The sequence below is a fragment of the Capricornis sumatraensis genome, chromosome 21 (assembly GCF_032405125.1).
Source record: "Capricornis sumatraensis isolate serow.1 chromosome 21, serow.2, whole genome shotgun sequence".
NCBI classification, from domain to species: Eukaryota; Metazoa; Chordata; class Mammalia; order Artiodactyla; family Bovidae; genus Capricornis; species Capricornis sumatraensis.
In genome coordinates, this window is record NC_091089.1 from 23,808,258 (window position 1) to 23,952,436 (window position 144,179).

Below are 144,179 nucleotides of genomic sequence, written 5' to 3' on the forward strand. Positions count from 1 at the left end.
TTGTACCCACGCGTTCCGGGAAACAAACTCACTCAGAAGGACAGTGCAGATAGTGGAATGCAGTTTATTACACTGGCGGGCCCAAGGCAGAGTCTCCTCTTAGCCAAGGACCCTGACCAGCATTTGTGAAAATCTTTTATACTCCATGTGTACGTGTCTGAACCCACCACTCCAAATTCCTTGAGACTTACATAAATCAAGGAAAATGCAATCCCATTAACCCCATCATTCATGTGGTATGTGCTCATGTGCTCAAACAGTCAAACAGTTAGCCAATATTCAATAAACCCGAGGTTACACTCCGATAGATACAGAAAAATTTATGGCCTGTCTGGAGGAAGGGGTGATTAGTGTATGCTTTCTCTTAGGTGATTAGTAACCTAGATATGATCTTCAAGGTTCCCCTGTCTTGAGGGGGTCTTATCCTTCTGTTGTTGTTTTCATAGGCACTAAACACAGAGTTCAAAGTCCATTGTAAAGGTGGCTGAGCATGATCAACATGAACAGGCTTAAGATGGAGTCCAGGCCCTATGAACTCCTTCTTCAGAAACAGTGTCAGACTTTATTTTGGGGGGCTCCAAAATCACTGCAGATGGTGATTGCAGCCATGAAATTAAAAGACGCTTACTCCTTGGAAGAAAAGTTATGACCAACCTACATAGCATATTGAAAAGCAGAGACATTACTTTGCCAACAAAGGTCCATCTAGTCAAGGCTATGGTTTTTCCAGTGGTCATGTATGGATGTGAGAGTTGGACTGTGAAGAAGGCTGAGCGCCAAAGAATTGATGCTTTCGAACTGTGGTGTTGGAGAAGACTCTTGAGAGTCCTTTGGACTGCAAGGAGATCCAACCAGTCCATTCTGAAGGAGATCAGTCCTGGGTATTCTTTGGAAGGAATGATGCTAAAGCTGAAACTCCAGTACTTTGGCCACCTCATGTGAAGAGTTGACTCATTGGAAAAGACTGATGCTGGGAGGGATTGAGGGCAGGAGGAGAAGGGGACGACAGAGAATGAGATGGCTGGATGGCATCACCGACTCGATAGGCGTGAGTCTGAGTGAACTCCGGGAGTTGGTGATGGACAGGGAGACCTGGCGTGCTGCGATTCATGGGGTCACAAAGTGTCGGACACGACTGAGCGACTGAACTGACTGAAAAGTATTTTCTGTTCTTGTTTAGGAGGAATACATAAAACATGGGAACTGAGTGGCATGGAAAAAGATTCAAATCGCTCTTTTACCACATAAGAGATTGCATATTGCAGAACTTCTCATTCTTAAGAAAAAATACAATTTAGAAATAAAATTGTCTACCATTTATATGAACCTTGAAAACATTACACTGAGTGAAATAAGCCAGAAACAAAAGGACAAATATTGTATTTCTCCTTTTTTATTGTATGGAGTTATAATTTTTTTAAAAAAATAAGCTCTTCCGCTTTATCTTAGTTGTAAACATTTAGCAAATGGAAAGTAATTATGAAGTAATAATAGCATTGAGACGTCTCTGGCAGTCTGGTGGTTAAGACTCCAACCTCCCAATGCAGGGGGCAAGGGTTCAATCCCCAGTCTGAAAAATAAGACCTCATATGTTGCATGGCTCAGCCAAAAAGAAAAAAAAAAAGAATAATAACATTTATTAAGGTCTGCTGTAGTTCTGAACATAATTCTCTCAGTTCACATAACAACTCTGCAGTATAGACCTGATTAATTTCATACTGCAGATCAGGAAAATGAAGCTCAGTTAAATTCATTGGTGTGACAAAAGTCTCAGCACCCCTTGATGCCACAGAAAAGGCTTCAGGTCCTGTCAGTTTCCAAAGCTGAAACATTGCGGGGAGTTCTCACTGGGCACCCCATCTTAAAAAGGATTTCCTGATCTGTTGTCTGATGTCCTTTTTTTTGCCATTTCCTTTGAATTACCTGATTCCACATTAGAGATGTGTCTCATGTCCTGAACTCCGCAGAGCTGGCTGGCCTTGGACTTTTTTTCCAATTCACAGGAAAGTACGCGGGGCTGAATAGGGCGGCAAGACAGAGCAGGGTGATTGCCTCCCAGACAGACTGGGCTTGCTAGGCTGCACCATAAAACACCAGGCTTTGAACAAAGAGGAACCATTCCAGTATTCCAGGACTTGGCCAGAACGTACTCTAATGGTTCAAGAGAAACATTGCCAAACGGGCATGTTCATAGATGTCAAGCCAACATAGCGATGGATCTGAAAGCCATTCATTCAGCAAATACTTACTGAGCTTTGACTATGATCAGATGCTAGTCTATGTAATTTTTATTAAGTATTGAAACAGACAAAAAACCCCTCCCCTAATAGAGCTTTCATTCTGGAAGAACAGGCAGACAATAAGATACATAGGTAAATTAAGGTGTGCATTAGAAGGTGATTTTTTTAAAAAGGGATTATAGAATCAGTTGTTTCCCCTGAAAAGAAAAGATCAAAGGAAAATAGTGCTAAATCTTGCTAGTCAACAAAACATAAAATTGCCAGTCAATTCTCATCCTCATCTTGGCTAAGTAGCAGCATTTGACATAGTTGACCATTCCCTTCTTCTAATGCATTCTTTGGATTTCAGGATTCCCCACTACTGCTTTCCTCCTATCCCAATGGCTAATATCCTTTGGTTATTTTTAGGTTATTTCTTCTCATTTTCCCAGCCTCTAAACACAGGAGTCCCCTGAGACCTTCCTCTGTCAGTCTGCACTCATTAATTAGTGAGTTCATGCAGTCTCATGATTTTAAATACTGTATATCACCAAACTCCAAAATTGTAACTCCAGCCCAGACCTCTCCTCTGAACTAGGGCTTCCCTGATAGCTCAGTTAGTAAGGAATCCACCTGTAGTGCAGGAGACCCCGGTTCGATTCCTGGGTCAGGAAGATCCCCTGGAGAAGGGAAAGGCTACCCACTCCAGTATTCTTGGGCTTCTCTTGTGGCTTAGCTGGTAAAGAATCTGCCTGCGATGAGGGAGACCTGGGTTCGATCCCTGGGTTGAGAAGATCCCCTGGAGAAGGGAAAGGCTACCCACTCCAGTATTCTGGCCTGGAGAATTCCATGGACTGCATAGTCCATGGGGTGACAAAGAGTCAGAAACAACTGAGCGACTTTCACTGTCTTTCTTTCATATCACCAAACTCCAAAATGGTAACTCCAGCCCAGACCTCTCCTCTGAACTGTAGGCTATCCAGTTGCTTACCCAACATCTTCACTTATAACTGCAAATTTAATATGAATTTCTGTTTCTTCCTTTTTAAGGAACCTGCCTTCCCACTGTCTTCTCACAGTTAATGACAATGGTCAGCCTTCCACTTTTAGCTCCCAGGCTGCGAACCCTAATGTCTTCCCTGACTTTTCTCTTTCAAACCTTGCCTTCTTAGTAAATTTGGCCTGTTCTACTTGCCAAATATATCCAGAACCCTCAGTGTTTCTAGCCGTCTCACTTACCATCATCCTTCACAGGATTATCACAAGTACAGGTTTCTCTTGCTTTTCGGAAAGTTAGAGTTTTGCTACTTTGCTTCTTGGAAAATATCTACTAACTGAAAGAAATCTCTAAAGGATTTTTCGCTTTTATGGAAAAAAAAGAGAAAGGCGAAAATAGTGTTTAGCAGCTAGTGGGTTACTGAGGCTGCACCCAAAGCTGGAGAATGGCACCGCCAACCTCCTTCCCTGAGAACTGAGCTACACTCAGCATCTCAGCATCAAGGCACGTCAGCTTTTCACTGTTGGCATGAGCATCTGTGCTTTATCATGATTTATTTTTTCCATCGTTAGCATGATGTGTCCTAAGGTAATTGCTTTTTCGCCTTCCATCATTTCAGCTTAGAAAAAGTTTTATAGGATCACTCTGCTTTCAGATAGCCAGGGAAAACTGTGTCCCATCTCTCTCCTAACCCCTTGGTCCAGCCCCTTCAATCTCTTCTTGACATGGCAGCTAGAGTGCTGGCTTTTTAAAACTGAAATGTAAATAAGACCATGTCATTTTTCTGTTCAACACTTTCCAACAACTTTGTTTTGCAGAGTAAAAGCCCAGGTCCTAGCAGTGCTATGGGACTGTCCTTCCCTCCCCCGCCCTGGTTTACTCTCTGCCCTCTCCTATGACTCTCCTCTCTGATCCTCTCTGATCATCCCTCCCTGGTTTACTCTCTGCCCCTCTCCTGTGACTCTCCTCTCTGATCAGCCCACCCTGGTTTTCTCTCTGCCCTCTCCTGTGACTCTCCTCTCTGATCCTCTCTGATCACCCCGCCCTGGTTTTCTCTCTGCCCTCTCCTGTGACTCTCCTCTCTGATCCTCTCTGATCATCCCTCCCTGGTTTTCTCTCTGCCCTCTCCTGTGACTCTCCTCTCTGATCAGCCCACCCTGGTTTACTCTCTGCCCCTCTCCTATATGACTCTCCTCTCTGATCCTCTCTGATCATCCCGCCCTGGTTTTCTCTCTGCCCTCACCTATGACTCTCCTCTCTGATCATCCCACTCCAGCCGTAAGAGCCCTCCTTGCTGTTTCCTGAGCCACCCCAGGCACACTCCTGTGTTAGCATCATTTCATTTGTCCTTCTGTCAGCTTGACACACCATGAAATAACTGCTTGGCTCCTGCTTTCCCGCCTTCAGATTTTCAAGTGTCATCTCAGTGAGGCTTTCCCTGGCTAACCATTTAAACACTTCTAACTCACATCAACACTCCCCCACGGCCCCACCGATCCCGTTTACTTTTCCCCACGGCACTCAACCCAACACACCATATAACATGTACATACACGGTTCACTCTTCACCTCCATATAAGTTCTATGAGGGGCAGTGATTTCTGTGCGTTTTATTCATTGCTCCGCCCCTAGGGCCCGGCTCCCATCAGCTGTTCAGTATGTCAGTGTCCTCCAGGTGGGCCATAGTTACACACCCGCAGTTAAAAGAACTGGTTTGCGGGCCTGTTGCAAGGTGGGAAAAGGGGCCCCAGGAGAGACTGTGGAGCGACTCTAGCTGTTAGCAAGGACTTAGAGCAGTAAGTATATTAGGAATTTGGGAGAGATTTCAAGGAAGTGGGGCTTTACTCTGGATTGGACGCTGCCCAGAAGCTGTAATAACTCCCTGGTTGGGTATCTTAATGAGTTTTTTCAGGCTAGAGGGCAGAGTGCAAGCCTAATACTGCAACTGGTAGAGCAGCAGCAGTTATATTAACAGGGAGAGGGGGGATGTTCAGTTTTTTTGTGGTTTATACAGTAACCCTATTTTTTTTATAACTGCTTAGATAAGATTAATGAAGTGATCTGGTTTTTGTTTTGTTTTACCTCATGCTGTCAAGATCACAGAGTGGTCTAGATTGATGTAGGAGCTCTGTGAAATTGTTTATGTCCTTCAAGGCAAATACCTTGCCTATCAGTGAGTGCCAGGCCAATGACTGATGCCACCTAGACCTAGCTGAGAGGACCAGACTAGTTCCCAAGGTTAGTGGTTGCTTTTTCCTTATTCAAGCATACATTTAAAAAAATGATTTAATGAGTGACTACAATGATGGTCTTCATATACCTGAAGGGCTGTCACTTGAAAGTAAAATAGGCTCATTTAATAAGAATTCAGAGGGTGAAGTTGGGGCAATGGGTAAGTCACAGAGTGAGCAAGTTTCCACTCACCATAAAAGCTTAAAAAAAAATGAGGCCCTCAGTAGAAAGAATTCCAGTGACTTGACTTCTGAATAGAGGCTGGAGATATAATGGGTTAGGATATTATAGACATAACTAAGGCACTGATTAGAAGCCTGGACTAATTGCCTTCAATTTGTATGAAGCTCTGTTAAGATCTCCAAAGCTTGCTTGGCCTTCCAGTATCCTTCCTGTGGAGTTCCCAAGAAGAATCAGACAGTGGCTCCAAGATATTCCAGGTCCTTTGAGGATTCACAGTCTAGACGTGGAGACAGACAAGGAAGCAAACATCTGCAGTGCAGGGCATTCCCCCCCTCCCCCAACTGCAGTGAGCTCTATCGTATTTTATGTCTCTATGGATTTGCCTGTTCTAGTTACTTACGGGGCTTCCCCTGTGGCTCAGGGGTAAAGAATCCCCCTGCTATGCAGGAACGATGGGATTCCCAGGTGGCTCAGATGGTAAAGAGTCTGCCTGCAATGCAGGAGACCTGAGTTTGATCCCTGGGTCAGGAAGATCCCCTGGAGGAGAAAATGGCAACCCACGCCAGTATTCTTGCCTGGAAAATCCCATGGACAGGGGAGCCCAGCGGGCTCCGTAGGGTTGCAAAGAGTCGGACACGAATGAGCATCTTCACTTTCATGTGGGACCTGCAGGAGATGCTGGTTTGATCCCTTGGTTGGGAAGATCCCCTGGAGGAGGGCATTGCAACCCACTCCAGTATTCTTCCCTGGAAAATTCCATCAACAGAGGAGCCTGGCAGGCTACAGTCCATAGGGTTGCAAAGAGTCAGACTGAAGTGAATTAGTGTGCATGCACAGGTACTTCATATAATTGGAATCATGCAATACTTGTCCTCTGGGATGGACTTATTTCCTTCAGCACATTTTCAAAGTTCACCTCTGTTGTAACATGTATCAGAATTTCACTCCTTTTTATGGTTGAATATTATCACATTGTATGCATATACTACATTTTGTTTGTCCACTGGTCTGTTGAGTCAAACCAATTTTATTTTGTGTATTTTTTTAATATTTGTTATTTATTTGGCTACACCAGGTCTCAGTTACAGCACGTAGCATCTTCCTTTGTGGCATCTTTAGTTGTGGCATGTGGGAGGTTTTGTTTTTTGTGTGTTTTTTTTTTAGTTGCAGCCTGTGCACTCTTAGTTGAGGCATGTGGGATCTAGTTCCCTGAACAGGGATCAATCTCAGGTCCCCTGCTCGGGGAGCGCAGAGTCTTAGCCACTGGACTACCAGGGAAGTCCCAATTCAAACCAGTTTTGAAAGGAGCTTCTTTATTTAGGGAAAGGCCAGGTGTTTGCAGGAAGGATATTGTTTGCATGATAGATGAATAGAGCAGTGGAAAATGGAATTGTACAGGATTTGGGAAATGATTAGCAAAGTTTTATCACTGCTTAAGGGCTCAAGAGCACAGAGAGGGGAGCTGTGGCTGATGGGGCTGCTGAGAATGGTAGAACTGAGTTAATAAGAGCCTTGTATGCCATGCTAAGACTATGACCTTTTTCTTATAGACAAGGGAGACACATTGGAGTTCCCTCCCCCACCCCAATCAAAATCTGTTTATGTATTATTTTTTCTCATTATACAAATAATACATGCTTGTGGTCAAAAAGTCAAACCATACTGAAATATAAACATTGGAAAGAAGAGATTACCATTTTCTTACTCATATTGCTAACCACTATTAAAATTTTGATGTATGTCCCATATTAAAACTCACTAGCTGAAGACCACAAGAACCATTTAAAGTTAAAATTAGGTTCATTTAGCTTGCTGCAGCAAGGAAGAGCCCACCCCAGGAAATGTATAGGGATGTGTCGGGGAGGGATATATCATTAAGAAGGTATGAGGAAGAGTTTATTACAAGATCTGAGCTTATGCTGGCGGATTCTAAGGAGTCTTTAGGGAAAGCAGGAACCTGTCCTGGATTAGGTGCTGTCAGGACACAGGGACAATTTGGTAGATCTTTGATAATTTTTATCTGGATTGCCAAAGAATTCAGATTGGGCAAGAGCTATCATTGGTAAAGAAGCTGTAATCATTCTTGTAGGTATAAGAGGAAGATCTTAGCCATTTTCATGGCTTCAGTGGGGACTTGTTTCACTACAGTCTCAGAATGACCTTGTCTGGTTATTGTTTATATCCTGTAAGGCCTAACTTGATGTTTTGTTAGGAACATTACAGCCTGTGTGCTCAGTCACTCAGTCATGTCCGACTCTTTGTGACCCTGTGGACCTCAGCTGCCAGGGTCCTCTGTCCATGGAATTTTCTAGGCAAGACTACTAGAGTGGGTTGCCATTTCCTACTCCAGGACATTACAGCCTAGAGTGAAAATTAATAAAGGTAAACCTCACTAAAGTGGAAAGATTGAGGGCAGGAGGAGAAGGGGACGACAGAGGACGATTGTTGGATGGCATCACCGACTCAATGGACATGAGTTTGAGCAAGCTCCGGGAGATGGTGAAGAGCAGGGAAGCCTGGCATGCTGGATCCCATGGGGTCCCAGAGTCGGACACGACAGTGACTGAACAACACTAAAATGGAGTTGGGAGGCCAGAAGGGGGAGCTCTCACACACCTATCACTGGATCCCCAAAGGAAGAGAAACCCTGTCTCTCCAGCAGAAGCCATGCTGCTACCACCAGAAGGAGGGGAAATTTTTTTGTCTTTGCCTGGCAACAGCCCAGCCAATGAGAAAGCCACTATATTTCAAACTCCCGTTTCCTTCAGTGGACCTTCTGGTTCTAACAGCTCCTCCCACCTTTCTCTTCTCTGTAAGAGTTTTCAGTCTTGTTTTACTAGGCTTACTTGTGGCATACCACAGTTGTGTGTCCTGAAGATCCCCCACAGGGTCACAAGGAGTCACACATGACTGAAGTGATTTAACACACGCAAGCTCTTCCCAAATACACTCATTGTGCTGGTAAAAATAACTGGTTGTTTTTATTGTTTTAGGGTAACACTAGCTATCAGCTTTCAGATTATCTTTTTACTGTCTCAGTTCCCTATTTTAATCCAGGGCAGATGAAGTCAGCCTGCAGGATATTTCACTCTGAAATTCAGATCTACTGTCAAGATTCCATTCATCAGAAGGTTGTTTAGAGAACATTATCTGCTGTTGAACTAAAGTCAGAGCTTCATATTCCTTTTTTAGCAGATGAGCTGTTGGATCAGATGTGACAATGGCTTTATGGCAGTATTTATGTGTATGGGGAAAACATGTACAGGCCAAAGTACCTGACTTCCTCATTTCTTGTTTTCTTAAACATTTTGGTATTATTAAAGATTCTGGAGAAACCTATAGAAATGTAAATACATTTTTCTTTTAAGATAATATATATTCTACATTGAGAGGTCAATATTATATCCAGAACAACTCTATTTTGATCATTGCCTGCTCAAGTTTATGAAATGTTGAAGGAGTTTCGAAGACTTGTGTGGCATTCACTTACCTTTCCCATTTCTTCTCTACCGCAACATATAGCATCCCCCTTCCTCCACTTTGATGGAGACAGAAACATCCCTTCCCGGGTGTGAAATGACAGGGATGTTAGACTTGTGAATGTCTTGTCTATTGTGGTGTAAGCCATATAAAAAGTTGTTAGTAGGGAATCCCCTAATGGTCCAGTGGTGGGAACTCCATGCTTCCACTGCTGGAAGCACAGGTTCAATCCCTGGTTGGGGAACTAAATTCCCCCAGGGCACATGGTAAGGCCAAAAAAAAAAAAAAAAATTGTTACTAATTGAATTTAGGCTTCCCTTGTGGCTTAGTGGTAAAGAATCTGCCTACCAATGCAGGAGACATGGGTTCTATCCCTGGGTCAGGAAGATTCCCTGGAGAAGGACATGGCAACCCACTCCAGTATTCTTGCTTGGGAAATTCCATGGACAGAAGAGCCTGGCGGGTTACAATCCTTGGGGTCACAAAGAATTGGATACAACTTAGTGACTAAATAACAACAAATTGAATTTAGTTAACCAGAAATCAACTGATGGTGGAAAAGATACTAGAGGGGACTGGGTGGCACTCAAAGGAAAGTGGATGCAAACCCAACAGTTAGTTTTATTACATGTTTTAGCTAAAAGACAAGAAAATCACATTAGGCGTTAGGTATTATACCCAGGACTAACTGAAGACAGAAAGTGGGAAGCATCCAGTAGGATGGTTGGAAACATGTCTGTGGGTTGTTGGTGCTCCCTCCATCAAGAGGAGGTCTCTATTGTGCTTCCAACACAAAGGGTACAGGTTTGATCCTTGGTCAGGGAACTAAGATCTCACATGCCATGTGATGCAGTCAAAATTTTTTTTAAAAAGTAGAGTCTATGTCCATGAATGGGAGTGGGCTTTGACTGTGTTGTCTAATAGAAAAGATAGAAGCAATTTTGTGTGACCTCCAGGTGCCCCTGGGACACTCACTCTAGGAGACTTCTGCAGTCGTCTAAGAGATCTGCGTATCCTGGAGTTGCCATGTGGAGAGATCATGTGAAGATGAAGAAGGGAGGGAGGGAGGGAAGTGGGGAAAGAGAGAGAGGTGAAGAAGAGGAAGAGGAAGAAGAGGAGGAGATGAGAAGATAAGAAAAGAGAGAGAAGGGAGGAGAGATGGATCTGAGGGCTCTAGCTCTTTCACCTCCCAGTGGTTTCAGTCTCACCAGCCCAGGCATCAAACATGAGCAAGGAATCCTTTGAGGTGATTCTAGCCACAATCTGACTGTGACCGCATAAATGCTAACTGACCTTGGTCATTCCTCAAGTTTTTGAGCTAAAATAAAATGATTGTTATTGTTTGAAAAGTCACTCTTTTGGGACGACTTAATATGTTTCACGAGACAACTGGAACAATGAATTGATGATGGCTTGTGTCCCTCTAATTGAGAGACATGAACCCAGGGATCAATACCTTGGAATTTTATTGTCGTGTAACTTGATACCAGCACTTGCTTAGGTCCTTTTTATTGAGATTTTCTCTGATCGTCTTCATAACCTAAAAGCTCCTGGTCTAAAAGTATATAGAAGCTGGCTAGGTGACTGGTGAAGACAGTAGCCATGCATACCTTTTGGTGATAAGATTGAACAGCTTTCCCTCATTTATTATATTTAGTACTATTATCAGAATAGAGGGGAGTAATATATTGTATAAAGGATTAATTTATGATAACCTGAGAGCATTGAAAAAATCTCTCTACTCTTTCAGTTCATAAAATGTATTAGACATATTACCATTTGACAAGAACATTCAAATCTGGAAACTTGTAAGTGAAATCTTTTTACCCTGTTACTGTATGTTTTTGTATACGAACATCAGTATGCTTCTTTTAACTGGAGAAATACACCATTGAACATAAGTTTATTAATGATTTACATATACAGAGTACAAGGAATTATAGCTATCATCTTCTAATAACTTAAAATAGAGTATAATCTACAAAAATGCTGAGTCACTATTTGTACACCTGAAACTAATATAATATTGTAAATCAACTACACTTCAATTAAAAATAAAAAATTCTTAAGTAAAAAAAAAAACTTACACAAAATATAACTTAAAACTGAACTTTTTTAGCTTGTAAATTTTCTTTTATCCTAAGTTTGGCAAACATAAGAGCCCTTATAACTGATTGGGTCCATTACAATGTGGAGAATGTGAAATAAATGTAGTCATTGCTATTAGGTTTCTTTCTTTTTTTTTTTTTTTTTACTGAAATAAAATGCACATAACATAAAATTAACCATTTGAAAACATACATTAATCGCATTTAGTACATCTTTGGGCTTCCATGGTGGCTCAGACAATAAAGAATCAGCTTCAATGCAAGAGACCTGGGTTTGATCCCTGGGTCGGGAAGATCCCTTGGAGGGGAATGGCTATTAACTCCAGTATTCTTGCCTGCAGAATTCCATGGACAGAGGAGACTGGCAGGCTAAGTCCATGAGGTGGCAAAGAACTGGACATGACTGAGTGACTAACACACATCTACAATGTTTTGCAGCCCCTGCTTCAAATAAATAGGTCTATTTGATGCCTACTTGGTGGAAAGTTCTTAAGCACTGCTTCCAAAACATGGCTTAGGCATTTCTGTGGTTTCTTATGTACCTTTTTTTTGCATTCATATTTAGAATATGACAGTATCTCCTCTTCTGTTTCTTTTGTGATGTATCATAATTCAGACAAATGCTATGTCAAAATGTGCTGAATTAATTATGAGAATTCTGAAATTAGTTTTAAATTCTGTAAGTAATACATGAATATGTTCTTGTAAAAGATGAAAACAATTCAGAGCTTAAGGGGCGCCAATTCTTATCCTGTCTTTACACCACTATTAATGCAATGTGTATTTTTCTAGACCTTTTTGCCATGTCTTTATATACTTATGAATTCTTATAAAATATACATTTTTATAAAAGAAACATTATTCTGTATCTTTTTTTGCAACTTAAAAAAAACCCAACCCACCACTGGATTTATAAATCTTTTAAACTACTGCATGTATTCTGTAATATGAACTATCACAAATAATTTAGCCATTTACTTAAAGTCCCAACCCCTCTCTGTTACGCAGCTGGACCACACAACGCCTGGTGTTCAAGGGATTTTTAATTACCCCTTTGGAGACATAGTTTCTCCCAGAAGAAAGGTTCTAGGCCTGGCAAACATGCTAGTGTTTTCCTAGCATTGTTAGCAGTTAGGGAAATCGCAGGGTCACAAGAAAGGTGTATAATAAAATGGACTATATCACGCCATATTATCTTCCAAAGTGGCTGTACTAAATTTAAATACCTATGTAGAGATTTTAACTACCCCTTGGAAAAGAGACCTTCTCCTAGAAGGAGCTTGGCCAACCCCGCCCCGCCTCCCGCCCAGACCCGCCCCGCCTCCCGCCCAGACCCGCCCCGCCTCCCGCCCAGACCCGCCCCGCCTCCCGCCCAGACCCGCCCCGCCTCCCGCCCAGACCCGCCCCGCCTCCCGCCCAGACCCGCCCCGCCTCCCGCCCAGACCCGCCCCGCCTCCCGCCCAGACCCGCCCCGCCTCCCGCCCAGACCCGCCCCGCCTCCCGCCCAGACCCGCCCCGCCTCTTCAGCACTAGCCTCGGTCCCGCCCCTTCCGCTAGGAGTTCCCGCCTCTCGGCCGCGCCTGGTCGGGGGGCGGGGCATCGGCCAGCCGTGACGTCACTGCCGGCTGGACGCCATCTTGCTGGTTTGCGGCCGGTGTTGGATGTGGCGGCAGTGGTGGTGAGGGCGTGGGGAAGGGTGGGGTGAGGGGGCGAGGCCGCGGCGGGGGCGGCGAAAGTCTCCTCCGCTCAGCCCCACCGCGTGGGACGGCGCAAACGCGGTGCCGGAGGGATGTCCGCTTTCTCCGAGGCGGCGCTGGAGAAGAAGCTGTCGGAGTTGAGCAACTCGCAGCAGAGCGTGCAGACCTTGTCCCTGTGGCTCATCCACCATCGCAAGCACTCGCGACCCATCGTCACCGTGTGGGAGCGGGAGCTGCGGAAAGGTGAGTTCGGCCGCTCCTCCCCCCCCGGCCTTTTCCCTGGCGCCTCCGGGACCCCCCTCCCCGCGCTCCTTGGGATCCCCACTCCCCCAGCGACCCCAGCCCCCGGGTGCCCCGCACCGCCCCTACCCGGCGCCCCGGGCTCCCTGGCGTCGGTGGGCTGCCGGCGAGGAGGAGCGGCGTGCACCGCGCTTCCTGCGAAGCGATGTTTAGTAGGTGGTGTTGGATAAGATATAAAGGATTAGTGCTACTGTTTAACGTGGAAACAGTAGCCAGGGGCTCAGGACTCCACTACTAATTACACTCAGAAATTTAGCAGTCAGGTTTTTTTTTTTTTTCATTGTGTACAGTCTGATGGAGGATAGGGGGAAGGGCAAAATTGGGAAGTATGGAAAGTAAAAGATTGTTATGGGGTTGGGAGATGATTTTGTTTCTATAACACAAAACTATCTTGTAAAATCAAGACAGGAATCAGTTTTTAGATTGGGGGAGTCTAAAATAAGATGCATGATGTAATGGAAAGAATCCTGAATTTGTGGATTTTAGAGGACTGTAGATTCTAGGAGGACCTGGATTAGGGAGATTTCTTAATTTCTGGATTGCACGTGGCTCACCTGAAAATGTATTAGTTAAGTGATCTAAGGTACTTTCTTGTTCTATTATTACACGTCTTTAGGGTAGTGTCTTTATTTTACAAAGCATTCGATAGTGCTTCGGTAAGTGAAGTTAACTTTTTTCCAGCTGAAATCTGCTGTCACTAAAATATCTAGAAGAATCATTTCATTACTGCAGAGCAAATTTTTCCAGGAGAACCAACTGTATGATGGTGCAACTGAAAATTAAAATATTTGATCTGCTTAGTCTGGATTTATACCTTAATTTATTGGATAAAGAGAGTAGACTCTTTAATTATTGTTTTAGGCATCCGGATGTACCTGATATTATGAATTAAGCATTTTAGCTAACAGTTATTAATCAAATAGATGCTTGTGTACTGATCCATACGAAAGCCATATGTTGTATTAATACCCTATCCAAATTATTTATATAGAAAGGAGACAAGCTGTGATTTTCTTGTGTATTTGCTTGTTGTTAATTACTTAGAAAAAACTGATGTAGAGTCCTGTTTTTCACTTCATATGTTAAGTGTGTGTTTATTGGCCCTCATGGAGAAATTCACTTGTGAGTGGCCAAAAAGGTTTGAGAAACACAGACATAAATGTCTGGAAAATAGCTATGAACTTTGAGAAGGCAGGAATTATCTTTGCTTATCTACCTTATTAGATATGAAAATCAGCAACAGTTTTATATTGTTTATGTTGGAGGGGAGGGAGAAAGAGCCAAAGGATTGTTACCCAGACTATTCTTAAGAACTACCACAGATCAGTAGAAAAGTGGCCATTACTGTTAAAGGCATTTCACATAAGCAGAAACGTGAAAGACCAGTAAATGATACTCATCTTACTAATCAAGAGGACATAAATCAATGAAGTACTGCATTAGACCGTTTGGTTTGCAAAGTTTAAAAGTATGACAGAGAATTCCCTGATGATCCAGTGGTTAGGCCCCAAAGCTTTCACTGGGGGAAGTGGGGAGAGTACTGAGTTTGATCCCTAGTCAGGGAACTTAAGATCCTGGAAACAGAGGGAGCATGGCCCTGCAAAATGTATGACAGTGCCAAGGATTGGTGAGGAGGACAGGAAACAAGAACTCTCTTATACTGCTGCTAGTTGTGAAAAAGGAGATGAACTTAGTAACCTCTAATGAAGTTGAAGGCATATGTCCTTTGACCTACTAGTTCTATGACTATATCCTGGAAACTCAAGAAATTATTGTAGCCTGTTAATAAAAATAGATAAACAGTGTAGACATCTCATTAGAGTATGGACAAATGTGTTTTTACATTCATACAATATTAATATAATACAGTTTTCATGAATTAACTAGATCTACATGAAACAACATGACTGAATTAAAAAACAACAAACAGGCAAAATGTTGAGCTAAGAAAGCAAGGTGCAGACCATTATGCCATGTAGTGAAAGTCTGAAAACATGCTTGACCCCATAGGCCAAGATAGTGGGAGAGAGGAAATGAAAACAGATCTGTGTAGCACATAGTACATATATTTGAAACATGTTTTGAAACACGGGGGAAAATGATAAGATTCTCTGTTAGCTGAGTTTGGGAATGTTTTCATAGGTTTAAATATTCCATAAATAGAAAAAATTAAAGGCATATAAATAGATGCTTTAGGGGAGAGAAGTGTTGGGTGTTGATGGTGAAGATAGAAATGATGGTAATTGTGGAGGTGATCACGCTGCTGCATTTTTCAGTGTGATGTGGGATTTTCTGCCAAGTGTTTCCTCTCCGTGACATGATTGTGCCTTTGTAGGGCACACATAACCTTTATGTCCTCCCCGTTCTCTGCAGTTTTGCTTATCAACTTTAGGATCCTTTGTTTTCTTTAGTATAATGATGATGACAGTAATTTACTGAGAACCAGGCATTGTTTTAGACATCTTATTGTGATATCTTGAATCCTCACATTATCTCTGCAGAATAAGTATTTTACAAAGGATTGATCAAATTTGGAATGTCAAGAAATTAAGGAAAATTCGTTGAACATTTTGTATTAAGCTTCGCATTTTTTAGTTTCTTGAAGTGGTTAAATGACATTGGTAGGGAAAAGTACTGATCAAAATGTAAGAACGAGTAGGTGAAATGCTATGTCAAATGCAGTTATGACGATTTCCCCTGCTTGTCTGCTTATTTTTGTCTCCCTGAAAGAAAGATAATTTCTTTTTGGAGAGATGTACCCCAGGGCCCCTAAGAAGAACAAAGTAGCTATATCCTTGATACATACAACACAGTGTAACCAAAAACAGAAGTGAGCATTTTCTTGTTTTGTAACAGCTCTGTTGAGATATAATTACCAAAATAATTAGAGCTCTATTGAGATACAATTAACCTACCCTATAAGCATTCAGTTCAGTTCAGTTTAGTCGCCCAGTCCTGTCCAACTCTTCACGACCCCATGAATCACAGCATGCCAGGCCTCCCTGTCCATCACCAACTCCCGGAGTTCACTCAAACTTACATCCATCGAGTTGGTGATGCCATCCAGCCATCTCATCCTCGGTCGTCCCCTTCTCCTCCTGCCCCCAATCCCTCCCAGGATCAGAGTCTTTTCCAGTGAGTCAACTCTTTGCATGAGATGGCCAAAGTCCTGGAGTTTCAGCTTTAGCATCATTCCTTCCAAAGAAATCCCAGGGCTCATCTCCTTCAGAATGGACTGGTTGGATCTCCTTGCAGTCCAGGGGACTCTCAAGAGTCTTCTCCAACACCACAGTTCAAAAGCATCAATTCATTGGCGCTCAGCTTTCTTCACAGTCCAACTCTCACATCCATACACGACTACTGGAAAAACCATAGCCTTGACTAGACGGACCTTTGTTGGCAAAGTAATGTCTCTGCTTTTGAATATGCTCTCTAGGTTGGTCATAACTTTTTTTCCAAGGAGAAAGCATCTTTTAATTTCATGGCTGCTCACCATCTGCAGTGATTTTGGAGCTCCCCAAAATAAAGTCTGACACTGTTTCCACTGTTTCCCCATCTATTTGCCATGAAGTGATGGGACCAGATGCCATGATCTTTGTTTTCTGAATGTTGAGCTTTAAGCCAACCTTTTCACTCTGCTCTTCACTTTCATCTTGAGGCTTTTTAGTTCCTCTTCACTTTCTGCCATAAGGGTGGTGTCATCTGCATATCTGAGGTAATTGATGTTTCTCCTGGCCCAGCATTTCTCTGGGTACTCTGCATATAAGTTAAATAAGCAGGGTGACAGTATACAGCCTTGATGTACTCCTTTTCCTATTTGGAACCAGTCTGTTGTTACTAAGAACAAAGCCAGTGGAGGTGTTGGAATTCTAGCTGAGCTATTTCAAATCCTAAAAAATAATGCTGTGAAAGTGCTGCACTCAGTATGCCAGCAAATTTGGAAAGCCCAGCCGTGATCACAGGACTAGAAAGTGTCAGGTTTTCATTCTGATTCTAAGAAGGGCTATACCAAAGAATGTTCAAGCTACCATACAATTGTGCTCATTTCACATGCTGGCAAGGTAAAGCTCAAAGTCCTTCCAGCTAGGCTTCAACAGTATGTAAACTAAGAACTTCAGATGTACAAGCTGAATTTAGAAAAGGCAGAGGAACCAGAGATCTAATTGCCAACATCCTTTGGATCATAGATAAAGCAAGAGAATTCCAGGAAAACATCTATTTCTGCTTCATTGATTACAGTAAAGCTTTTGACTGTGTGGATCACAACAAACTGTGGAAAATTCCTAAAGAGATGGAAATGCCTGATCACCTTACTTGCCTCCCGAGAAACCTGTATGCAGGTCAAGAGGCAACAATTAGAACCAGACATGAAACAAGGGACTGGTTCAAAATTGAAAAAGGAGTACATCAAGGCTGTTTATTGTCACCCTGCTCATTTAATTTATATGCAGAGTACATCATGTGAAATGCCAGGGTGGATGAAGCACAAGCTGGAATCAGGATTGTGGGGAGAAATATCAGTAACCTCAGATATGCACATACCACCACCCTTAATGGCAGAAGTGAAGAGAAACTAAAGAGCTTCTTGGTGAAAGTGAAAGAGGAGAGTGAAAAGCCTGGCTTAAAGCTCAACATTCAGAAAACTAAGATCATGGCATCCAGTCCCATCACTTCATGGCAAATAGATGGGAAAAAAGTGGAAACAGTGGCAGATTTTATTTTCTTGAGTTCCAAAATCAGTGCAGATGGTGACTGCAGCCACAAAAGTAAAAGACGCTTACTCCTTGGAAGAAAAGCTATAAGAAACCTAGACAGTGTATTCAAAAGCAGAGATAATACTTTGCCAATAAAGGTTAGTATAGTCAAAGCTATGGTTTTTCCAGTAGTCTTATGTACAGATGTGAGAGTTGAACCATAAAGAAGGCCTAATGCCAAAAAATTGATGCTTTCAAATTGTGGTGCTGGAGAAAATTCTTGAGAATTACACGGACATCAAGGAGATCAAACCAGTCAATCCTAAAGGAAATCAACACTGAATATTCATTGAAAGGACTGAAGCTGAAGCTCCCATACTTTGGCCACCTGTTTTGAAGCCCCAACTCATTGGAAAAGACCCTGATGCTGGGAAAGACTGAAGGCAAAAAGAGAAGCATGGAGTAGAGGATGAGATGGTTAGATAGCATCACTGTCTTAGTGGATATGAATCTGAGCAAACTCTGGGACGTGATGGAGGACAAAGGAGCCTGGCGTGCTGCAGTCCATGGGATCACAAAGAATTGGACTTAACTTGGTGACTGAACAACAGCAGCAATTGTTTTAGAATTTTTAAAAATACAGTTAATATGCTATAGCATGTAGAAAGCTTTTAATGATTAAGAATAATTTCACTTTATATATTTATAATTGATGCCTTAAAATATGTTTTCTGCCATCACTGTGCTGATGATTCAGTAATTTTTTTTTCTTTTTTAGCAGTCTAAATGCCATTGAATGGTATTTCTTGAGCACATCAAGCATGTACAAAACAACAGTTTATCATCTTTCCCCACTCTTGTCCCACTTCCCTGTTACTCTTCCTATATTTCGTATTTCAGTGAAAGGAATTACTGTCTACTAGTTGCCTAAACTCAGAACTTAAAGGTTGTCTTGATGCCTTTCTTCATACATGCCCCACCTGCAACTTTTTTTATTACTGTTCTAGCAGTATTTTTGTGTGTGTCCTATCCCACCCTACTGCCTAACTCCTCAGCTTTTTTTGTTGTTAATATTTATTTATTTGTCTTCATCGAGTCTTAGTAGTGGCATACAGAATCTTCTGTTGCAGGGCTGGGCTTCTCTCTAGTTATGATGGAAGGGCTCTAGAGCCCACAGGCCTGGTTGTTATGGTGCATGGCCTTAGTTGCCTCACGCCATGTGGGATTTTAGGTCCCCCACCAGGAGTCAAACCCATGCCCCTGCATTGAAAGGTGAATTCTTAACCAGTGGACCACCAGGGAAGTCCCGTCCACCTCTTACTAGCACTCTTGAAGTAATTTTACGTCTAGGTATGTATTCACAAGAATTGAAAGCAGGTTTTCAGACGAATACTTTACAAGAATACTCATAGCAGTACAATTCAAAATACCCAAAAGGTGAAAACAGCCTGACTGTCCCATCAGTGCATGAGTAGATTCATGTGGTATGTCCATGCAAAGAAATATTATTCTGCCATGAAAAGGAATGAAATGCTGATTCATGTGCAATGTGGGTGAACCTCAAAAACACGTGAAGTGAAATTTATATGAAATATCCAGAATAGATGAATCCACAAAGAGAGAAAGTCATTGCCAGAGACTCGGAGAGAAGAGGAATGGGAAATGAATGACTTGAATGGGTATGAGGTTGTCTTTGAGAGTGACAAAAGTGTTTTGGAATTAGATATAGGTGATGGCCGCACAACTGTATGATAAATGTCCCTGGGTTATATATATACTTTAACATTGTTAATTTAAACTTATATGAATTTCCTCTCAACTCAGAAAAGATACAGGGAATTCCCCAGCAGCCTAGTGGTTAAGACTGCACTTTAATTGTTGAAGGTCCAAGTTTGATCCCTGATTGGGGAACTAAGATCCCACAAGCTGCACAGTGTGGCCAAAATAAAATAAAAATTAATAAAAAAGATTAAAAAAATTTAAAAAGATGATTTAACACCTTTTTGTATGTCTTTATATTGTCTTCACAAAGTACATTTTGTATACATTGTGTGCCCATCATAAGATTTTTAGGAACTTCTGACATGTTAAGGCCAATAATGAACTCCAATTACAAACACTGACCTGTTTGAGGAAGACTTGGAAAAACTTCTAGCTTTTTCAGTCTGTTATATTGTTCTGCTCTTCCCATATTTATCCATTCTTAGAGAAGTGGTTCTGAAAGTGTGGTTGCTAGATCCCCTTTGGTGGATCACCAAGACCCTTTTAGGAAGCATATGAGACAAGGTAAAAATTATTTTCAAATACTACTAAGATATTCTCTCTCTCAGAGCCCTTTTTGCTGTGTTGGTATGTTCTTTGATGGCGTAAAAGGAAAGGTGGGTGAAAACTCGTAGCGCCTAATAATTAATCAAGGCAGAGGCACCAGACTGTACCAGTAATCATTGTATTTTTCAAACTGCATGTTCACAGCTAAAAAATGTCACTTTCCTGACTGTGCTGATCACAGTAGCTCAGCTTACTGATTTTGTTAAATCTTAACCCTTGTGTGTGTGTGTCTGTGTGTGTGCGTGGGCTTTTTTCATTATGGTAAAACATATGAAACATAAAATTTAACACTTTAACCTTTTTTTCCCTCTTTATTTTAGTAAAATATACATAATGTTAATTTACCATTTTAACCATTTTTTGAGTGTACAGTTAAGTCGATTCGCACTGATTTGCAACTGTCATCACCATCCTCCTCCAGAACTTTTTTCATTTTCCCAAGCTGAAACTCCATTCCCATTAAACAGTAATTCCCTATTCTCTCCCACCCCTGGCAACCACCCATACTTCTATGAGTATGAATTTGGCCATTCTGGGTTGGCTTGTTTAAGTGAAATCATGGAATTTATTCTTTTGGGAGTGGTTTATTTAACTTAACATAATTTTCAAGGTTCATCCATGCTGTAGCATGTGTCAGACGTTTTTCCCTTTTTAAGAGCTAAATAATAGTCTTGCATCTATATACCAGATTTTAGTTAATCATCTGTTGATGACAGTAGAGTTGCTTCCACTCTTTGGCTATTGTGAGCAACACTGGTATGAACATGATTGTACAAGTATCTGTGTTTGAGTCCCTTCTTCAGTTCTTTTGAGTGTGTACCAGGAAGTGAAGCTGGAAAATCCTGTGGTAATTCCGTGTCTGGTTTTGTGAGGAGCAGCTGCACTGGTTTCCGCACTGACTGCGCCGTCTTATGTTGCCACTTGCAGTGCACCAGGACTCCAATTTCTGCACATCTTCTTCAGTACACAGTGTTTTCTGTTTTGTTTTGGTTTTTTTTTTTTGGTTTGTTTTGAAAAAAGACATTCTAATGATTATGGAGTAGTATCTGTGGTTTAATTTTCCTTTCCATAATAACCAGTGAAGACTATATATGCAGGTGTTTGTTTCTGGGCTCTTTATTCTATTCTGTTGGTCTATACATCTGTTCTTATGCCTATACTATACTATTCTGATGACTGTTGTTTTCTCTTAAGTACTGAAATCAGGAAATAGTCTTTTAACTTTAATTTTCTTTTTAAAGATTGTTTTGGCTATTTAGGATCAGTTGGAAATCTATCTGAATTTTAGGATGGGTTTGGCATTTTGACAGGGATTCCATTTAATTTGTAGGTTGCTTTGAATATGGTTATCTTAGTAGTATTAAATCTTCCAGTCCATGAAAATGAGATATATTCCAATTTATTTGTATCTTTTATTTCTTGTTATGGTTTTCAGTATACAAGTCTTATACCTGTTTGGTTAAATTTATTCCTAAATATTTTATTCTTTTTGATAAAATGATAAATAGAATTCTTAGTTTATTTTTTCTATTGTTCATTGTTAGTTTATAGAAATGCAATTCACTTTTTAATGTTTTATATTCTGCACGTTTGCTGAATTCATTTATTAGCTCTAACAGTTTTTTGTGGACTCATTAGGGTTTTATTTACAACAAGTAACATCGATGATCACAGATAATTTTACTTCTTTGCTTCTAATTTGGATCTTATTTCTTTTTCTTGCCTGATTGCTCTCACTAGAAGTTCCAGTAGTATGTTGAATAAAAGTGGTGAAAGTGAGCATTCTTCTCTTTTTCTGGATTGTAGGGGAAAAGCTCTCAGTGTTTGACTAGAGAATCGCATTAGATGTGATTACATGTCTTTTAAATAATCTGTGTAACAAAATGAGAAGTATACATGAAGTTCTGTATACTGCACATTCTGGAGGAAATACACCTGTGTCATTGCATTCTGAGCTAAACCAGCTGCTTTTTTCATGGAATATCATTTTATTTGAAAAAACTGACTGATGAGAGAAACTGCGATTATTGAGACATGAATATTTGCCAGATGTTTTCTCAAAATGACTGTAATGAATCTGTTTACTCAAGAAAGATAACTGACAGTATTTGTTGCCCATTATACAGTTTTCAAGCAAAAACTAGAATTTTGGAAAACTTAACATGCCGTCTTGAGCCCAACACCTTCTCAGTGCTTTTAAACACTTTGCCAATGAAATCAGTAGTGATACTTTTGCAAAAGTAATTTTTAAAAATAATTACCTAATAAAATGTTGAGCTTTTGGAATGCTTTGTAACTCAGTAAACCAGTGTTTATCAAGAAACTAATTTGTGATTTACAAAATGATAATGTAAGTCAAAGATCCATTCAAAGAGCATGGTAGATTAAAGTATTTTAATGTAAGAGTTTGAGAAGTTTGCTGATAGGTTTTTAGATTCCATATTGCAATTTAGAATCTTTTAAAAAACTATGGCTTTTTGTATTTTGGTGTAGTTTCAAAGAATATCCAAAACTGTCTGTAACTGTTGAGACAGTGTGCTCTTACCAAGTTTATCTGGGTGTGGTCTGCTTTTTTTCATTGCTTTCAGTAAAACAATGTATTGTAGTATATTCTATAGGGAGACAGATAGGAGAATCCATCTATATTCTGTTGAGGTGGAGATTTGCAAAAATGTAAAACAGTATGACTCACTGAAGATTTTTGGGGAGAAATGTATTTTTAAAACAAATGCTATTTGTATTAACATGTAATTCTAAAGATTATGTTAAGAATTCCTCTTTTAATTTTTAATAAGGTACATATTGATGGGTATAAGAACATGATGGGATTGAGACCAGAAAGTGTGAGAGCTGTTTTCAGATTAAGAGAGACCATGAGTTCTTCACATCAATTTTATTTTAGCTCATCTTGCCTAATTCAGTGTAGTAATTGTTTTCATTTTTAAAACTCTAGCTTTTAGATTCTTTTGGAGTTAAGTAACTGAAATTGATATTAATGTCTATAAATAAATATGTAGAGTGAACACTAGATTTTCTTCTAACTACCCTCTTCTGGAAGTGCTGGTGTAGTGATTTTTTAGCCCCCAAACATGACATTTTTAAAAATAGTGTTTATTTTTCTATAATTATAGATTCACAGTCAGTTTTAAGAAATAATACAGAGAGATCCTGCTTACCTACTGCCAGCTTTTGCCAATGGTAACAGCACAGAAAACTAGTTTTTTAAAAAAAAATCTGATATTATAGATCCTGCAAAACATCACAGCTATGGGATTGACATTGATATAGTCAAAATATGGAACATACCCATCACCACAAGCAACCCCTCGTGTTGCCTTTTAGCTACATCCACCTCAATCCCAACACACCACTGTTTAATCCTAGTTGATCAAATTGTTCTTTATAAATTGTTTTTAGTGTCAAGTTTTAATAACTCTGATTAGACCTGTTTTTCCAAACAGTTTGTTGTAAAATATTCATAGTTTTGCATGTAAGTCCATATTCCATTAGAGTTAATTTTTATATAAGGTGTAAAATTTAGATCAAGGCTTAAATGATCTAGTATCATTTGTTGAAAAAGCAGAGTATCTTTCCTTTATTGAATTGCTTTGCTCCTTTGTCAAAATGGACTTGAGCGTATTTGTGTGATTCTGTTTCTGGGTTCTCTGGCCTAGTCCATTGATCCACGTGTGTCTCCTTTCACCAGTGCCACAGGTGATCTTTATTACTCTGTTAGCTGTATGACAAGTCTTGAAATCGGGTAGGTTGATTCCTTGCAGAATTGTTTTAGCTCTTCTGGTTCTTTTGCCTTTCTCAACAGATTTCAGAATAATCTGGTCTATATCAATAAAGATTATTTTGCTTAGAGTTTTTGATAAGAGTTGCATTAATCCAGTTTAGGGAGAATTGACACCTTAATTATGTCACTTCTAATCCAGGAATAGAGTATATTTCTCCATTTATTTATAATTTTTGATTTTTTTTATAACTGTCAAATAGCTTTCAGTACACAAGTCTTGTGTTTTGTTATGTTTACATTTAAATATATCGATTATTTGGAGCAATTTTAAAGGATATTATATTTTTGATTTTACTGTTCACGTATTTATTGCTAATATATTGAAAAACATATTTCACTGTGAAAGGCTGTATATTGTCACCCTGCTCATTTAACTTATATGCAGCGTACATCATGCAAAATGCCGGGCTGGATGAAGCTCAAGCTGGAATCAAGATTGCTGGGAGAAATATCAACCACCTCAGATATGCAGATGACACCACCCTTATGGCAGAAAGTGAAGAGGAACTAAAAAGCCTCATGATGAAAGTGAAAGAGGAGACTGAAAAAGTTGGCTTAAAGCTCAACATTCAGAAAACGAAAATCATGGCATCTGGTCCCATCACTTCATGGGAAATAGATGGGGAAACAGTGGAAACAGTGTCAGACTTTATGACAGTGTCAGAAAAGTTATGACCAACCTAGATAGCATGTTGAAAAGCAGAGACATTACTTTGCCGACTAAGGTCCATCTAGTCAAGGCTATGGTTTTTCCAGTGGTCATGTATGGATGTGAGAGTTGGTCTGTGAAGAAAGCTGAGCGCCAAAGAATTGATGCTTTTGAACTGTGGTGTTGGAGAAGACTCTTGAGAGTCCCTTGGACTGATCTCTCTGAAGGAGATGAGCCCTGGGATTTCTTTGGAAGGAATGATGCTAAAGCTGAAACTCCAGTACTTTGGCCACCTCATGCAAAGAGTTGACTCATTGGAAAAGACTCTGATGCTGGGAGGGATTGGGGGCAGGAGGAGAAGAGGATGACAGAGGATGAGATGGCTGGATGGCATCACTGACTTGATGGACGTGAGTCTGAGTGAACTCCAGGAGTTGGTGATGGACGGGGAGGCCTGGCATGCTGCAATTCATGGGTCGCAAAGAGTCGGACACGACTGCGCAGCTGAACTGAACTGAACTGAACTGAGTGGTCTGGGGTGAAGTTTGAGCTTTGGAAGAGCGACTGAACTGAACTGAATGTATAAAATGATGACTGTAATTAACATTGCTGTATGGTGGTTCAGGTGGTAAACCATCTGCCTGCAAAATGGGAGACCCAGGTTTGATACCTGGGTTGGAAGATCTCCTGGAGAAGGGAATGGCTATTCTGGCCTGGAGAATTCCATGGACAGAGGAGCTGGCAGGCTACAGTCCATGGGGTGGCAGAGAGTTGGACACGACTGCGTGACTAACAGTTTAGTATGGTATATATGACAGTGTTAAGAAAGTAAAGCCCAAGAGGTCTCATCAGAAGGAGGAGAAAAGTTAAAAAAATTTTTTTTCTTTTATTGCATCTATATGAGATGACAGATTTTAACTTAATTGTGGTAGTCAGTTCACGGTATATGTAAGCCACTGTGCTGTACTCCTTAAATGATACAGTACTTTGTGTCAGTTGGATCTCAAAAAACCAGGGTGGGGAAAGCAGCTTTATTTTTGTGTGTCACTTTCATTTTTTTCTGCTTCTACTTTTTTTTATTTCTCCTTATTTCCTTGTTTTATGAATTTATTTTTATTTTGTTCTTATTGTAGGTTTTTGAGGTGAGAGCTTAGATTATTGACGTTAGACTTGTTCACCTTTTCTAGTTTGTACATTGAGTGCTGCAAGTTTTTCTCCATACTGCTTCAGCTTTATTCCAGAAATTTTGAACTTTCAGCATATTTGCATATGCTAGTTGAAGCATTTATATGATGGCTGTCTTAAAATTTTTTATCAATTCTCAAGTCTTTGTCATCTTTGTATTGGCATCTGTTGATTGTCTTCTTTTTAGTTCAGTTTGAGATCTTGATGTTTGGTATGGTGGATTTTTTGCTTGATCCATAAAAGAGCCATTTAGTCAAGGCTGTGGTTTTTCCAGTGGTCATGTATGGATGTGAGAGTTGGACTGGGAAGAAAGCTGAGCGCCGAAGAATTGATGCTTTTGAACTGTGATGTTGGAGAAGACTCTTTGAAAGAGTCCCTTGAACTACAAGGAGATCCAACCAGTCCATCCTAAAAGAGATCAGTCCTGGGTGTTCATTGGAAAGTGAAAGTGAGTGAAGTCACTCAGTCATGTCCGACTCTTAGTGACCACGTGGACTGCAGCCCACCAGGATCCTCCGTCCATGGGATTCTCCAGGCAAGAATACCGGAGTGCGTTCCCATTTCCTTCTCCAGGGAATCTTCCCAACCCAGGGATCAAACCCAGGTCTTCCACATTGCAGGCAGACGCTTTAACCTCTGAGCCACCAGGGAAGCCCCGTTCATTGGAAGGACTGATTCTAAAGCTGAAACTCCAGTACTTTGGCCACCTCATGCGAAGAGTTGACTCATTGGAAAAGACTCTGATGCTGGGAGGGATTGGGGGCAGGGGACGACAGAGGATGAGATGGTTGGATGGCATCACCAACTCGATGGACTTGAGTGTGAGGGAACTCCGGGAGTTGGTGATGGACAGGGAGGCCTGGCATGCTGCAGTTCATGCGGTCGCAGAGTTGGACACGACTGAGTAACTGAACTGAACTGACTGATGAGACTTTAGACGTTATCTAATTCTATTTTATCCGGGTATCTCTGACACTACCCCATCCGGAGAGGGAGGTCTTTTCCATTACTGTTTGGGTGTGAGTGGGGGTTTTAGCTTCCCGTGAGACTCACCCTGCTCCCACAGACGTGTAGGAGTGAATGTGTGGGCCCAGTAGTGCTGGACCATGGTGGAGGTCCTGGCTTTCCCCTAGTCCTTCTGTGACACCACACCAGTAAGGGGTGCCTCCCTGCTGCTGGGTGGGGTGGAAGCCCAGGCTCTCTGCTTTGCCTTCTCTGACACCACTCTGGAGAGGTGTTAACAGTCCACATTACAGGCTTTGCTGGTGTGGGTGTGAGTGGGGCCACTGATTCTGTTTCCTTTTCCTTTCTGTAGTGTGTTTGGTTGGAGCAGGTAGATTAGTTTCTAGAAGTTTTCTGTCTTCTTAGGCTGCCCTTTTCCTACTCTTTTGACTACAGCGAGAAAGCTTTTGTTGGGGGTTTTTATATTTGCACCTGTTAGGACTTCTGAGTTGCTGTCCTTGTCAACTTTGAATCTGAGATATCTGAGGCAAAATGAAAACTCTGGGAACCCACCTTGTGTTGAACTCCCAAGGCCCCTAGCCAGTCTACCCTCTCTTTTTTTTTCTCCTGTGTTTGATTTATTTATGATGTCCAGGATTTGTAGTTTTACTTTGAGGAGCACTAGAAAAACATGTCTGGTCTATCTTCTCAGAAGCTGAAGTCTCCTACAAATTGGTCTCTATAATGGAATTAGGACACATCATTTGTTACTCTGAGACTAGTGTTTTCTACCAGTGTTTTCTTGTCTTTGATATTATAGGATATTTTCAGGTTTATGTGTTGTGTTAAGTATTAAGAAGTTTATTTTAATGTAGCTGTATGCCAGGCACTTGTGCTTTTTATTGCTTTAAAGCATGCCTTTATTGTATGTGTTTTAAAATGCAATAGTAGGTAAAACTGCTAAGTAAATTTGATTGCAAAGGGGTCAGTTACCCTCACATTAATCTGTAAGTTCAGAGCAGTCTGGGAGAAATTTAACTCTTAATTCTGTAAATCTTTGGAAAATATGAATGTGCAGGAAGAGCTATGGCAGTTTTTGTCTTCAGAATTTTGACAGTTTTGACCAGAAAACAGTAATAGAAATAGTATGCCCTTCTTGGTATCCATGGAGACTGTAAAGACATGAAATGAGCTGAGTATGTTATTGGTACAGGAATAATAATATATATGGAAGACACAGAGTGGAGATTTGTGAGACCTATTTTATGTGGGCATTTGGCGAATTAGATGCTTGAAATTCATGGGATAAGAGATAGGATGTGCTGTGTACTCAGCTGCTTCATGCTGTGTACTGAGTTGCTTCATTTGCATCCAGCTCTTTACGACCCTATGACTATAGCCTGGCATCTGTTCATGGGGATTCTCGGTGCAAGAATATGGAGTAGGTTGCCATGCCCTCTTCCAGGGTATCTTCCTGACCCAGGAATTGAACCTGCATCTCTTAAGTCTCCTGTATTGGCAGGCAGGTTCTTTACCACTAACGTCACCTGGGAAGGCCAAAGAGGATATTGACAAGTAATTCTTAGATTCCTAACTAATACCATATATGAAATTAATTCAGTTGAATTACAGATACAGCACTGAAAAGATTCAACTTAGAGTCATATAAGAAAAAATATATATTTATAATTTCTAGTTTGGGATCATGAATAAAGTATAGGCCATGAGTCATATAGGAAATAAATAGATTTGGCCACATAAAATTATAAAATCCCCAAATGCAGAAAATACCAAGTTTCGGTTTTAAGCAACAGGTTCAGAGAAAATATTTGTACTATCTAAAATAGGAAAAAGCTAATATTTATAACATATAAAATGCTCTTGTGAGTTTTGATAAGAAAAAGCTCAGTAGAAAAATGGGGAATATGATGTGAATAGGCAATTTATAAAAGAAGGAAAATAAATAAGTCAGTTTTATTAGTATATAGGGAATTACAAATAAAAACACAATCATTTTACCCTGGAGAGATTGGCAGAGATCTCAAATATTAGTAGTAGTATCTTGATGATGTAGAGAAATGAACATTTTCATGTGGTAGAAATTCAAACAGTTGCCCTCTTTGGTGGGCAGCCTGACAATGTCTGTCAAAATTTAAACAACATACCTTTTAACCTATTACCTCTGCCTGTTAGAATCTATCCTGTAGACATACTTGCTCAGGTTTACAAAGATAAAAGATATTAAAGATTTGAAACAACATATATACGTCTCATGTGACTACAGTTGAGTCACTCAGTCGTGTCCAACTCTTTGCGACCTCATGGACTGCAGCACGCCACGCTTCCCTGTCTATCGCCAACTCCCAGAGTCTACTCAAACTTATGGCCATTGTGTCAGTCATGCCATCCAACCATCTTATCATCTGTCGTCTCTTTCTCCTCCCGCCTTCAATCTTTCCTAGCATCAGGTCTTTTCAAATGAGTCAGTTCTTCCCATCAGGTGGCTAAAATATTGGAGTTTCAGTCTCAGCATCAGTCCTTCCAAAGAACACCCACGACTGGTCTCCTTTAGGATGGACTGGTTGGATCTTCTTGTAGTCCAAGGGACTCTCAAGAGTCTTCTCCAACACCATAGTTCAAAAGCATCAACTAAGTAGTTATTAAAAGGAATGAGGCTCCTAAAAAGTTTGGTGACAGATCTGTTTATGAATACAAAAATGCTTTGGATATTTGAAGTGTGAAAAAACTGCAAAACATTATGTATAGTGTGATCTTATTAAAGAAAAAAATCCTCTGTATGGGTTATCTGTGGACATGTGAATGAGTTTATGGTATTTGCAAAGGCACAGTTAATGGTGTGGAAACTATACACTATAATAATGAGCTCATTCATGATAAGGGGGTGGAGATGAAAGGAGATTTCACTTTTTACACTCCAACTTAGATTTTTAGCTGTTTATGATAGACAAAATTGTATACAGAAGTAGGAGACAAAAAGATTTTGAACTTCAGTGAACCCATCATCCAGCTTCAACATTATTAATGTTACATCTTTCTGATTTCATCTCCCTAAATCTTCCCTACCCTGATATTGTTTTCTGTTTTTTTTTAAAGCAAAACCTAGACTTCAGAGCATTTACATATATTTATAATTGATAAAGTAAGCTTTATGTTAAATTTTTAGTGTAATTGTAAGAGCTCTGTCACACCTAACAAAGTTAACTTTGTTGACTTAAAAAAATTTTTTTTGAACCTAGTTCATGTTCAGTATCCTAGATTCCCTGAAAAATGTCTCTTTGTAGTTAATGTTCAGAACAGAATCCAACAAGGTCCATTTATGACATTTGGTTAATAGGTCTCTTAAATTTGTGTCTCCCACACACACATTTTTTCATGCAGTTTATTTGTTGAGATTATCAGATGGACTATATAATTTCCCTCCTTAGGCATTTGACTGATTCAATCCCTATGGTGTCATTCTCAAAGAATACTTTTCTTGCCTATTTTAAGCACTTCTTGAGGCATCACATTAAGAGATCTCTAATGTCAAGTTTGTTTTCTGTTTAAAAGTGAGATTGATCAGGGGATTTAGTTGTTGTCATTGTGACTCTGTTAAAAAGTCCCCTGTCACCTTTCAAAGGCTTCCCGGATGGGGCAGTGGTAAAGAATCCACCTGCCAGTGCAGGAGACTCAGGAGATGTGGACTCAATCCCTGGGTCAGAAAGATCCCCTGGAGGAAGAAATGGCTGCCCACTCCAGTATTCTTCCCATGGACAGAGGAGCCTGGCAGGCTATAGTCCTTGGGACCGCAAAGCTCAGACGTGACTGGGCGCACACACACGTGCACCATCTCCTTTCACCAAGTGGTTTTAGCAGTTTGTGATGTGGTGGGTTAGACTCTTTTATCAGGAGTTGCAAAATTATGAATTTTTAATTATTTCATTCTTTCTGTGTTTATTATCCAGAGTTATTTTCTAACAGTGGTTCTCAAAAACATGGGCCTCTGCAGAATCAGTATCACATGAGTATTTGTTGAAAATGCAAATTCTTGGGTCCTGTCCCAGAAACTTTGTCAGTAGGAACCAGTTATCTGCGTATTAACAGGCCCTCTAAGTGATTCTGAGCATGCTGAAATTTGAGCATTTGTGTATAAGAACTTCCCTTCATCAACCATTGACTCTGGAATACAGTTCACACAGAAAAAGGAGGCTAAATGGCTCATTTTCCCCACTTTGTCAACTGAATCAGTTACTTAGCAACCCACTTTTTTAAAGTATTTTTTATGAACTTGCAAATTTTTAGATGATTATCAGTTCAGTTCAGTCGCGCAGTCGTGTCCGACTCTTTGCGACCCATGAATTGCAGCACGCCAGGCCTCCCTGTCCATCACCATCTCCTGGAGTTCACTCAGACTCACGTCCATCAAGTCAGTGATGCCATCCAGCCATCTCACGCTCTGTTGTCCCCTTCTCCTCCTGCCCCCAATCCCTCCCACCATCAGAGTCTTTTCCAGTGAGTCAACTCTTTGCATGAGGTCGCCAAAGTCCTGGAGTTTCAGCTGTAGCATCATTCCTTCCAAAGAAATCCCAGGGCTGATCTCCTTCAGAATGGACTGGTTGGATCTCCTTGCAGTCCAAGGGACTCTCAAGAGTCTTCTCCAACACCATAGTTCAAAAGCATCAGTTCTTTGGCGCTCAGCTTTCTTCACAGTCCAACTCTCACATCCATACATGACCACTGGAAAAACCATAGCCTTGACTAGATGGACCTTAAGTCAGCAAAGTAATGTCTCTGCTTCTGAATATGCTCTCTAGGTTGGTCGTAACTTTTCTTCCAAGGAGTAAGCGTCTTTTAATTTCATGGCTGCAGTCACCATCTGCAGTAATTTTGGAGCCCCCCAAAATAAAGTCTGATACTGTTTCCACTGTTTCCCCATTTTTTGCCATGAAGTGATGGGACCAGATGCCATGATCTTTGTTTTCTGAATGTTGAGCTTTAAGCCAACTTTTTCAGTCTCCTCTTTCACTTTCATCAAGAGGCTTTTTAGTTCCTCTTCACTTTCTGCCATAAGGGTGGTGTCATCTGCATATCTGAGGTTATTGGTATTTCTCCCGGCAATCTTGATTCCAGCTTGTGTTTCTTACAACCACCTAGCCATCCATATGAACATGTTTTCTGGTCTGTGAATCATTTTATCGTGGGAATAAGTGAGGCTGTCGGACAGTTAATAAATCTTTAGTAGATTTTTGTTTTCAAGATAATGGGTTTTCTTATTTCCTCCTGTAAGAATTGCACTGATACTCATTATTTTGTGTGTGTATGTATACATGCATGTGTATGTAATATTTATTTTTTATCATTTTTTTTTGCTGCTTCTCTATATAGAAGACGTCTCTTAGAAAGTTCTTAACATTTATAGATAACGAAAAAAATTTTTTAGCTATTTGTTGTATTTATCAGCATTATCATCTACTGTGGTTATAAATTTCAGTCTCCATAAAACACAGTGATTAAATTAGATTTTAATATTCCGTATATATCAAAACAAGTAGGCCTGTGGTCTGAACAGTGTAAGAAAATAAGTAATGATCTTACCATTATCCTATCTGATTATGAAGAAGTAAAACTAGATTTTGAATTCATTATGTGTTAGACTAGATGCCGTTTCTGTAATCCTTTGAATAGGTTTGTTTCTTCTTCTTTATTTAATAGCCTGGTCTCATCTTTTTGAAGCTTTGTAACTGATCTTCTATTTGAATTGTTTGTTCGTTTTTTTTAAAATGATTTTTAAAATTTATTTTTATTGGCTGTGCTGGGTCTTCATTGCTATGCAGGCTTTTCTCTAGTTGCAGCAAGCAGGGGCTACTCTGTAGTTGCTGTGCTTGGACTTCTCATTGTGGTGGCTTCTCGTTGCAGAGCATGGGCTCCCCGATAAGTGCTTCAGTAGGTGCAGCACTTGGGCCCAGGAGTAGTTGCGGCTCCCAGGCTCATAGCTGTGGTGCTCAGCCTTAGTTGCTTTGAGGCTTGTAGGATCTTCCTGGATCAGGTATCAAACCTGTGTCTCCTGCATTGACAGGCGCATTCTTTACCACTGAGCCACCAGGAAAGCCCTGTTTCTGAATTACTGTGTAACTATTTCTTACTTGTGTGATGAACTGAACTTGCTTTGCCCTTTTTTGAGGTGTATGCTCAACTTTTTAGGTAATACTGTGTTTTCACAGATTAGCTCTCAGAATTTAATTATTTGTTTTGATGTACCTGTTCATATACAAGGGCCCTGGACAAAGGGCTATGCTTAGTACCTGTGTGTCCACACGTGCATGCTCAGTTGCATCCAACTCTCTGCACCCCATAGACTGTAGCCCACCAGGCTCCTCTGTCCTTGGGATTTTACAAGTAGAAATACTGGAGTGGGTTGCCATTTCCTTCTCCAAGGGATCTTTGTGACCTAGTGATCGAACACATGTCTCCTGCATTTCCATGAATTTTGACCACTGCGCCACCTGCATCATGGGGAATGCCAGGCAGGATGAAGCACAAGCTGGAATCAAGATTCCCCGGAGACATATCAGTAACCTCCGATATGCAGATGATACCACCCTAATGGCAGAAAGCGAAGAAGAACACTTTCTTGATGAAAGTGAAAGAGGAGAGTCAAAAAGTTAATTTAAAACTCAACATTTAAAAAACTTAAGATCATGGTATCCAGTCCCATCACTTCATGGCAAATAGATGGGGAAATAATGGAAACAGTGAGAGATTTTCTTTTTGGGGGCTCCAAAATCACTGCAGAGGTGACTGCAGCTATGAAATTAAAAGTCTATTGCTCCTTGGAAGAAAGGCTCTGACCAACCTAGACAGCATATTAAGAAGCAGAGACATTACTTTGCCAACAAAGGTCCATCTAGTCAAGGCTATGGTTTTTCCAGTGGTCATGTATGGATGTGAGAGTTGGAGTATGAAGAAAGCTGAGCACCGAAGAATTGGTGCTTTTGAACTGTGGTGTTGGAGAGGACTCTTTGAGAGTCCCTTGGACTGCAAGGAGATCCAACCAGTCCATTCTAAAGGAGATCAGTCCTGGGTGTTCTTTGGAAGGAGTGATGCTAAAGCTGAAACTCCAGTACTTTGGCCACCTGATGCGAAGAACTGACTCATTTGAGAAGACCCTGATGGCTAGGAAAGATTGAAGGCAGGAGGAGAAGGGGACAACAGAGGATGAGATAGTTGGATGGCATCACTGACTTAATAGACATGAGTTTTGGCAAACTGCCAGAGTTGGTGATTGTCAGGGAAACCTGGCATGCTACAGTCCATGGGATTGCCAAGAGTTGGACCCACCAGAGCAACTGAACTGAACTGTGCCACCTGGGAAGCTTTATGTTTAGTACCTACAGGAGCTTAAAATTTTGTTTGGTGAGGTGAGATATAAGAAAATGATTTCTCGCAATATGTTGACTGGTCCTTATTTGGCTTATACTTCACTGGTACAAACATAGTAGGGCACACACAGACTAAGTGAAGTGAGGTGAAAATCACTCAGTCGTATCCGACTCTTTGTGACCCCATGGACTGTTGAGTCCATGGATTCCTCCAGGCCAGGATACTGGAGTGGGTAGGCTAACTGGGATATAATACTGAGTTTATGGTTGCTGTCAGTATTGGTGTCATATATCAGTGGAGAGAGAATTAAAAAAAAAAAGAACTCAACGTTAGTTACATGACCTATCTTGTGCCAGTTTTTATGTTGCAAAGTCCTGATTGAACAGGAAAGATTATTTTTGGTCTGAACACAGCATGGCACACAGCAAATATTAAATAAACACGAATTAAATTGAATGGAAGATTGGGAAAATCGGTGTCTTTACAGGGAGCCCTATGAACAGTAAAAACATAGGAACTGATTAGGTCAGACCCATTATTTAGCCTTATGTTCTGTTGCCAATAGAGTTATTTCTTTAAGAAATTATGAAGTGGCTTGTTTGCTCTTGTTGTTAGCTTTGTGTGTTTTAGAAACAATTTATGGATCTGTTATTTACAAAAAAATTTATTTGAAAATAATGTGATTTCTTCTGGAATTGCTTGTTGTAATTTGTTCCATTAGTTTATTATTTGTTCTACATAAAGTTTTAAATGGCAGTACATTTTTTTCCCCTGAAAATCTGGAGAAGGGTATAATTTATGGCAGTTTCTAGGTATTTCTCATATTTTGCTGTGGTTTCCACAAGGGAAAAAATGAAAATAATGTCTTGGTATTTGGACCCCATACTATAAAGTTATGCTCCTGGTTCAGAGTTTGTCCTTTGGAATATACTGGGAAATATATGTTGAAATCTTGTAAATTTTTTCTTTAGTGTACATTGCAGAAAATGATTCTGAATTGTTTTCAAGATGTTAGTCACAAATTTTAAAAATTGTTAAATATATACTTTAAAATTTTTGTGGTAAAATAAACATAAAATTGAACACTTTAATCATTTTTAAGTGTGAAGTTTTAGTGGTATTAAGTATATTTATACTGTTGTGCAACTGTCATTAACATACATCTCTAGAACTCTTTTCCTCTTATGAAAGTGCAACTCTATCCCCATTAAACAGTAATTCTCCGTATCTCCCTCTTCTTAGCCCCTGACATCCACCGTTCTACTTTGTCTATGAATTTGACTATTCTAGGTACCTGATATAAATGCAGTCATACAGTGTATGTCTTTTTGTGGCAGGCTTGTTTACTTAACATAACGTCCTCTGTGTGTGCTTAGTTGCTCAGTCGTGTCTGACTCTTTGCGACCCCATGGATGGTAGCCCACCAGGCTCCACTGTCCATGGGGATTCTCCGGGCAAGAATACTGGAGTGGGTTGCCATGCCCTCCTCCAGGGGATCGTCCCAACTCAGGGATGGAACCCAGGTCTCATGCGTTGCAGGCGGATTCTTTACTGTTTGAGCATTGTAGCTTGTGTCAGAATGTTCTTTCTTTTTCAGACTGAGTAGTAGTCTATTTGTATTTATATACCACGTTGTGCTTATCCATTCATCTATTGACAGACACTTGAATTATTTCACCTTTTAGCTGTTGTGAATAATACTGTTAACATTCTGAAACATTTTGGTTGAGCTGCTATTAAATCTTCTCAAAAGTCATACCCACTTGCATTTATGACAGGAGGCATAGTCCAGTTGTTAATGTTAAGAGGAAATCCTTTGGAGTTGGACTTTTGGAATTCAAATCATGACTGATCCCTTCCTGGCTATTTCACTGTGGGCAGATAACCTTTTTGATGTCTATTTTTGTTCAACTGCCTAATTCAAATAATAATGATACCTTACATTATTTGGATTAAAGTAGGTTATATATATATATATATAAAGTGCTAAGAACAAATTTGAGTATTTAAATTCTTTTTGATGTCAAGAATGCAAATGCTTGGATTATTACTTTTAATATTTAGATTAAGGCCTTTTCTTTGTGTAAGGTTTTCTGTGGGCAAAGGTTAGGATTTTTATTTTTTTTAAAGATAAGGTTGAGTACTGGAAATTTACTGTTATAATCTTCACAAGAAAGGATCTTGGTATCTTAATCAGTTGTCCTCTATAGTTTAGCTGACCAGACAAGAGCCAGAAGAATCAGAAGTTGGTCTCTGTTATTGCCATCTCTCCCTTTATCTTCATTCTGTGCCAGCACCTTTCAAAAGCCCAGTAATTGGTAGACTGCAACTTTAGACAGGCAAACCAGGTTATGTAGTCAATGGGCAATACAGGTTTGTAAGGTCTGATCAGTTGTGACTCAGTATTTTACAGTCTCTAAAAGAAAAATGTGAACTCAAAAGTGGCTTAGATTTTAAATTAAATACTTGTATCTTGAGGACTAAATGCTGTCTGCCGAAATATTTGCCTTAAATCCAATAAACTGGCCCCGTGAATAGTACACTGGATTATCAGTCCTTAGAGTAAGCCCCTACACCAGTGTAATGTGGATGTCACAAAGTATGCTGTTTGTGAATATAATTGAACAACTTTGAATGATTCCAATTCTAGTAAAATACTACTGTGAAAATAGTATAAAAGGTTGTGTTCAACTAATTTTTCCACATATATATATATATGAATTTTAAGTCATATTCAGTACTTTTATGCCACTTAACATTTAATCAGTAATAATGTATTCTGGTTAGATTATTGAAATCTTGTCTGCTCTTTTAGGAGGATAATTGTACCCACAGAATGTTGTGAGTAGGGGTGTATTTTTGTCGAGATGAATCAGTTATTTAAGGCCATGTAATCCAAAGTGGGGGGACATCTAAACTTTGTGCACTTGGTTTCTCTAACATTCACTCTGTTAGCTTGACTAATATTTATTTAGTAAGTGAAAAAATCTATAATTGATCGAAGTAATGCCTCTTTCAACCTGTCTTACATTTTGTTCTCTTTTGTTTCATGGTAACTTAATGATTGATGTTTAAATGAATATATGTATTGTCAATAAAGTAGTCATAAATTCAGTTAAGATTTAAGGTACCATTTTAATAACATGACCATTCACCATCTTATTTTAAGTGAGGTTTTTCACTGTATTTTATGTAGTGTTTAATAGTTTTAATAAAATTTAGTACAGAATAGTCACAGAAATACATTTTTACACAGATGTGATGATTTCCATGTATAAAAATTTGTAACTAATGATAATACTACCTATCAAAGATAAGTGCTTTAGATGACTTAGTAAACCTGTAAGGAAATATTTTATTGGCTACCTCTGCCTCATGAATTCTCTTTTTTCTCTCATGTGAGTGATCTTCAGAAACAGTAGAGTAGTATCCTTTAAAGAATATTGACTTGCTTTGCTTAATTTAGCAGTAGAATGAGAAGCTAGGGTTGAATCTAATATACAAAGGCTAGTAAGTTTGTTGTAGTTCTCAAACTGCTTAATTTCAGGTATTGAGAAAGTTTGTCTCAGTTAAGTTGAGGGTATTTTAATTAGATTTTTTTTTTTTTTCCAGCCAAACCGAACAGGAAGCTTACTTTTCTCTACCTAGCTAATGATGTCATTCAAAACAGCAAAAGGAAGGGGCCAGAGTTTACAAAAGATTTTGCACCCGTTATAGTGGAGGCTTTTAAGCATGTTTCAAGGTATGGTCATTGTTTTGGGTACTAGGTAATCTGTTATAAATGTCTAATATGTCTTTTTGCTAAAACTTGTCTTAAGACATTAAAATAAAAAAATAAGCTGTGTTTCTTTGAAGTTTTCATTTGAGAAGACTTACCAATGATGGCATTTATAAATGTGTTAAATACTTGTATGAAGGAAAAGGTTTTGCTCAGGTGGACATTTGGAGTTCACCTGTTTCTTAAGTGACCAAAAGCAACTGCCATATTGAAATGAAGTTTATTAAGAATTAATAAGTGTGTTGAATTGAAAATTTGTGTGCTTATAATGATCAATCTTCCAACTAATATTTCTGGAAAGACCCCTTTCTGTCATATTGCATATAATAATTTTAATGTTTTCTGCTGTGTGGGTGTATGTCACAACATTTTTAAATGCTTTGATAATACAGAATATTTAAAATAATCACAAGCCTGTTGAAAATTTTGCTATAGAAAATTTCTGAAGGTAGAAGTCTGTGCTTTTAAAATGCTTATTTCCAAATATTATGTGCAAATATTTGGTAGATTACTTTGTAAACATTGGGGTAGGCAATTACATCAGTCTGATTTGTAGAATTCAGTGGTGAATGATGATCTGTGTTGAATGAATGATTTAAGGATGAAAATATACTCACCACATGCCCTGAAGTTTAGTCACAGCAAATGTATTTTTTAAAAGAATTAGAGTGTGAAACACTGCTGTATGTTGATTTCTTAAATTAATATTATTTATCCTTCAATTTAGATACTGTCTATTACCATCTTTTCAGGTGCTGGTGTTTCATTCAGTCCAAGGCCTCCTGGTGTCATATTCTTTACTAGCCCTCTGGGTGATTTCATACACTTCATATGTGTAGTTATTATCCACACCCTAAAAGCTGATAATCTTTGCTCCAGTGCAGTGTTTTTCTTTTCAATTTTGTAGGTGTATCCAATTGCGTATTGATTTCTAGTTGTATGCTTCCACACATCTGAGACTTAACTATGTTATTGAGTTCACAATATCCTTTCTCCCTGTCAAACTTGCTCCTTCTCTAGGTTCACTTTCTTGATGAATGGCAACTTCATCTATCCTGATGCCCCCGTGAGAAATTAGGTGTTAGTGAACTCTCTGTGATACCGTGATTTATAATATATCCACTGTCCTTTCTCCTTCACTTGCTGTATCCCATATAGTACATACAGTTCTCTTGGTTCTTAGACTTCCTGTCATTCCAGTTACCATGTCATTTCTGTATAATTGCAGTAGCCTCCAGTATTGTTCAATCCATCTAGGAAACTGTAGCCATAGCTGTAGAACTGACTAAACAGGCTTCTGTCTTTGAGTGGTTCTCGTTTCTCTAGAGATCAGGTCTGAAGCGCTGAGTAAAGCTTCAGGTGTTCCTCCCTGGCCCAGTGTACTTCTTCAGACTCCTGCTCACATTTCTCCACCTCCTCAACCCCTCTCCTCCCCCATGCACACTATAGTTTATGTGGTTTAAGTTAACTGAACGTTTAGTTCTTTCTGGCTTGGGCTTTTTTAATTTATTGCCTCTTCCTAAAATTCCATAAAATATTTATTGGCCATCTACTTTGTGCTGGTCAGTGAGGATACCATAGTGAATGAACTATAAAGTTCTGTTCTAGTGGAGCTCAAATTTAGTGGATAACAGAATAATACAACTGAATATATCTAAAAATGTCCAAAAAAAGAGATAAGTACTATGAAGAAACATAAAGCAGGGAAGGAGCTAGAGAGTGTGATGACACTCAGTTATTTCATGAGGTGAGGATTGACAGTTCGGGGGAGCAGAGACTGAAGGGAGGGATAAAACAGGCCATTTGACTATCTAGCAGGAAAGGATCCTGGGTAGAGAAAACTCGAGGCAGACACAGGGAGATACCATGTGCTGGGCATATTTGAGGATCACCAAGATTTGCATTTAGGAAATGTGGTCTAAGAGGTAGCCAGGAAGTAGAACATGCCCAGTTTGTGGCCCAGGGTAAATAAAGTCCTTGCTTTTTTCCTTGGTATAATTGGTGGTTCTTTCATACTGAGAGCGGTATGAAGTGGTTTACATTAGTAGAGAATAGGATGAAGGAGTAGAGCCTGGGAACCCAGTGAAAAGGCTGTTGCAGAAATCCAGGCAAGAGATCGTGGTGGTTCAGTCTGCTGCGGGAGTGGTGAAGGTGGTGGGAAGTGTTGGGAGTAGGCTGTTGCCCACTTCTGTGTGTCCAGTCTTCAGAATTCAGAATAAGCATATCATTTCTTCAAATACTGTTCCTCCCATACCTTTCCTGATCTCTCTTGAAGTGGGCCATGTCTCTGTGAAACCCATCTCTAACGCTCTGTTCTCTTCTGTGGCTCTTACAAATAACAGCTGCCATAAAGCTCCGTCTTATCTCCAGTGTCGGAGATTGTACATTGGTCAGGAAATACCTGTGAAATAAGCTTCAGAGTCACCTATTAGCAGTCTTCCTTAGCTTTATGTTCCGCCCCCATGAGGCTAGAGGCACTTTCTTGATGACCCCTTGTCGCCAGTCCTAGCGCTGTCATCCTTCTTTGGTGGTTTTTTGCTTACTAGTGTGTCTCTAAGTTCTTTAAGGGAAGCAGAGAGTATGTCTGTCTTGGTCACTTCACCCTCGAACTGCTGGTCACATAGTGAAACTCAGTGAACAGTTGGGCAGCTTTTTTCAGGGAAGGGGTAACCATTGTATTTAAAATCACCATTATCTTTGCAATGGCACTGTGCATTTTGCTGTTAATGTTTTTATCTTCTCTTTAGTGAAACTGATGAAAGTTGTAAGAAGCACCTTGGAAGAGTGCTATCTATTTGGGAAGAAAGGTCTGTGTATGAAAATGATGTATTAGAACAACTTAAGCAAGCTCTGTGTAAGTATATAATCTTTTATCATTATCTCTTCATTGAAAGGTGTTCTTTCATTAAAAGTTAAATGTTCTTTCAACTCAGATGGTGACAAGAAGCCTAGGAAGCGAACGTATGAGCAGATAAAGGTGGATGAGAATGAAAACTGTTCCTCTCTAGGATCTCCAAGTGAACCACCACAGGTAGCAGTTTTTCTCTCTTGAGAGAGTTATATTTGTAGTATTTCATGTAGCCACCAAGCTTTACTAACTTTGCTATTTTATTTCTGTAAATTGACTTATTATAATTCTGGGTACAGGAAACAAGCTATGGGAATAAGTCTTATTTTCTGATTAACCACTTAATGTTTAATGTGTGTTGTATATTAGGCAATTATATTTCACATAAAAAGTATTTGATTGCCAGGTATGATTAGATCTGGTGAGATATCTACCATTTCAACAGTTGTTTTTTTTTTTAATTAAAATGTAGACTATTATATTGTTTAAGTATGCTAAAAATTCCATGCCTAGAGATAAACAATCTTTTTAAGCATTTTTGCTTTTAAACATGTAAAAATGCATGTTAGAGTTAACAAGTATGTATTCATATAGTTCTCTGGAACCATATGGAACCCTGTAGTTCCATGGTAAAAACAGATTAATTAGAATCATTATCTTAATACTCCATGTCCTCCCAGGTTGGTACAGTATAGCATTTTCTAACCATCAGATGATTCCAAAAAGACATTTTTACCTTAATTATGTGGGCATTGAGTCTTAAAGCTTCCTCCTTCTATGTTTCAAACATATAGGAGGGACAGATAGAATTTTAAAGGAGAAAATGAAGACATAGCCATACTCTTAAAACAAGGTAAATATCTTCATGGGCTACAAATGGTACAGAAACGTAACTCAGTGTGTGAGCCAGAATGTGGTTCCTGCTGAGCTTGTCTGGAAGCAGATGTGGTTTGCAGGGATTAGTATCCTGTAGAGTAATAAGAACTTAAGTGCTCCATGGACTTGGAGACCTGGACTGAAACTCACTCCAAGAACAGTATTTTACTACAGTTTTAATTAAAGGGTCTGACCCTTTCCTATTCTCCCTGATGAGAGAGTAACCTAAGTTGTACTTCTAGGAGTTTCTGACATGACTCTTCCCTAGTACTTGTTGTATACAATGCAATTGCTTTTGGCTTTATAATGACCATTTTTCTGGTTAGTTGTGTTGCTTAATTCTCAATGGTTCAGAATGGCAAAGATTTCTCTTCATAGGACCTAATCATTTCATTCTCCTCTGTCAGGAAGTTGTTTCCGCTTGCTTGCTTCATGTAGGAGTGTGAAGGTGTAATGAGAGTAGTTTGTAATTAAAGCATGCATACATTGTCAAAACTGTAAAGCCAGGTTTCTTCTTAGAAATCTAGAAAATTTTAGAACTTTCTAAGTCTGATTAAAAAATAATAATAATGTAAGTTATTTGGGGCATCATGAGAAACAAGCTTCCTTGTCATGTCATTGCTGTTAAGCTCACTTTCATTGTAGTGGTGAAATATAACAAAATAACTTTTTTTTGTAATATTTGGATTTTAAAAACAGTAGTGAATTAAAAGCACACTGGGGATAGTATATTTCTTACTAGGTTCCATTCATTCTAATCTTTGATTATTTGCTATATGCTAGACCCCAGTAATAACATCTTTTTGTAAGGGAATAGCTTAAAGAAAAATTCAAAACTGGCTGGCAGTGTCATCTAAATATATACAGAGTTAATAATATCCTACACTTTTCATGTATGTGTGTAATTTCTTAGTGTTCCAGAATCTAGGCTTAGAGATGTAAAAAAGAAAACAAGTAAAAAAGATGTGGATGGGAATGGAGACTAGGAAAAAGAAAATTTACTCAGTTTTCTTTGGAATAATTTAGGGATGTTATGAATTATGGAATTATCAGCAAATACTTGCCCATCCCTCCTAATTATAGCTGGTATGAAAACAGTGCAATGAAAATATTGGTGTTAAAATGCTGATTAAGCATTATATAAATATGTCACCAGATATATGGAACTTTGTAACATTTTAATGATCTTAGTAACAAACCATAGAATAATTGAAGGTATCATATGTGAACATACATATTTCAAAAGTGCATTTCTCTTATGCTTTAATTACTTCATTGGGAGATGGAATTTGGGGGGCTCTTCTGTATTATGATAGATGATGATTTGTGTTTTCCACCCCCCAATATCTAATTTAATACTAGAAATTCTTCTTATGTATTAGTATAATGATTCTACAATGAATATGTCATTCATAAAACTTGTATTCTCCAGGTTGAAGTTATAGCCTGCCTTCCGTCTTCAGTTCAGTTCAGATCAGTTGCTCAGTCGTGTCCGACTCTTTGCGACCCCTTACCATTGTATATATTTGGCTTACAAATGAATCACATCATTTTAATAGTCGAATAGTCAGATTAAGGAATATGAATGAATTTTAGGTCTTTTATATTTGTTTAAGCTTCACTAATTTTGGTTCTAAAGTTGTCTAACTTTTTAGACTCTAGATCTCGTTAGAGCATTGCAAGATCTAGAAAATGCAGCTTCTGGTGACGCAGCAGTTCATCAAAGGATAGCTTCTCTGCCTGTTGAAGTTCAAGAAGTGTCTCTTCTAGATAAAATAACAGGTAAGAAGAGCAAGTCTGATCTGAACTTTTCAGGGGGACAGGGTAAGGAAACAGCATATGGCATTGTTTTTGTTGTGTAATACTTGTGTTGTCCTGTGCTTTTCTTAGATAAAGAGTCTGGAGAAAGACTTTCTAAAATGGTAGAGGATGCTTGTATGTTGCTGGCAGACTACAACGGCAGGTTGGCGGCTGAAATAGATGATAGGAAGCAGCTCACTCGAATGTTAGCAGATTTTCTTCGTTGTCAAAAGGAAGCCCTTGCAGAGAAAGAGCATAAATTGGAAGTGCGTAACCTTTTCCTTATTTAGTGCTTGTTTATTAAATTTATTTTTGGTAGGAACCTTAAAGTAGCTTAATATTCCTGCACGTTTTGCACTTTTTGAACATAGACCCCTTTAGACAATGGCCCAGGTAAGCTACTCCAATTAAGCTACATTAATTGGTTTTTTACTTGAACCAACTCAGTCTGCCTAAGAAAATTTAGAGATTTGGAATGAGTAAAAATTGGTTGTGTTTTTAAATTACTCATGTGAAATTCCAGTAACAGTAATTCATCTTATGCGTTTAAACCCTTATCCTCAATAACAAAAACAATGGGAAAATAGCATTTAGTAAAGTCTTGTCTTAGCTACGGTAAATTATGGTTGGACTTAATTCCTGTTCTGAGTACATGCAGTCTTTCGGGTATACAATTAAGAAATAAAGACTTTTTGTTACGGGTATACTGGTTCCCAGTTTCCCTGTTCCTAAGCAGTTTATCAGTTTTGCTTAGGAAGGTAGTTGTCAGGTTACTTCATTATTCCATTCTTGAATTTTAACATATTTCTACTCCACTCTTGGGTTGGACACCCCCTTAAGTAGAAGGTTATTGCTTCTTTAAATTGAATGATGATTGATACTGTTGACGAAGTCTGGAGCTACAGGGGTTAAAAGAAGAAACTCAAATTTGCTTTGAGCAGAGTAGCCATTGTCAGGGGTAGGGAATGAACCAGACTTCATTTTATTTAACAGAATCTTTAATTTGATTAGTTCTTGTTAAAATTGTTTGCTGCTATAGTAATTTCTTTTTCTAATAATACATAGAATTTCTAATGTCTGGATCCCTTTTTTAAGATAGTCCTCTTTAAATTTCTAGGTATGTTATGATGCTGCATCTGTTAAGTTGCTTCTATTTATTAGAGTTTAGTTCTTGTTTCAGCAGTCCCTGATTGTGCCAAAGATGATTACCATTGCTACCTGTGAATGCAGTTGACTAAGTACCAGCATCAGAGCTCTCCCACCCCATATTGTCAGCACTGTGTAGCATTACCCCTTTTCAGTCCTCCCCTCCTCTGCTCACAGATACACACTCAAAGCATAGTTATTGGCATTTTGCTCACCTTTAGAGAGGTTGCCCAGTTTTACATATAACAGAATTTTCTAAAAAATAAGTTTGATAATTAACTTACTGGTTTTTGATCTTGTGATGGAACCTCAGTCTTAAACACACTGTTACTTGTTTTACTGTTAGCAGAATTAAGGGTAAGTAATGCCATGTAATTTTTGTCTCTAGTCCTTGGTATGCTTTCTTTAACTTCTGTTGAGCTTCTGTTGCAGGTATTGGACATGGGCGTATCTTCTAATGATGTCATCAACCTTAGCATATTCTTCCTGCTAAAAATAAATATCAAACTCCAAAGCCTGAATTGTCTCATGTTTTTGAAAATTGAAGACTGAAACCTCATTATTCCACTTCATACTGCTTTCCCACTTAAACTGGTTATATATCACTGGTTACAAAAATAGCGTTTATGTTCGAAATGTATAGAAAAATGATCAGATACCATCCAACCTAACCCCCTCTTATCCCAGTGTCTTCCAGGAAGCCAGATTTCATGACAGTTACAGGTAGTGAGGCTGATGATAATAATGGCAGTGAAATTTACCATATGTCAGGTACTATTCTAAGCGCTTCACGCATATCAACTAATTTAATCCTGTGTAGCAGGAAACATACGAATTTTATAAATAGAGGAAATGGAAGGAGATTAAATAATTTGTTTAAGGTTGTAAAGAGGTAGTGAATTGTTTAGAACCCAAGCAGTCTGCCTCCAAAATGAAAATTTTGCTTCCAGTTTTTGCATCAGTGTAAGATTATAAAGGTAGTCACTTTTCTCAAAATAAGGTGTTCTAGGAACTTTTTTGTTGTATTTTAGAATAACTAGATTTTTGTTATCATAAACTACCTAAACTATGTCAGATGTTTCTTAGAAGTAAAAGATATTTAGATTTCTAATAAACTAGGAAGTCGTTTCGTAGCACTCTTTGTAAATATCATTTATAACTAGGTGATTCTGTTTTCAGAAGATGTGAAAATAATTTGAGTTTTTTAGACATGTTTTGCGCCAAATAGGTGGCATCCCTTTGAAGTTGAGACTGAGTGGTCAGGATTTAGACCATATCAGCATCACATAGTTTTTACTTGTCAGGCATCCTTGAACATTAAGTGTGATTGACCAGGTATTGACGTGTCTGTAATTGCTCTTAAGAAGAAGAGGGGATATAAATTTAAAGTATTGGTTCAGGAATTGGCTGTTTCATATTTCTTAAGGAAGCCAGTATTAAAACATTTGTAATGAATGAAAACATGAAGTGTTTAAAAAATTTTTTGGAAATTATGAATCTTTTTTTAAAGTTGTAACTATAGCTGGTTATTAAAGCAGGTAACTTTTCTTTTCATGATACAGATGGTATTTAAAAAAACAGGCTTTTATGAAGTACCTATTTACCTCGTGCAACATTGATCAGTTTTAAATTGGTAGACTTCCATAGAAAACTGGAAATCATGGTTTGATGGCTCTTAAAAGGAGAAATCAAATCACAGTTCCAAGTTTTAGAAGTCAGGGTGGGAAAGCTGTCAGAGAGGATAGTGTTTATCCTTTGTAGTCTTTTATCAGTATATTCAGATTTACCTAATTTTTTAAAATGAGGGAATAATATTCATGGTATGACTATTGTTTGTTTGTTTAAGTCTTTCCCTCATGGTGTCAGATTGTACCCATTGAGGTGCTTTTATTAGTTTTGTGCATTACAGCTAGTATTACAGAGGACATCCTGTTAATGCAGGTTTGTTTAGTTGTGCTAGTATATATCTGTAGGATTGTGTCTCAGAAGTAGAATAGAATAGCTAGGTCAAGAATGACTGGTTAAATGTTGATTTCGCTTTTTTCAACTCCTTGAAGTATGAGTGCATCTTTTCCTGCACAACCTCATCCAGTACTGAAGTCAGTGATCTTTAAAATTTTTGTATATCTGGTACAAAATCAGATGGTCCAGTGGTTAAGATTTAGGAAACTTAGGATCTCACATGCCTCCTGGCCAGAAAACCAAAACAGAAAACAGAAAAAATATTGCAACAAATTCAATAAAAACTTTAAAAATGAAACACATAAAAATATTAAAAATTTTTTTGTATATTTGATAGGTTAAAAATTTTTTTTTGTTTGCTTAGGTTGGTCATTTTAAAATATTTGTTAGCCACTTCATTTCTGCTGATTTCCTGTATCTCTTTAACTTTGGTTCTAGGTATATGGTTCCATGACAAATTGTCTTTGCCTTTATAAATTCTAGGCTTTTTGGATATAGTTAGGATTGCCTTCTCAATTTTCATAACTATAAAAATACTATACAAGTTTTCTGTAGTTTTTTTCCCTAATAATTTTATCCTATAGGACTTTTTGTTCATGATATATATAATACAGGGATATAACTATTTGAAAGTGATAGTAAATGTCCCCTTGTCATTGATTAATGATTAGTCATTTAATGTTAGTCTGTTTTGCTATATTGTAAAGTATAATTTTGATCATATTTATTTCTGTATACATGTATATTTGTGAATGTAGTCATTTTTCTATCCTGCTGGCCTGTTTGTTTTACACATATTTAATTATGTGGTAGATTTTTGTTTTTTATTACTTTTTGTTATTTTTCTTGTCTAATTTTTTCTAATGATTATTGTGCTTATGAATTCTTCTTCCCTCTTACTATCTTATTTGTATTTGCCTCTATTTATAATTAATATTTTAAATGACATCTTCCTAAGTAGACATTTCTTAATTTACTTGGTGTTTTCAAGAGTGCTTGCTTTTATAAAATTTTTTGCTTTCCAAAAAGTTTAATTTCCATTTTTTAAAAGTGCATAAAGTTAAATTTTGTTTTGCATGAAACATTTAGTGATTAGAAACACATATATCTCTCAATATAGGAAATAAGAATATTTTAAATATATAGCACTGAAGATGCAGAATTAAACATTTTAAAATGCTAAAAGTGTTTGCATGTAGCTTTTTGATAGTTATTTACTGATTTATCAAATTACAAGTATCATTCAAGGGCATATTAGTAAGAATATGGAGAACTGCTTATGGAATCTTTAGTTATTTCTTTATACTTTGTCTTTCCATTGAGATCATACTGATTTCATTTAAATTTAAAATTAACTTAATAAGATGGAGCTATATGAATTTTTTTTAAAGAAGCAAATGTTACTAGTGTCTTAATTAGATTATTTTTTGAGATCGAAATATCATTAAGTTTAAAACTTTGTTATGGTTAATCCATTTTTCAAGGATTATGTAATCTTTTAATTATTTTTGATAACTATTCCAGTAAGCTGTTTTCATCATGGGAAAAAAGCTACATAAGCAAAGGCTTATTAGCCTTATGTATTGGGTCCATGTATTTTGTGTGTTATCCTTTTCATGTGATATATGCATCTTATCATGTGACTATTTTCTTTTTTAATGTATGGATATTTCTGTTCTTTATGACTAATTGTTTCCATTTGTTTGATACTATAAACAGTATTGCAGTGGACATTTTTTTTTCTGGCCATACTGCAAGGCCTGTGGGATCTTAGTTCCCTGACCAGGGATTGAACCCAGGCCCTCAGCAATGAAAGCACTGAGTCCCAGCCACTGGACTTTCAGGGAAAGTGAACATCTCTCTTATTAACTCCCTACTCACCTCTTGTGATAAATTCCTAAAGATGAACTTGCTCATTCATGTTAAAGACTTTCAGTAAGATTATATTAGGTCATTGCCTTTGATGATCCTCAAATAACCGTTAATCTGTATAGGTCTTCTCTTCTGGGCCATGGCTTTTCTCTAGACAAAATGGTTCACACTTGCTCAGTAGCTAACATAGGACGTCTGTGTTCAGAGCAGGGCCTCACTCTTATCTGTGTGACTTGTATCTTCAGAAGCAGGTCTTCGGCTTTGTTTCTTATCCCTCATCTGTTGGCTCTATGAGATGAGTTTTAACAGATTGATGGAAAGATGTATGTATTTGGTCTTCATTGTCAAAACAAGGCCCACCATTACATTTCAAGGAGCTTGGTGCCTCAGAGTCCGAAGAACGTCCAAAATTACTCAGGATGAATTACATTACCCTTGGTCATTATCCCTTGTTTCATTTTTTTCTCTTTTCTAAAACTTCTAGGACATCTGTATACTGTGGTTCCTTCTTCCTGGTGGGCTTCTGCCTTGATAGCTTGTTTTATTATTTTAGTGACTTTTGGGGAGGAAGTGGAGTTCAGTTTGTTACGTAAATGGAAGACCTTTTGTGTCTAATTAAATAGAAGTAATAATGTATGTTTCATAACTCCTGCCAGACCACACTGATGTCTGTTGCCTCTATTGTTTTAACAGCTGAGGTTCCTGCACCCTCTTTTAACTCTGTGCATCACAGGAGCTAGATTGGTCTTTTAAGAGGAAAACAGGTCTCATCAGACCCCCGTGTAAAATTTTCCAATGCTTCCTATTACACTTTTGGATCTTAGACGCCATACATGGCCTGTGAGATGACTAGTCTCGAGTCTCTGTTAACTTCATCTTGTAACCATCTCAGAGGCATCAATTTAAGCAGATGAAGCACGTTTTCACACCAGGGCTTTTGCTTTGCCAATTGCTAACAAAGTGGCTGCAATGCTATCTCCTAATCTTTACTTTCGTGCTAAGTTGCTTCAGTTTTGTCAGACTCTGTGCGACACTATGGACTGCAGCCTGCTAGGCTCCTCCGTTCATGGGATTCTCTAGGCAAGAATACTGGAGTGGCTTGCCATGCCCTCCTCCAGGGGGTCTTCCCAGTCCAGAGATCAAACCTGCATCCCATGTCTAACCTGCATTGGCAGGTGGATTCTTTACCACTAGCACCACCTGGGAACTTGGTTCCTTTTTCTTCATTCCTGTATCGCCTCCTTAGAACCCTTGTCTCATTAAATTCCACCTACCCTTCTCCTGATTACATTGCTGATGTATTGTTTTTTCTTCATTGAACTTAAACCACTGTTTGAAATTTAAAACCTTATTATATACTTATATCTGTACCTGACTGGAATGTGAGTACCAAGAGAGGAAGTACTTTATTTTTCATGTTTATTGCTGTATCTTAAGGGTTTGGAGCAATAGTTTGTCTCCTAGTAGGTAGGTGTTTCTGTTGATGATAGTTGGCCATCAAATGATGAATGAATGAATGAATGAATGCTGCTGCTGCTGCTGCTAAGTCACTTCAGTCGTGTCCGACTCTGTGTGACCCCATAGACGGCAGCCCACCAGGCTCCCCTGTCCCTGGGATTCTCCAGGCAAGAACACTGGAGTGAGTTGCCATTTCCTTCTCCAATGCATGAAAGTAAAAAGTTAAAGGGAAGTTGCTCAGTCGTATCTGACTCTTTGCGACCCCATGGACCGCAGCCTACCAAGCTCCTCTGTCCATGGGATTTTCCAGGCAAGAGTACTGGAGTGTGGTGCCATCGCCTTCTCTGGAATGAATGCTAGTACGAATGTAGTTTGCAAGAAATATGTAATCTTTGTATTTTAAATTTGTGATTTCTTTTGTAATTAAATCAGAAAGAGTGATGCTTTGATAAAATGATTAAAGATACTTGAGGTTTTTGAAGAAAATTATATTCATCAGAAAATAAGTTAATTATTAAGTCATATTAGTATAAGCCCAGTACTTTTTCAAAAAGGGATTTTGTGTTAAAGAACTGGATTCTAGAACTGCAGCTGAGAATTTTGAACAAAAAAATGAAAGACCGTTTTGGAATTTTTAAATTATTTTATGTGTTTACTTTTTGTCTTTAGTAGAATAACACTTTAATGATAGATTAGAAAACATGAATAACGAACAGTAATACTCAGCAATCCATAAGGGCTAAATTTATAAGCATCACAGTGCTACCTGGTGGAAGAACTGTAGCTACCAATGAAATCAGTAGTCTACGTTTGTTCACTTAGGTAAAAAGAGGAATTAAACTCTGTTTGCTCTCTGCTTGTTAACTCCTTTGTGGAATAGAACTCATACTAGTAATACCCTTCAAGAGAAGCATTGTGATTATGGAATTTATACATATAAAGCAATTAGCACCCTGTGTGTAGTAAAGTGCTCAACAACTGACAGCTGCTCCAGTTATTGGTTGTTACTGTAGCAGCTGAGAATTAGTGAGATGAGATTGAAAAGTAGGTTGGAATCAAATTGTGACGGGCACTGAATGGCTGGCTGAGCAGATGGTTGGTTATAACAGCCCAGAGGCCAGAGAGGACTTGTAGCATTAGCAGTGTTTGGAAACCCGGTTGCAGTTGCCAAGTGGATTAGAATGGCAAGAGATTTGCGATAGGGAGACCAGGTAGGACTTTACTGGAAATTTTATATTATGGGTAATGAAGGCCTAAACCATAGTTGATGATAGCAGTGAGAAAATAAAGGAATGGGCAGGTGAGGGGAACAATTGAATCACCATAATTTGTTAATTGGATCAGAGGAGTAAGAGGAATCAGTGATAATGAGATTGAAAACCATGGTGGGAATGATTCTGACATTGAGTAAAAAGATATTAAACTAGAGAACTAGCTTGAGGGGTCAATAAATATTAGTTCTTTAAAAAAAGACTTTATGAGTAGTACATGCTTCTCATAGTTTAGAAACTGTTGGTAAGCACAGATATCACCTAAAGTCTCATTCCTCCTGAAGTAACCCTTGACAAGATTTGGAAGATGGGGTCAGTCATTGTATTAGCATGTATGACATTTTTATACATTGCCCTTTTTGTACGTGTACTGTAAACATTTTCCTATGATTACAGAGATTCTCATTTTAATATCTAGATCATATTCTGTTTTAAAGAAATATTTCTATAGCCAGCTGCCTGCTGTTTAGCATTTATTTTTTCCAGTTTAAGAATATACTTATCTGTGATCATGGTTTCATAAATTCTTAGAAGTAGGGGAAAAATGAAAAAGTGTACATGATATGATTTTCATGCTCATGTTAGCTACAAGTTTAAGAAAAGGAAATGGCATCCTGTGCAATGGGAAGGGGAGATGGGAGTGGGTCTCTTACACTGTTGATGTAAATTCATATTTCACTCATTCTTTGTGAAAGACAGTTGGCAATAAATACCAAAAGCCATTATTTTACATAATTTTTTTTTTTTTTTTTGCTTTGCCCTACTGCCAGATCCTTTAAATTGCATAATACCCAGAAAAATCTTTAGTGGGACAAATTCTGGGAGCAGTTAAAGTAATGGTATATTTTTTTTTTCTTTTACACTTAAAAAAATTGTAAGATAAATATACAGTTGACATCTTAACCATTTTTAAAAGTGTGCAGTTCAATACTGTTAGGTATATTCATGTTCTTTTGTAGCCAGCCTGCAGAATTGTTTTCATGTAGCAGAACTGAAACTATACCCATTAATCAACTCCCCATTCCCTACCACCCCTGACAAACTGACTCTATGAGTAAGTCTATGCTGGATATATAATATAAGAGTAACCATGCAATATTTGTCTTTTTGATGGCAGGGGCTTCCCAGGTGCCTTAGATGGTAAAAGAATTCGCCTGCAGTGCAGGAGACCCAGGTTTAATCCCTGGGGTAGGAAGATCCCCTAGAGAAGGGCATGGCAACCCACCCCAGTATTCTTGCCTGGAGGATCCCATGGGCAGAGAGGCTGCCAGGCTCCAGTTCATGGGTTCGCACAGAGTCAGACATGACTGAACAACTACCACTTTCACTTTCATATCACTTAACATTATATTCTCTAGGTTTGTCCACATTATAGGCCAGAATTCTTTTTTTTTTTTTTTTTTAATTTATTTTTGGCTGCTCTGGGTGTTCATTGCTGCTTGAGGGCTTTTTCTAGTTGCAGTGAGTGGGGCTTGTCATTGCAGTGGCTTCTCTTGTTGCAGAGCACAGGCTCTAGGGCACATGAACTTCAGTAGTTGTGCACAGAATTAGTTGTCTCGCAGCGTGTGGGATCTTCCCAGACCAGGGATTGAACCTATGTCCCCTGCACTGGCAGGTGGTCTCAACCACTGGACCACCAATTGTCCATCAGTGAACACCATAGTAGCTTCCGCCTTTTAGCCATTGTGAATAATGCTGCTGTGAACATGGGTTCATAGCAGATATCTCTTTGAGTCCCTGATTTCACATCTGGGAATATACCCAGGAGTGGGATTGCTGAATCGTGTGGTAATTGTTTTCCATTATTCTGAGAAATTACCATACTATCCCATCTATAATGGCCACAACTATTTTGCATCCTACCAACAATGCACAGAGCTCCCCTTTCTCCACATCCCTTGCCAACATTTGTTTCTGTTTTTGTTGCTCAATAGCCATTCTAATGAGCATGAAATGGTATCTCAGTGTGGTTTTGCTTTGTGTTTTCCTGATAGTCATATTGAGCATCTTTTCATATCCTTGTCAGTGATTTATTTGTCTTGGGAGAAGTCCTTTGTGCATTTTTTTAATTTGAGTTTTTGCTTTGACAAATGATAGTTGTAGTAATAGATTGATGTTTGGTTTGGAGATCATCTAATTTACCCAGTGCTGGAAATTATTTTAGCACACTTCTCAAAAGATAGCCTCTGCTTGAATAATGTTTCTGATGTGAAGGGAGCACATGGTTTTGAGACTAGTAATCTCCATTTTCTGAACAGTAGCTAGAAATTTACTATATACTTTTGTTTAGGAAATTTCACAAAAGTTTTTGTTCATTTATATGTTTATATATTTGTGTGTGTATGTGTGTGTGTATACATTCACGTACATTCCTGGGGAAAATGTAGATTATACCAAAAGTCCAGAATTATAAGTAAAAACCACAACCTACTATTGATATTGAATTACTTACTCTGAAAGAATAGCTCTCTATTTAGTTTTCTCCCTCTTTCTCTTTGCTCTTCACTGACCAGTTTCTTTTCAGTGGTCTGTAGAAAATCATATTTTTCTTATTTTTTAATTTTATTACATCGTTCATATATTATTTGTCATTTAAAAATTTACTTGAAAAGCTATTCCAGTCAACTATGTCAAAAAAAGGACAGAGATGTGGAAGTCTTGACGAATAGCAAAATTAGTGCAAGTCTTGGTATGTCTGTGAGTGGCTTTCCTTTCTGCTCACATATGAGTGCTTGGCTGAATGTAGAATTCTTGGGTCACTTTCTTTTTTCATTTGGCCTAGTTACCGTGGTTTTTTTTCTTTCTCCTACACATTTAACACTTTGACTATCACATATCTAGGATATTGGCCTTTTATTAATTTGGCTTGACATTGCTGTACCCTTTTATCAGAAAAATGTATGTTGCCATTTACTTTTGTTAATTTTTTATTAACGTGTTGTTTAGTCGTGCCCAACTCTTTGTGACTCCATGGACCCTGCAGACTCCTCTGTCCCTGGGATTCTCTAGGCAAGAATACTGGAATGGGTTGCCATGCCCTCCTCCAGGGGATCTTCCCCATCTGGGGATTGAACCTGGCATCTCCTGCATTGTAGGTGGATTCTTTACCGCTGAGCTACTGCTGCTGCTGCTGCTGCTGAGTCGCTTCAGTCGTGTCCGACTCTGCGACCCCATAGATGGCAGCCCACCAGGCTCCCCGTCCCTGGGATTCTCCAGGCAAGAACACTGGAGTGGGTTACCATTTCCTTCTCTAGTGCATGAAGGTGAAAAGAGAAAGTGAAGTCGCTCAGTTGTGTCTGACTCTTAGCGACCCCATGGACTGCAGCCCACCAGGTTCCTCCACCCATGGGATTTTCCAGGCAAGAGTACTGGAGTGGGGTGCCATTGCCTTCTCCGTAGTTTCTCCTTAAATTCCGTTACATATATTGACTCTCTTGAATCTTTATGCCACATTTTTATCTTTTCTCATCGTGTTTCCTCATTTCTGTTTTCCTGTAATTGTCCCGTGGGTTTTTGTTGATGTTGCTATTTCTGTTGTACTTGCTCTCCCTCACAGCATGGTTCTCTAATGGGGGGAGTGGAGAGTTTTGTCAGTGTTTTATTGATCTCTGTTGAAAAAAAAGATTTTATACTGGCTTTTAGTTGGCCAGTTCACAGATGCTACAACCCTGGGGCAGGTGGATAGGGAATTGGCATCCGAGGAGATGTTAGCACCAAGAGTTCTGCGAGTTTGCCCAGTCGGCCCAGACCTGACGAGCGTTGCCTCTGCTTTCCCAGCACAGGAGCCACACCACCCCAGGACCCCTTTAGTCACGGTGGTCCTTGGACCCTCCCCGTGCTGCCGGGAGTCGCCACAGGCACAGGTTGCTTGCTAAAGTGACACACAGGAGAATCTGCATTATAAATGTCTAATAACTGGAAAACAGTCCTCCCCATAGAGCTTGGTGAAATGTATAGGAGTATTTGGAACTATTTAATGTAAATGTTAAATACCGCTTAATCTGCTACTGTCTGCTTTTTTTAAGAAACTTTCATATGTGTTCTTTGTAGGTTAGCTTCTTACATGTTTTATTGCTTGCAGTTAGTGCTTAAAGCATTTTCTCTCTCTGCTTTTAGATTATTTTTCCTAATCTGTGGGTTTAGGAATTGTACAAATAAATAGGTATTTGAAAGTACACGTTTGATGAAAGTAATGAGCTCTGAGAAAAGATCACTTCAGTAAGCAAAGTAAATAATTAGATGTCTTTTTTTATTCTCTAAAGAATGTTGAAGTTAATTCCAATAAATAAAATATTATTTTAGCATAAATAATTTAGAGCTTTTTTGAGTGATAGTGAGTGATAGTTGCTCAGTCATGCCTGACTCTTTGCAACCCGTGGACTGTAGCCTGCCAGGCTCCTCTGTTCATGGAATTCTCCAGGCAAGATTACTGGAGTGGGTTGCCATTTCCTTCTCCAGGGATCTTCCCGACCCAGGGATCCTGCATTGCAGGAGAGTGTTTACCGTCTGAGCCACCAGGGAAGCCTACTATTAAGAGACATTTCTAAGTATAAAGACAGGGCACCTTAAAAAGTATCAGCAGATACATGCTTGACTTTATCTTATAATTTGTAAACGATATGTTAGAATATGTAATGAATCCATACACCTTTTCCAAAGGAATACCCAAATGGAAGTAGCAATAAAGTTATAAATGTAGCAATAAAGTTACAAATGACAGTCATCAGTCAGAAATAGATGAAGCTTTTCTCTCTGGAAGAGATGGGGACTGGGCAAGTGGTCAGGAAGGAAATACAATGTGCTTTTAACTTTGTATGAAAAATACTGTTCAGTTCCACATTGCTGAACATAGTTCTGTTTTTGCCAAATAAATCCTCTACTCAAGTTACTGTCCAAATGCTTTATTAAAACTCTGCTTCTGGCCTTTGTTTTGGAATCTGTTACTTTTGTTGCCACCTCCTGATTGCTGTCCTCTGAAGCTTCTACTTCTTTCCCACTGTCCCCTGACACTTCGGTTGCCCTCGCGCTGTCCCCTGAAGCCTCCATTGCCTTCCCACTGTCCTCGGAAGTTGCGATATCCTTCCCGTGGACCTTCTAGCTCTGGTTGCTCTGTGGCCACAGAAAGCTGCCAGCTGCGAATCATGCCACTTTTCCTGTACTTCTGTTACTGATGCAGCAGGGATATCAAAGCAAACACCCTGCTTTCCTTTGAGAAAGACCATTCCCTTCACTTTGGAGCTTTTTTGGCTGCATATAAACTTCTACCTCTGAGGGTTTTTTTTTTTTTTTTTTCCAGTGGAGTATATTTTTGACAGTGTAGCTCTGGCATTTTTTTGCTCATGCTAATTTGGGGACTGTTTCAAAGTTTTTTTTTTGAACATCAGCCAATGTTGTTAATCTTGGAGTTGTTTGTCAGATTCTTATGTAATTAGTTTTTAAAATACATGTGTCTGTATTATCTTACTGAGTCAGGGTTTCAGTCTGTAAGAGTTTTTCTTAAAAACACTTTTGTTACTTCTTGTTTTGGCTTTTGTTTCTTCTGCAGATTTCTTAAGAATATATTTAAAATTACAAATAAAAGTATTTTTATCTGTTTGAGAGAGAAGGCTAGGCTAGAAACATATGCCTGTGATTAGTTGTTTTCCCCAGTTAATCAGCTTGGTCTTGTATCAGTGAACGCATAGCCAGGCACTTTAGCTCTGTGCTGAAGAGTAGGAACTCTGGAACCGGATTACCTTAGTTAAGAATCTGGCTTCAGCACTCACTAGCTGAGTGGCAAATGGCAAGTCATTTGATCTTTCTCTACATCATTTTCCTTGTCTATAAAGTAGAGATAATAATTATACCTGCTTTATATGAGTATTACGGGATTTAAACGAGTAGGGGTGCTTAAACTGCTTAGCATATAGTAAGTGCCCCAGAAGTTTCAGCCTCAAAACAAAGAGACTTGGAGGTTTTCTAGCTAGTTTACATCTGTTTTATCATTTAACCAGTGAATTTATGTTTTATTTATTGGGATACTGTAAAAAGAGTATACGATGTCTGCAGTGTTTTTGTATCTGTAGTGTGAGCTCTCAAAAAGCAAGTGTTTATATTCCTAGTTATATTCTTAGCATCTCAGTGATTGCAGCTGGATTCCTAGGTTCTTTTAAATAGTATATTCAATCTTTCTTTGAGATTTGGACTTACCTGCCCCATACTTACTTCTCTGTTGTTTTTAGAGTCTAGTCAAGTCAAGTGAAGTCGTTCAGTCCGACTCTTTGCGACCCCATGGACTGTAGCCTGCCAGGCTCCTCTGTCCATGGGATTTTCTAGGCAAGAATACTGGAGTGGGTTGCCATTTCCTTCTTCAGGGTTAACCTTTTTTCAAAATTAGGTACAATAATGCTGGTGTGCACCCTGTTGGTAGTTCTTTGTGATATCTGAGATGTAATTGTCTCAGAAATGAAGTTGGTCTGGAATATAATTGATTCTTTTAGGAGACTTGGGCATAATTAAAAGTGTGATATTCACATTTTTTATTTCTTGCCTGATTTAGATTTTCACTCTCTTCTGTAGAGAAAATAAAAGCAGAGATTTCTTTTTTTTACGATGTTACACTGAGTGGCAGCTTTTCCCACCTCCTAGAACTTATAGAAAAGTTAATATATATTAAAATAAAAGGAATTATTAAACCTAGCATGGTCTATCTTTATGATATAATAAAGATGTATATGTATATATATTACACAAATATAAAGATAGATACAGTGAAGAGGGGGATGAAATGAAATTTGAGGAAGAAAAATGAATTGGAGACACACATGGAGTTGAGGTGAAATGTAAAGAGATAAGGAGCTGCACTACCCAGTAGCCACTAGCCACAGTGATATTTAATTACAATTGAATAAAATTTTAAGTTATCAGTATTAGCCATATTTCAGATGATTAGTAGCCACCTGTGGCTCTTTGGTATTCTGTTGGATAGTGCAGATATAGAACATTTCTATTGCAACAGAAAATCCTGTTTATAGTGACTGATAAAGATTGCTTAAAAGATACAGATAGATACAATGAAGAAGTTATATTTATTAAATATGTATATGATAGTTCCACTCTAATAAGATAAATGGTATAGGTGCCCTCCCCCCTCAAATGGCAGTCTACTTTGAAGGTGGATCACTGATAGGAATTGAAGAAATAAACCACATCTTGGCATGTGCCCTCCTCAAGATGAGAGCGTTTGCTCAAATATTCTAAGCTCCGAAGTGGAAGCAGGAGGTTGGAACAACACACAGTGACTAAGGGTGCTGCAGTGGAAACAGGAAGGTCACTTCCCCCGCTTCCTGGGCCGGGTAGCAGCGGTGAGGCATTTGTGTCTGTATCGGAGCTTGGAGCAGAGGGAAAGGGCAGTGTTTCCTCCAAGCTGGTGAGGCCCAGGAGTAATGGGGATCACCTGTTTCTGGAAAATCATTCACTGGGATAATTGATGTTGGGTCTTGTCCACTTTAATGACAACCCAAGTAAGTTGTACATAACAGTCTAGTCACAAAGACAGTAACATCACTGGAATCACCAGGCATTCCTTGAAGGGCAATACATAAAACAGCAGATTCAGACGGAAGAATTTTCCCCTAAGAAATAGTTAACAGAAAAGTCCAACATAGTGATGTAAACTACTGAAAATGCCTACACATGTGGAGATCCTGCCCCGTCCCTACTTAGTATCCATCAGAAAATAGGTTGTCTTCACAGCCTCTAAGAGCTTATTAGTTTTTATTTAGATTACCAAAATCTTTGGCCTCTTGCATGAAATATCCCAATCCTGAATAAAGGAAACATTTTCCATTATATAGGTGAAAAATGACCAGTGTCTAACCTGAAACCTGATACTACAGTTAAACACCATTCTAAGGAGACAATTTATAATTTTATTATAAAATAATAACGAATACTTAGCATTTACTCTTTGTGAAGGTGCAGTTCTAGGTACTGATCCTATCTTTATTTGTGACTATATGAGGTGGATACTGTTTTATGAATGAGAACACTGAAGCACTGAAGTATTAGTTAATATTATCTTCAAAGGAAATTTGAAAAATATATTAAAATAATTACATTAAAATGAATATATTAAAACTACTTAGCTCCTGATAACATTTCAGTGTACATTCTTATAAAAATCACAGATTAAAAATACCATTGTAAGCATAATTACAAAAATGTTAAAAGAGTTACAGCTATACTCAATGTACAGATTTACATCCAACTTGGATATTTATCTTGATTAGCCTTCAGTGAGTATGAAGTTTGGATTAGAATAATGAACCAGAGAGTTATGGGTTTTAGAACTTTTGGTTTGAAGTTGTGTAATGTAAACCTCTTTTTCCCCTCATCTTCAAAATGCAGATATCAAACCTAATGATTTATGAGATCTGTTTAAACTGTTAAAATTCAGTGCTTTTAACTTTGCCCCCATTCTTCATCATGGAAACTTCTGAGTAAGTTTGTATGCAGAGTTAAAAGTTTTTCCTTGCCTTTTATTCCTAAAATGCTTTCCCATCATAAAAACAATAAATGTTTATTATAGAAAATTTGGAAAGTACCGAAAAAATTCCAGCTTAAAGAGTTTATATCAGCCTCTCTGAAAACAATGATTTTTAATATTTCAGTGTATCTCACTCCACTGTTTTGTTTTGAATAGTTGCATATATTCAATCTCATCTTCTAAAAAGTGTTTGTGATAGTGACTTTTTAAAACAACATTATAGGTGGCCAGCATTTATTGTCGAAGAAGGCAATGGCACCCCACTCCAGTACTCTTGCCTGGAAAATCCCATGGATGGAGGAGCCTGATAGGCTGCAGTCCATGGGGTTGCTAAGAGTCGGAGATGACTGAGCGACTTCACTTTCACTTTTCACTTTCATGCATTGGAGAAGGAAATGGCAACCCACTCCAGTGTTCTTGCCTGGAGAATCCCAGGGATGGGGGAGCCTGGTGGGCTGCCGTCTATGGGGTCGCACAGAGTTGGACACGACTGAAGCAGTTTAGCAGCACATTTATTGTATCTTTTGTTTCCTTTATTAAAAAGACAGCTGAAGCCTTAGGAAAGAGGTCCATTTATCCATGTAGGATATATAAGTTGTGGATCTACTGGAAGACCTAGGTCCATGTGACATACTGGCTGGGGGAGATATTTACTATCAAAAATACTAGAAGTTAATCTGTTTAATACAAGTCCTCACTGCCTCTCTAAGCTCAGTCCTTCAATACACCATTGTAATTTATTGGGGAAGTGGTATTTTTGGTAACTATACCTTCTAATTTATTTGTCCACTCCTTTTTGAAGTAAGATTCATGTTAGAATTTGTCTTGCTAATTTTGATACCATTGCACATACCATTTTTGTTGAAGTAAAATACGAACTTCTTAGGTAGTTAAAATTGTAAAGAGAGCCTTATGTCATTCATACTAATATAATCCCACAGAAAGAATTTTGTCTGGCATAGCTTCCTAAAGCAAAATTTCTTTGTAAAACATGTCAAATTTGGTCATGGTTACTTAGATCAGGTTATGAAGAAAGGCACTGCTTCAAAGCAAAGCCAGTTTCATTCTTGGAAGCTTTCTAATATACAGTGATATTATTCCATCATAAAGTAGTATTCTTGGGTGTTTTTTAGGACTAATAGTGCATTTTAAAATTGAGATAATTTTACATACAATGAAATACACATATTAATGAGGCAGATCATTATCAGTAAATTTGATAAATTTTATAACTTATTGGATGCTGAATACATTATGCTACAGTAATGTGTTCTGTGTTCTAAAGCCTAATGAGATTTCAGTTACTTTTTAACTTTTGGGACCATAGATAAATGTGTTCAGTTGTCTTTGATTAAAGAAGAAGTGTGTTTGGGACATCCCTGGTTCCCATCTGGGATTAAAACTGTGCTTCCACTGTAGGGGGCGCTGTTCTGGCAACTAAGACCTCATATGCTGTGTGTCCCCCCCCCACCCAAAAAAAAAAATTTGTTCATGAAACATCAGATTATAGAATATGAGAGCATTGTCATTTTTAAATTTTCTGAGTGGCCAAAAGTTTTGAAAAATGCACATTGCCCAGATTTGTTCACCACTTTAGTTGAATTAAAGCTGCCTCTAATACGCATCTGTGGCTCACAGTTTAATAACCATTGGTCCATAACCAGTGCAGATTGAATGGGGAATCCCTGACTCTTGCATTGCCTTCATTATCACTTAAAAATTTCCACTGTCAGTTCCTGCATTTAGATTTCTCTAAGCTAACTGCATCAGTATGGCTTGACATCATTTCTTGAGAAAACAGGGGTCATGTAGCTGTTAGCATGGTGATAAAGCTGTAGTAACATAAACAGTGTTAAGCTACACTAAATGTTCAGAATATGAAAAATAAGTTCTGTTTCATTGCATGCTTGTTAAACTACAGCTGGATTTATGTATTTAACTTGGGCTGGATTCTGCATTAGCAAAGGGAATTACCACAGTGTATTCAGAGGCAGGGGTCAGGATGGCAAAGGAAATAAAGACAAAGTACGTTGGGGACAGTTGAACAGATGGGGATATCAGAGATCAGACTTAAGGACAGGCATAATTTACGTGCTACTTGTCTTCAGATGCTTTGAAAGCCATTTTGGGAGAGAAGAGTTTGATTTATATAAGAAGGCCGAATTAGGACCAGTGGATGTATTCCAAATGACAAGACCATTCTTCCAATTAGACCTGGCCTAATGTGAAAGGACTATGAAAGTAATGTGTTTCAAAAAGCCTCAGCTATCTACATCTGCAGCAGACCTTAAATACAGCCCAAATCCTGGCCAGGCCAATGTAAAACCTCTATTTACCTCAGTTTTTTATTGTCTGGCTTTTGAAAAATTGCAAAACATGCCAAAAGGCAAGGAACAGCCTTAAGAGACAAAACAAGAAGTCAGAAATAGATTCTTGTATGACGCAAATTTTAGAATCACCAGTTCAGGAATGTAATTGATTAATATGTTAACAACTCTAATGAAGAATAGACACCATGCAAGAACAGATATAAGTAGAGGTGTATGCTTAAAGAATCAAAAACAAATTTTAAATGCTAGGAATAAACACTGACATGAGTGCTTCTGATGATCACCTCAGTAGACTGGACACTGCTGAGGGAAAAAAATACATGGGCTTGATAATCCATCAGTAGAGATTTTCTCAACTTAGATGCAAAAAGAAAATAGAACAACAGCAACAACCTTTTCTCCAAAACAAAAACCAAACCTAGAACATTCAGTAATTGTGGGCAGTTTGGAAAAGTGTAACATAACATTTGCTTGGGATATCAGAAGGAGAACAAATGAAGCAGAAGAAATTCTGAAATTAATGACAAGACATCAAACTGACTGATCCAGGAAACTGAGAGGACAAATACTTGACAGGATATAAAAAATGTAGCTTGCACTTAGGCGTGTTGGGGCTTCCTAGGTGGTTCAGACAGTGAAGAATCTACCTGTGATTTGAGAGACCCCAGTTTGATCCCTGGGTCAGGAAGATCTCCTGGAGAAGAAAATGGCTACCCACTCCAGTGTTCTGACCTGGAAAATTTCATGCATTGTATAGTCCATGGGGTTGCAAAGAGTTGGACATGACTGAGCGACTAACTCTTTCAGTTTTCATGTCGTATTCAAATTGCAGAAAATGAAATGGAAAGAGAAAACCTTGGGAAAAGTTGGAAAAAAAAAATTCTTACCTGTAGGAAAAGAATTACAGCAGAACCACGCCGAGAAGAGTGGAGTGAAAAGTGTTGGGAGAAATTCCATCCTAGAATTCTATATCCAGTGAAACTGTTCTTTAAAAGTAAAAGAGAATGCAACGTTTGCTGTTGCTGAAGGCGGTCAAGAAGAGATTGAATGACAAGAACAAGAGAAATGTTGGCTCTAATGTTTGCCTGTGTTATGTATGTCAGTGTTTTTGAGGAATGTTACAAAACAGAATCTCTTCTGAAGCTTTATTCTGGACATGAGCACGTTGGAGACGGGAGTAGGGATGTCACAAAGAAGCTGTATGTGCTCTTGAACAGCCTAGAATCCCTGGTTTATGGCCTGCCTGTTAAAAGCCTTGTGTGGCAATATTCTGCAGGACACCCAATTTCAGTTCAGTTCAGTCACTCAGATGGATCCGACTCTTTGCGACGCCATGGACTGCAGCATGCCAGGCTTCCCTGTCCATCACCAACTCCCAAACCTTACTCAAACTCAGGTCCATCGAATCGCTGATGCCATCCAACCATCTCATCCTCTGTCATCCCCTTCTCCCACCTTTAATCTTTCCCAGCATCAGGGTCTTTTCCAGTGAGTCAGTTCTTCGCATCAGGTGGCCAAAGTATTGGAGATTCAGCTTCAGCATCAGTCCGTCCAATGAATATTCAGGACAGATTTCCTTTAAGATTGACTGGTTGGATCGCCTTGCAATCCAAGGGACTCTAAAGAGTCTTCTCCAACACCACGGTTCAAAAGCATCAATTCTTCGATGCTCAGCTTTCTTTGTAGTTCAACTCTCACATCCATACCTGACATGCTGGAAAACCTACTGGACACCCAATTTGGGAAATACCGAATTAGCTGACCTCCATGACACTGAGATAGTGTGATTCTTTAGTAACTGGATAACATTTTCTTAGGGAGTGAGACTAAAAGGCACACAGGAGATGAAAATAATTTAGGCTAAAAGGTAACAAAATTTCAAGAAAGCATGATTAAGTCTACTTCCTAGGGTAAATACAAGATGAGTAGAAAAATTAATGTGTTACATCTCACTTCCTTAAATTCCTTCTTTCCATTTGATTTTGAAGTTACTCAGAGAAGTGGCCTGTAGGCTCCTGGCTCATGCTCCCCTTCCAATGTCAAAAATGATAATTGGCAATAGGTTCAACTTCCCTGAAATGTTGGTTATCATTTCTGATTGGACTGGCCCTTTAACTTTTCTTGTTTCTTTTCTCTTGTGTCTCTGTGTTGCTGCTATTACTATCATTGGTCCCCTTCCCTACCTCCCCCCTTTTTTTTTAAATCTTTAAGCCCATATGCTGTTACTCATGTGAAAATGACATCTCTCCACTACTGTAAATTCCAGAGGTGTTTTAATGAAGGGATAGACTACCTACTGTAAGTCACAGTTTGTTTCCTTGATGTGTTGGGTTTTGAGTTTTAGGGACCTGTTGGTCCTGTGATTGTGGTAATCCTATATTCGATGTAAGGTAGATTTCAGCTGGATAACACTTCTTCAGAATACCCATACCAGTAACAATTCTAGATATGAGAGGTAAGATAGAATAATGGTTAAGTATGAAGACTCTGAAGCCAGATTGTCGGTTTGCAGCCTTTGTTGACTTTAGAGGAAGTTTCTTAACAAGTGGTTAATTGTGCTTTGGACTTGCCTGGTGGCTCAGTGGTAGAGAATCTGCCTGCCAAGCAGGAGATGCAGGTTTGATCCTTGGGTCGGGAAGATTCCCTGGAGAAGGAAATACACTCCAGTATTCTTGCCTGGGAAATCCCATGGACAGAGGAGCCTGGCGGACTGCAGTCCATGGGGTCATAAAGAATTGGACATGACTGAGTGGCTGAACAGCAGCAGCAGCGGTTGTGCTTTAGTTTTATTATCTGTGAAAGTCACTCAGTCCTGTCCAGTTCTTTGTGACAGTATAGTCCATGGGATTCTCCAGGCCAGAATACTGGAGTGGGTAGCCATTCCCATTTCCAGGGGATCTTTCCAACCCAGAGAGTGAACCCAGGTCTCCGGCATTGCAGGCAGATTCCTTACCAGCTGAACCACCAGGGAAGCCCTGTAATGCATGGATGATAATAATCTCTTCCTATGAAGATTAAATGGGCCACTTAGAACCGTGTTTGACATTTAGTCAGCACATCAAAATTTTAATTAGGATCATACTTGATGAATCTAGAAATGTATAAAGCTTATTTATAACAGTATCTACCCTCATTATAATTTAGCATTACTGACTTTTTAAAAACCTAGCTGATAGCCAGGTAGGCATTGGGTTCCCTGCAGAAATCTTAGTCCCTGAGTAAATATTGAATCTTTTTTCTCCTTGTTAATCCAGAAAGCTAATGAGCCTTTGTGCTAGTAGAATCATAACTTATTAACAGGTGGGAATTACCTTTTTCAAGGATATTTTAAGGTAAAATCTGCGTTTAGAATACTTAAGAAAATGATAGTGAGCCCTCAAAGGAGCTGAATGATGTAAGACAGTGTTAGATAACATTCATTTATGCTAAAGTATTCCGCACTAAAAGGTAGAACTTTTCTGCAGATGGTCAAGGAAAAATGGGCCCATCAGAGACAAATAGGATACTGTGAAAAGAAAATAGAAAGGATTTGATATTTTTAAAATATTTTAATATAATTTTGAAAAATTTCAGGACTGTATACCAAACTAAATTTGGGTATTTGTTTTCTAGATGACAGGTTAGGGCAAACTACTGAGATCTTTACCTGCTTCATACTCTGTTCCCTGGAAACGACACAGACTTGACTAATTTTCCTGACACCGTGGAATTTCTTGGCCTTGTTTCGAAAAAAAAGTGGTAATAAAAAAATCTTGATGGATACTAAATTCTTTGGTTAACTTTTCCTGTCTAACCTAGCAAAGAGTCCCAACACCAGGAAAAACAAAATGAAGTAAATTATGGTGGATTCGCAAAAGTGAGAATTGGAGCTTCTATTAATAGTTATTTGAAGAAAGTCATATAAGAAAGACTTGATAACATCTAGAGAGAGGCAAAAGACATAATAAAGTACATATCAAAGAAGAAAGCCATTTAGAGTTCTGCAGAAGAACAATAAAAGGAACCAGGATTGTGAGCATTATCATCAACCTAAGGGGTTCTTATAATATGTTCTGAAGATTATGTCTTGATACTGTTTGGAATGAAGATGACTAGCTCTACCTTTAACATTAATTCATTGTAACCCAAGATTCTCAAGTATGTTACTATCAAATTTCAACTAAGGATACATACAGTCATAAAGGGAGAAATTAAATTGCTTAGGTGTTTGCATAGGTACATCTAAGAATACTATATAAATAAGATGTCATGTGGAAACATTACTGACTTCATCTTTAAGAAGTAACTGTTGTGGGGATAGTCTTTAATAACCCCCACATGCTAGGATGTCCATGTTTTCTTGTTTAAAAAAATATCCTAGTATGTATGTCTTTTAAAACTGGTTGTTACCTGGCCCAGTCATATTTTATACTTGAAGGGGATGCTGAAGATTGATTCCACAGATGAAAGAATGATTTGTCAAAACCTTGTGTTCAGAGTATTCTGGAACCTGGATTACACTCAGACTCGGTTCCTAGAGAAGCTACACAACTTGCTCACTAGAATCAGGACTGGGCTTCCTAACTTGATGTTTTCCTTTTCTGCTGCAGCAGCTGTCCCTCAGGAAGTAGGTAGGAAGGAAGGGCTGGAGCATGGTAGGCATGACGCTTGAAACTGTTGACCGCAGCCTTTATTGGCTATTAACGATCCTCACCTGGACACAATTGAAATTCGCTCCAAGGTTGTTTTTTTTTTTTTTTAGTCATAGTCATGTATGAAAGAAGAGAGCAGACTTCTTAGTGGCATCTGCAAGAAAAAGTTTGCCCTTATATATACATTTAAATTCAGAAATAGTGAAGCCATTTATTTTAAGAATTGGAAGTTAGAACAACTGTATCTGGGTCAGCCCTAAAGTGACTAAGAAGTCTGCATTTCAGGACATTTATTCTCTTGGCTGTTCTTGGTGCACAATGGTTCTGATGCCATCTCAGAATGATGACTATAGTCAAATGACACTTCATAGTTTGAAAACTTCCAAAATTAACTTATTTAGGCCTCACAGCCCGATAAAATAGATACCCATATTGTATAAAGGAAGCAACTGAGAGATAATCTTAGGGCATGTTGCCTAAGATTATAGGTAATAAATGGAGGAAGCAGTTCAGTTCAGTCACTCAGCTGTGTCTGACCCAGCGACCCCATGGACTGCAGCACGCCGAGCTTCCCTGTCCATCACCAGCTCCCCGAGCTTGCTCAAATTCGTGTTCACTGAATCGGTGACCCCATCTCGTTCTCTGTCGTCCCATTCTCCTGCCTTCAAATTTTCCCAGCATCAGGGTTTTTTCCAAAAGAGTCGTTCTTTACATCAGGTGGCTAAAGTATTGGAGATTCAGCTTCAGCATCAGTCTTTGCAATGAATATTCAGAACTGATTGCCTTAACGATCAGCTGGTTGGATTTCCTTGTTGTCCAAGGGACTCTCAAGTATCTTCTCCAACACTACAGTTCAAAAGCATCAATTCTTTGGCGCTCAACATTTTTATGGTCCAGCTCTCGCATTCATACATGACTGCTGTTAAGACCATAGCTTTGACTAAACAGACCTTTGTCGGCAAAGCAATGTCTCTGCTTTTTAATATGCTGTCTAGGTTGGTCATAGCTTTTCTTCCAAGGAGCAAGCGTCTTTTAGTTTCATGGCTGCAGTCACCATCCTCAGTGATTGGAGCCCAAGAAAATAAACTCAATATTTCCATCGTTTCCCCTTTTTTTTGCCATGAAGTGATGGGACCAGATGCTGTGATCTTAGTTTTTTGAATGTTGAGTTTTAAGCCAGCTTTTTCACACCTCTTTCACTTCATCAAGAGGCTCTTCAGTTCCTCTTTGCTTTCTGCAATAAGGCTGGTGTCATCTGCATTTCTGAGGTTATTGATATTTTTCCCAGCAGTCGTGATTCCAGCTTGTGCTTCATCCACCATGGCATTTCGCATGTTGTACTCTGCATATAAGTTAAATAAGCAAGGTGACAATATACAGCCTTGACGTACTCCTTTCCCAATTTGGACAGTGCATTGTTCCATGTCTGATTCTAACTGTTGCTTCTTGACCTGCAAACTGGTTTCTCAGGAGGCAGGTAAGGTGGTCAAGTATTCCCGTCTCTTAAGAATTTTCCAGTTTGTTGTGATCCACACAAAGGCTTAAAGCATGGTCAGTGAAGCAGAAGTAGATGTTTTTCTGGATTTCTCTTGCTTTTTCTATGATCCAGCGGATGTTGGCAATTCGATCTCTGGTTCCTCTGCCTTTTCTATATCCAGCGTGAACATCTAGAAGTTCTTGGTTCATGTACTGTTGAAGCCTGGCTTGGAGAATTTTGAGCATTACTTTGCTAGTGTGTGAGATGAGTGCATTTGTGCAGTAGTGTGAACCTTCTTTGCCATTGGAATGAAAACTGACCTTTCCAGTCCTGTGGCCACTGCTGAGTTTTCCAGATTTACTGGCATATTGAGTGCAACATTTTCACAGCAGTACTTGTATCCAGATCTTTTGACTTAATTTCCAGGAGAATCCACTGGGGACCTACTTGTTCATACCCTGTGTTCTGCTGGACACTATAAGGAATACAGATAGACACGAAGTGTGTTTTCCCCAGTTATGGATATAAAAATCAGAGAACAGAACAGTAGTATTTAGGTTCAGAACTAACTTGAATAGTAGCAGGTGTGAAACCACAGTAGGAAAAGCTTCTGTGGCAAAGATTGATCTTAAAATAGGTCGTGTGAAATGAGACAATTTGGACACAACATGAGATACTCAATATTAGCTGTAAAGAAGAGTGTTTCTAGTGGTTCAGATTTCAACCTAGCTCTACCCCACTTTCACTGCACACAAGATAGATTGCACCTCCTGATTGATTGATATTGAAATATACATGAGCATTGCCGTTTGAGTGTGGTGCTGGTGGAGATCTGGCAAGTAAATTAAGAATAAAAATAGAGGCCTTGTTGAATGAGTGGGGAATAACAAGGGAGAAGTAAAATAACTCATGTAAACAGTTGGCAGGAAATGAGGTAAAACATTGGTTCAAAAAATGGCAGCTGATTTTTTTAGCAGAAACTGCAGGCCAGAAATGAGTGAAATGGAAAAGCCTACAACCAAGAATGCTTTACCCACAAGACTCTCCTTCAGATTTGATGGATAATCAAAAGCTTTTATAGAGAAGTAACAGGTAGAAGAATTCAGCACCACCAGACCAGCTTTACAAAAAAATGTTTAAGGAACTTCTCTAGCTGAAAAAGAAAAGGCCACAACTAGAGACAGGCTAAGAGATGAAACAGCTCACAGGTAAAAGAAAACATTAAGGAAATCACCCACACACAAAGCTAGAAAGATGAAAAGACAAAAGTAGTAAGATCACACCTGTGTCCACAGTAAGCAGTTAAAGGATATACAGAGCAATTAGATGTAAAATACGTTATCAAAATGTAACCTAGAGAGAAGGAGAGTATAAATGGCAGGGAATTTAAAATGTGTTTGAAATTGAAAGATCAGTGACTTACAACACGCGTGTTTATATAGACGACTATACCAAAACCTCAGGGTAATCACAAACCCCAAAATGTATAGTAGATATAAACAAGAAGTAATCCAAAGAAGTACTGAAGATAGTCAACAAATCACAGAAGAGAACAGAAGAAAAAAGAGATCGAAGGGGGAAAGGCTGGAAGGGATAGACTGGAATTTGAGGTGAACAGATGTAGACTACTGTATCTAAAGTAGATAACAAGGATGTACTGGATAGCAGAGGGAACTATATTCAACATCTTAACCTGTAATGGGAAGGGATCTGAAAAAGAACATAATATAGATACATTCTTTTATGTATGTTCTGTATGACTTAATCATTTTTGTTGTACACCAGAGGGTTTACAATAACTATAAATCAACTATATTTCAGTTAAAAAATAAAAATTAAAAAAAGACAAAATAGGACGCTGTACTTTTGCAGTGAAGGGTGTATATATCAGTTCAGTATTTTATTACTAAGGGAAAGGGCCTGATTTTTTAATGCTTTGGCTTTTCAGCATTTTTTTTTTTTAACTTTGGAATTCAGATCCTCTTTGTTGCTGGAACAGAGCTAAATTCTTGTAGGAAAAAGAAGCTCTTTAGGTTAAAATACAAAAATTTTGAAAGCCGTTTTTGCAAAATGCAGGTTTAGTTAGAAAAGAATGAGAAAACTAAAAGGGACTTAGCTGTAGTGGCCTTTTTTATTTACTAAGAATAAAAAGAGATGTTTCTTTGCACCCAACTTCAACTTCATTGAGGTGAAACTGTCACATAAAATTGTGTATATTTACAGAGAATGGTGGGATGATTTGACAGAAGTATTCTTTGTAAAATAATTACTAACAATCAGGTTAATTAATACATTCCTCACTACACAGCATTACTTTTTCTCTCTTTCCTTTTTGGTGATGAGAACATAAGGTCTACTCTCAGCAGATACCAGGTGTACTCAGTATTATTGACTATAATCAGCATCTCGACATTAGATCTCCAGAGCATATTCATTTTATAACTGAAGGCTTCTACCATTGACTGGCATCTTCCCATCTCCCCCCACCCAGCACCCCAGTCCCTGGTCAGCATCACTCTTACTCTGTTTCTGTAAGTTCACCTTTTTTTTTTAAGGGTCCACATGTGAGATTACATAGTATTTGTCTTTGGCTGATTTTTTTACTCAGTGGTAAAGAATCCACCTGCAATGCCGAAGACTTGGGTTCAGTCTCTGTGTTGGGAAGATCCCCTGGAGAAGGAAACAATAACCCACTCCAGTATTCTTGGCTGGAGAATCCCATGGACCAAGGAGTCTGGCGGGCTACAGTTCATGGGGTCACAAAAGTGTCGAACCCAGCTTAGTGACCATAAACAACAGCAGTGTCTTCTAGGTTTGTCCAGGTTGTTGCAAATGACAGAATTGCCTTCATTCTCGTGGCTGAGTGCTCCATTGTACATACGTACCACATCTTTATGCGTTCATCTGTTGGCAGAGACTTAGGTTGTTTCCGTGTCTTGGCTATTGTGAACAATGCTGCGATGAACATGGGAGTGCAGGAATCTCTTCCAGATACTGATTTTGTTTTGAGGTCAGTTAGATATTTGTTCCGACCCCAGGAGGGCGCTGTTTTATTGCCTGTTTCTTTCCTCCTGTAAAGTCTGTGAGTCGGGACTGTGGAACTATGGGTGGAGACGATGGCAGGCTTTTCTCTAAATGCTCCCCCTGCTATAGGACCTGAACTCTAGGTGGAGGGGAGGGGTGCAGCAGCCTGTGTTCCTCTCAGCTGCTGGTGAAGACTGAGCAGGGGGAATGGGGCGTTGGGGTGGGTAGGGGCGGTGGGCAGGGGTTATCAGTGCCCCAGTATTCTCAACCTCCACGTCTGCGGTAGAGCCTCAGTTTCAGAACAACACACACCTCTTACTGTAAGCATCGTTGTCATAGGAAACCAGCCTGTGGAATCCAGTGAGGCAATTTAAGACCTTTAGAACTGTGGCCTGGATCATAGAATTGGGTAATCAGGTTTCTTCTGGTTTTTTCTTCAGGCTAACATCAGATGGTTAACTACAACTTCTTAAATCTGTCTTTCAGATGAAAGTCTGATTCTGACAGTAGAAGAAAATTTTTGGTTACTACTTTTGTTCCTAATTGAAGAAAGCCTTATTTTTACTGTTTGTGAGGGATAATCAGTCTTCTCACAGGATTACTGAGAGGATGAAATGGGTTCTTTTTTTAATGCTTGGTGTATCAGTGGACATCTAGTAAAGGGCAGCTTTTGTTTATGTTTACCACTTTTTTGTATGCAATGTCACCAGTTGGTAAAGGGCTTTTAATTGCCATAGATCTTTGAATCGAAGGATTGAGATAAATCTCAGTAACAAGAACAGCCTGTGTGGTTGCTAGAAACTTGAAATTAGGATGGGCAGTAATGATCACTAAAAGCACATGAGACTTCTCAGGACATCTAGCCTCAAGAGGAGCAGAGAAATTACTTCTGTGCATGTTTGAACAGCATCTGAATCTATCGTGCTAACCTTGGAGTACTTTAGGTGTTATTTATTAAAGAATGATTTAGTACAAACAGGGACAAATGGGGGCTTCCCTGGTAGCTCAGTGGTAAAGAATCTGCCTGCTATGCAGGAGACGTAGGAGCCATGGGTTCTATCCCTGGGTGAGGAAGATCTGGAGGAGGCCATGGCAACCCACTCCAGTATTCTTGCTGGGAAATCCCATGGACAGGAGCCTGCCATGGGGTTGCAGAGTCAGAGACAGCTGAAGCCCCTGAGCATGCACACAGACGGGACAGATGGAGGTATGTGTTTGCCCCCGCCCCCACCAGAGTATTCTGAGGAAGTGTGCTAAGGGTGGAGATGTGTATGGACTGAAAAGTGTGTATCTAGAATGAACACCTAGCTGCTCTGCTGTGTGCCACTTGGAGCTGCTGTACTGAAAAGGAAAGTCGTAACCTTGAGGTTTTAGATCCCTATTAAACTCCCTTAACTCAACCTCGACCTTCATGATGGATTAAAAGTGCAAGGACAGGCAGACAGGGCAAGAATCGACACCTCTCTCCCGTGTCCAGAGCTGTCCTACAGCGTGCCCAGCTTTCAACCTCGTTGGCTTTGTCTGCCTGGGTGCTCACTTCCCCAGTGTGCTTCAGAAACCCTCTTTCCCACATTGCCTTAGAGTGGTCGGGATATAGTAATTCTGACTGACTCCTTTCTCCAGGCATATTAATGGTTGTTCTTTAAAAGAGGAAACTCAGTAATACAGAGAAGCTTCCCTGATTTCATTTTTAGACAAAACCTATAGAGAAGTGGCTCGTATATTAGCATCCTTTGGGGGAGCTTTTACAAAATTCAAGAGCTCTGAACCTGCTTCCAGAGGTTCTCATTTAATTGATGGTCAGTGAGGCTGGTGTTCTTCTGAGAATTCTGAGTTTCTCCAGAAATTTCCTAGGAGATTCAGTCAGAGTTGAGAAACAAAAAGGGGCTCCTTGTGGGTAGGCCTTCTGCCCCAGATGAAAACTTCTTACTCACCTGCTCTGTCTCGGGGAGCTTAACCCTTGGTCAGAGGGCGGAAAAGTTTCTAGTCTTTACAGAGGAAATAATAGTCAACTTTTTGATTCCCCTCTTCACACGCTGCCTCTACTAGGTGATGGAGTAAAGAAGGTTCCTCTCTTCTGGTTGAAGTCTGAAAACTTCAGTTATTAATAAAAGATATTTCCGCTGCAGAGAATGGCCTGTTCCCCCTAAGCCAGACATGATCTTTATTGGTTTCTAGTCCGACACCTTAGTCTGCTGTTTGCAGGGTTTCCTAAGTTTTTTTCCTTTTGTGCCATTGAGATCCTTCGGTGAGCCTATGAAGCCTTGGACCCCTTCTCAAGTTAAATATTTTAAATGTAGAAAATAAAATGCATAACATTACAATAGGAAAAAGTTATATTGAAATAGTTATTGAAGTAATAAAACTTGTACAGTAATACATGGTTCTTTACTGATAAGTAATACTAGCAGTTGGTCTAATCATTTCAAAGTAGTGATAAATGTGAAAAATGGTATAATAATGAAGCATCTGGTTTCTATTCGAGATAAACTCAAAGATACGGATAATACTCCTGTGGTTTTTTGCCAGCATTTATAGTCAAAAACACTGCTAAATTTTATTTTAAGCTTGTGGAAATAAATATATACTTTTTATTATCCTTGCCCCGGTATACCTGAGAATCCTATGTGCTTCAGTTAAATATTGATACATTAATATGTTAATCTTTTTTTACAGGTGTGAAGCAGCAATTTAAGATTGTAGTTTTTCCTAAGAATGAGTTTCTCTACTTGAGTGTTTCCCAAATCCCTCTCTTGATCCTAAGGCTCACATAATCTTGTTTTTCAGCATAAACTGAGTGCTTTATCAGATTTTCTGCAGAACATTAGCTGGATAAGCTAGATGGGTCCTCTCTGAACTCCCACAGTGCTAATGAGAGTGGTTTGATGTTACAGGAATACAAGCGCAAGTTAGCCAGAGTTTCCCTGGTGCGCAAAGAACTCAGGTCCCGGATCCAGAGCCTGCCGGACTTATCTCGATTGCCCAATGTCACTGGCAGCCACATGCACCTGCCCTTTGCGGGGGATATCTACAGTGAAGATTGATGACCAGTCTCTTTCCAGGGCCCAGGACTTTGCAAGAGATGGAGACAGGTTAGGTGGATAGTGCTGTAGTGTTATTTTTGTATATTGTTGAGAGAGTGACATTAACAAAAAGAAATGACAGGTAATTTATAAAATTGTTTAAAATGTTGGTTTGTTTACTATTTTATTGGTAAGTTAACATGACTTAGTTTAAACAAAGTGAATCTCTATGTGTATTAAGCTCACAAGTAGTGATTATTTTCAAAAGATCTTTTTGTAAATTTTTTTGATCCAGGGCCTTGTGAGAAATTTCCATGTTTCTATTTCTTCATGTATTTTCAAATGTTTTTCTTTATTTTCTTCAGTATCTAATCAGTGTATAGTATGTGATTCCTAAAGGGTAAGAACTAATCAGGTTGGTTGAGACTTTATTATGGTATAGTTAGGACTTGATTGTAGAAGGGACTAGGTATTCCAACTTGATTTTCACCCTTCTCCTCAACCAAAACATCAGTTCTGTGCCTCTCCACGCCTTAGATTCCTTATTCCCCAGAGGTCGGTCATTTAATACTAAACATGGATGTTGTTTTGAGGGTCAGATCAGAACCTGGAGAACTTTCCCACAACAGGGGTTCCGTCCAACAGCCACAGTGTAGGATAAAAGGAGTGTTGTATAGGGACCCCTTGATTAAAAGCTGTTTAGAGTTATTTAGGTAGATAGCTATGAAAATGGTTTTGGAAATGTTTAAAAAAAAATTTGACATTGTACCAAGAGAACAACTCTGATTCTGGAATCTCTGTTTGTCAAATCAAGCTCCTTTTAACATAATTGATCCCTTTAACATAAAAAGCCATCTGTGGGATTAAAAGAAGAGTAAAATAATGGTACCTTAATATTCTCTTAGCCATTTAACTTTAAAAAACAGTAGTATTTTTAGGTCTAATATCTCATGAACTCAATATTCATTAATGTTCAGTAAAGTAGCCTGGAACATTTTTAATGTTTCCTTAAGGTTTTTGAATTACGTATATTTGGGAATTAAGCAGTCCTACACTACAGGGTAGATATGGTAAATATTATATTTGTATATTTAGAATTACCAAAAACAAATGTACTTTTACCTTTTATTTCTAACCCTGTGTTAGAGCAATTGCATGCTCTCCTGCTTTCTCTTTAAATCACACTGTTAAGCTGTGGATTTTGTACTCAGTGATTATTTAGGATAAACATTTTTTTCCATTCATTACATATTAGACATTTTTCTTTTTGTTGTAAGAAGATTCATCTTAGTCAATAAAACAGCTTTTTAAATCCCACAGGTCAGTTATGTCTCACTAGTCTGAATGGCTTCACTCTTTCTCAGTATTAGAAATGAGAGTTAAAGTGAATTTACTATATGTGAAGGAGAAAGCCAGTATTTCATTTTAGCAGCCAGTAGTTTTCAGAACGGTGCTTTGAACGGTTTGGCCTCTCCAAAACAGACACACTTAGTAGTAGTTCCCCATACATAGCTTATATCCCAAAGGTTTTTAGTCAACTTTTGGGACTCGGGGCACATTTTCCAGAGGAACAGTAGTAATTAGGTTCCCTGTGAACACTCCCACAGAGAGTTCACCCAGGAACCTAATCCGCTTAACCATGAGTGTACTGAACGTGTAATGTGGTTGACAAATTACGAGTAGTAGATCCTGACCAGCATTTGTAACATCACTCTGCACTAAGGAAATGGTGTGTAGCAGCCGGACTTACTCACTGGGGTGTCTCTCTGTCTTGTGTAGCTCTGTCCCTAGGTGTAGGATACATAAGGAAAGGATTCAGCGTGGGGTGTGACGAATGCACAATTATTGAAACCTGGTCATACCTGTTACAAAAGTATGCCACTTTGTTAAAGTGAAAGCGAAAACTTGTGTATTAACTTGTTTTGTAGCATCTTGACCTTATTTATGATCTACTAAAGTGGTGAATTATTCAAAATACATTTTTTTTCCATTTAATACTAATTTATAAACTATGTACTCCTGGGAAGATTTGAAACCTACTAGAAGTTTGTTGAAATATTTTCACCATTTAAGAAAGACTTCTGACTTAGATACTGATTTTAATGCCAGTATCTGCTCTAAATATTTATTATAAAAATGCATTTTTTTTTAAAGAGCTTGATGCAATTTGTGGTAAGTGATTGTACTCAACCTGAATCCTACCCCCAGTTTCGCCCTTTGACCAAGTCTTCATAAGCCTTCAGTTGTTGGTTAATTCACTGACCATGAACACAAATGATATGGTCTAGTTTAGAAGTCTTGATAGTTAATGTGGTAAGCCTTAGCTGTAAATAGCCTTCCTTTCTAAAAGGGGGACTAAAATTTCTCAAGAAACTTTAGCTGGGTTAGCTGGGGGTACTCTAATACCAAATTCTAAATCATGAACATTTTCTTCACTGTGTACATGAGGCAAATCATGCATTTTGAGTACAGCTTGGCCTGGCCCCTCAAGAAAAAAGCATGTCACCATACTTGCAGTAGGCATATTTGGTTTGAATGGATACCATCACTCTTTTCTCCACAAACAGTGCAGAGAGCTGTCTGGAGTGGCAATTTGAACAGATTCCCTGGTGTTCCCTCTGCTCCTTCCATCAATACAGTAAGTAAAAGAACCACATGGGGGAGCCTGGGAGTCTGGGAAAATCAGCTGTGCTCAATAGCCAACCTCCCCTTCTAAAAAAACCAGTCCAGGTGCAGCTGTTTTGGTGCCTCATCTCACATGCACTCTGAATCAGGGTTTTTCTATAAGAACTCTTTCAGGATCAGCAAAAGCTGAGATGACCTGGTCATCTTGATTTGCAAAATTAAAACCAGGTTGTTGGTTGTCATTGTAGATGAGCAACTCATCTATTATTATTGAACTGGTTCTGAAAAATCTTCAGAAAGAAAGCTCTCAAAAGTACAAATTAATTAGGAAAGTTAGACTGTCCTTTCTTAATTTTCCATTCAAAAAATTTGTATGAAATAACATAAAGCTACTAAACAGCTTTGTATTCTATTAAGAAGTAGCTTCTAAGCGGCAGTCTTAATAGTTGTTGCACTATATCACAGCTTTTAAAAGTGTAAACTCAGTTCTTCTCTGTATAGAAAGGGAGCATTGTGTTACTTACTGAATTTATTTATACAGAGCATTTGTTGCTATCTGTAATTCCAGCATGAGTCTGTTCTGAGGTGGCAGTAGCACATGGGAAGATGAAGTCTCCCTATTTCTTTACCCCCTTTTCTTTGGTTGTATCTGATGACAATATAAGATGTTCTTAATAAAGTTTTACGTTCTTTTTGAGATGTGCAGATCATTTTTGTGTATTTGCTCAGGTGGATATGGGGTGAGGAGGGGAGATGAGGATGGACTGGGAGGGAAGGAAAGTGCTGGAAGTATTCAGCAGTGGTATGGTGGAGAAACTGCCAAAGGAAATTCCAGTTGCTTGGTCAGTGAGAACCAAACTTGAGCGAACATCAGTAGCACCTGGAGGGCTTATTAAACTACAGATTGTGGGGCTCCACCCTCAGAGGTACTGGGGTAAGGCCTGATTACATTCCTAACAATTTTATGCTGATCCCACTGAGTTTGACAACCACTGCTCTAGACCAGCTTTAAAGTCTGTGACTTGCTTGATGACTTAAAATTCCAGGCAATTCCAAGTGATAATAAGAGTATGGGTTTTACAGTTCATTATGTAGCAAGTTCTTTGGGCAGAGAATGAAACTGCATCTTCTTTTATGACCTGCTTAAGTCTTAAGTGACTTTGAATCGGCAGATTCACTTATAGTACCTTGAACTCCCTGGAGTACAGGTCCTCTCACCACATTTAAAGCAGGCTGGAAAATACTAGAAATCTAAGGAATCTCTAGGGCACTGTTTGCTAAACTTTCATAAGTCTCTCTTGGTACATTTGCAGGAAGGGCACATACCTCGTGGATCAGAATTCTCTGTGATTTTACCATCTAGAAAGGTTGAGAGAGCTAGTCCTTAGGCCAGTGCCCCTGGTTCCCCACCCCTGGATGGCCTCTGGTCACTTTATCTGAATTCAGGGGCTTCCCATTGCCATTCCACTATTTCCCCCTGCAGCAGTAGGTTTTCTATAGGGGAACTTCTATCCAGAGATTCTGTTTGGAGGATTTGGGATAGACCTGGAAATCGGCATTTTAAATGAGCTACCTGATGATTCTGAGCAGGATATTCTTGACTGCACTTTGGGAAATAGTGCCCTACTGAGCAGATTATGGTCTATAATGGTAGGTCTCACATATATGTTGCTTCCCTGGTGGCACAGAGGTAAAGCGTCTGCCTGGAATGCAGGAGACCCGGCTTCGATCCCTGGGTTGGGAAGATCCCCTGGAGAAGGAAATGGCAACCCACTCCAGTACTCTTGCCTGGAGAATCCCATGGAGGGAGGAGCCTGGTAGGCTACAGTCTATGGGGTCACAAAGAGTCGGACACAACTGAGCGACTTTACTTACTTGCTTTATACACCAGGACTGCTGTAAGCACTTCACATAACTTTTGTGATAGATGGCTCTGATTACTCCAGTTTTACCTATGGAGAAGCTAAAGTGTGTGCAAGTTGCTCAGTCGTGTCTGACTCTTTACAACCCCATGGACTATACAGTCTATGGAATTTCTCTCCAGGCCAGAATACTGGAGTGGGTAGCTGTTCCCTTCTCCAGGAGATCTGCCTAACCCAGGGATCGAACCCAGGTCTCCTGCATTGCAGGCGGCTTCTTTACCAGTTGAGTCACAAGAGAAGCCCAAGAATACTGGAGTGCGTAGCCTATCCCTTCTCCAGTGGATCTTCCCGACCCAGGAATTGAACCCAGGTCTCCTGCATTGCAGGTGGATTCTTTACCAGCTGAGCTACCAGGGAAGCCCATGGAGAAGCCTAAGATACCCTGAACAAGTCAAATGGTGAAGCTGGGATTCAGACCCAGCTCCAAGTTTGACTCTGAGCCTGTGCTTCTGAACTACCACATGATGCTGCCTGTTAAGTTGATATGTTGTGTAGCAGCTCCACCATCACCATATCACATTTTGTGTAATGTGAAGTTACGATGCAAACATTCAAATTAAAAAGAAACATCTTAACTGGAAGCATTGCTGAAGAATGGGGGCTTACGGAAAGCTATGACACCCATTTGCCTTGTGTTGTTTTCAAATGTAACATAAAATTCACCATTTTAAAGTGTGCTCTGGCAGTAAATACATTGATGAGTAACATTATTCTGCAGCCATCACCACCACCCACCTTTAAAACATCTTCAAAGACTTCTGCATGTAAAACTCTACCTGTTAAACTAGAACTCAGTCCTTGCAGCCATTTTACTTTCTGTCTCTATGAATCTGACTTCCCCAGCTATATAAGTGGAATTATAAAATATTCGTTCTTTTGTGCCTACCTCATTAAACTTAGCATAATTCACTCTAGGTTCATTCATGTTGTATCATGTCTCAGAATTTCCTTCTTAATGCTCAGTAATATGGATACACCAAATTTTGTTTATTCATTCATCTGTCAGTGGACCCTGAATTGTTTCCACCTTATGTATTTATTATTTATTTTTTATTTTTTGGCTGTGCTGCACAGCATGTGAGATTGCTTCTATCTTTTGACTATTGTGAATAATACAGCTATAAGCATGGGTGTGCAAATATCTGTGCAAGTCCCTACTTTGATTTCCAATTGCTTTTTTCAAAGCAGTTATTTGTATTCATATCAACAAAGTAGAGTTAGAATGAGCTGTTGCTAGGGATACTCTTAGACAACATTTCAGTAAATACCTACTGTGTTTAAGGTATTAAATCTTTTGAGATATACAGAGATTATTCAACTGCATGGCTGTTCTCAAAAGGTTTACAGTCTAGTGGGAATGGAATATGATAACACTTTAGAATTGACCAAAGTGTGCTTTTATTTTTAAACTACCATATTTCTTCCAAGCCAGTGGTTCCATAGGCCAGCAGTATTAGCCTCAGCTGGGAACTTATTTACAATGCTGAAGTCTCAATCTCCAGACCTACTGAATTGGAAAATCGGAGGTTGCAGACCAGCAGTGTATCCTTCACACAAGCCCTCTGGGCAGTCCTGATGCACACTGAAGTTCCAGGTTTGTTTTGTGTACCACTGTTCTAGACAGTCGACAGCTTACCTCAGCAGTTTATCGTCAAGTGTGGAAAAGCTTTAGAGGGAATAAAAGGACTTGGTGCAACAAACGCAATTGTAAAATAATACGCTTTTCTGGCAAGCCAAGAAATGCTTTTCATCTGCATTATTTCTACATTTTGGAAACTGCCTGTCTCCACCCTGGAAAATTTCTCAGGTGAGAAAATATGAAAATATTTTCTTATTTCATTTCTCTGTCCAGTGTATCTCTTATCCTTCTTCTGAGGATGGTAGAGTGAAGGAGAAACAGCGATGCAGTCTGGAGTCCGACCATCATCTGCCTTATCGAAAAGGCTGACTAGCCTTTTGTATGTTTATAACACCACAGGTTTAGCCATTTGAATTGCTGAAATCCCTGTGATTTTATTTTCAACTTGCTGGATGCCATCAAAGATGAAAAACTCTATTTTCCTCCCCACACCCCTTTTTCTTGGCTGCACAGGGTCTTTCTGTTGCAGCGCACAGGCTCCAGAACACGCCGACTCAGAAGCTGTGGCTCGTGGGCTTACTTGCCCCGTGGCGTGTGGGATCTTAGCTTCCCAACCAGGGATCCAACCCACGTCTCCCGCATCGCAATGCACACTCTTAACCACTGGATCACCAGGGAAGTCCCTTTATTGCCCTTTTTATAAATGGATCACTGATTAAAATGGAATGACTGAAGTGAATTTCGGAAGTAACGTGTTTCACATTTGAATTCTCTGCATCATGGAAAAGGTACAAAATTGAAATTTTGATTTAAGGGAAATTGCTATGCAGAGCCATTGGCTTATTATTCAGATATAATTTAGAAAAATTCAGTTGCATTGTTTAGTTAGATTTATCATCTTAAAGTCATATTACAAATATACAAAGAAATATTTATTGTTTTAAATAAAATGTGTTTACTTATGGAAATACAAATTAAACAAGAAATTTTAAGAAGTTTAAATCATATATTAATACATGGCTTTTTCAAAATATCACATTAGTAGTGTCTCCTTTTTCCAGCTCTTGATATTTATGTTGTAAAATCTTGTACTTTTATGAGGTCAGGTTACTAGCAGAGAGCGCACAAGCTGTTTGATTGTTAAGGTATTTGTATAATTTGGTGATAAACTGCCATGAGGTGGTTGTGGTTTTGTGATTTGAGCTGTTAGACTGTAGCTGGAGTGTGCTTAAGTGAGGGAAATTTAGTTTTCATTGTTCTTTTGAGTTGGTATTTGAGCTTCCTAGGTGTCGCTAGTGGTAAAGAATCTGCCTGACAGTGCAGGACATGTAAGAGATGAGGGTTCGATCCCTGGGTCAGGAAGATCCCCTGGAGGAGAGCATGGCAACCCACTCCAGTATTCTTGCCTGGAGCATTCTATGGAAAGAGAAGGCTGGTAGGCTATTATCAATGGGGGATGCAAAGAGTCGGACATGACTGAGCAAGTAACACTTTGACTTTTGAGCTCTGCAGCACTTCAGACATGCTTCATGTCCAGTTCTTTGTACTTTTATCTAGTTGATAGCGCATGACACCATAGCCTAGTCATTAGTGCTCAGCATTCTCCCTGTTAGAATTGCTAGTCTTTCCCTGTCTTAGAAAGCATGAGGAAGAAAGACTAACTTCTTTCTAGTTCTATTTTCTTTTCTTTCTTGCTTTTATGTTCATTGATGAGCCCAGCAGTTACAATTATGATAAAGTTCTATATAAGTGGCATAAAGCTCTTTTTCTAGTTGGGTGTAATTTTCCCACCAGGAACCAATAAGAATTGAACTGCTAATGATGGAGCCAGCTGATTGGTTCAAATATAATTTTTTCTTACCCAGGTTTTATAACATGGCTTAGATCTTTTTGTAAGGCTAGAGTGTTTTTTGAAACAAATGACTTAGAAATAGTATACAGAAAACTTAATTATTTTAATATAGAAGAAGTGTTTTCTAAGTGTTTTTTAAAAAGCTCCATATTATTAATTTAAGAATCCTTGTAGTTATATAATGTAACAGTAATTCAAATAACCCAGGGCAATAGGTGAGAAATTTTATTTTCAGATGTTATATAATCATAGTCATATATGAATTTAAATATTCACTAGATATATATTTTGCAGCTTAATAATTACCTTTGAATACTTTAATTAGGTTAGATGCAAAGAAGAGATCCCCCAAGTGCTCATTTTAGAAATTCTAAATAGTTGCTTTCACTATAAAAAGTTAAGAGTCAGTGTTAAGCATTATTTGGTTAAAATATGCAGTTTAGTTCAGTCTCTCAGTCATGTCCGACTCTTTGCAACCCCATGAACCCTAGCACGCCAGGCCTCCCTGTCCATCACCAGCTCCCAGAGTCCACCCAAATCCATGTCCATTGAGTAGGTGATGCTATCCAACCATCTCATCCCCTGTCGTCCCCTTCTCCTCCTGCCCTCAATCTTTCCCAGCATCAGGGTCTTTTCAAATGAGTAGTTCTTCACATCAGGTGGCCAAAGTATTGAGTTTCAGCTTTAGCATTAGTCCTTCCAGTGAATATTCAGGAGTGATTTCCTTTAGGATGGACTGGTTGGGTCTCCTTGCAGTCCAAGGGACTCTCAAGAGTCTTCTCCAACACCACAGTTCAAAAGCATCAACATTTGGCGCTCAGCTTTCTTTATAGTCCAACTGTACATGACCACTGGAAAAACCATATCCTTGACTAGATGGACCTTTGTTGACAAAGTAATGTCTCTGCTTTTCAGTATGCTATCGAGGTTGATCATAACTTTCCTTCCAAGGAGTAAGCATCTTTTAATTTCATGGCTGCAGTCACCATCTGCAGTGATTTTGGAGCCCAGAAAAATAAGAGTCAGCCACTGTTTCCACTGTTTCCCTTTATATTTGCCATGAAGTGATGGGACCAGATGCCATGATCTTTGTTTTCTGAATGTTGAGCTTTAAGCCAACTTTTTCACTCTCCTCTTTCACTTCCATCAAGAGGCTCTTTAGTTTTTCTTCACTTTCTGCCATAAGGGTGGTGTCATCTGCATATCTGAGGTTATTGATACTTCTCTCGGCAGTCTTGATTCCAGCTTGTGCTTCCTCCAGCCCAGTGTTTCTCATGATGTATTCTGCATAGAAGTTAAATAAACAGGGTGACAATATACAGCCTTGACGTACTCCTTTTCCTATCTGGAACCAGTCTGTTGTTCCATGTCCAGTTCTAACTCTTGCTTCCTGATCTGCATACAGGTTTCTCAAGAGGCAGGTCAGGTAGTCTGGTATTCCCATCTCTCTCAGAATTTTCCACAGTTTATTGTGATCCACACAGTCAAAGGCTTTGGCATAGTCAGTAAGGCAGAAATAGATGTTTTTCTGGAACTCTCTTGCTTTCTCGATGATCCAGTGGATGTTGGCAATTTATTACTCTTCCATATTTGCATTTATTTTTGACCATGCTACACAGCTTGTGGGACTTTATTATAATAGTTCCCCAACCAGGTATCGAACTCATGCCCCGCTCAGTGGAAGCACAGAGTCTTAACCACTGGACTGACAGGGAAGCCTTTCATTTTTGTTTATGAACATTGATTTGGTTTCCATTTTTGTTATATTATTCAGTGCATTACGTGGATACGATAGCAGTGTGTAGAGTTTTTTGGTACTGTACTAGAAATCTTATTTATTGATATACTATTAAGGATATATAGACTTCTTTCATTGTATGCTACTTAATGAAATTGTGATTTGTATTTCATGTCGTCCTAGAATGCTTCTGCACATTGTACTTTTCTAAAGGATGAAACTGTAAGTAGTTATTTGCAGAGGTCTTCAGATAAAAAAGATCAAGCACTTACTTTCTAGAAAGACATAGCATCAAGAGCCAACAAAATTCAGCTGTGAAGTCAAAATTGTGTCATCAGTTCTTCTCAGGCTGGAGAGTAGTTTTATCCCGGAACTCTGCAAGTATGCCATTTGTCTAAACCCATGTCATGCTTCCTGTAGAGCAGGGATGACACATGAATGTCATACATGCCCTTCTTCCCATGAGTTGCTGTCTCTCTTTTATGGCAAATATCTTTAATTCTATGAAGCCTGAATTCGTCCTCAAAAATCAGAGCTCCAGGCAGCCATCACCAGTTGACTGGAGTTGAAACAGGAATTGAAATACATTTCTTCACTGTTTAGGTGAAAAGTCTAATGAGCTCTTTACAGTTTCAAAAATGGTGACAACTGAACTGTAGTGACCAGAAAGAGGAAGATAGTCTCTGAGTTTGTAGTTTCCCAAGAAAACCGTAGCTTCTTGGGAAGGATATATAGACTTCTTTCATTGTATGCTACTTAATGAAATTAAGTATTCCAGAATTCCCATTTCAAGTTTTCAAGATTGTATTGACCTAAGCTGTCAGAAGCCCAATTAATAGTGGTGCATGGTGTTGGGAAGATCCCCTGGGAAGGGCATGGCAACCCACTGCAGTATTCTTGCCCGAGAAATCCCATGGACAGAGGAGCTTGGTGGTCTAGTCCTGGGGTCACAAAGAGTCAGACGTGACCGAGTGACTACACGCACACATGGTGTCTGAGTAAATACCTCCTTTCCATTTCATATAGCAGATGCAGTTTCTGTTGCTTTTTAATGAATATGTTGAGCCTTTAATATGTAGTAGTTACTGTACCGGAAGCTGAGAGAATTCAAGCATGAGTGAGCTACACCTCTGTCCTTACAGAACTCAGTTGTAATGTGGGAAGCAGATACTGATTATATTATAATGTCATCAGTTCTATGCAAGTGGTATGAAAAAATGTGCAACACTGAGGAAAGAATGGTTTCCATGTCTATGGGCAACAGTTGGATAGAGCTTTGTGTTCTTTTTGGCCACTTAATTTTTTAATTGAAGGATAATTGCTTTACAGAATTTTGTTGTCTTCTGTCAAACATCAACAGGAATCAGCCATAGGTGCGCCCATGTCCCCGCCCTCCCGAACTTCCCTCCCATCTCCCTCCCCATCTCCCTCTTCTTGTCACAGAGCCCCTGTTTGAGTTTCCTCAGTCACATAGCAAATTCCCACTGGCTATCTGTTCTACATATGGTACTGTAAACTTCCATGTTACTCTCTCCATACATCTCACCCTCTCCCTCCTCCCCTCCCACCATGTCCTTAGGTCTGTTATTATGTCTGTTTCTCCACTGCTGCCCTGAAAATAAACTCATCAGTGTCATCTTTCTGGATCCCACGTATATGCGTCAGTATATGATGTTTATATTTCTCTTTCTGCTTTATTTCACTTGTCTACCTCACTAGAACTGACTCAAGTGCATTCCTTTTTATGGCTGAATAATATTCCATTGTATACATGTGCCACGGCTTCTTTATCCATTGATCTAGGCTAGAGCTTTAAAAAATTATTTTATTTTATTTTATTTTTGGCTGTGCTGGGTCTCCATTGCTGCCCGTGGGCTTTCTCTAGCTGTGCCGAGCGGGGACCACTCCTCAGCTGTGCTGTGTGGGCTTCTCGTGGTGGTGGCTTCTCCTGTTGCAGAGCACGGGCTCTGGAGTGTGCAGGCTTGGTAGTTGTGGCACGTGGGCTTAGTTGCCCCACAGCATGTGGGATCTTAGATCCTAGACCAGGGGTTACACCTGTGTATCCTGCACTGGCAGGCAGATTCTTAACCACTGGACCACCAGGGAAGTCCCTGGAGAGAGCACTATAGAAAAGAGGAATGGCGTTTGACTTTATCTCTGCCAACTCACCATGGATCAAACAAGCAATGAAAAAGATTTTTTTTAATGTGTTCTTGACCTGTGTCTCAACAACACTGATGGATTAAATGAAAATTAAATGAAATACTGTATATAAACATACTTTTTGCTCAATGGAAATCTGAAGGCATTAAATGTTGCTCCTATTGAATAATATGACTAACTTTACAGTAGGTCTGTTGAAAAGAAGGGTAAGGTTTAAAGGAAAAACCTGATTTCAGGCATGTGCTACACGCTGCATGGGCCAGACAACACAAGCTGTTTTGAGAATTGTTCCTTGCCCCTCGCCACTACCGCATGCCACAGCTGTATGTATGTATGTGTGTGTGTGTGTGTACACGTTTCTCTTCTCTGTGGCAAAACAGTGATGCAGTTTTTTATTCTACTCATGTTGTTGGAAATGCAATGGTTAGAACATGATGTTTAGCTTCATAAAACCTGACGCTGTATCTGAACTCACTTGGAACAATTGTTAAGACTATGGACCAGTAAAATAAAGATCCTAGCAGATAAAAATGAAACATGGAGTACAGTCTGATTTCTTTCACCCTATCGTCATCATGACTGACGTTGACTGTCTGACGGGGAGAGATGGTCAGACTGCAGACCAGGGACCGTGCTACTCATTCTTGCTGCTAACTAGCTAGATTTAGCCTTTGGTAAATGCAGCAGCTAGTTTGTTTAACCACATAATTTGAGGAATGTCATTTCTGACTGTAGAGATTTGAGGCAACAGCGAGAACTATGTACTGACTAAGGGTAAAATATATGAATCCTCCTCGGAAGAGCATTCGTCACCCAGCTTTGGCTGTGTCTCTCAGAGCTGGACCTGTAAAATACACCCTCAAGTGAGGGTTCTGTTCCTAGCTTAACCTAAGCACTAATTTGTGGGAATGTACTATATTTTCCTGTTTTTATTGACGTTTAACGATTCCCCTACAAGAGCTTAATGGCTTACATATATAATTGAGGTTATGGGCTTCCTTGGTGATGCAGTGTGGAAGTCCCAGGTTCAATCCCTGGGTGCAGGAAAATCCTCTGGAGAAGGAACTGGCAACCCACTCCAGCACTCTGGCCTGGAGGATCACATGGACAGAGGAGCCTGGTGGGCTACAGTCCATGGGATCTTAAAGAATCATGACTGAGCGACTAACACACATAGACACACGCATCTGGTGGTTCAGTGGTTAAGGATCCGCCTGCCAGTGCAGGAGACACTCGTTCAGTCCCTGACCTGGAAAGATCCCACATGTCATGGAGCAGCTCACCGCATACACCCAGCTGTTGAGCCTGTGCCCTAGAGCCTGGGAGCCCCAGCTACTGAGCCTGTGTGCCGCAGCTACTGAAGCCCGTACTCCCTAGAGCCCATGTTCCATAGCAAGAGAAGCACCACGCCTAGAGAGCAGCCCCTCTGCAACTAGAGAAAAGCCCAGGCAGCGACAAAGACCCAGCAAAGCCAAATAAGTAATATTACCAAGATCATGAAACTTCCCCGGGTTGGATAACCTCAGGTTTCAGAGGCTTACTGGTCTAAGTGTTTTTCTCTTGTCAGAATTTAGGTACTGTAGTTTTCCAGAAAGTGCCTAGAGACAGTATTAGCATAGTTGATGTGCTTGTATGAGACTATGGTTAGAGACTTTATAAATTCTTTAGAATAGAATTGGTGTGCCAGCAATATTTTAGATAGACCATAATCTCTAATGAGGCCTATTATCCTAGACAAGATACTGCTGCACCTTAGAGATACTGGAAGCTCAGGGAAATGTAATTCTTAATTGATATGAGGAAATAGCACAACACTTCCTGGAATCTTAGAGGAGGAGTGTGAACTCCCCAAAACTCAAAAGTCCAAATTAGATTTTATTTTTTGGCCATGCCACATGACTTGCAGGATCTCAGTTCCTTGACCAGGGATTAAATTTGGGTCATGACAGCACTAGGTCACAAGGGAACTTCTTTCTCTAAGTTATATGTTTAAATAGTCCTGCTTTTGACCACAAAATTAAAAAGCTAAATTTTAGACCTACCTAAACTTTTATTTGTCTCTTTTTATTAATTATATAGTTATATTTAAATGCCAGGAATCCTGCCTGATGTTTGCGTGCATGCTAAGTCACTTCAGTTGTGTCCAACTCTTTACGACCCTGTGGACTGTAGCCCTCTAGGCTCCTCTGTCCATGCTATTTTCCAGGCAAGAATACCGTGCCCTACTCGGGATCTTCCTGAACTAGGGATCGAACCCCTCTCTCTTAAGTCTCCTTGATTGGCAGGTGGGTTTTTTACCTCTAGCACCACCTGGGAAGCCCAGTGTTTCCCTGAGGGTATATGACAAAAAGTAGCGGGTACTACAGCTAGCTAGTAATTGCAGGGAGAATTATTTAGATATACACACTCTTAATTCCAAGATATTGAAGCCAAAACCCCAAATACAAATATTTAATACCCAAGTTCAGACTGAAATTTTGGGATAACTAACCTGAAATGAATAAGGGTTTCCCTGGTGGCTCAGATGGTAAAGAATCTACAGCAATGCATGAGACCCAGGTTTGATCCCTGGGTGGGGAAGATCCCCTGGAGAAGGAAATGGCAACCCACTACAGTACTCTTGCCTGGAGAATCCTATGGACAGAGGAGCCTGGCGGGCTGCAGTCCATGGGGTCACAAAGAGTAGGACATGACTAAGTGACTAACACTTTCACTTTAAGCTACAACTGGTGATTTTACATCCTTAAAAGTTAAGAAAGGATTCAAAGACAGTTTAAATAGTATAAATTATATGTATTTGCTGTGTGTGTATAGTTGCATATTAAAATTAGTAAGAAGATGTTCTCTAAAATGCTAATAGGTCTGCAAAGATAAATTTTAAGTATTTCATATCAAAACAAGGTTGAAAAGACAGGTTGAATATATCAAAAGCTATATGAACACCTGTACCACTCTTTTGTCTGTTAACTTTAATGACAATTGCTAGTTGTACTCAAGGTTTATAACTAGTATTTTGGGATGCCCGGTTGACAAAAGAATATGTTGCTTCCACACATGCTGCAATTTCTGTCCTTGAGAAAAGTAAAAGATGTTTTGGAATTATTCCAGAGAGGCTTGTGTGTATAAATCTTGTATTTGCAACTGTGGATAGAGCCATTACAGGAAGACCCAGCTGAGGCCAGAAGGACCTCTTGGACATAACTGCAGAGACTGAACCACTTGGATTTTCTGCAGTTCATGAAGTGAATGCATAGATCAGACTTCGCTTAACCTCCATTACCTACATGCCACCTCAAGACAGCAGTCACCAAAGTCAGTCTGTCACTTGTTAGAAAACCACATTGCCTTGCTGAACTTAGACTGAAGATATATTAGACAAGTGATGATACTGTTAAAGAAAAATAATTATTTAACACTTGTTTAAAGGGAAGGGAAGCCTTTATTCAGGACATTTGTTACAGGTATTGAAATTATTGCAATAGGGGAGAAAGTTGGGGCTCAACTCTATGCCAAAGGCAGCTGGACTTTATGGCCATGGAGCAGCAAATGAGAGGGTCAGTGGATGGAAAATTACTAAAATCAGATGTTGAGGGTGGGGGAATTCTTACTAAACTGACTTAGCAGGATTTTCACTAAAACTGGTCTAGGCAGGCCAAATACAAAGCCCAAGGATGAGGCCTAGTCAAAAAGGGGCTCAGAGAAGAAGTTTAGACAAGAAGTGTGTCTTTGTCCATATAATTAAAACAAAAACAATTTGCTTATATCCATCATTAGTGAGACACATTCAAAGGGCAACCACCATAGTGTAATGTTTGATCTTGTTATTCATCTAGCTATTTTATTGGTGGTCATATTAAGATTTTTTGATCAACTATGATAATAGCACAAATTGCTTGAGCACTTTTAATATTCCATCCACTCTTCTAGGTACCATCTCATGGAGTCCTCACAGCACCTTTATGAGGTAAGTAGTAGTATCCTCGTTTTAGAAATAATGAAACAGACTCAGAGAAATTTAAGAATTTGCCAAAGATCACAGTCAGTAAATGACACAGGCTGGTTCTGTAGGGCAAGACCACAAAGACAGTCTTAACCAGAAGACTGTACTTGTTTTTAAGAGCACACAAGTAGGGGCTTGCCTGGTGGCTTAGTGGTGGTACATCTGCCTGCCAGTGCAGAGTATCTACACTGGCCTCCCAGGTGGCTTGTCAGCAGTAAAGAATCTGGCCTGCCAAGCAGGAGATGCAGGATTGATCCCTAGGTCAGGAAGATCCCCTGGAGAAAGAAATGGCAACTTACTCCAGTATTCTTGCCTGGGAGACCCCATGGATAGAGAAGCCTGGCGGGCTACAGTCCATGGGGTTGCAAAAGAGTCAGACATGACTTAGCGACTAAATAACAACAATCTACGTTGTAATATTAAAAAAATTTATTGAAATATACTTGATATACAGTATTGTGTTAGTTTCAGATGTTAAACATAGTTATTCAGTATTTTTGCAGATACACTCCATTATAGGTTATTACAAGATTCATGGGTATAATTCCCTGTGATAGCTTATTGCTAATCCATTTTATATATAATAATGTGTCTTAATCCCGTATCCCTTATTTGTCCTTTTCCCCTTTCCTCTCCCCTTTGGTCACCACAAGTTTATTTTCTATAAGTCTGTTTGCTTTACATTCATTTATATTGTTTTTTAGATTTTGCACATGTGATATCATACATTATTTGTCTCTGACGCTTTCATGAAGCATAATATTCTCTAGGTCCATACACATTGCTGCAAATAACAGTGCACGTACACATGCTAAGTCGTTTCAGTTGTGTCTGACTGTGTGTGACCCTGTGGAGTACAGCCTGGCAAGCTCCTTTGTCCGTGGGATTCTCCAGGCAGGAATATTGGAGTGGGTTGCCACGCCCTCCTCCAAGCAATCTTTTTTTTAGGACTAATATTCCATCATATGTATCTGTATGTGTATGTATATCTTATTAATCCAGTCATCTCTTAATGGGCATTTAGGTTGCTTTCATGTCTTCACTATTGTAAATAGTGCTATAGTGAACACTGGGGAACGTGTATCTTTTCGAATTAATGTTTTCAGTTTTTCCAGATAGATACCCAGGAGTGGGAATCCCAGATCATATGGTAGTTCTGTTTCTAGTTTTTTTTAGGAACCTACGTATCCTTTTCTATACTAGCAATTTACATTGCTGTCAACACACACTGTAATATTTTTAGGTAATGTTTATTTTCATTTTTTAAATAACAGCTTTAATGAGATAATTACACGTTATAATCACCCTTTTAAAGTGTAGAATTCAGTGGTTTTTAGTATATTCGGTAGTTTTCAGTTACCCAATAATTACTATTAATTCTAGAATATTTAGGGAGCTTCCCTGGTAGCTCCATTGGTAAAGAGTCTGCCTGCAGTGCAGGAGATTCCGGTTCAGGAAGATCTGGAGAAGGGATAGGCTACCCACTCCATCCAGTGCTCTTGTGCTTCCCTGTTGGCTCAGCTGGTAAAGAATCTGTCTGCAATGTGGGAGACCTGGGTTTGATCCCTGGGTTGGAAAGATCCCCTGGAGAAGGGAATATCCACTGCAGTATTCTGGCCTGGAGAATTCCATGGACTGTATAGTTCATGGGGTCGCAGAGAGTTGGACATGACTGAGTGACTTTTACTTTATTTAAAAAAAATTTTTTTTAATTGAAGGATAATTGCTTTACAGAATTTTGTTTTCTGTCAAACCTCAACATGAATCAGCCATAGGTATACATGTATCCCCTCCCTTTTGAACCCCTCTCCCATCTCCCTCCCCATCCTACCTCTCTAGATTGATACAGAGCCCGTTTTGAGTTTCCTGAGCCATACAGCAAATTCCTGTTGACTTTCCAGAATATTTGCATCACTGTGAAAAATAATCCTATTCTCATTTATCAGTCCACTCCCCATTTCCCCCGGCCTCCCCCTCAGCAACCATTAATCTATTCCTATTATAGGTATTTTCCTATTCTGAGCATTCCATGTGAATCATGCGTAGTAGTATTCATTGTATATATGTAACACCTTTTTGAATCTTCACCTGTTGAGCACTTAGGTTTTTTCCATATCTTGGCTATTATAAATAATGCCACGATGAACATGGGGGTACAGATAACTTCTCAGATTTGTGTCTTTGTATTCTCCGGACAAATAGCAAGGAGTGGGATAACTGGATCTTATGATAGCTCTATCCTTAATTTTTGGAGAAATCTCCATCTTCCAGTGTCTACACCAATTAATATTTCTAACAGTGTACATGGGCTTCCTTTTCTCCACATCCTTGCCCACACTGTTGGCTTTTTTGATCCTGGCTGTTCTGATAGTTGTGAAGTGATATTTCATTGTGATTTTAATTCACATTTCCCTAATTAGTGAAGTTGAACATCTTTTCATGTGTCTGTTGGCTATCTGTATATCTTCTTTGGAAACATGTCCATCAGCTTCTCTGCCCACTTTTTTTTTTTTTCCCTCTCTTTGCTGATTTATTAGAACTGATATAGAGCTGGTTCATAGATTTTTTTTTTGGCAAAAGCCCTTAAACTTTTATATCCCATCATAATGGTAAATGAAGTCCAGCAAATAGTTTAAATAATTCTTGATTACATGATCTTTCCCTGCTGCCTGTTCCAAGCCTCTACCCCTCCGGCTGGGCTAGGCCCATAAGGGGAGGCATCTCCAGGCCCCAAGGCAGTCTGCCCACTTTTTAACAGGTTATTTTTATTGTTGTTGTTGAGTTATATGAGTTTCTCAACCCCTTATCAGCTATATTATTTGCAGCTATCTTCTCCCATTCAGTAAGTTTTCGTTTTATTGGTTTCCTTTGCTGTATGGAAGCTTTTTAATTTGATGTAATCCCATTTATTTTTGGTTCTATTTCCCTTGCCTGAAGAGACATACCTAGAAAGATAATGCAAAGATGATGTTAAAGAGCATATTGCCTATGATTTCTTCTAGGAGTTTTATAGTTTCAGGTCTTAACATTCAAGTCTTTAATTCACTAAGAGTTAATTATGGTGTGAGATAGTAGTAGTTTCATTTTTTTCCATGTAGCTGTTCAGTTTTCCTAGTACGATTTACTGAAGAGATTGTCCTTTCTTCACTGTATGTTCTTAAGAAATTTAAGTTTTAAACTTTTAAGTAGCAAAGAGGCTTGGAAACAGATTATAAAGTAAATTACTTAAAGAGCTTTTAAAACACAGGTTGAATATAATCCTAGCCTATCATTTAAAAAAAGCATATCTATGTTCCAGGAAATATTTAAGATAGCTAAACTAAGATAGCTATCTTAGCTAAGCTAAGATAGTTACTGTGTTATGTTCCAATATAAATTTTAGACCTAATAGTAGGTATTCACCAGAGCAAATGAAATGCCACTTACAGTGAAACATTATAGTGTACACTTTTTCTGAATTAACAGTAAGGCCACAGACAGCTAGAAAGGAGTAAGTAGAGCTCTTAGAATGGTCTCAATTTCCTTATGAAAGAAAAGGACATAAATCATGAAAACTTAGGAGAGGAGAAAATCATAATATAACCACTCACTGTCCGTATTTATCTTTACTACTTACCTTTCATATATTTTTGATCCTTGCAATCACTCTGTGAGGCAGGCATGGTTAATTTTTTCATTCCAAGGAGCTATTTTCTCCATAAACACCGAAGAATGCCAAGAAAAGTTTGCTCTTGGACCTGAGTTTCCATTTATTTTAAGAATAAGTAACTTTTTAAAAAAGCAGTTTTTCTAACTTAGTTTCAGAAATTGCATTAAACATTTATTTTCATAGTCTATCTTTTACAAAGAAGATAAGAAATTTCTAAAGTCCATCTTTGGATTCTTTTTGGATTCACTCTGACTAAGCAACATTTTTAGTTGAGAGAAGTGTTTCTTTGTTTTGCTTGCATGCTTTGAGGAACAAATGGATGTTGACTGTCCAGATGCAGGTGTTCTGACAAAAAAAACATAAAGCCACACTTAGATATACAGACAGACAGCAGTTCCTCCTACTTAGCCTAGATACCTACTACTATAATCATTCTCTACCCTTCTGTAATAATTACGGCCATACATGAGCAGTAGCTGTACCCAGCAAAGTCATTCCCAGTTTGTTAAAAAAAAAAAAAAAAACTCACTAAACAAGCTAATGGCAACATTTAGGAGGTATACGGGGTGTGTCTACAAGCTTCTTTCATACCTGAAAGAGGAAGCTAAAGGCAAAGTCTCATTAGGACTGAGTTCCTTGTAAGACTGACATCAAAATTCATGATAATTCTAAGCAAGGACTGCAAAAACATTTTTTAGTTCACAGCTCAAGACCACTTCCTTTCTCAAAAGTGAAAAATCTCAACCTATGCATACAGGTACCATTCTGTTGTATTTTCACCCTTATACAAGGTGAGCTCTAGAGGGCAGATATTTTGTATGGCTAACTGTATATTCCAGTGCTTTTTAGCAGAACCAAGCACAGAGGGTACTCTCTATAAATTTCACTGAATAAACAATTCCCCATCTGGTATGTGTGTATTTATGCCTCCTTCCACTTCATTCTCTCCAAGTGTGTTCAAGCCCCAAACAATATTTGGGGTTTGTCAATCTCATCCCTTTTCTGACTCCCCAACCATGATAAACATGATAACTTTCTCTTTCCTGCATATACCTAATAAGCAGTCTGGTCTAAATGCAAGTGAATTATTTTAAATATTCCAAATTTTCTTTTATCTGCATATATCCTGTAAGTAGAAACTTTCGCAATGAATTCCTATCATATCAAACACCAAAATAATCAGGAATACAGAGAAAACTGACTTGAAATTTTAAATGGCAATCCTCATATAAAAACCTCAATTTTAATAAGCAGAAATAATCTAGTCCTTGCTGAATTTTGTTATTTAATTTCAAGAAGCTACCAGACTCTTCTGTAATAAAAATGTTTAAAATTCCTTTCACAGTTAGTACAGAGTTAAATTTGTTCATCAGCATAATGAATAGAGTATTGAGGATTACTGAAAATAAAACCTGTGCCCAGTCACATAGTTAACTTCACATCATTTCACAAATCCCTACTCTGTTGAGTTTCTGACAGGGGAAACTGCAGAAAATAAAGCAGGAAAGTCAACCCTGACTGGTTGTCTTGGTGACACAAAGGATGAATTAAGGCAAGTGATAGGCAGACAGATTGGTGCCAGGTAGTGGGGGCTGGAAACCCATGCCACTATGGGTTTATGTCTTTCATATGCACAGAGTGAGGTACCACAGGCTTCTAATCAGAACTGTGTTTTTTAATAAATATTGGACTAGAAGGGTTTAAAACTAGAAGCAGGAAGACTCAGGGAATTATTGTAGTAATTGTGGCAAAGGATGAATAATGACCTGAACAGACAGCAGCAGCACGGAGGAAAAGGAGAGGACAGGTGCAAACACCTTGGGGGCAGGATGGATAGAAACCGGTGACTGACTGGGCCCAGACAGAGGGAGCAGGACTGTCAACTGCACCGACCATTTCAGGTCAGAATGTCTAGAAGGGCATGTTCATTTACAGATTAAGGAAACTTAGGAGGAGGGGCAGGTTTGAGTGGTTACCTCTGGCGACATGCAGGGATAGGAAGTGGATATATTTAAGAGGCAGCTGGGAACGGGCCCAGGGAGAGGTTGGATGTAGAGGAACACACCTGGAAGTCAGTGCAGTGATGACTTCCTCAACTGCATGGCAGTTTCAGGGAGTGTTTATTATACAGAGAAATTAGAACTCAGGGGTTAGCAATGGCTATTTATATAGCTTAATGGATTAACATACCTGAAAATCAATGCTGGGCTCTTGCCTTTGGAACCAGACATATGATTTAGGTTTGCAGAACTTGGAGTCTTTCTCTCTGGGGTCTTCAGGCTGAGTTTACTCATAGGAGTGGTAGGATTGCTCTTCACTGCTGACAGAAAGCTTCTGCTTTTCCCATGATGTTTAACTGTTCTGTTGCATGTTTTACAAGTAATCAACTGCCACAAAGAGAAGAAACAGTGAGTCTTATTTCTCCTTATAATTTAATCCAATAAACTATATTCATTAAATTCTTATATGTAAGGCACCCTTTAATATCTGGGCATTTATTTATACCTTTACAACATTTTGCAACTTTTTTTTTTTGCAGAAAAATTCCAAGCCTTTTCCCAATAAAATATGGCAAAATATCACTGAAAATAATTGACTCCTTCAGACCTTCAGTGAATCTATATATAAATACAAGTCTAAAGTAATTTATAAAACCAGGCACATGAATTCTCACATTCTCATCCTTCTTCACTTCATTAGGAATAGAGGTTGACTTTCTTTTCAGGGTTCATTGTTCAAGACATGGTCCATTTTATAGCTAAATGCTCTTCTACACATCTGACTCACAAGGCACCAGATTCGGCCCAGGCCTCAACAAAATTAACAAACTAGTTTATGAGAAGTACTCTAATGTTCATGAGGAGGTAAAAATGCATTCACAGAGGTTTAAGTTGCTTTATGAAAATGCACTTACCTGTCCAACAATGGTAATCTCCTAAATATGGCAGTTCCAATCCAAGTTGTTAGGTCTTAGGCCAGACCTAATCTGTCATAGTGTCCACCGTGCCCAGCACAGTGCCTAGTAGTAACCAGGCACTGGAATAATTGATAAATGTTTAACACAGAACATGCACATAAAGTGTATCTAATACTGGTCGCTACATAGTAAACCATAAGTAATTTAATTTGGTTGTTTTATTCTACTTTACATCTCCAATATATAACACTGTTTGGCATAATGTAAGATTCTCAATAAATGTTTGATGAATGAACATAAGACACACTTATCTCTGTTGGACATAAACTTAAATACATACTCTGACATGGAGGGGGTGACTGAAGAAATGACACTGGTACCTAATACTTTACGCTCTTTTCTTATGTATACCTAATACAGTTCACTGTGTCTGAAGAAAAGGACCATCAGCTGAAAATATTTAGTGGTAACTATAGTTCGGATGATGTCACACTGGTGAGCTCAAGAAATCCTCAAATTTGTGAAAATAATTGTGCTTAACAGTAAGATCTGGGCATTGAGAGTTCATTATGTTTGGTTTTAGGTAACACTGAAAAACAAAACTAAGCTGTACTCCTGATGAAACAGTAATCACTAGAAAAAAATCATATATATATTTTGACAATCTAAATATACCACTACAAACCTCTGAGTTATATTCAGGCTAATTCTTAACCTTATCGTAAGTGAAAGAAAAGTCTAGCTTACTTATACAGAATGGAATTGAAATCTTACCAGCACACTTTTGGAGTCTTTGTACTTTTTAAGAATTTTTGCTTCTTTAAAACTGAGTGTATAATTTCTTGCTTCTCGATTCAGAAGTTTCTGTATTCTGGGTGTCAGTTTGGGCTTGGGTTTGAGGCGCACTCGAGATTTATCCTGAACAAGCAACTGGAAACAGTATGGACATGTTCCTTCAAAAGTGCTTTTATCATCTAAAATTACACAAGTAAAACCCAAAAGTCAGCAAATCAGAGTATTCTGTTACCACAAACTATCAATAATATAAATGCAAAAGAGTATATTATTTAATATGAGCAAATACAAATTTTCCTTAAACTCAAAATATAAGAATCTACAAAGATAAATTGGCAATAATTTATTTTACAAAACACTATAGTTCTATCGAGTCACTCTTTTTAGCAACAGATAAGTTAAGTCCCCACCCTTTTTCACATCATGCGAAATGCCAGGCTGGATAAAGCACAAGCTGGAATCAAGATTGCCAGAAGAAATATCAATCATCTCAGTTATGCAGATGACACCATCTTTATGGCAGAAAGCAAACAAGAACTAAAGAGTCTCTTGATGAAAGAAGAAAGTGAAAAAGGTGGCTTAAAACTCAACATTCAGAAAACTAAGATCATGGCATCCAGTCCCATCACTTCATGGCAAATAGATGGGGAAACAGTGACAGACTTTATTTTTTGAGGCTCCAAAATCACTGCAAATGGTGACTGCAGCCATGAAATTAAAAGATGCTCGCTCCTTGGAAGAAAATCTGACCAACCTAGACAGCATAGTAAAAAGCAGACATTACTTTGCCAAAAGAGGTCCATCTGGTATTTCCAGTAGTCATGTATGGATGTGAGAGTTGGACTATAAAGAAAGCTGAGTGCCGAAGAATTGATACTTTCAAACTGTGGTGTTGGAGAAGACTCTTGAGAGTCCCTTGGACTGCAAGGAGATTAAACCAGTCAATCATAAAGGAAATGAATCATGAACATTCACTGGAAAGACTGATGCTGAAGCTGAAACTCCAAAACTTTGGCCACCTGATGCGAAGAACTGACTCATCTGCAAAGACCCTGATGCTGATGTGAAAATAACTGTGCTCAACAGTAAGATGTGAAGGGGAAAGAAGGGGACAACGGAAGATGAGATGATTGGATGGCATCACTGACTCGATGGACATGAGTTTGAGCAAGCTCTGGGAGGTGGTGATGGACAGGGAAGCCTGGCGTGCTGCAGTCCATGGGGTTGCAGAGTCAGACACAACTGAGCGGCTGAACTGAGCCACTCTTTGCTATGTTGTTCATTATTGCTACCAAGTGAAAAAAGGTTGTAAGTCTCACAAATTTTACAAACACATTTATCATGAAATAACAATATTGTGACTTTTCTTTTTTAAACAATCAGCACAGTTTTGTGGTTGTGAGCTGGGCTTTGTCTGCAGTACAAGGTAACAGGACAACAGACTTGCCCCAGGCCCTTTATGCAATCAAGAAAGCATTCACTGACCATCTACCATGCTAGGCTGGAGACATAAATATGGAAGAAAAGGAGTTGCTATCTTTATAGAATTCATGTTCGTGGGGAGCCCTAGGGAAATGAAGCTAAGACTGGTAAGAACTGTAACAGAATATGATTAAAATGCCCTGAAAATTATTAAACTCTATATAGACTAGCTAGAAACATTTTGAAGAGGCTTGATAAAGGTCATTGTAGATGAGTATAAACTCTTAACTGTATTTGGAAAAGGCATCTATTATTGGTAAAGGGCTTTTGAGTACAACCACAGTGAAAAAGCAAGCATGGTTATTTAGGGAAAGGTGAAGTGTGAAGGTAATGTTGCTGAAAAGGAAGGTGGGTACACCCTAAATATTTAAGGGTAAGTCCTGTGTTAAGTGCTAAGAATAGCACTACTGAAAAGCTAAGGACAATGCTTGTAACTTAGCTCTGAAAAGTGTAAAATTCATTCACACTGAGAGACTGTTATGTGCCAAGCACTGGTTGTGGGAGATACCATGGTGAACAGAGCACAATTCATGGAGAGAGACAATGGACACAATGCCAAATGTTAAGTGCTTGGGAGAAAAAAGACGAAAGGAGAATGTGGATTGCTGATATAGCGGCTATTATCTTAAATAGGGAAGCCACGGAAGGCTTCGTGGGGTGACATTTTCAAGAGACCAGAAGGAAATGAGGAAGGAATCCAAGTAGGTAAGGTAAGACTTAGGTGAGGTAAGACTTCCAGGTACTGGAAGGGCAGTTGCAAAGGCCATGACACAACATGGGAGCCTGGCAGTGGTTGAAGTTCAGTGAAAAAAAGGGAGAGCAGCTCAAAGAGGTAATGCAGACCTATGACATAGGTACACCTGTGGACTCATAAGGATCTTCACTTTTACTGAGGTGGACAGTCATTTCAGAGTTTGTAGCAGAGAACTGACATGAAGCTAGCTTAGGTTTCTGTTAGGCTCACACTGACCACTGGATTGAGTCTGGACTGCAGAGATGCATGGGAGCTGTTGGCAATAATTCAGGAGAGAAACTGATGGCTTGGACAGGGTGGTAAGAGGGATGTGGAAAGACGTGGCTAGATGTTGGATACATTTTAAAGCCAACAGGATTTGCTGGCATAGGAGGAAGGCTGTTAGTGAGACAAGAGTGGCTCCTAGATTTTTGGGCTAAATGAATCTTAAGGATGAGGTTCAGTTCAGTCACTCAGTCGTGTCTGACTGTTTGTGACCCCATGCACTGCAGCACGCCAGGCTTCCCTGTCCATCACCAACTCCCAGAGTTCACTCAGACTCACATCCATCAAGTCAGTGATGCCATCCAGCCATCTCATCCTCTGTCGTCCCCTTCTCCTCCTGCCCCCAATCCCTCCCAGCATCAGAGTCTTTTCCAGTGAGTCAACTCTTCACATGAGGTGGCCAAAGTCCTGGAGTTTCAGCTTTAGCATCATCCCTTCCAAAGAAATCCCAGGGCTGATCTCCTTCAGAATGGACTGGTTGGATCTCCTTGCAGTCCAAGGGACTCTCAAGAGTCTTCTCCAGCATCACAGTTCAAAAGCATCAATTCTTCGGCGCTCAGCCTTCTTCACAGTCCAACTCTCACATCCATACATGACCACTGGAAACCATAGCCTTGACTAGACGGACCTTGGTCGGCAAAGTAATGTCTCCGCTTTTGAATATGCTCTCTAGGTTGGTCATAACTTTTCTTCCAAGGAGTAAACGTCTTTTAATTTCATGGCTGCACTCACCATCTGCAGTGATTTTGGAGCCCCCCCAAAAAAAGTCACTGTTTCCACTGTTTCCCCATCTATTTCCCATGAAGTGATGGGACCAGATGCCATGATCTTCGTTTTCTGAATGTTGAGCTTTGAGCCAACTTTTTCACTCTCCACTTTCACTTTGGTTACTAAAATGGGAAGAACTGGGGAAGGGGGGTTGTCCTGTTGGGAGATAAACCTCGAGTTTTCGCCTAATGTGACATTCAAAAAAAGTTGTCAAGGCATCTGGATGAGTCTAGGATTCAGGGGAGCAGTCTGAACTGGGATATAAGTTTGGAAGTCCTCAGTACGAAGAATTTAAAACCCGTAAGACTGCATGAAAAACTATCATCAAGGAATTGGGCGTAGGTAGAAAAGACGTCCAAGGGCTGAGTCCTGGGACACTCCATCATTTGGAGGGTGGGGAAGAAGGCGCCAATAAAGCAGATCAACAAGTACTGGCTAAAGAGGCAGGAGTTGAACTCGGTGAAGATCTGGAAGCCAAGTGAAGAAACTATTTCGAGTAGATTGATGAATTGTGTCAAATGCCAATAAAAGGTCAGGCAAGGTAAGGCATGTTAAGGCATTCCTTTTTTTTTACGGAACTAAGAAGCCTCTGGAGAGGGGTTTATAATGGCTGTGGGTCGATCAGATTTCTCTGGATCATCTGGTTCGTTGTGCGGAAGGGAGGAAGCGGGGCCACTAAAGCCCGACCCACAACCAACGGGCGTCCTCCTTACCGTGTGACGAGCTGTAGGCCCAGCTGCAAAAGAGACATACACTCGTAAGGGACGGGACACACCCGCCTGCCGCTCGCCTCCCGCTTCCCCTCCCTCCTCTCTTACAGGAGGTAGCGGGCCTGGCCCGGGCAGCTGTCTCGTAGTTTCCACGCCGCGGCCTCAAGGTAGTGCTTCTGCCTCATTCCCGCCGATATCCCACGCCGCAGAGACCCGGTTGCAAAAATGAGACTCCGGAAGCCGGCTTCCTAAAGCGGCGTACTTTGACGTCCGGATCCGACCGTCCTCCGGAGCCAGGCACCCTCGGCTGAAGGGTTCCGGTCCCTCCGCGTCCGGGCCGGCGTCCGGGGGCCGACCCTTCCGCCGCCGTTGGCCCCGCCCTTGGGTTCCGCCTGGTCCCCGAGGGCTGGAAGTCAAGTGGAAGTGTTAATCGCTCAGTCGCGTCCCACTCTTTGAGAGACTATGGACGGTAGCCCACCAGGCTCCTCTGTCCATGCAATGGGTTGCCATTCCCTTCTCCAGGGGATCTTCCCGACACAGGGATCGAACCTGGTCTCCTGAATTGCAGGCAGATTTTTTCAGTCTGAGGATCACATCACATGGGAGCCTGAGCGGAGTAACTTGACTCGGCTGGGTTAGCAGTGTCGGGAGCCGAGGGTGCGCCCGCCTCCAGCACCGTCGTCTCTAGACTTGGGAGCCCGGGTCCTGACCTGGGCCGCGGCGGGCGGATGCGGGGCCAACAAGAGGGCCGCTGGGGTCTCCAGTTCAGCCTGCTCTTGGCAGGGGCGCTAACGAGCTTATCTTTATTATTATTATTATTTTGTTTTTAATTGAAGTGAAATTCACCTAACTCGTTGGCCATTTTAAGGCTAACTACACAGCTCAGTGATGTGTAGTACAATTGCAATGTTGCACTGTTACTAGTTTGGAAACAGTTGTATCAGCGTAAGGGAAGCTAGGAGGTTATTCCCCATTGTCCCCTCCCTCTCGGCCCCTGGCAACCGCTGATAACGCTTTTTAAAATTTGTTTTAGTTTTCGCGGTGCTGGGTCCTCATTGCTGCATACGCTTTTCTCTAGTTGCAGGGAGTGGGGAAGTGGAGGGTGCGACTCTCTGCTTCCCATGCTCTTGCTTCTCGTTGCGGTGACTTCTCTTGTTGCCAAGCATGGGCTCTAGGTTCTGTCCGCTTCAGTAGGTGAGGCAGGTGAGCTCAGTAATTGTGATGCTGGGGCTTGGTTGCTCCGCAGCATGTGAGATCTTTCCGCTCCAGGGATGGAACCCATGTCCCCTACATTAGCAGGCAGATTCTTTATCACTGAGCCACCAACCTCAAGTAAATGGAATCATACATGAGATCTTTCAGGTGAGGCTTCTTCCATTTAGTATAGTGTTTTTGAGGTTCATACACTTTGTATTACATATCAGAACTTCATTCCTTTTTATAGCTGAGTAGTGAATGTCCCTTGGACTGCAAGGAGATCCAACCAGTCCATTCTAAAGGAGATCAGCCCTGGGTGTTCTTTGGAAGGAATGATGTTAAAGCTGAAACTCCAGTACTTTGGCCACCTCATGCAAAGAGCTGACTCATTGGAAAAGACTCTGATGCTGGGAGGGATTCGGGGCAGGAGAAAAAGGGGACGACAGAGGATGAGATGGCTGGATGGCATCACCGACTCAGAGGAGCCTGGAGGGCTACAGTCCATGGAATCGCAAAGAGTCAGACATGACTGAGCATGCCATTCCATACCATACCATTCAGTGAATAAAGAAATTGAGGCAGTGAAAGGATAAGTTGTTTGCCTGAGGATGCATGGCTGATGAGTGATAAACGTGAGTTTGAGTGAACTCCAGGAGATGGTGATGGACAGGGAGGCCTGGCGTGCTGCGATTCATGGGGTCGCAGAGAGTCAGACACCACTGAATGACTGAACTGAACTGAACTGAAGTGTATATATGTTGTCACCAAGTCGTGTCCGACTCTTTGCTACCCCACGGACTGCAGCACACCAGGGCTCCCTGTCCTTCACCATCTCCCAGAGTTTGCCCAAGTTCATGTCCATTGATTCATTGATACCATCCAACCATCTCATCCTCTCGCATCCCCTTCTCCTGCCTTCAGTCTTTCCCAACATCAAGGTCTTTTCCAATGAGTTGGCTGTTCACATCAGGTGGCCGAAATATTGCAACTTCAGCATCAGTCCTTCCAATGAACATTCAGGGTTGATTTCCTTTAGGATTGGCACCTATTTTATCTCTTCAGTCATTGATGGACATGTGAGCTGTTTCTGCTTTTTGGCTATTGTGAATACTGCTGCTGTGAACTTGAAGGTGTGTTAGTTTCTATTCTTTTGGATTTATACCTAGCAGTGTAATTGTTGGGTCATACTGTAATCCCATTTTTAACAAGGATTCCAACGTCTCCACATCTTCACCAACAAGTGTGAAGTGACATCTCTTTGTGGGTTTGATTTGCATAATGATGTTAAGCATCATTTCATGTGTTGATGGCAATTTGTATATCTTTGAAGAAATGTCTGTTCCAGTTCTTTGTCCAGTTTTTAACTGGATTGTTTGCTTTTTGTTGTTGAGTTGTTGCAGTTTTAAAAAATGTGTTCTGGATGCATGCGTGTGTGCTAAGTAGCTTCAATCATGCCCTCTCTTTGCAAACATATGGACTGTAGCCCACCAGGCTCTTCTGTCTATGGGATTCTACCGGCAAGAATACTACAGTGGGCTGCCATGACCAGCCACTAGTATCCATATTCTGGATATTAGACTCTTATTTATTCTTCGTTTTTAAGTTCAAAAAAAAATCACATGATGCAAAAGTTTGTAAAGAGAAAGTATTTAACACCAGATTTTAATTTTTCAGAAGAAAAGTTATTACATATGCTCTTCCCACATTTCCACCCTATTTCTGTGAGATGATCAACACTGGCAGTTGGGTCTCTTCTCCTGTGCCATTATACACATAAGCACATGTATGAATACATGCATGCATGCTAAGTCACTTCAGTCATTCTGACTCTTTGTGACCCCATGGACTGTAGCCCACCAGCCTCCTCTGTCCATGGGATTCTCCAGGCAAGAGTACTGGAGGGGGTTGTCATGCCCTCCCCCAGGGCGTCTTCCTAACTCAGGGGTCAAAACTGCTTCTTTTATGTCTCCTGCATTGGCAGGTGGGTTCTTTACCACTAGTGCCACCTGGAATGCCCATATGAATATATAAATATCCCCAAACACTATTACCACATACCCAGCAACAACAAAACAAGACATATACAAAAAGCAAAAACCAAAAGTAGAATATTAGTCCTTTACCACATTACTTGCCTTTTTTCTTAACAACAAGTCATACACATCTCTCCAGTATACTGAAGATATATATATATATATATACACACATACTCGCATGTGCTTTTAATAGCTGACAATATGACAAAATGTAATGAACCATAATTTATTTAACCATTTTCCTATTGATGAACATTCAGTTTTTTTCAGTGCTTTACTAGCTCTGATAGTGCAGCAGCAAATATCTTGTGTATGCTAATGCTTTTTATTTCCTTTGTCTGAATTCCTAAAAGAGAAATTACTGAGTGGAATAATATCCATATTTTAATTTCCTAGATCATCCAAGAAAGATTGTAGCAATTCACACTCCCAGCATCAATATCTGAGAAAGCTGGGTCAAATTGGATAGGTGAAAAGGTGAAGGTTATTAGCTTACTTAAATACCACTGAAACAAAGCCTCTTTTCATTTACTTCTTGATGGTTTGCATTTTCGTTTGTGAAAAGAAATCTTCATTGAGTTGTTTATCAATTTCTGGGAATCTTTGTATTTTGGTGAAATTCATCCTCTGCTTGTCATTTATGATGCAGTGTTTCCTTACTTTTTTTTTCTTGTATAAAAGATTAAATTTATTGGTAGTTTTGGGGAATTTGATGCATCATCGGTATATTACAAGTGAGCCATTAATCTTCTAGCTTCATCAACATTAACTGGTATGTTTTCATGACACTGCTGAGATATCAGTTGTTTCTGCAGGGGTTCAAGGGAAAGGCCTTTTGAGAAGTTTGCCAGTTCCTTTTGTACATCTATAAAAGCTTTATTCACTGTTAACTTTTTCATCATTCACAATGTTTATCTTCTTAAGGTTAGTGGTAACTGGTTTTACTTTATTTTTAACCTTAAAGCTTTTTTGGCTGGCTATGTGGAATACACTTCTGGACTTCTCCCCTCTTAGTTTGTTCTTGGCTATTGTCAGGCCTCCGATACCCTTGTGCAGCTTCTCAAATTCCAGGTGATGCCATCTGCATGCGCAAGATCCAGCTCCTTACTTAACTTTTATCCTTGGAAGGTTTATAGCATTTTGCCCCCCAAGATTTTTTATGTGGTTAGACTCTTCATGAGTCAGTCTGGGTTTTCTGTATAGCTTTAAAGTGAAAGTGAAAGTGAAGTCGCTCAGTCGTGTCTGACTCTTTGCGACCCCGTGGACTGTAGCCTGCTAGGTTTCTCTGTCCATGGGATTCTCCAGGCAAGAATAGTGAAGTGGGTTGCCATTTCTTTCTCCAACAGTATGTATTCAGTTCAGTTCAGTTCATTTCAGTCACTCAGTCGTGTCCGACTCTTTGCGACCCCATGAATCACAGCATGCCAGGCTTCCTGTCCATCACCAACTCCCAAAGTTCACCCAAACTCATGTCCATCGAGTCGGTGATGCCATCCAGCCATCTCATCCTCTGTCATCCCCTTCTTCTCCTGCCCCCAATCCTTCCAAGCATCAGGGTCTTTTCCAGTGAGTCAACTCTTCGCGTGAGGTGGCCAAAGTACTGGAGCTTCAGCATCAGTCCCTCCAATGAACACCCAGGACTGGTCTCCTTTAGGATGGACTGGTTGGATCTCCTTGCAGTCCAAGCGACTCTCAAGAGTCTTCTCCAACACTACAGTTCCAAAACATCAATTCTTCGGCGCTCAGCTTTCTTCACAGTCCAACTCTCACATCCATACATGACCACTGGAAAAACCACAGGCCTCCTTTATCATGCTGAAGCTAGACAACTGACTATTCATCCAAATGTTTTTCTCATGCTTGTCTAGCTTGATTTCTTCCATGTGCATCTTTAATCCATATGAAATATATTTTCACTTAAGTGTGAGGTAGAGCATCTAACTGAATTTTTTTCCAGATGGACAAAGATCCCAGATATGCAAAGATTCCTTACTGGCTAGTCTTTTTCTTCCGGAGTTGAAGCTTAAAAAAATATGCAGTGAACACTGAATATGTGGCAGGCACTTTTTAAAGCATCTTATTTATGTGAACTCATGTAATCCTCACCACTCCATGGCATAGGTGAAATGACAGTTTCTCTGTATGAGTTTTTTAAAATAAAGTTGCAGCTACTTCTAGATTCTCTTATCTATTTAATGCTCCGTGCTTGGTCGCTCAGTGGTGTCCAACTCTTTGCGACTCCAGGGACTATAGCCCTTCAGGCTCCTCTGTCTGTAGGGTTCTCCAGGCAAGAGTACTGGAGTGGGTTGCCATTCCCTTTTCTAGGGGGTCTTCCTGACCCAGTGATCCAACCCCTCCCCTGGGTCAGTGTCCTTTTATCTCTTTCACTAGCCAGTGAGGCAGAAGAGGAGAACCGCGCTATATGCGCATGTGCATGCGTTCTTCTGGCCCGCAGCGCACTGTCTTTCAGCTGTTCCTCTGTCTGCTCTGAGCACTGCACTCCTGTATCCCAATCCTTCAGGCACGACCTTTACTTGCATCACAACTTGTCTTCTCAGGCGTCATGGGGCCCAGAGGCACCCTTGGCTTCCCCCACAACCGGCCCTCCCACCCAGTCTCCTTCCTTCTTGGCCCCACCAAGAACCTGCTTCCTCTTCCCAACCCCTGAAGTGGCTCACCACGCTCCGCAAATCCCAACACTGCACACCTCTCCCCACACCTTGGCCACCCTCTCTTCTTTTGCTTGCACCCCTACTTTGGCCCCCAACATTCTTTTCCTGCTTCCTTTCTCTCAGTCCATTCTTCACTGGGCAAAGTGAGCTTCTTAAACTATAAATCATCTGGGGGGACCTGGAGTGTCCTCTGCAAGCTCCTCATTGCACTTGGAACTGGCATCCTCTCCAGGGCCCACGTGGCTGGTCAGTGCCCCACCTCAGACCTCACCTTGTCTCACCTGTGCTGTGCTTAGGTGCTCAGTCGTGTCCGACTCTGCTACTCCATGGACCGTAGCCCACTAGGTTCCTCTGACCATGGGATTCTCCAGACGAGAATACTCGAGTGGGTTGCCATGCCCTCTTCCAGGGGATCTTCCCAACCCAGGGATCGAACCCAGGTCTCCCACACTGCAGGCGGATTCTTTACCATCTGAGCCACCAGGGAAGCCCTTGAATACTGGAGTGGGTAGCCTATCTCTTCTCCAGTGTATCTTCCTGACCGGAATCAAACCAGAGTCTCCTGCATTTCTGGTGGATTCTTTACCAGCTAAGCTACCAGGGACTCAATACTGCTCCTGCCACGCCAGCTTTCTCTCTATCACTTAACATGGCCTGCTCAGATCCACCCCAGTCCCTTGGCTTTGAATGAGGATCCTCCCCACAGCTACTTTTCCTCCTCATTCAATCTTGTCTCAGACATCACTCTCTCAGAAAGGCATTCTTTGACCATCCCGATAGAGAGCTGCTTCTGGACCACCCACCAAGTCACTCTCTGCAATTTCTAGTTTTTACTATCGTAGTAACCTCACTATCTGAAATTGCTTTATTCATTCATGGGTTACCTGGCCTCTTCCTGAATACCTTGACAGCAGGACTTGGTCTGTCCTTTCTGTTGCTGTTTGTGCAGACCCCAGTGTAGACACTGGCAACAGAGCAGGGGCTCAGTATGGATTTGCTGCAAAATCATACTGGAAGGAAACGAAGTTGAAGGGCGTTGAAAATTGGCCATGAGTTGACAATTGTGGGCAGTGAGTTTGTTATGTTTATTTATTGATTTAAATTTTTTATCATGAAAAATCTCAATCTTATACAAAATAATCACCATAATATAATGAACCTTCTTACTTCCATCACACAGCAACTCTCGGCATTCTTGTGCCATCTCTGCCTCTCTCTACCCCCTTCAATTATAGTAATTTTAAACATTCTTAAAGGCATGTTGAAATGTATAAATCTTAAATGTACAACTTAAAATGAATATTCTCCTATCAAGATATAGAATGTTTCCAGCCCCCGGAAGATGAATCACAGACTATCAAGATTTCCAGCATCCCAGGAGACCCCCTAGTCCCCCAAGTGATCTTTCCCTGTCAGTTGCCCCTCAAAGAGGCCACCACTTTCCTTCTCCTTGAAGTGAAGTTAAAGTCACTCAGCTGTGTCCAACTGTTTGTGACCCCATGGACTATAGTGCATGGAATTCTCCAGGCCAGAAAACTGGAGTGAGTAGCCTTTCCCTTCTCCAGGGGATCTTCCCAACCCAGGAATTGAACCAGGATCTCCTGCATTGCAGGCAGATTCTTTACCAACTGAGCTATGAGGGAAGCCCTTCCTTCTTCTCCCTCCCTTTTCCCTTCCCCTCCCTCTCCTTCTTCTTCTTACCATATTTTAATTTTACCTTTCCAGAATTTCATACAATAATAAACACTTTCATACAATAATAAGCACTTTTCACATAGATTAGTTATGACTTTCTCAAACTTCACATTAATGGAAAGAAATAGTATGTACTTCTTTTATGTCCTTTTTTTGCTGGGTTATATTCCATTTTATAGTTATACTGCACTTTGTTTATTCATTCACCTGTTGATAGACGTTGGACTGTTTCCAGTTTTTGTCTATCAAAAATAGAGTTGTAATTAACATTCTTATACAAGTCTTTTGGTAGCCAGTGTTTTCACTTTTCTTACAATAAATAAGAGCAGAATTTCAAACAGCCTGTTTAACTTTATAAGAATGGCCCAAATGTTTTTGCAAGGTATTTGCACCATTTTGAATTCTCATCAAGAGTGTATGAGAGTTCTATACAGTTTGCTAATATTTGATATTGTCAGTCTTTTAACTTTTGAACCATTGTAATGGATGTAGAGTAGTATCTCTTTGTGGCTTCAGGATTCACTTGAGTGGTGAATAATGATATTGAACACTTTTCATGTGCTTACTGGCCATAGGTATGACTACCATTGTGAAGTATATTTTCACATCTTGCCCACTTGAAAAGTTGTCTTCATTTTTGTTATCAAATTGTATGAGTTTATTATATATTCTTAATAAAAATCTTAACTAAGTATTTTCTTAATGGTGTCTTTTAATGAACAGAAGTTTTAATTTGGATGAAACCTAATTTGTTAATTTTTGTGTTTTTTTTGTATGGTTATTGCTCATCTAGCCCTAAATCGTAAGATATTCTCCTATATTTTCTTCTAAACAGTTGGTAATTTCATTTTGATGTTTAGGTCAATGAGCCATCTCAAATTAATTTTTGTGTAGTATGAGGGAGGGGTGGTAGTAGTTTCAGCAACATTCGTTGTAAAGACTTGCCTTCCTGCATTGACTTTATCTAATACCTTTGTCAAAACCAATTGATCATTAGCTGTTGGTATATTTCTAGACTTTCTGGTCTGTTGTATGGATCTATTTGTCTACCCTTATGGAGATACCATACTGTCTTTTTATTTAATAGAACACATAGCATATTTATTTATCTTTGTTTATGTATGTATTTATATAATAATTTTTGGCTGTGCTGGGTCTTTGTCACTGCGCCTGGGCTTTCTCTCATTGCCGTGAGCAGGGGCTACTCTTCGTTGTGGTTCACGGGCTTCTCATTGCAGTGGCTTCTCTTGTTGCAGAGTAAAGGCTCTAAGTGCACACTTCAGTAGTTGCAGCTGGCAGGCTCAGTAGTTGTGGCACACAGGCTTAGTTGCTCAGCAGCATGTGGGATCTTCCTGGACCAGGGATTGAACCCATGTCCCCTGCAATGGCAGACGAATTCTTATCCACTGTACCACCGGAGAAGTCCACCATACTGTCATAGTTTCTATAATTCTGTAATAAACTGAAGTTAGGGAGTGTAAGCGCTCCAGGTTTGTCCCACTTTTCCAGCTTTGTCTATTGCAAATTCTTGTCTTTTTCACATACATTTTAGAATTGTCCTGCCAATTTCTATAAGAAGCCTATTTACATTGAGTTGTAGGAAAATCATTGTGGGGAGAATTAATATCTTAGCAATATTGAATTTAAATCCATAAATGTAGTCTATAGCTCCATTTATTTAGGTCTTTAATTTATTTTTGCAATGTTTAGTTGTTTTCACTGTACAGGGCTTACATGTCTTTTATGAAATTTATTCCAAATATTTTATGCTTTTGATGGTATTGTAAATGAGACTATTTTTAAATTCACTTTCCCAATATTTGTTGTTAGTATGTTAGTATGACTTAGTTAAACTCACACATTAGTTTTTGAGAATCAGAGTTAAACTCATAAATTAGATCTAGGTTGTTTTTTGTAGTTGATTCCTTTAGTTTTTTCTGTACAAATGATCACGCCACCTGAGAATAAGGGTATATACACGTTCTTCCTTTTCAACTTCTATGCCTTGTGTTTATTTTTCTTCCCTTATTGAACTGACAAAGACCTCCAATACAATAGAAGTGGCAAGAGCAGAAAAACGTACTTTCTTTGCAATATTAGGGAAAATATGTATAGTGTTTTACTATTAAGAATTAAGTAGTTGTAAATTTTTTACAGATACATGCAATAAAATTAAGCAAATTCTCCTTTGTTCCTCATATGCTGAGGGTTACAAACTTTTTTTTTCGTAATGAATGGGTATTGAATGTTGTCAGATGCTTTCTTTGCATCAGTTGAGATAGTCTTTTTTTTCTTTACTACCTGGATATGGTGGGTTATACTGATTGGTCTTTGAATTGTTAACAAACTTTGTATTCCTGGGATTAAACCATAGGTTTTCATGATTTATTTATGTATAGTTTAATTTGATTTATATTCATATAGAGTCTTTGGCATTAGGGTTATGCTGGTTTCATAAAACAAGTTGGAACTGTGCCTTTAGCTTTTGTGTTCTGAAAGAGTTTGTGTAAGACTGATATTATTTCTTTCTTAAATGTTTGATAGAATTTACTAATGAAATCATCTTATGTTGAGGTTTTCTCTGGGAGTTTTTTTGTAATAAATTCAATTAATTAATAAATATAAAGCTACTCCAATACTCTACTTCTTTTTGTAAGTTGGTATTAATTTTAGTAAAGTGTATTTTAAACTATAATTTGTTAAAGCGCCTTTTTTAAGTAAAAAAGAAAAGGCCATAGTATAAAAAAGAAAAAAATATATATGAAAAAAAAAAAACCTCACTGGTAAAGGTAAAAAAATAGTAAAGGGAGTGGACTAGCCACTTAAAAAGCCAGTATGAAGGTTAAATGACAAGAGCAATAAAGTCAGCTATAACAACAAGTAGTTAAGGGGTACTCACAGCTAAAGATGTAAAATAAGACATCAAAATCATAAGATGTGGTAGAGTAAAGATTTATGGTGCTTTTAGAATGCACTCAAAGTTAAGGACTATCAGCTTATATATATATATATATCAATATTTAGGAACTTTATGGTAACTACAAGTCAAAAACCTTTAACAGATACTCAAAAGTAAAGAGAAAGGAACCCAAAACTAACACTAAAGAAAATCATCAAATCACCAAGGAAGAGATCAAGAGAAGAAAAGGACAGAAAAGAGCTACAAAACTACCAGAAAATAATTAACAAGATGGTAATAAGTACATGTCTAACAATAATCACTGTGAATGTAAATGGACTGAATGCTCCAATCAAAAGACATAGGATGGCTGAATGTATAAAAAAGACAAGACCCACCTATATGCTGCCTGCAAGAGGCTGTCTTCATATCTAAAGACACACAGAGACTGAAAGTGAGGGCCTGGAAAAAGATATTCCATGCAATTAGAAATGAATGGAAAGTTGGAATAGCAATACTCATTTCAGACAAAGTAGACTTTAATATAAAGTCTATAATAAAAGACAAAGAAGGACATTATATAATAATAAAGGGATAAATATAAGGGGATATAGTATTCATAAACATATGTGCACCTAATATAGGAACACCTAAATATATAAAGCAGATGTTAACAAACATAAAGGGAGAAATTGACAATAATACAATAATAGTAGGGGACTTTCACACCCCACTTACATCAGTTGAGAGATCATCTACTCATCCAATAGGGAAAACTGTCCTTAAATGACACATTATACTAGACAGAATATGTAGAATTTCCATCCCCAAGCTACAGAATACACATTCTTTTCAAGTGTACATGAAATGTTCTCATGGATAGAACACATGTTGGGCCACAAAACAAGTCTCAACAAATTTAAGAAGATTGAAATCATATCAACCATCTTTTCTGACCACAGTGATATGAAACTGGAAATCATGTAAAAGAAGAAAACCCAAAAATATGTGGAGACTAAATAACATCCTACTAAACAACCAATGAGTCAATGAAGAAATCAAAGGGGAAATTTAAAAATACTTTGAAAATGGAAACAACTTTCTAAGATCTATGAGACACAGCAAAAACAGTTCTCAGAGGGAAGTTCCTAGTGTTACAGACCCACATCAAGAAACAAGAAAAATCTCTAGTAAACAATCAGATTTTACACCTAAAGGAACTAGAAAAGAAAGAATAAATAAAGCCCCCAAATTAGCAGAATGAAGGAAATAGTAAAGATCAGAAGTAGAGATTTAAAAAGTAATAGAAAACAACAGTGAAACCAAGAGCTGGTTCTTTGAAAAAGATTTTTTTAAAAAGATAAACTTTTAGACACACTTATCAGAGAGAGAGAGAGGACTTAAATAAATAAAATCAGAACATAAAGAGGAGAAATTATAACTGATACCACAGAAATCCAAAGAACCATGGCACACTATGAACACCTGTCAACAAATTGGACAACCTAGAAGAAAGATAAATTCCTAGAAACATACAGTGTTCAAGACTGAATCAGGGAGTAACTGAAAATCTGAACAGACCAATTACTAGTAATGAAACTGAATCAGCAATTTAAAAAATTTCCCAACAAACTGAAGTCCAGGACCAGACGGCTTCACAGGTAGATTCTACTAAACATTTAAAGAAGAGTCAACACCTATCTTTCTGAAACTACTGCAAGAAAGTTAAAAAGGAAGGAATGTGTCTGAACTCATTCCACAAGACCAGCATTGCCAAAATCTGACAAAGACACACACACACAAAAAAAAAAAAGGAAAGAAAAGAAAATCACAGGGCAACATCCCTAATGAACATAGATGCAAAAATCCTTAACAAAAGATTAAGAAGCTGAATTCAATAATACATTAAGATAATCATACACCGTGATCAAGTGGGATTTAGTCCAATGATGCAAGGATGATCCAATATCCACAAATCACTCAACATGATACGCCAATTAACAAAATGATGAAAAGTAAATGATTATTTCAATAGATGCAGAAAAGTCTTTTGACAAAATTCAACACCCACTTATGATAAACTCTCAATTCAGTGATATAGAGGAAACACTTATGACAAACCCATAGAACAATCATACTTAGTGGTAAAAAACTGAAAGCATTTCCTCTAAGGTCAGGATCAAGTCAAGGAAGCCCACTCTTGCCACTTTTATTCAACTAATAAGTGCTAGCCAAGCAATCATAGAAGAAAAAGACATAAAAGGCATCCAAATTGGAAAAAAATAAGATTGTCACTGTTTGCAGATGAAGTTCTGTAGAAAACTCTGAAGACTCCACCAAAAACTATTAGAAATAATAAATTACTTCAGTGAAGTTGCAGCATACAAAATTAACATACAAAAAAACACAAAATTAACAAAATTAACATGCAGAAATCTGTTACATTTCTATACTAATAATGAACTATCAGAAGGAGAAATTAAAAAAATAATTCCATTTACAATGTATTAAAAAGAACAAGATACCTACCCAGAGTGGTAAACACATGTGCTCAGAAAGCTATAAGACACTGATGAAAGAAATTGAAGATGACACAGATGGAAAGATATGAGACTCATGCATTGGAAGCACTATATTATTAAAATGATCATACTGCCCAACACATCAATAGATGCAATGCAATTCCTATCAAGATACCAAAAACATATTTCAACAGATGTAGATGAGATAATCCTAAAATTTGTATATAACTGAGTTCAGTTCAGTCGCTCAGTCACATCCGACTCTTTGTGACCCCATGAATCGCAGCACGCCAGGTCTCCCTGTCCATCATCAACTCCCGGAGTTCACTCAGACTCACATCCATCAAGTCAGTGATGCCATCCAGCCATCTCATCCTCGGTTGTCCCTTCTGCTCCTGCCCCCAATCCCTCCCAGCATCAGAGTCTTTTCCAGTGAGTCAACTCTTCACATGAGGTGGCCAAAGTACTGGAGCTTCAGCTTTAGCATCATTCCTTCCAAAGAACACCCAGGGCTGATCTCCTTCAGAATGGACTGGTTAGATCTCCTTGCAGTCCAAGGGACTCTCAAGAGTCTTCTCCAACACCACAGTTCAAAAGCACCAATTCTTCGGCACTCAGCCTTCTTCACAGTCCAACTCTCACATCCATACATGACCACAGGAAAAACCATAGCCCTGACTAGACGGACCTTAGTCGGCAAAGTAATGTCTCTGCTTTTGAATATACTATCTAGGTTGGTCATCACTTTTCTTCCAAGGAGTAAGCATCTTTTAATTTCATGGCTGCAGTCACCATCTGCAGTGATTTTGGAGCCCAAAAAATTAAAGTCTGACACTGTTTCCACTGTTTCCCCATCTATTTCTCATGAAGTGATGGGACCAGATGCCATGATCTTCGTTTTCTGAATGTTGAGCTTTAAGCCAACTTTTTCACTCTTCACTTTCACTTTCATCAAGAGGCTTTTTAGTTCCTCTTCACTTTCTGCCATAAGGGTGGTGTCATCTGCATATCTGAGGTTATTGATATTTCTCCTGGCAATCTTGATTCCAGCTTGTGTTTCTTCCAGTCCAGCGTTTCTCATGATGTACTCTGCATATAAGTTAAATAAGCAGGGTGACAATATACAGCCTTGACGTACTCCTTTTCCTATTTGGAACCAGTCTGTTGTTCCATGTCCAGTTCTAACTGCTACTTCCTGACCTGCATACAGATTTCTCAAGAGGCAGGTCAGGTGGTCTGGTATTCGCATCTCTTTCAGAATTTTCCACAGTTTATTGTGATCCAGACAGTCAAAGGCTTCGGCATAGTCAATAAAGCAGAAACAGATGTTTTTCTGGAACTCTCTTGCTTTTTCCATGATCCAGCGGATGTTGGCAATTGATCTCTGGTTCCTCTGCCTTTTCTAAAACCAGTTTGAACATCTGGAAGTTCACGGTTCACGTATTGCTGAAGCCTGGCTTGGAGAATTTTGAGCATTACTTTACTAGCATGTGAGATGAGTGCAATTGTGCGGTAGTTTGAGCATGCTTTGGCATTGCCTTTCTTTGGAATTGGAATGAAAAGTGACCTTTTCCAGTCCTGTGGCCACTGCTGAGTTTTCCAAATTTGCTGGCATATTGACTGCAGCACTTTCACAGCATCATCTTTCAGGATTTGAAATAGCTCAACTGGAATTCCATCACCTCCACTAGCTTTGTTCGTAGTGATGCTTTCCAAGGCCTACTTGACTTCACATTCCAGGGTGTCTGGCTCTAGATTAGTGATCACACCATCATGATTATCTGGGTCATGAAGATCTTTTTTGTACAGTTCTTCTGTCTGTTCTTGCCACCTCTTCTTAATATCTTCTGCTTCTGTTAGGTCCAGACAATTTCTGTCCTTTATCGAGCCCATCTTTGCATGAAATGTTCCCTTGGTATCTCTAATTTCCTTGAAGAGATCTCTAGTCTTTCCCATTCTGTTCTTTTCCTCTATTTCTTTGCATTGATCGCTGAAGAAGGCTTCTTATCTCTTCTTGCTATTCTCTGGAACTCTGCATTCAAATGCTTATATCTTTCCTTTTCTCCTCTCTTCTTTTCACAGCTATTTGTAAGGACTCCCCAGACAGCCATTTTGCTTTTTTGCATGTCTTTTCCATGGGGATGGTCTTGATCCCTGTCTCCTGTACAATGTCACGAACCTCATTCCATAGCTCATCAGGCACTCTATCAGATCTAGGCCCTTAAATCTATTTCTCACTTCCACTGTATAATCATAAGGGATTTGATTTAGGTCATACCTGAATGGTCTAGAGGTTTTCCCTACTTTCTTCAATTTAAGTCTGAATTTGGTAATAAGGAGTTCATGATCTGAGCCACAGTCAGCTCCCGGTCTTGTTTTTGTTGACTGTATAGAGCTTCTCCATCTTTGGCTGCAAAGAATATAATCAGTCTGATTTCGTTGTTGACCATCTGGTGATGTCCATGTGCGGAGTCTTCTCTTGTGTTGTTGGAAGAGGGTGTTTGCTATGACCAGTGCATTTTCTTGGCAAAACTCTATTAGTCTTTGCCCTGCTTCATTCTGCATTCCAAGGCCAAATTTGCCTGTTACTCCAGGTGTTTCTTGACTTCCTACTTTTGCATTCCAGTCCCCTATAATGAAAAGGAAATCTTTTTTGGGTGTTAGTTCTAAAAGGTCTTGTAGGTCTTCATAAAACCGTTCAACTTCAGCTTCTTCAGCATACTGGTTGGGGCATAGACTTAAATTACCGTGATATTGAATGGTTTACCTTGGAGACGAACAGAGATCATTCTGTCATTTTGGAGATTGCATCCAAGTACTGCATTTTGGACTCTTTTGTTGACCATGATGGCTACTCCATTTCTTCTGAGGGATTCCTGCCCACAGTAGTAGATATAATGGTCATCTGAGTTAAATTCACCCATTCCAGTCCATTTTAGTTCGCTGATTCCTAGAATGTCAACGTTCAGTCTAGCCATCTCTTGTTTGACCACTTCCAATTTGCCTTGATTCATGGACCTGACATTCCAGGTTCCTATGCAATATTGCTCTTTACAGCATTGGCCCTTGCTTCTATCTTCAGTCACATCCACAGCTGGGTATTGTTTTTGCTTTGGCTTCATCCCTTCATTCTTTCTGGAGTTATTTCTCCACTGATCTCCAGTAGCATATTGGGCACCTACTGACCTGGGGAGTTCCTCTTTCAGTATTCTATTATTGTGCCTTTTCATACTGTTCATGGGGTTCTCAAGGCAAGAATACTGAAGTGGTTTGCCATTCCTTCTCCAGTGGACCACATTCTGTCAAACATATAATTCAAACAGACCCTAAATAGCCAAGGCAACCTTGAGAAAGAAGAATAAAGCTGCAAGTATCACAGTTCCTGATTTCAAACTATACTACCAAGCTATAGTAATCAAAAAATACGGGATGGCAGAAAAACAGACACATTCATCAGTGAAATAGAATAGAGAGTCCAGAAATGAACCCATGCTTATATAGCCAATGCGAAGAGTTGGACACGACTGAAGTGACTTAGCAAGCATGCATGCAAGCTACAATGCAGGGGACAAGAATATAAAGTGGAGAAAATATAGTCTCTTCACTAAATGGTATGGGAAAACTGGACAATTTCATGTTGGAGAGTGGAACTAGATCACTTTCATCATATATAAAAAGTTAATTCTGCTTCTCTATTAATTCTACACCTGCCTCTCTAGTCTTGCCCTGCAAATAGGTTCATCTGTACCATTCTTCTAGGTTACAGATAGATGGGTAGATGTGGGATTGGGAGGGAGGTCCAAGTAGAAGCAGATACACATGTACATTTGGCTGATTTGCTTCGTTGTACAGCAGAAACTAATACAACACTGTAAGGCAACTATATCCCAACAAAGCAAAACAAAGTGAGACATAGAACTTCATTTTACATAGAAGCAGCTTTGAATTTAATGTATTTGAGAGCCATGTGCTAACAGAATGACTGGTTCTTCTTCTGGAAAAAAAAATCAAAATAGATTAAAGACTTAAATATAAGACCTGACACCATAAAATTTCTGGAAGATTATATGGGTAGTGTGCTCTTTGAAATCAGTCTTAGCAATATTTTTTGATATGTCTCCTCAGGCAATGGCAACAAAAGCAAAATTAAGCAAATAGGATTACATCAAACCAAAAAGCTTTTGTATATGAAGGAAACTGTCAACAAAACAAAATGGCAACATACTGAATGGAAAAAATATTTCCAAATGGTATGTCTGATAAGGGGTTAATATCCAAAATATATTAAGAAAATAACCTCACACAACTCAACAACAATAAAAACCTAATTTAAAAATGGGCAGAAGCTCTGAATAGACATATTTCCAAAGGAGACATACAGATAGCTAACAGCATATGAAAAGATGCTCAAAAAGTGACTAATCTCTAGTCAAATGCAAATAAAAACCACAATGAGATATCACTTCACGCCTCTCAGAATGACCCCTAAAAAGTATAAGTAACAATTAAGAAAGTGGAGAAAAGGGAACACTTGTACACTGTTGGTAGTAATGTGATTTGGTACATATACTGTTGAAAAATATGGAGTTTACTCAAAAAATTAAAAAGAGAACTACTATATGATCCAGCAATTCCACTTCTGGATATTTATTCAAAGCAAATAAAAACACTGATTGGAAAAAATACATGCACCTCAAAGTTCATTGTCGCGTTATTTACAATAGCCAAGATATGCAAGCAAACTAAGCATCCATCAATAGATTAATGGATAAGGAAGATGTGGTGTACACACAGACAGACAGATAGACACATATACACAATGGGACACTGAAGTCAAAAGTCGCTCAGTCATGTCCAACTCTTTGCGGCCCCATGGACTGTAGATTACTCAGCCATAAAAAGAATGAAATCTTGCCATTTGTGACCACATGGAAGGACCTAGAGGGTATTATGTAAATGAAATGTCAGACAGAGAAAGGCCAGTACTGTATGATTTCACTTATATGGACTCTATAAAGCAAAACAATTGAACAGATATAAAACAGAACAGACTCACACGCTACAGAGAACAAACTAGTGGTTGCAGGAGGGACGGAGTGGGGAGATGGGTGAAATAGGGCAAAGGGTTCTAAGAGAGATGCAAACTTCCAGTTGTAAAACCAATAAATCATGGGCATGTGATGTACAGCGTAAGGAATACAGTTGAGAATATTGTGACTACTTTGGTGACAGATGGTAATTAGACTTTCAGTGGTGATCTTTTTGTAATGCATAAAAATATGGAATCACTATGTTGTACACTTGAAGCTAATATAATGTTGAAAGTAAATTATACTTCAAGAAAAAATATATAAAGCTATTCAGAGATTCCATTTCCTGTTGTGTTACTTTTGGTAAGTTTTCTCTTAAGCAATTTGTCTATTTCATCTAAATTGCCGAATTTATTGGCATAAATTATTTAAAGTAGTATGTCTAATTTCATGTCTGTAAAATCCGTGGTGATATCCTCTCTTTAATCTTTGCTATTGTGGCTCTTGTTTTAGGTAAGGGTCGAGCAAGCACACTCCATTCTGTCCCTCCACTGAATGTTACTATAAACCTAGACAGAATGCATAGAGCACCTATAGGAAGACTGAAAGGGAATGTGCGTGCATGCTCAGTCACTAAGTCATGTCCAACTCTTGGCGACCCCATAGACTAGTAGCAGCTAAATGGAGAAGACGACTTGAAGCCCAGTGCACTAGATGTGAGTTTCCCGTCTGTGTTCCTTTGTTATTTATTAGGCTGAATGTATGCCTGGAATGTAGTCTGGGATGCACGTAGAGAGAGCTCCAGGGAAGCACTTTAGTTCTGGCTGATTATCAGGAAACCCCCCATACCCAGAGAGACAGAATGTGGAATTCTCTCTGTTTTATTTCTTCTCCTCATTTCCTTGAGCCCCAGCCCTGAAGCCCTCCTGTGGTGACAACAGCAAAGGCCAGGGCAAGAACCAGCAGGAGCTAAAACTCTGGGGAAGGGGAACATTCCTCCCCAGTTTGACCAATCCCTATTGCTTGTCTTCTGCCACTTGACCAAAGATGGGAGCAGGCATAGAAGTACACAGAGTGAGGTCACTTTCTGGCCATAAAATAAAAGGGGAAACCCTAGGGAACTGGAAAATACGGCGGAGAGTGCGGAGAGAGGAGGCACTCTTTCTTAATTTTATAGGAAAATCCCATAAAGTTGTATATGAAATTCTGGGTTCACCACTGGGCTGTATGTTCATGGGTCTGTTCAGTGTATCTGTGACTTTGAGAACTGAACTAATATACAATCGACCAGGGTCCAGATGACCTCTGAATGGTACATAATCAGGATCTATCCAAATGGGACTGAAAGGGCTTTGAAAACTGAATTTACATTTAAACTACAACCCATGGAAGGAAGAGTGAACTTGAACCCCAAACCTAAGCAAGCCTTTGGCCTAAGACAAAAATATGTCTATCCTCCATAATATTAAAATATTCCAGGAGACAGTAACAAATTACTTGATATATTAAAAAAACAGGAAAATCTCAATTCACAAGGCAAAAAAGATCAACAGACTTCAAAACTGAGATTGACATAGATGTTGGAATGATCTGAAAACAATTTTAAAGCACCTATCGTACAAATGTTCCAAGAAGCAATCATGAATACTCTAGAAAAGTAAGAAGTTAGCAAAATTTCCTGTGAAAGGCTAGGTAGTAAATATTTTTAGGTTTTTCAAGCCATTTGGATTTGTTTCGTCTACTCAGTTCCAGGAAAACAGCCATAGAAAGCCATACACTGTACATAAACAAATGGATGTAGCTATTTTCCAATAAAACTTTATTCATGGGATTTGGTCATAGACCATAGTTCACCAATCCCTGGACTATAGTATTTTAAAGATATTCTATATATTTACTGAGTTTTTGTGTCTAGTTCAATCAATTATCAAGAGCAGAGTCTTAAAATCTTTCACTGTGATTGCAGGTTTGCTTATTTCTCCCTTCAGTTCCGTTAGTTTTGCTTGAGGTTATTTTGAAGCTCTGATATTAGGTGCATAAAAACTTGTAATTAGAAGAACAGGTAAGACCAACCAGAGCCTGTGCATCCTGGTGTCCAGTACCTACATCTCGCTGCTGTTGCCACTATGCCCAAGAGAAAGGCTGAAGGGGATGCTAGAGAAGATAAAGCCAAGGTGAAGGATGACCCACGAGAAGATTTGCAAGGTTATTCACTAAACCTACTCCTCCAAAGCCAGAGCCTAAGCCTAAAAAGGACCCTGCAAGGAAGGGACCCAAAGTGAAAAAGCAGAAAGCTGGAAAGGATGGGAATCAGTTCAGTTTAGTCAGTCACTCAGCCGTGTCCGACTCTGTGACCCCATGGACTGCAGCACGCCAGCTGCAGTGTCCTATCTTTTTGCCTTTCCATACTGTTCATGGGGTTCTCAAGGCAAGAATGCTGAAGTGGTTTGCCATTCCCTTCTCCAGTGGACCACATTTTGTCAGAACTCCTCGCCATGACCCGTCCGTCTTGGGTGGCTCTACATGGCATGGCTCATAGTTTCATTGAGTTAGACAAGGCTGTGGTCCATGTGATCAGTTTGATTAGTTTTCTGTGACTGTGGTTTTCATTCTGTCTGCCCTCTGAAGGATAAGGATAAGAGGCTTATGGATGCTTCCTGAAGGGAGAGACTGACTGTGGGAGAAACTGGGTTTTGTTCTGGTGGGTGCGGCCATGCTCAATAAATCTTTAATCCAATTTTCTGTTGATGGGCAGGGCTCTGTTGCCTTCCTGTTGTTTGGCCTGAGACCAAACTATGGTGGAGGTAGTGAAGAAAATGCCAACCTCCTGTAAAAGGTCTTGTGGGTAAACTGCCACACTCAGTATCACTGACCCTGCAGCATGCCACCGCCGACCCACGCCGCCACTGGAGACTCCTGGACACTCACAGGCAAGTCTGGGTCAGTCTTTTGTGGGGTCACTGCTCCTTTCTCCTGGGTTTTGGTGAGCACAAGGTTTTGTTTGTGCCCTCCAAGAGTCTGTAGAAGTTCTGTAACCAAATCCCACTGGCCTCCAAAGTCAAATTCCCTGGGGGTTCTCAGTCCCTCTGCCAGATCCCCAGGTTGGGAAATCTGTTGTGGGTCTTAGAACTTTCTTAACAGTGTGATAATTTCTTTGGTATAATTGTTCTGCAGTTTGTGGGTTGTTTGCTCCGCGACTCTATGGTGGGGTTAATGGTGACCTCCTCCAAGCGTGCTTACGCCACAGGCTGTGTGACCCAGAGCTCTGCCCCCAGGTCCCCTGCCCCTGCGGCAGGCCACTGCAGTCCTGCATCTCCACAGGAAACTCAAACAGAGTTCTGGCTCAGTCTCTGTGGGGTCTCTGGGTCCTGGTGCGCACAAGGTTTTGTTTGAGCCCTCCGAGCGTCTCTGGCAGGTATGGGGTTTGATTCTAAATGCTATTTCTCCCCTCCTACCATCTTGCTGGGGCTTCTCCTTTGCCCTTGGACGTGGGGCATCTTCTTTGGTGGAATCCAACATTTTCTTGTCGATGGTTGTTCAGCAACGATTGTAATTTTGGAGTTCTCACAAGAGAAGATGAGCACGTGTCCTTCTACTCCACCATCCTGCCTGTATTCTAGGATGGGAATAAGCCTGCAGACAGTGAAGATGCCCAAATAGACCAGGCATGGAAAGCTGATGGTGCTGGAGATGCCCGGGGAAGTGTGTGTGTTTCTGATAACTTGTACTTCTGCTGACTGTACAGCTTGAAATACTATTTTTTAAATCAAGTTTTATAAAAATGCAGAATTTTATTTTATTTTTTTTAAAACTAGATTGTTAGCACACAGGACACTCCATTGGTTCTTTCTGGGGAAGAGCACATGTCACTAACAGAAGCTGGATTGACATGGGCAAAAAAGAAACTTTTCCCATCTAGGTTTGGGAGACTTCCTCTTGGTTCCCAGGAAGGAGCGATTCCTTGATGTTGACACACATTTGCCACCTTGGTACGAAGGCTTTGTGGTGTGGAAAATTTACATTAGTTTTTATGTCCTCTTCTCCCTCTCCACCTATAGCACAGACTTTACTCCCCTAAACCCAGAGACCTATTGGAACCCGACCCCTCCCCAAACTTGTTAACAGTATGCCAGGCAGTCTGGACTTTCCAGTGGCACCACTGAGATGGCATCACTTGAAAGGGCAGTGGTCCCTTTTTTAGATTATGGATCCTCAGATTGATATGTTAGCCATTTTCATTCCCATTTCCTGAAAGTCAGGGTCAGCTTGTGAAAAGCTGTGAAGCAACATGCTCAATGTAAAATGTCAACCCTCACTCTAAACTCTCCCTGTTCAGAGCATCAGATGAAGACTTCATTGGGTTTTATAGTGGCTTTCTGATTTTGGTAGTCCACTGCAAAAGGGAGTTTGAAAGTTATTGTATACTGTTAGCAATTAATTGTCTGCCTATATCCTGTTTGAAAGACTGTGATTGTTAATGAAAAGTATCTTTAAGCTGGACACAGTTTGGCTTAGGAAAATAAACTTATAGTTGTTGTATTGTTCTGGTGGATTGACCACTTTTTAAAATGGAAATATAGTTGAGGTACAACATTGTATAAGTTACAGGGATACAATATAGTGATTTGCAATTTTTAAAGGTTACACTCCATTTACCGTTATATTGGCTATATTCCCTGTGTTGTACAATATTTCTTTTTTGCTTCTTTTATACATAATAGTTTGTACCCCTTGAAAATGAAAGTGAATGTCACTCAGTCATGTCCAACTCTTTGCAACCCCATGGACTATACAATCGATGGAATTCTCCAGACCAGAAAACTGGAGTGGGTAGCCTTTCCCTTCTCCAGGGGATCTTCCCAACCCAGGGATCGAACCCAGGTCTCCCACATTGCAGGAGAGTTCTTTACCAGCTGAGCCACAAGGGAAGCCCAAGAATACTGGAGTGGGTAGCCTATCCCTTCTCCAGCAGATCTTCCCAACCCAGGAATGAAACTGGGGTCTCCTGCATTGCAGGCAGACTCTTTACCAGCTGAGCATCAGGGAAGCCCCTTGTACCCCTGTATTACCCCTCCCCTTTCCCTCTCCCTGATTATTACCGCTAGTTCTCTATATCTGTGAATCTGTTTTCTTTTCTCGTTACATTCACAAGTTTGCTATATTTTTTAGGTTCCACATACAAGTGATATCATACAGTATTTGTCTTCCATCTTCCTCTGTCTGCATTGAACTTTCTATTATTATGAAATTTCCCTCTTTATCTCTAATAATATTCTGTCTTAAAGTCTATTTTGTCAAATATTAATATAGATACTTATGATTTCTTTTTTTGGAAGGGTGGGTTAAAAAACCCATAACATTGAATTTATCATCTTAACAGCTTTTAAATTCAATAGTGTTAAAGCAGAGATATTACTTTGCCGACTAAGGTCCGTCTAGTCAAGGCTATGGTTTTTCCTGTGGTCACGTACGGATGTGAGAGTTGGACTGTGAAGAAGGCTGAGCGCCAAAGAATTGATGCGTTTGAACTGTGGTGGAGAAGACTCTTGAGAGTCCCTTGGACTGCAAGGAGATCCAACCAGTGCATTCTGAAGGAGATCAGCCCTGGGATTTCTTTGGAAGGAATGATGCTAAAGCTGAAAGTCCAGTACTTTGGCCACCTCATGCGAAGAATTGACTCACTGGAAAAGACTCTGATGCTGGGAGGGATTGGGGGCAGGAGGAGAAGAGGACGACAGAGGATGAGATGGCTGGATGGCATCACTGACTCGATGGACGTGAGTCTGAGTGAACTCCGGAAGTTGGTGATGCACAGGGAGGCCTGGTGTGCTGTCATTCATGGGGTCGCAAAGAGTCAGACATGACTGAGCAACTGAACTGAACTGAACTGAAGTATATTCACATTGTGCTACACAGCTGTAGAACTGTTTCATCTTGCAAAATTGAAACTCTACACACATTAAACACTAGTTTCCCCTCCCCTTCTCCTTTGCCGTTGGAAACTAACTTTCTACTCTCTGTTTCTATGATTTTTGACTACTTTAGATATTTTAATGATTTCAAGTATACAATATTTTGCCCTCTTGTTACTGGCTTATTTCAGTTAGCCTAATGTCCTTAGGGTTCATCCATATGGTGGTATGTTACAGGATTTCCTTTTTAAAGGCTGCATAATATTCCACCATGTAAACCACACCAGGTTTTCTTTTTTTATTATTAATTTATTCATTTTAATTGGAGGCTAATTACTTTACAATATTGTGATGGTTTTTGCCATACGCTGACATGAATCAGCCATGAGCGTACATGTGTCCCCCTTCCTGAACCCCCCTCCCACCTCCCTCCCCATCCCATCCCTCAGGGTCATCCCAGTGCAACAGCCCTGAGCACCCTGTCTAATGCATCAAACCTGGACTGGTGATCTGTTTCACATATGATAACACACATGTTTCAATGCTATTCTCTCAAATCATCCCACCCTTGCCTTCTCCCAGAGTCCAAAAGTCTGCTCCTTACATCTGTATCTCTTTTGCTGTCTCACATACAGGGTCATCGTTACCATCTTTCTAAATTCCATATATATGTGTTAATATACTGTGTTGGTGTTTTTCTTTCTGACTTACTTCACTGTGTATAATAGGCTCCAGTTTCATCCACCTCATTAGAACTGATTCAAATGCTGCATAATATTCCACATGTAAACCACACCAGGTTTTCTTTATCTATTTGTCTGTTGATGGACATCTGGGTTGCTTTCACCTCTTGACTATTTTAAATAATCCTGCACTGGACATGGGTATGCAAATCTCTCTGAGATCTTGCTCTGAAATCTTCTGGATATACACTGAGAAGTGGGATTGCTGAATCATATCACAATTCTAGTTTTAGTGTTTTGAGGTACCTCCATACTCTTTTCCAATATAATTGCACCATTTTATAGTTCCAACAACAGTGCACAAAGGTTCAAATTTCTCCACATGTTCACCAACACTTGTCTTTGTCTGTTTTTGTGTGTTTGTTTGCTTTTTAATAATGACCATCCTACTGGATGTGAGATGATACCTCACTGTGATTTTGACTTTCATATGTCTTATGATTAGGGATATTGAGCATCTTTTCATATGCTTGTTGGCCACTTCAGATTTCTTATTCTTTCTGTTTGCATAGTGTATCTTTCCATCCTTTTACTTTTTATTATTTATTTATTTTTGGCTGTATTGGGTCCTTTTTATTTTCCCTGCATGGGCTTTTTCTAGGTGCGGCTAGCAAGGGCTACTCCTCATTACGGTGCGCAGGCTTCTCACTGCAGTGGTCTCTCTTGTTGTGGTGCATGGGGTCTAGAGTGCCTGGGCTCCAGTAATTGCAGCACCAGGGCTCAGTACTGTGGCTCCTGGGGTCTAGAGCACAGGCTTCGTAGTTGCGGTGCATGAGTTTTGTTGCTCTGAGGCATGGGGGATCCTCCTGGACCAGGGATTAAACCCATGTTTCCTGCATCAGTAGGCGAATTCTTGACCACTGAGCCACCAGGGAAGCCCCATCCTTTTACTTTGAAACTATTTCTTTGTAAAGTTCTTTTTTATTTGGTAGTGAAAGTAAGAATCACTCAGTCATGTCCGACTCTTTGCAACTCCATGGACTGTAGCCTGCCAGGTTCCTCTGTCCATGGGATTTCTCAGGCAAGCACACTGAAGTCAGTAACCATTTCCTTTTCCAAGGAATCTTCTTGACCCAGGGATCAAACCTGGGTCTCCTGAATTGCAGGCAGACTCTTTACTGTCTGAGTACACAATTTGGTCTCATTTTCTTTAGTTTTTAATCCAATCTGACAATCTCTGTCATTTAATTGGCATGCCTAGTGTATTTATATTTAATGTGATTATTGATATTAAGAAGAGCCATCTTTGAAGGATTAGAGGGCAGACTGTCCTAGGCAGCATAATGGCCCCTTGAAGATGTCCATGCTCCGATCTCTAGAACATGTCCATATGTTACTTATGGCAAGAGGGATTTCACCGATGGGATTAAGCTTACAATGGGAAAATTATCCTGGATAATCTGGGTGTGCCCAAGCCAGCTACACTGTGAAGAGTGTGAAGGGGATTGAACTTGGAGCCGCAGGCTTTGAAGAGGGAAGAAGGAAGCTGCAGGCCAATGAACGTGGCATGGAACTGGGAATGACTCTCAGCTTACAGCCAGTGGCAAGGTGGGAGCCTCAGTCTTACAACTGCAAGGAACTTAATTCTGTCAAAAACCTGAATGATGTGGAAGTAGCTACTCCCCCACATCCTCTAGGAAGGAATGCAGCCTGTCAATACATCGATTTTGGTCCAGTGAGACCTGCACAGGACATCTGACCTCCAGAACTGGAAGGTAATAAATCTATGTTGTTTTTAAGTCACTAAGCTTGTGGTAATTTGTTGTGGCAGCAATAGAAAACTAATATGACACATATTTTGAGTCCATCCTCTCCAGGATTCCTTTCTGCATTCCCCCTGTAACCTTCCAATTCTACTGGCCTCAAACTCTGTTTTGCGTCTCCTTCAAGCCAGTCAAGCGGCAGCGTTCTTTAGCTGGAGTTGCTCATGGATTGTGGGTTTTGCCCTCAGGTTAAAAATTCACATCCTCACAAATTTCAACAACTTCCATTCATCTTTCAAGTGTACTCTCCTCTCCAGCTTCTACTTTTTTTTGGTCAATCCCTAAGGTCTTCAAATAATTTTTAAAAATCTTTCGCTCAGATTTTAGCAATTTTATCTTCAGGAAGATTAGTCCACCATTACCTAAAGCCAGAACCACATTGTGCTCTTCTGCGTCTTTTTAAGTTTACAATTTTCTATTATTAGAAAAAAAGGACACAAAAGGATTGCATGGAATATCTCAATTTTTCTTATTTGCATTAATTCTAAGGTCAAAAATTATTTGCCTCCCCTTAAAATGGCACTTAAAATACAATAAAATTAATAAAAAGGAAAGTTTTCAAAAGTTTTTATATGGCAGGGGTGGGAGCTGGGGAAGAACAATGATCTTCATTCCTATCTCATAGAAGAAAACACAAAACTACTGCACAATTGCCCTCATTTCACATGCTAGCAAAGTAATGCCCCAAATTCTCCAAGCAAGGCTTACACAGTACATGAACCTAGAACTTCCAGATGCACAAGCTGGATTCACAAAAGGCAGAGGAACCAGAGATCAAATTGCCAACGTCCATTGGATCATAGAAAAAGCGAGAGAATTCCAGTAAAATATCTACTTCTGCTTCATTGACCATGCTAAATAAAGCCTTTGACAGTGTGGATCACAACAAGCTGTGGAAAATTCTTAAAGAGATGGAAATACCAGAGCACCTTACCTGCCTCTGAGAAACCTGTATGCAGGTCAAGAAGTAACAGAACCAGACACAGAACAACGAACTGGTTCCAAATTGGGAAAGGAGTACAACAAGGCTGTATATTGTCACCTTGTTTATTTAACTTCTATGCAGAGTACATCAAGCAAAATGTTGGGCTGGATGAATCACAAGCTGGAATCATGATTGCCGGGAGAAATATCAACAACCACAGATATGCAGAGGATATGACTCTAATGGCAGAAAGCAAAGAGAAACTAAAGAGCTTCTTGATGAGGGTGAAGAAGGAGAGTGAAAAAGCTGGCTTAAAATTCAGCATTCAAAAAACTAAGATGATAGCATCTGGTCCCATCACTTCATTGGCAAATAGATGGGGAAAGAGTGGAAACACTGACAGATTTTCTTGAGCTCCAAAATCACAAAGGACGGTGACTGCAGCCATGAAATTAAAAAATGCTTGCTCCTTGGAAGAAAAGCTATGACAACCTAGAAAACATATTAAAAAGCAGAGACATTACTTTGTTGATAAAGGTCCATATAGTCAAAGCCATGTAGTCGTGTATGGATGTGAGAGTTGGACCATAAAGCAGATGACTAATCACGAAAGAGTGTAAGAATTGATGCTTTTGAACTGTGATGTTGGAGAAGACTCTTGAGAGTCCTTTGGACAGCAAGGAGATCAAACCAGTCAATCCTAAAGGAAATCAGTCCTGAATATTCACTGGAAGGACTGAAGCTGAAGCTTCAATACTTTGGCCACCTGATGCGAAGAGCCAACTCACTGGAAAAGACCCTGATGCTGGGAAGGATTGAGGGCAGGAGGAGGACGACAGAGGATGTGATGGTTGCACGGCATCACAGACTTCATGGGCATGAGTTTGAGCAAGCTCTGGGAGATAGTGAAGGACAGGGGAGCCTGGAGTGCAGCAGTCCATGGAGTGTCAGAGTCGGAGACAACTGAGGGACTGAACAGGGAGGGAAGAAAACCTTGTTTATGGGTTTAATCTACCACATGCAGTTCCCCACAGTCACCAGCAGGGGGAAAAAGTAGTTTCCTTTTTCCGATGGATCCGGGCTCCTCGAGGCTAATTCCTTAACCAAAGGGAAAGAAGGGAAGAGCGCCGGGGAGAGCTCGGTCAGTGCACCGAAGGGACTGGCCTAGAGCGGTCACTCGAAAGGCGAGGACCCGCGAAACCGAGTATGCATATTCCCAGCAGCTCTGTCTTTCCAGGCACGCGGAGTAAGTTGGCTGGAACTCCCCGTGACCGCTCAGCCGGCCGTGCAGGGCTGCAGCGGCGCAAAGCCTGTTCCAGAGCGGCCGCAGCGGCGCGAGCAGGAGAGGTACCCAGGTGGGGCCGCGCGCGCTCCTCGGGGGGACAGGTGAGCCCGCCCCCGAGTCCGAGAGGGAGCCAGGTGAGCGTCCGCCCGCCGGTGACCAGGTGAGCCCACGTCCAGGGACTCTGGGGTCTCGGTCAGAGTCGGGTCGTAGGACTCAAGCAGCCAGTAGGCAAAATGGGTTGAAACGGAGAGCGAAGCCGGCTGGTGATTCGAGATACCTGCCTGGGCAAAGTTGTATCTTGCAGGGCGGGGGTCAGGGGGTCGGAAAGGACAGTCTTCTGCCAAGTGGGCTCACAGTATTAGCCTTAAAAATAAACTCTGCACCTGAGAGGATGTGTCAAAGGGACCTGAGAGTGGTCATTTTATTAGCGCTGCACGTTAAGCATGTCCTGCCCTCCAGGACCTTGGCTAAAGCGTGTCTTTGGTGACCAGTTGTAGAGCCTGTGTCTGTGCTCCAAAATAACCGCGTGGGCAGGTGATGAGCTGCGGCCGAAAGGAAATAGCCTCACTTTAGGGGTCTTTAAGATTGAAAGTCAGAGGGTGCTGAAGCAGCGAGAGAGATTGGAGACGGAAAGCAAAGATGAGCAAACAGAAAGATGAGCAAAGATGTGGGCAGGCAAGAAAAGGAACCGCGTGGAAACAGCCCGGTGGACCCCCCAGCTCGGTGAGGCGCGCGGGTTAGCCGCAGGAGTGTGTCAGGATTGACATGTGTCTGTCGAGAGCCTGACCCTGGACAGACGATTGGAGTCAGAGGAAGGAGGTCTTTGGTTAAGAACTCACTGGTTATTGCTGGTTATCGTGGTAGGAATGGAAACCTGTGCACCTTGTCAGCTGCAAGTTTTCTTCTGACAGATATTCAAATGTACAGAATTAATTGGATTAGGAGATAAACTGCCAGGTGCTGTGTGTTTCTACACCCGGATGAACATTCAAAGAGGACTCTCTGGAAATGCTTTTCATGTAAATAATAATTAGAATTCAAGATTAAAGTGTTGCAGAACAACATAAAAAATTTTTTATTACTGTCTTAATAATATTGCATGTAGCAGCAGTAGTACTCTAATTATATTTTAAAATATTTCAAGAATGTGTTCTTTTTAAGATAGCTAATTACAAGTTTAAAATAGACAGGATTCTAAAATATACCAATCCTTAATATATGCAAAAAGTCAAACAAAACATTTGCCAAGCTCTACAAGAAAATGAGTGAAATCATAACATAGCCAAGTTCAGCTACTTTTCAGAAGAGATGTATTGTGCTACAGTGCAGCCATTTCCCCTGTCCTTGTATTTGAGGGTTGAGGGTTGTATTTGTTACTGCAGATTTGATCAGTGTGCCCCAGTCAGGCCTGAGATGCCTGTCCTTCCCACTTCTCAATTTACTAGTCCTAGGGTCCTCCTATGCACAGCCGTTAAAACAAAACAAAACAAAACCAATCCTGTGTTTTAAAACTTGCCTGTTTGCTTGGCATTTAAGAAAATTTGGAACGGGGAGGAAAGGCTCATGAATCAACCTCAATTATTGGCGAAGGGATTGTTTGACTGAAATTGCGGGCTTGGAGGAGGATGTGGTGACCCTGTTTGAACTTCATATACTCTTTTCTTCCTAAATGCTGAGGAATTCAGGATAGGCTCTCAAGCATCGTTCTGGCTGAAAAGCATTAAAGTCTTTTCCTCGGGAATGGTTTACATGGAAGTATTGATCTCAAAGAATCTCTCAGCACTTTCTCATAAGCCCCAGTGAGAGATGTCTAGTTCCTCTGAGGCACAAAGTGTTTGTCACCAAACATTTACCTTGAATCTTGCCTGAGTATATTTTATATGGCTATAATGGAATTTGGGCTTCCCTAGTAACTCAGTCGGTAAAGAATCTGCCTGCAGCACAGGAGACCTGAGTTCGATCTCTGGGTCAGGAAGATCCCCTGCAGAAGGAAATGGCAACCCACTCCAGTATTCTCACCTGGAGAGTCGCATGAACAGAGGAGCCTGGTGGGCTAAAGCCCATGGGGTTGCAAGAGTCGGACACGACTTAGCGACTAAACCACAATAATGGAATTTAGTGATTAATTAGATTATGTGCTATTAGTTGTATTAAAAAAAATAAGAAATATTGTGTTGTGGACTCTGATTTCTTCTGTTGGTTGCTCCCGCTGAGCCTGTGTCACTGAAAAAGCCAAATAATCATTGCTTAGGTAAGATAGAGGTCTATCTATTTTTTAATGTGTAAATATTCTGGAAGTTGACAGTGTTGTTGTAGCAGCTCTGCTGTCTCACCAGGGACTTAATGTCCTTTCTTTCTGTTATCCTCAGTGTGTAGCTTGCATTTGCCAGGTTGCCTCATGGTTGCAACATGACTGCTAAAGTTCCTGTTGTCACATCCACCTTCTAGGAAGGAGCAAAGAGGAAAGGGAGAAGGGCACATGGCACCTGGCAGCTAAGATTCAGCAGCTTCCACTATTTAGTGACAAGTATCTTGCCTGTCTATATTTTGTGGTATCTTGTCCACAAAGACGGCTGCCAGTAATTCTGGCATGCTCATGTCACCAGGCTTCCCTGGTGGTCCAGACGGCAAAGAATCTGCCTGCAATGCAGGAGGCCCAGATCCGATCCCAGGGTCAGGAAGATCCCCTGGAGAAGGAAATGGGCAACCCACTCCAGTACTCTTGACTGAGAAATTCCATGGACTGAGGAGCCTGGCAGGCTACATATAGTACCTGGGGTCCCAAAGAGTCGGACGCAAGCGAGTGACTAACAGTTTCAGTTCTATGTCACTTTGCCCATCAAGGAGTGGAGTCTGTTTCCTTTCTCCTTGTGTGAGGGTTGGCCCTGGACTTGCTTTGACCAATAGAATGCATTGAAAAGCCTTACTAGGCCTTGCTGTTTTTTGGGATCCAGCTGCTGTGTAAAGAGACTTGGACTACACAACTAAATGATGAGCAATCACTTGAAAGGAGGCCCGGCCAGTCCCCGGTTATTCTCCCTACCCCAGCTGAGGTATCAGTCATGTGCATTAAGCCATCTTAGTTGTACCAGCACCGGCTTAACTCTAGCAGATACCACGTGTAACACAAGAACCATTCAGCTAAGCCCTGCCAACCCACAGAATTGTGAGAAATAATAATCACTGCTGAATTGTGCAGAAACACAATTAGCTGGCCTCCTATCTGCAAATTCCAGGATGGCCAAGAAGTGAGGTTCCTTAGTTGGGTCCTTGGCTGCACCGAACATGGTAGAAGTCTGTTATCATAGAGGAAGGGGATGGCTAGCAGAATAGTTGTCCACAGTCACCAGTTGCCTGGTGGCAGCTTGGGACAGAAGAGCCACCAATGGGATCTCAAGAGCAAGGTCCTATGGGATCATTACTCGGAGACTTTGGCATAAATGGCATAAATGAACCACCCAGGTGGGCTCTGCCCCTGTGTTTGGCCTCGACCCTCTTTCTCTGCTCTAAAGCGTCTGTCCTGAATGGTGTCAGGCTGCCCCAACCCCTGCTCTCTGCACACTGTGAGCTGGCAGCTCCCCTCTGCTGGCAGACTGCCTGGCTCCTATTCTCAGAGAGAAGGTCTGACTGAACCAGATCTCCATCCAGTGAGGCCGCTGCACAGTCCCTGCCATGCTCTGAGTTCACTGCCCATCCCTTGCCCCAATCTCTCTCTCCCTTACCCAGTCAGCTTTGTCAGGAGAGGGCCATGGCCCTTGAGTTCTGGAAGAACTGGCTCAAGTCCTGGCTACACCCTTTTCTGGCTGTGTGATCCTGAGCAGGCTTTATTGCTCTACCTCAGTTTTCTCATCTGTGAAATGGGGTTAACGGTACCTGCTTTTTAGGGCTATTGAGAAAATCAGAGAGAGTGCATGTGAAAACTAATGTGTGCTCAGTAAATGGCAGGCATTATTGTTGTCTTAACTTACATAAGCTACTGTGTGCTCCCTGTGTGGAATCAATGATCTTAAAAAATTAGCTATTGATCAAACGATACCATCCCATAGATGTCTGTCATAAAATGAGAATCATTTTCCACTGAAAAGTTTATTTTTAATGCTGTTACTACATTAAAAAACTTCTTTTCAAAGCTTTTTTCAAAGTCATGGATTGAGAGGCTGCTGCTGCTAAGTCGCTTCAGTCATGTCCAACTCTGTGCGACCCCATAGACGGCAGCCCACCAGGCTCCCCCGTCCCCGGGATTCTCCAGGCAAGAACACTGGAGTGGGTTGCCATTTCCTTCTCCAATGCATGAAAGTGAAAAGTGAAAGTGAAGTTGCTCAGTCGTGTCCGACTCTTAGCGATCCCATGGACTGCAGCCTACCAGGCTCCTCCATCCATGGGATTTTCCAGGCAAGTTATATACCAAAGTTAGCCCCAAGTCTCCCCGAATGTGTTGTCTGTGCCTGGTTTTGCTCTGGTGGGGGTAGGTGGAGAGGTTGGCGTGTGGGGTGTTTGTTCCTCTGTGCTCTGTGACACGTGATCCCCCAGAGCAGCTTTCAGGTGGGGCTTGGATTGCCCCCCTGGGACAAAGGCAGCTTGAGGGAAAAAAACAGTGACATCTGGGTGCTCTTGAAAACACACTTTGAATTTGTTTAAATTGTGCCTTAACCAAAGGTTAGTTGTGATCTTCCATGTGGGGAGGGTCTTAAAAATATTGTAGAGTGGATTTTCTCATAATTGCTTATGTAATAGCTATGGGCAGAGATGCTGCAGGTTGTTGATGCATGTTTTGATATTTTTTGTAGCCGTTTATAGTGAGGACAGCCTTGCCATTCTGCTTCTGATGGACCTTTAAAATTACTGCTTGCATTATATATTACTTCCATAAAGACGAATTCCTCACAGAGGACTTTTTGCCCTTCCTAGATTGTAAAACACTATATAAATGTAAGTATCACTATAATTCTTTAAGTTAGACACACCTTTACTTGGTTATGACATTTCTTTTTATGACACCTGAGGGTCAGGTGGTACCACACGTAGAAACTAATGAGTAATTTTGTGAACTTGAGGCTAATGTGGGCTCTACAACCGCTAGGCAGGGTATCCATTCACACCTTAGTGCAGTATATGGGTGTGAGGCAAGGAAAGCAGTTGCTTTTCCTAAAACAGTTTTTAACTTGTCTATAATCTAATCTACTCTTATAAGGTTCAGACAGCTCAGGAGGGTATAAGACCTCCCCCCTAATACCACCCCCCACCGCCCATCAGAGATAGGCATCTGCTAAGAGTCTCATTCTCCAATTAGCTATTTTCTGTGTATTAACAAACATACACACACACGATTTATTTCTATTTTAACACAAATGGTGTCATGCTGTATGTATTGTTTTGTCATCTTTTTCTTATCTCTAGGCCTGAAATGTGTTTTTACTGCCACATACATAGCTCCATTTCATTCTTTGTAACTGCTCCCTGGCATCCCCTTGAATGTCAGGACCAGGACATATCAATCCTATATGATAGGCATTTCCAAATAGGCTGAATCTAAAACTAAATACTAAACTAGACTTTTTAGAATGTTGTTAAAACAATTTTTACTAGACTTTGTTTTTTACAGCACTCTTAGAGTCACAGCAAAATTGAGCTGAAAGTGCAGAAATTTCCCTTATTACTCTGTCCTTCCCTCCTCCCACTAATGCCCCCATTATCAACAGCCCTCACCAGAGTGGCACGTTTATTACAATTGATGAACCTGCATTGAAACATCCTTATCTCCCGAAGTTTGTAGTTTGCATTAAGGTTCCTTTTTGGTTTTGTATGTGATGTGGGTTTTTACAAATACATAATGATATGTATCCACCACTGTACTGTCATTCAGAATAGTTTCCCTGCCCCTAGAATCCTGTCCTCTGCCTAGTCATTTCCCCTACCCTTCAGTTCCTGACCACTACTGATTTTTTTTACTGTCTTTATCATTTTTCCTTTTCCACAATGTCATATACAACAGTCTTCCTTATCAGAGGGAGATACATTCCAAGACCCCCTCCCCCAACCCCCCCACCACGCCCCCCACCCCCCCGCCCAGTGCATACCTGAAACCTCAAAGAGTATCAAGCCTATACTAAGTTTCCTCCTGCACTGATGGACTGGTCCCACATGCAGTGTGGGTACACTAGTCCAAGGGTGATTCTCGTCCCAGGAGGACAGAGCAGGAAGACATAAGGTTTCGTCACGCTACTCAAAACGGCACACAGTTTAAAACTTCACCTCATTTGGGTAAAATAACAAGGAGTGCTAGGTCATTTGGTAAGGGTATGTTTGGTTTGGTAAAATAACTGCCAAACTATCTTCCAAAGTGTCTCTACCACTTTGCATTCCCACAGCAATGGATGAAAGTTCCTATTGCTCCACACCCTTCCTAAAATTTCTTATCGACAGTGTTTTGGATTTTGGCCTTCTAATGAGCATGTGGGCTTCCCTGGCAGCTCAGTGGTAAAGAATCTGCCTGCCAATGCAGGAAACTGAGAGAAGGGCATGGAAACCCACTCCAGTATTCTTGCCTGGGAAATCCCATAGACAGAGGAGCCTGGCGGGCTACAGTCCATGGCGTTGCAAAGGAGTCAGACACAACTTAGCAACTAAACAATACCGCCACCAACATGAGTATGTCGTGGTATCTCATTGTTTCCATTTGGAATTCCCTAACAATATATGACATTGAGCATCATTTCATATGCTTAATTTCCATCTCAATAACTTCCTTGGTGAATTATCTGACCATATCTTTTGCTTATTTTTTAATCAGGTCATTTATTCTTTTATTGTTGAGTGTTCCCTTTAACAGTTTTATACCAGATAATATCTTTGGCAAATATTTTCTCCCTGTCTGTGACTTGTCTTCTCATTTTCTTGACTAGAATTTAACTACTGAAAAAATCATGTCCATTGTACCAAGTGTTACAAAGCAGAGATACATTCAGAAAAACTCAATAATCATCCCTGCCTCTAATTGTACCATTGGCAGTGACTAATCTGAACACTTTGATTTGTAACCTTCTGCACCTTTCTCTTTGCTCAAATATGTTCGTGTGTGTGTGTTTATGGAAATGTATGTGGGTTTCCCCTATATTTTTGTTCAAGAATAAGCCTCTTCTCTATACATTTCTCCATCAGTTCAGTTCAGTTCAATTGCTCAGTCGTGTCCGACCCTTGGCGACCCCATGAATCGCAGCACGCCAGGCCTCCCTGTCCATCACCAACTCCCGGAGTTCACTCAGACTCGCGTTCATCGAGTCAGTGATGCCATCCAGCCATCTCATCCTCGGTCGTCCCCTTCTTCTCCTGCCCCCAATCCCTCCCAGCATCAGAGTCTTTTCCAATGAGTCAACTCTTCACATGAGGTGGCCAAAGTACTGGAGTTTCAGCTTTAGCATCATTCCTTCCAAAGAAATCCCAGGGCTGATCTCCTTCGGAAGGGACTGGTTGGATCTCCTTGCAGTCCAAGGGACTCTCAATAGTCTTCTCCAACACCACAGTTCAAAAGCATCAATTCTTCAGCGCTCAGCCTTTTTCACAGTCCAACTCTCACATCCATACATGACCACAGGAAAAACCATAGCCTTGACTAGACAGACCTTTGTTGGCAAAGTAATGTCTCTGCTTTTGAATATGCTATCTAGGTTGGTCATAACTCTTCTTCCAAGGAGTAAGCATCTTTTAATTTCATGGCTGCAGTCACCATCTGCAGTGATTTTGGAGCCCCCCAAAATAAAGTCTGACACTGTTTCCATTGTTTCTCCATCTATTTCCCATGAAGTGATGGGACCGGATGCCATGATCTTTGTTTTCTGAATGTTAACATTTTCACTCTCCTCTTTCACTTTCATCAAGAGGCTTTTTAGCTCCTCTTCACTTTCTGCCATAAGGGTGGAGTTATCTGCATATCTGAGGTTATTGATATTTCTCCCGGCAATCTTGATTCCAGCTTGTGTTTCTTTCAGTCCAGCGTTTCTCATGATGTACTCTGCATATAAGTTAAATAAGCAGGGTGACAATATACAGCCTTGACGTACTCCTTTTCCTATTTGGAACCAGTCTGTTGTTCCATGTCCAGTTCTAACTGTTGCTTCCTGACCTGCATACAGATTTCTCAAAAGACAGGTCAGGTGGTCTGGTATTCCCATCTCTTTCAGAATTTTCCACAGTTTATTGTGATCCACACAGTCAAAGGCTTTGGCATAGTCAATAAAGCAGAAATAGATGTTTTTCTGGAACTCTCTTGCTGTTTCCATGATCCAGCGGATATTGGCAATTTGATCTCTGGTTCCTCTGCCTTTTCTAAAACCAGCTTGAACATCAGGAAGTTCACGGTTCACGTATTGCTGAAGCCTGGCTTGGAGAATTTTGAGCATTACTTTACTAGCGTGTGAGATGAGTGCAATTGTGCAGTAGTTTGTACATTTCTCCATAATTTTCTTTTATCCCTTCCTGCTAAACAATTTACCACTGGTATATTTCTTGGCAAATATGTATAAATTTAACATTCTTTTTCACGACTGTGCAATATTCATTGGTATAGATATAACAATGTAGTCAGCCATTCCTCTAGTATGGATATTGAGGATGTTTCCAGTTTTATTTTTTTTCATTATAAACAAAGTTGGCACTTTTATTTTTGTAGGATAAATTCCCGAAAGTGTGTCTCCTAGGTCAAAGGTGATTTGTATTTCTAATTTTATTGGATATTGCCAGAGAACTTTCCAAATGATTGTAAGGATCTATACCCTCATCAACAATGTGTAAGAAGTGCATTCCCCCGCATCCTCGGTGCTGGATGTTAGCAGTCTTTAAAAATTTACCCATTTGTCGGTATTGCTTTAATTTACATTATTTTTATAATTAGTGGCCCTGGGTAGCTCAGGGCAGATGTGTGGGTGGGTTGTTCACATCCTTTGCACATGTGGTTAATAGGCTTTAATGTTGTTGCTGTTGTTCAGCTGCTCTGTTGTATTCCACTCTTTGTGACCCCATGGACTGCAGCATGCCAGGCTTCTCTGTCCTTCAGCATCTCCTGGAATTTTCTCAAACTCATGTCCATTGAGTCAGTGATGCCATCCAACCATCTCATCCTCTGTCGTCCCCTTCTCCTCTTGCCTTCAATCTTGCCCAGCATCAAGGTCTTTTCTAAAGAGTCAGCACTTTGCATCAGGTAGCCAAAGGATTGTAGCTTCAGCATCAGTCCTTCCCATGAATATTCAAGATTGATTTCCTTTAGGATGGACTGGTTGGATCTCCTTACAGTCCAAGGGACTCACAAGAGTCTTCTCCAGCACCATAGTTCAAAAGCATCAATTCTTCCACGCTCAACCTTCTTTATGGTCCAACTCTCACATCCACACATGACTACTGAAAAAACCATAGCTTTGACTATACGGACCTTTGTGGGCAAAGTAATCTCTGCTTTTTAATGTACTGTCTAGGTTTGAAATAGCTTTTCTTCTAAGGAGCAAGTGTATTTTAATTTCACGGCTATAGTCACTGTCCATAGTGATTTTGGAGCCCAAGAAAAGTGGCCCTTCAAAGGCTGGAGTAGGACAGAGTAGAACAGAGCAGGCAGCACAGGCACCAGATCTGAGGTGTCAAAGGGCAGAACCACATCCTCTGGGCAGCTGCCATTATCACAGTAGGATGGTGATGCCCACCGTTAGCACCTCCTCCAAAAGGTCCGTCTAGTCAAAGCTGTGGTTTTTCCAGTAGTCACGTATGGATGTGAGAGCTGGATTAAAGAAGCTTGAGCACTGAAGAACTGATGCCTTTGAATTATGGTGCTGGAGAAGACTCTTGAGAGTTCCTTGGTTTACAGGCAGATTAAACCAATCAATCCTAAAGGAAATCAACCCTGAATATTCATTGGAAGGACTGATGCTCAAGCTGAAGCTCCAATACTTTGGCCACCTGATGCGAAGAGCTGACTCACTGTAAAAGACCCTGATTCTGGAAAAGATTGAGGACTGGAGGAGAAGGGGGCGACAGAAGATGGGATGGTTAGATAGCATCACTGATTCAATGGACATGAATTTGGGCAAACTCTGGGAGATAGTGAAGGACAGGAAAGCCTGGTGTGCTGCAGTCCACAGGGTTGCACAGAGTTGGACACAACAGAATGACTGAACAACAATAACAACAACAACTGCCACCTACCTGTGTGTCCCTGGGTCACCTCTAGGGCTTCTGGGTGGCACAGCTCCAGGGGCCATGTTCACCTGGTGAATGGAGCACAGGGGCGGAGTAAGAGTCCCCCAGGCTCCCAGGATTGTGCCCCTGAGCTGTGCATTGCCAGCACTCAAGAGGTGCACCATGACCTCTGTCTGATGGTTGGTTTGCCATCTTTTCAGACTCCATGCTTACAAAACTTTGATCCTCAAAGCCTAGTATACTGCCTGGTACATAATGGGGCCTAACTGAAAGTGCCAGCTGATGGAGTGAATAAAAGTGTCTGCAAGAGCTGACAGGCCCCAGAAAGTGCTAGGCGAAGGTGATGGCTTGTGAGTGTGCGTCTGTACATGAACATCAGGCATGAGGGCTGGCCTTTGGTAGGGACTGCTGCTCGGAAGCTCAGCCTGGACATGGAGGAGAGGCGCTCCACAGGTCCCAGGACTCTCCCCACTTCCCGTCCCTGCTCCCCCCCCCCCCGCCCACCGCTATTTTACTCACTTCTAAGATGTATGTGTGGTTAGTCACCCAGTTGTGTCCAATTCTTTGGAATTCTCCAGGCAAGAATACTGGAGTGGGTTGCCAGTCCCTTCTCCAGGGGATCTTCCTGACTCAGGGATCGAATCTGGTCTCCCACATTGTAGGCAGATTCTTTACCATCTGAGCTACCAGGGAAGACCCCATCTAAGACAGTGGCCCCTAAGACCCCTCTCCGTTGTTCTCTCTCTTTCTGACTTTCTGTAGGAGTCACTCTCCCCTTTCCTGAGAATACCTTCCCATCCACAGCTCGAGGGCTTTTTGTACACAAGGTCAAGGATTGCGTTACAGGAAGCCAATTATTCTCCAGAGTATTTCTCCCAGGGACTGTGGGTGTGCAGACCAGCCATTGACTTATGTGTGGTTTGAAGGGAACTGGCTGAACCCCAAAGACCGAGTTCAGAACAATCACGATAAGCTATTACGGGAAAACGAGCTAAGTGTGTACAGGTGGGTGGGAGAAGTGCAAGGTGAGTGGGTGGGGGTGGGGATTAGCAGTTGAATGGACAACAAAAGCCATTGAATTCACTTGTTAATTTTCTCCCACTAATTCATGCAACAGATTTTAAACATGTTCAGGATTCTCAATCTTTTGGAGGTCAGGAAATTCTCTCAGAATTGGGTGAAAACTATTGACTTCTCTCTTGAAAGCACCCCCTATATACACAAAAGGCTTATATACAATTTGCTGAGGGTGAGGTGGCTTCATCAATTGCTAGAGACCTGTAAGTTCCTTGGTTCTTTGCCTCTGGTCTCAAAGGAGGAAAGTTATCCTAGAGGTATCTGACTTCTTAAAGGACTATTACCACATTATAATTACTTTTCTTCCCCCAAAGCTAATTAAAGCTCCCACAAAGCATTGAAATTTATTGAGTTGAGTCACGATGGAACCGTAAGGAGGCAGGGGATAGAAGTGTCTGTTGCCAGAAGCATATGAATGCCAGGTGAAGATTAGAAAAACCTTGTAAGAAAGATAAAAGGCAGAGTTTTCACTTTGAACTTGAAAAACATCCACCCTGCACAGAAGTAAGTGGCCTGACGAAAACAGAGTTCAGAACTATAATCGCAGGCATTTCGAGCTGTGGGGGCTTCTCATGAGGTGAATGATCCATTTACCCTCAGGGCATTCTTGTACATTTATTCCACGCTTTTGTCATAGTTTCCTGTCCTGAGCCTCAAGATCCTCTTTATCGTCATTTGATAGGAGAAGACTTTGCAGGGCACTTGTCCCCAGAGGCCAGGAACCCCTCTTGCGAAGGCAGTGAGCCTGAGGCTGGTACAACCACGAGGCCAGAAAAGGAGGCTGGGAGGTTGGGGTAGGGTCTTCCTCTCCATGGAGGGGCCTTAGTTTCCATCCTGAGGTTTTCAAAAAGTCCTCCCACTCGCAGGCCTTGACCGTGAGTGCGACTCTTCTCACAGAGGTCATTTCCCGAGGATTTGTTTTTCTTTTCTCAACTGTCAGTAACACCTTGGATATCCAGGGTCTCCCAACACGAGTTTCCTAGATTAACAAAGTGAATCCTTTACATCCATGGATTCTGTGCCTTTGAACAGAAATCATTCCAGAAACACAACACATGTTCTCTCCTTACTCAACTGAATGGACTGTCTTGTTTCGAGGGGATGGAGAGTGACCCTGGCAACTGCTGTCTGTTAATTCCCTGGGAAGGAGCTCAGGTGGGCTTAGAAGAGTTCAAGAAGTGGCCTCCTTGCCACGTTGCCTCCTCACCGAAGAGCAAACGCAGGTGTGGGGCTGCAGACCTGGAGGCAATTTAATGTGCCTGCTCTCTTCAAACGGAGAAGGCAATGGCACCCCACTCCAGTACTCTTGCCTGGAAAATCCCATGGATGGAGAAGCCTGGTGGGCTGCAGTCCATGGGGTCACTAAGAGTCGGACTCGACTGAGCAACTTCACTTTCACTTTTCACTTTCATGCATTGGAGAAGGAAATGGCAACCCACTCCAGTGTTCTTGCTTGGAGAATCCCAGGGATGGGGGAGCCTGGTGGGCTGCCGTCTGTGGTGTCGCACAGAGTCGGACATGACTGAAGCGACTTAGCAGCAGCAGCAGCTCTCTTCAAAAAGTGATGTGCCTGTTCTCTTCAAAAAGGCAAAAGCAGTCTTTCCCTGCAATGAAACAACACTTTTTTTTTTTTTTTTAGTTCCCCGACCAGGGATTGAACCCCAGACCCTGGCAGTGAGAGCACAGAGTCTTGACCACGGGACCACCAGGGAATTCCCAAGAGCACTTTCTTCAGTACCAGAAAACTGCACCTTTTCCTTTTTCTCTGCAATTATCTATGACTTTAGATTTTCCGCTGGTACCCTGTCTCTTGTTTATGCCTCTACCACAGCGCAGCTCTTCAGCCCACCTTACTCCTATTGAAGTGGCTAAAATATGCAGGATAGACATCCCTCACAGTCTTCAGGTTTTATCCAAAGCTCACCTTCTGAGCTGAGTGCACTTTTGCCCACATACACAAGACTACAGGTCTTCCACAGCTTCCTCCATATTTTTTTTTCCCCACTGCATTCCAAGCATAGGAAATATTAGAAATTGGGGCTTTAGCATTCTGAGGCTGAAAGTCTCATGGAGTGCTGTGTCAGTCATTAAGTTGTGGTCTCGCAGCTGCAAACCCATGCTGCGCTGGATGCTGGGGCAGGGACCCTGAAAGCTGCATTCTAGCTTTTCCTGCAGACACCCAGTTCAGCTCAGTTCAGTTTAGTCGCTCAGTCGTGTCCGACTCTTTGTGACCCCATGAATCGCAGCACGCCAGGATTCCGTGTCCATCACCAACTCCCGGAGCTTGCTCAAACTCATGTCCATCGAGTCGGTGTTGCCATCCAACCATCTCATCCTCTGTCGTCCCCTTCTCCTCCTGCCTTCAATCTTCCCCAGCATCAGGGTCTTTTCCAATGAGTCAGTTCTTCACATCAGGTGGCCAAAGTATTGGAGTTTCAGCATAACATCAGTCCTTCCAAAGAATATTCAGGACTGATTTCCTTTAGGATGGACTGATTGGATCTCCTTGAAGTCCAAAGGACTTGAGTCTTCTCCAACACCACAGTTCAAAAGCATCAATTCTTTGGTGCTCAGCTTTCTTTATAGTCCAACTCTCACATCCATTCATGACTACTGGAAAAACCATAGTTTGGACTAGATGGACCTTTGTCCACAAAGTAGTGCCTCTGCTTTTTAATATGCTGTCTGGATTGGTCATAGCTTTTCTTCCAAGGAGCAAGCGTCTTTTAATTTCATGGCTGCAGTCACCATCTGAAGTAATTTTGGAGCCCCCCCCCAAATAAAGTCTATCACTGTTTCCATTGTTTCCC

At 40.2% G+C, this 144,179-nt stretch overlaps 2 protein-coding genes across 3 annotated transcripts; one reads left to right on the top strand and one right to left on the bottom strand.

Moving 5' to 3' along the window:
* Positions 1–12,971: 12,971 nt before the first annotated feature.
* On the top strand, positions 12,972–74,498 carry RPRD1A (regulation of nuclear pre-mRNA domain containing 1A). Its single transcript, XM_068993772.1, has 7 exons — positions 12,972–13,159; positions 37,806–37,935; positions 40,719–40,825; positions 40,905–41,002; positions 43,351–43,477; positions 43,586–43,761; positions 74,088–74,498. Exons 1-7 carry the CDS (start codon positions 13,009–13,011, stop codon positions 74,235–74,237), a joined length of 939 nt encoding a protein of 312 aa, XP_068849873.1. The 5' UTR covers positions 12,972–13,008; the 3' UTR covers positions 74,238–74,498.
* Positions 74,499–93,008: 18,510 nt separating this feature from the next.
* C21H18orf21 (chromosome 21 C18orf21 homolog) lies at positions 93,009–101,638 on the bottom strand. Of its 2 annotated transcripts, XM_068993925.1 has the most exons (6): positions 101,543–101,638; positions 101,438–101,460; positions 97,436–97,635; positions 95,935–96,131; positions 93,712–94,089; positions 93,009–93,040 (listed from the first exon to the last, which is right to left on the bottom strand). In XM_068993925.1, exons 1-5 carry the CDS (start codon positions 101,617–101,619, stop codon positions 93,936–93,938), a joined length of 651 nt encoding a protein of 216 aa, XP_068850026.1. In that variant the 5' UTR covers positions 101,620–101,638; the 3' UTR covers positions 93,009–93,040; positions 93,712–93,935. The 2 variants fall into 2 exon arrangements, with proteins under 2 accessions (XP_068850026.1, XP_068850027.1); XM_068993926.1 differs by lacking the exons at positions 93,009–93,040; positions 95,935–96,131 and having other exon boundaries at positions 93,944–94,089.
* Between the last annotated feature and the right edge of the window lie 42,541 nt (positions 101,639–144,179).

What these genes read in the sequence shown, in the direction of transcription:
- RPRD1A (XM_068993772.1), top strand. Translation starts at nt 13,009, where the DNA reads ATGTCCGCTTTCTCCGAGGCGGCGCTGGAGAAGAAGCTGTCGGAGTTG. An exon ending in GCTTTTAAGCATGTTTCAAG is followed by an intron (nt 37,936 to 40,718) that starts GTATGGTCATTG and finishes TCTTCTCTTTAG; the next exon opens with TGAAACTGATGAAAGTTGTA. An exon ending in CTCCAAGTGAACCACCACAG is followed by an intron (nt 41,003 to 43,350) that starts GTAGCAGTTTTT and finishes CTAACTTTTTAG; the next exon opens with ACTCTAGATCTCGTTAGAGC.
- C21H18orf21 (XM_068993925.1), bottom strand. Translation starts at nt 101,619, where the DNA reads ATGAGGCAGAAGCACTACCTTGAGGCCGCGGCGTGGAAACTACGAGAC. An exon ending in GGCCAGGCCCGCTACCTCCT is followed by an intron (nt 101,461 to 101,542) that starts GTAAGAGAGGAG and finishes TCTCTTTTGCAG; the next exon opens with CTGGGCCTACAGCTCGTCAC. An exon ending in AGCCCAGCATTGATTTTCAG is followed by an intron (nt 94,090 to 95,934) that starts GTATGTTAATCC and finishes TTTTTTTGTCAG; the next exon opens with AACACCTGCATCTGGACAGT.